Source organism: Tachypleus tridentatus, chromosome 1 (genome assembly GCF_004210375.1).
Source record: "Tachypleus tridentatus isolate NWPU-2018 chromosome 1, ASM421037v1, whole genome shotgun sequence".
Classification (NCBI taxonomy): domain Eukaryota; kingdom Metazoa; phylum Arthropoda; class Merostomata; order Xiphosura; family Limulidae; genus Tachypleus; species Tachypleus tridentatus.
In genome coordinates, this window is record NC_134825.1 from 100,233,613 (window position 1) to 100,363,089 (window position 129,477).

The window sequence follows — 129,477 nt, forward strand, 5'->3', positions numbered from 1 at the left end:
ACTTATGACAGCAAACTTAACCATCTTCCGTAGATTATTCACTTTAAGTTTAAATCATACCATACTAATAAAACACTTAAAACTTTGCAGTCACAATTCTATGTCTTTGAAAGCCACTAAATAAGAATAAAATATAAAGTCCTGTTCGATCGATAACATTTCAGTCAAATTTTGACACTTTATTCTTAGGTGATCGTCACGTAATCACTGGTCACTGATACAAGAGTTGAAGATAAGGTTGCCCTTGGGTCTAATAACTGCTGTATATACTTGTTTTATCACAATATTACTCACACAGTAAAATCACCACAATACCGAAAATTTAGTCGACAATCACAATCATAAAAATAACCTTTAGCTATAAATCATATAATTATTTGAATTATTCAAAACAGTTATACTTCCTCGTGTGGATTTTGAAATTGACACCTTAACATGAATTATCTCTCATTTACACTTTATCAAATGTATAAGAATTGCCAGAGTTTTGTGATTTTCTTATATGAAACTCACTTTTCATGGTAGACGAATGTACTATCTTTAGTTTATGTAAGTAAAACCTCATACTCAAATATACACATACTGAAACACTTGTTAATAAAATTTTAATATACATCGATCTCGCATAGCCAAGTGGTTAAGGCGCTCGACTCAAATTCTGAGGTCGTAAGTTCGATTCCCCGTTAAACAAAAAATACTCTCTCTTTCAGCTATCAGAGCGTTATAATGGTATGATCAATCACACTATTCGCTGGTGAAAGAGTTTGATGTGGGTAGTGATGGCTAGTTGCCTTCTATCTAGTCTCAATCCGTTAAATTAGGGACGACTAGCAGAGATTAGCGCGAAATTCACAAAACATACAACTCAAAATATATTAAGATACTATTTACGAAAATTTCTTTGTTTATAATTAAATGACAGATTAGTATTTCGGTTAAATTAGACACCACGAATATTAATTTCTAGCAAACTTCTATTTGATATGGTTTGTTTTTTATTTTTTGTTTAATTTCGCGCAAAGCTGCACAAGGGCTATCTACGCTAGTCGTCCCTAATCTAGCAGTGTAAGACTAGAGGAAAGGCAGCTAGTCATCACTACCCACCACCAACTCTTGGGCTACTCTTCTGTCAACGAATAGTGGGATTGACAGTCACATTATAACGCCGTCACGGCTGAAAGAGCGAGCATGTTTGGTGCGACCGGGATTCGAACCCGCGACCCTCAGATTACGAGTCGAACGCCTTAACACGCTTGGCCATGCCGATCCGTTTCTTTGTGAACTTGTCGATGACCGAAGAAGGTCGGAACGTTGTTCGCTCCTCTACTAGTGCTTTCTCTACTCATACCAGCCGTTTTTAAATATATAATTTTCTCTACCGTGGGTTTTCTCGTCATCACGGAGTGCTCAATACTTTCTATCTCTGTGGTTAAGGCTACTTGCACAATGATAATAGCAAAAAATAAAAAATAAAAATGAATTTACTAATATTAGACAAAGTTCAGAGTTAATCCATTTGTTTTTCGTATCATTGCTATTATTCATGTTATTCTTGTTCCACAAGTCTACAGAAAAAAATCACTATGAATATTTTATTCAAATCTGGGCAAACCTACTAAAAAAAACTCCTGCGTGGGTCATATGACTATTTCTAAGTTGAGTTTTAGTACCAGCATATGCTCTTTGAAGCCATTCAAATATCGCAAGAATTTAGAAGCCATTTAAGGTTTTCCTTCAGGCACAAGTTTTACTAATGTACACCAATAGATGGCATTAATACATGAATATGTTATACTACAATTAGTCGTATGATTCAGTTTAAAGGCGGAGCCTATGTACAGTACTATTCCTACTGCGTTGTTATACTAATCAGAAATTCTACATTTTATACTGGTAGGAAATGCTTTGTTCTATTAAAGTAAACAATGTGTATATTTATAACTATGTCCCACCCTCATTATTACTGATTATTGTTTTACAAGCTACTAAAGAAGAAAACGGCTGCGCTCAGATTATGAGTCGAACGCCTTAACCCACCTGACCATGCCTGGTCACTTGATATGGAAAGCTCTTGTTTCATGATAATCCGATGCAAAAGTTAAATATATGTCCGTATCGGTAAGTATGGAAATGATGGAGGGGATAAAACACACTATCGCTTTGTTTGGGGGCCTGGCATGGCCAAGCGCGTAAGGCGTGCGCTTCGTAATCCGAGGGTCGCGGGTTCGTGCCCGCGTCGCGCTAAACATGCTCGCCCTCCCAGCAGTGGTGGTGTATAATGTGACGGTCAATCCCACTATTCGTTGGTAAAAGAGTAGCCCAAGAGTTGGCGATGGGTGGTGATGACTAGCTGCCTTCCCTCTAGTCTTACACTGCTAAATTAGGGACGGCTAGCACAGAAAGCCCTCGAGTAGCTTTGTGCGAAATTCCAAAAACAAACAAACAAACGCTTTGTTTGGTTTTATAAAGTTCTATATTTCGCAAACAGTTCCAGTAGTATTTTAGCATTTCACATATATTTTATGTTAGGGTGAGACAATTTACATAAACACTCTACAATACTTTCAAAATAACTTAAAATAATGTTAAATTTAATTGTATAGTAATTAGATGGCTTGTTTAAATTCTTATACATATATAAAAATTCACTGGGGAGAGATACTTAGAACTATTATTATCATGTATGCAGTATCTGTTGAGTTCGCATAATAAGCTTTTTTTTTCTCCAGCTTTTCTCGAAGTAATTTAGTACATTATGTAAGAGTCTGTCTGTTACTATTTGTAGATGAAGTTGGAGGAAGTTGATTTAGGAACTTTAAAAGCTGTTGTGAGGAATGAGTTTTGCATGTTATTTAATTTCTTTGTACAAGTTTTGGTACGACATTTATCCATGCTGGAGCCACATAGTCTATTACGGGTCGTGTATATATATTGTATATTTTTAGTATTTTGTCGACTGTTGCTTCATTGTTCCTTCCAGTTGGACTCCTAGCATAGATTGTTCTTTGCCAGAATATGATTCTGATATTATTTAAATGATTTATCATGTTAGTTTCGAATCATATGTTAGTCCATAGAATTTAACTGATTTAGCAGTATAGAATGTTCCGTTCATACATAGTTTTGGTGGTTCTTTTTCATGTTTGTTTAATTTTACGGAAACTACCAGTAGGTTTTCAGTACGTTAATTTTAATCATTTATTTTTGCAATATTTACTTGTTCTGTTTAACTGGGGCTATAAATTTGTAGTTGTTATAGATGGTGTGGGGGCATTTTTCCAGACTTCTACGTCATTGGCGAATTATTAGGAATACCCGTGATTCGGATCTTTCAGGGGCATGTTATTCACATACACGATAGAGAAAATATAGCTAACTATCCCTCCCTGAGAGACACTGGCTTCCGGAATAATTAGCTCAGAGAAAGATCCCTCAATATATATTCTGCATTTTCTGTTTTCCAAAAAGTTTGAGGGCAAGCGAATAATACCGCGCAACAGCTTTATTTCTGTTTATCGGAACCTGTAACTAGACAGTGTCGAATGCCTTCTCGTTATCGAGAAAGCATGCGACATTGAATTCTTTTTTGTTAAAACTATCTATCATGCATTAAATTAGTCTAACTAAATGATAGGTTGCCTGCGTTTTCTGACTCCGTTTTGCACTTCAGGTAATTTGGAGAGTCTGTTACTAATTATCCGTTCAAGAATTTTGCCTACACAGCTGATCAGATTGCTTGTACGGTAAATATTAGGCTTACTGGCTGGCTTTTCTGCTTTATAAGATATTTGCATGCTTTCGAGTAAATGTGATGTATTCTGAGTTCAGGGATAAATTAAAGACTGTTGTTAGATGCTCAAATAATCTCAGAGTATCATTTTTGAAGGAGCACAGCTTGTATGCAGGGGCGTAGATTTTTTACACCCGATGGGGGGGGGGATGATTTTTGCAACCACTTATGTGGACTGTTCAATTTGCAAATTGGTAATCTCTGATTACGTGAACCTGAAAGCTGTAAACATGCAGTCACAGAGTAATCTTGTTGCTACAATACTTGCATGTATACTTAGGCCTACTGACTGATACTTACGAACTATCGCTTAGATCGAAAAGCTTAGAAGCACGCCAATATTAAAGATGTACATTTCGGTTACTGAAAAAGCCTACATCTAGGCCTATTATGTAATTCGATTAGTAAGAACACGAGAATCACAAGAACAAACACACAATTTGTAGGCCTGTGATGCAATAAAACAATTCAACAGACCAAACTGCAGGAGTTATATGATTGTATGCACCATACAATCACCACCTAAAATGAAGGGGGGATGTATACCCTCCATCCCCCCAGAATCTACGCCCCTGCTTGTATGTTATCACCCTACGAGCTTTGTTTTGTTGCTTCCTGGAGCTCTTGTTCAGTTACTTTCTTTATCGTTAATTTTGTTGTGTAGTCGTCTTCTGTATTGTTGTCTGTTATATTATTATTATTTATGTTAACTGGAAAGAGTGGTTTGAATATTTCAGTACTATATGTTATGTAGCTGTTGACTTTGTAAAAGGGTGGGTGTATTCATGTGAGTTCATGATGTGTTTTGAACATTCGTTAACAAGTACGTCAAACAGCCGAAGCATTGTTCGAAACAATTTTTTTTTCCAACTAGATTTATTTTTAGAACGATATTCGACAAGAGTTACGTAACCTTCTTATAATATAGGTTGGTGTGAAAGGTGTAATGGGGACCAAATATTCGTTTTCATGCACGTTGCAAAATAAGTAACACAACTTTAAAACTAGCATTAGTTACCTTCATTTTGCTTATTGCTCTGACGATCATATCAGAAACAAGATGGAGCGTTGATCAACGTTAGTTCCACAGCAATATCCAGACTGTGTCCCTTGATGGAAAGACCACTATCTCTGCTACTGCTACTTGCTTTTTATAAAATAAATAACTAAATATATATATACACAGTGTGTCTCAGATGTTTGCAGTGGTGCTAATATACTTAATCTCATTCACAGTAAATCATAGTGCTTATTTGAATTGAATTGCTGTTATTCTTCTTGAAAGATATACCCAAGCTGTTCATTGTTCAATAGCTGATTTTAGTTGGCATTGAATCGCCTTTTCTGTGAAACTTAGTTCAACTGTTGTACAGGTAAAGACTGTTGTGAGATTATGCAGTATGTACATTCTCAGTATGCTGAAATCGAAACTTAGATGTGCTATTACTCTCTTCATTTTATGGTTCAGGCGACCAGATGATCCCAGAAATATCTCTTTATACAAATCCAGGTATTCACTTCTTGCAACGACGAAATTAGTGTTTAAAGGCCAGTGTTGAAGTCTCACTCAGAGTAACTTACACACAGTGGTATCCACCATGAGCCATTTAACTGCTATATCAACCAGGCACTTCGTAATCCTACCATATACTCTCTAAGAGACACATATTAGTTTCTATTCAGTCAATTTGAAAGTGTGCTGACTCTTCTCTTGCATTAATTAAGTGGCTAGGAGTGATCTGAGCTTCTTTAGTTTCCAAAAACTGATTTTTGTAGCGACTACTTGCTGCTGGTTCTTCTGCACCTGCGTCAAATGTTTGGTTTGTATCATACTCCTGTAACATTGTGATAAAATGTGCAATCATATCTTTTATATTTTTTAAACTCCAATCACGCCAAAGATAAATGAATCCACTAAGAGAGTGAACTTTCTCCCATACAGGTACTGTCAGTAGCTTCACATATACTACAAATGCAGACACTTCTTTCTTTGCAGTATCTGAATTCAGGAACTGTTATTGTAAGACTCACACGTTAAGCTTCATGCTGCACTTGTGATAGCATTGCTTCAAGTCCACTATTGTTGTTATTATAAGTGTGTTGGTTCTACCGTTGCCTGCGCTGGTACCAATGCACTTAATAATGGCTAGTATAATTCATTATTATCTGTTATGCATCAAGATTTGCTGTGTGTGTTTTCTTATAGCAAAAGCACATCGGGCTATCTGCTGAGCCCACCGAGGGGAATCGAACCCCTGATTTTAGTGTTGTAAATCCGTAGATATACCGCTGTACTAGCGATGGGCGAGATTTGCTGGTAATTTGTCTCTTTGAATATACGAATTTATTTCATTATTCTATAATCGTGTGTTTTTAATGCTTTAGTTTGTTATATTCACTAAAGTCAGGAATAACGGTGTTTTGACATTTTAAATGCTAACGTTAATATATTCTGATTTGGTTAGGAAAATTAATTATGCATATACTGGCAGAAACTAAAATAAATAACTAAATTAAATGATCTACACAGAAATGAGCTCAATTACACAATATGTACTGTAGACGTCACGCAAGTAAACAATTATTATGTATATGTAGTGTGAAATTTCGACACACGTAAATTGCAGAGTAAGTGATAACTGTGAATCTTTTATATGATTGTTTTTGAAACTTATGTCTTTATAAAATGTATATGTAAAGTTGAATGGTGAGACATTAAATATGAATGAAGTTTTAATGTTGGATTTTATTTTGTACTACTACTTATATTACTGTCATTGTTGCTTTTTGACAAACTTTTTGAAACTCTTACTGTTAACTCAACTGTTAGTGTTACAGTCGTGAAATTAGATTTAAAATTAAAGTGAAACCACAGTTTACACCATAAAAGTCCGACTTCTAACATTGCTTAGTCCAACGTGAGGTAAAATTAATATTGTGAATTGTTGCTACTATTAGTATTAGGTCATAGCATATAGCAATTATAGGGTAACAACGTTTTATACCAATTGCCTTTTATTTACAACTTAAATTAATTATCTTAACCAAAGTGTTGATCTATTTATTGCCACTTGCGGGATATTTAGCGTGATATAGTTACTAGTGTATTGCAGCATTTTAACAATAGAATTTTAAACCCAACTTAATGCAGGCCTTATGTGTATACTGTTTAAAGTATTTTAACTTGCATTTTTGAAGACATATTCTAAATGAAGCAAAATAAAACTTGGTTTTGTAAGGTGGTGTAAGTAGTTAAAAAGTTTGCAAGTTTCATTTCATTGTTGAAGAAGAAAATTGTGAATTTTAACTGTTCAAATTGCACTTTCCCCCTTAAAGGGAGGGCCAGCTAATATTCATATGTATATTCAAATAACTTATCACTACATAGAGTAGCTATTAATATATACCATATATCACTTTTGTTTACTTTAGTAGGCTTTACAAATGCATAACCATGGTTTAAAGCAAACATATTGACAGCTACTAAAATGGAGGAATCGTACAGACCCTCTTCGATTGTTTCTAATTGTTAAAATTGGTTCTCATTTCTTATAAGGAAACTGTAGTCCTGTACTCTCCCATATATCAAATCCTGTTTCCAAGCACAAATATAGAAACTAGCCCTGTACTCTTGAAACATAAAGACTTGTAAAAATAAACGAAGGACAATCCAGAGAACTATTCAAATACAAATACATTTGTCTGCGATTGCACTACATTCTAAATCTTAATATCACACAAGTACAAAAAAGGTAAAACAATTTTTTTACTCATTTGTATTCCTATTGTTAAAGTAACAATCATGTAAGTATAACTGAGTGGTAAAGTAATGCAGTTAACATAAAATACAATCTTCTCGGTTTTGCTCCTCTGAAAAAAATAAATGTGGCTTAAAAACAAATGTTTACACTGATTGGTTAAATTCTCAAATCTAGTTCAACTATTTGCCTTTCTATATAATCTGTTTATGAAATTGAATAATCAGTGATCACAGGCAGCTTAGTAGCACATAGAATGCCTCTGAGTTTTTCCAGCTCCATCATCTTTTGAGTGATTTAAGATCTAATTACAGTTTTGGACTTGGGAGGTCAAACCTTTTTGATTTGATATATTTCATCACACTTAAGGTCTTCTAGCTTAATTCACTCTAATTATTTCTAAAATACTTTCAGTTTAAGTACTGGTTAGTAGGGATTTTGATGAGCAATAAAATTGTATTGAGTACATGCGTTCTTCATGCTTAGTATTGCTGATGCACAAATCATAGCTAATAAAAAGGTCTCGTAGATTAATTTACTCTAATTATGCCTAAAAGAATTGCAACATGCTGTGGCTATTGGGGATTCCCTGTTGCTTTAAAATATACACTTGTATGTGTAGTGTGCTTGTACAACCTTTTCTGGTGCTAAAATTTCAGCTTCTAATTTGCATTTGAAAAACTTTGTAATGTAATTCATGTAATCTTTATTAGATTAACTTGTTAAATATAAAACAAAATGTTGTGCGACTTACATGCCTATTGTCATACAAGAACCTGTGCTTTAACTAGATTTGTGTAAGCTTATAAATGCTCCAGAAATGAAGAAATGCTAGTTTAACACAAGGGAATTATATTTAAAGAATATCTAAAAGCTTTTTTAAAATAGTGCTGTAGTAATGTCATTGTACCATATTGAAACTACTTGTACTTGCAACAATGATTTTTATTTTTAGCCAAGAGATTTCATGGTATGACATTAATTATTTGTGTTTAAAAAAGTACTGTACAAAATGTAAACATAAGGTAGTTGGTACGTTAATTTCTCAGAATAAGGCTAAAGATTCAGTAGCATGGTTTATTTTCCCTTTTTTACATAATGTAAGTATTCAGTCCACCCCTTTGTAAGTAGTATTTAAAATTAATTTGGTTAAGGGCATTATGCTTATAAAGTTAAGATTTCAACACAATTGAATGCTTATTTTTTTCCTTTCAGTTCTTTCACTTAAAAATTATAAAATGGCTGACTGTATCAGAGGGAAGAAAGCATACACTAAGTGGGATGTAGAAACAGATAATGTTGATTTGGATCTTCCAGTGGATGGGCAACCTGAAGTGCAAGGTTATAAGCCTGGTTGGTTTTCAGGAACTAAAGGAAAAGTTCTGAAAGTGTGTTTCACTGTAACAGTATGCTTACATTTACTGTAATAAAATATTTTGTATATGTAATTCAACATCAGTACAAGGATGTACTGCAAATAATTTGTTATCCAAAACTTGCCTTTTTTGTGACAAAAAAAGAAACAGTTTTGCATTTTAAATTTGAAGTATAATACTATGATTCTGAATGTAAAGTGCTTAGTTTGCAGTAACGTTTGGTATTTACATGTCATTTAAATCCATTCATTTATATAAAACAAGTTTATACATGTAAAAGAATGTTCATTTTACAATAAGAACTCTCAAAAGACATAATTTTCTAATCTTTCTTTTTTGAAGATACTAAGATTTCAAAAACAGTAAATGGAGAAATTAAAATATTTATTTACTTTTCTGTGTATACATACATTTTAAATCTCCTGATTTTATATATAGTGTTTAATAATATTATCTTTTCAACTTGACAGTACAAAACAGTATTGCTACACTGTATTAATTACTATGAGTTTGTATACTGTGAATAGAATTTCTTACTGTCTTAATTTTATGAAATGCCAATGCTTCCCTTTACATCAACATGTGTAATGATGAAGCTGTAGGGTGAAATGTGGAGCAATTTTTTTTTCTCTTTGCTGGAGTTGTCATATAATAATGAAAGAAACAAACAAGCTTCTAGTTTATAAAGTAACTAGAAACTTTAGAGAAGAAATAACATTATAAAAGAAAGTAAATAAGGCATGATGTTTGAAAATTGTTTCTCTGCAAATATAATCAATAACCTTAGCAGAACACAACTACAACACTAATATTATCACTTAGAACCAAATACAAATAACAGATATTAACAATGCTTTTCAAGTACAGGATGGCCCAAAATGATTTTTGTTTATATTTTTAGAATTTAATAATTTAATAACTAAAGAAATACAACCAATATCTTGTAATATAACCTAATCAGTTTTTATTGTTGTGATGTTTTCACTGCAGTGGGTAGTGTTAATTTGTAAAATGGTAACTGTGCAAGAAAAGGTTCATTGTATTGTTTGGCTTGTAGAGAACAAGTCAGTGACTGAGGTGCAGTGTAATTACAGATGCTAGTACAGGAAAGAACTACTATTAAAACCAACTCTCTGGGAATGGATAAAAAAGTTTTTGGAGGCAGGGAATGTGTTATAGTAACTTGGAGCTGGAAAGCCTTTTGCTAGTGATGAGTGTATTGAATAAATATGCAAATAGTTTTAGTGTGGCCTATGAAAAACACTTTGGCATATTTCACAAGAAGCTAACATTCCTGCTCTGTGTCATTCACAAATGACTTCATCTGCATGCATACAAACTTTAGTTTATACAGGCACTGCAACCAGATGACAGAATACTGCACAAGACATTTGGAGTAAACTGTCTTGACACTTGACTGCACAGGTGGGTAAAATGGATTTTTATAATGGCTGTGTTTGGGACTTGGAAAACCCCCATGACACCATTAAATCGTGTATAATAGCCCAAAGGTGAATGTATAGTGCTTATTCATGTTTGACAGGATTATTGGTCCTTTCTTTTTTCTGATAGCACTGTTACTGGGAATGTGTACTTTTACATACTGGAACAATTTGTGGTCACAAAACTGGAGAAAATGCAGCCAAAGATAATGCTTCAACATGATGGTGTGTTCCATCTCACTGGAGATTGTGCATCGGATGGTTTGTAGATCAGATATTTATGAAGTAATGGATTGGTTGGGTGTCCAATGTTTCGGTCTCTGAATTTGCCAGAGTAAACTTTTTATTTGAGGTATTTTAAGGGCATCACGTACCCCACACCTGTAGGGGCATGCCTGTTTCTTTGCAGATTTCTGGATACCATTTGCAGCCATTTAGTGAGTCATTAAAGTTCAGGTTAACCTAAAGATGGCCTAAGAAGGTTTAAATGTTGTTCTCTACTTTATTTTAATAAAAGTTTTAATACCTATACCAGCCATCTTAAGATACATTTTTACTTCAAGTAGGTTTCTCATCATCACAGACCTAATACGTTTGCTTCCCATAACCTTCATTTTCTGGCAAGTTTTTATTTTGTATTCTCCTTTAGTGATGTTTTCTGAGAAAAGCTTATTTAGTCTTTCATGATTGTACTTGCTCCTCCACCACATCAGTGTGGGATTCTGGCTGTTGCATGAGATTAGATTATTGTTTTGGAATTTCATGTTTCCTTTCTTGAAAATGTGTTTTTGATATATATTTATCTCTCTGCACACCTTTCTACTCTCCTTCCAAACTATCAATGCACATTATTCTTGCGTTATATAAGAATGAAGTTAAATTTGAGTGGAAGTGTTTTTGGAAATCTACTGCACCTAAAGGAAATATCACCAGTTACATCATGTAGTTCACATTAAAATCTGCCTTAGGTAGGAACCAGTTCAAGGCTAATTGCATGAGCAAAATATCAAAGGCAAATGATGGTGGAAGAGCTGTTGTGTGGAGAGAGTAAGTATATTTTTGTCAAAAATACAATTTTATGTAAGAAAAACATGAATTTTAGAATTTTATTATTACTAATAATATCAGTAATTTTTTTATATGTCAAACTGTGTTGTACAAGTAGCAGTAATAATAGTATTGTAGCATTACTTTAAGAAGCACAAAAAGTTAGGTAATTACAGTTATACCCATAACTGTTATACCCATTGTTGTTTATTTAATTGTAACTGATACACATTGATGAAAGTAATGAAAGTATTTTTGAACTGGTTTGTTGAGTTTCTGTCATAACTTAATTTTGATAGACATTTTATACATACAAATGTTTTTTAGGCTTTGTTCATCATTGCTATCTTTCTTGTGGGTTTGATATTTGGTTACCTGGTGCGACGAGGAGTTCACGAAGTTATTCAACGTAAGGAAACCTGTTCAAGCAGAAATGTTTATAGCTTTAAGAACCAGAATGCTCAATTGCTTCATAACTGTATTGACCCCAATAAAATAGCTGGTTGGCTAAGGTGAGAAAGTACATCATATAGATGGTTCATATTTAGTTTATCTGTATGTTTAAAACATCTGCTCTATTTTTTAAACTAATTTAATTATTTCTTATTGTACCTTGTAGCATTTCTTATTAAAAAGAAATGAATTTTATGTTGTAGGCATACATATAGAAATACTACATTGTTCTACAATAATGTTCAAAACTAGTCTATAGTGGACTACTCAACAACTTTTTATACACATTTATAAAATTGAGCCAAGGATAATATGTATATCAAGAGTGGAAGAGCATTTACTTTCATTACAACTCAGTGCAGCTGTTGCCCTTGCAGTTGCAAACAACAAACAATTGAAAAACAGTGTAATCAATTGACATAGATAACTCTCATGGTAAAGTTGTTTGGACAACATTAACTGAACTGTTTTTAAAAGGTGGTGTACTTGTATCTTATGTTGTGGATAAAATCTTGCCATACAAATATAATTAAGTTGCACATACTGTATCATATAATATCTTAAAATATAGGCTCATAACCAAGAAAATACTTGGTGTTATGTATAACCAGTCGACAATTTAGTTTTTTGAAGGATTCATATTAGCAGCCTATATATTGTCAACAATGTATTTGCTTATGTTATCCTTAAAAATGGAGATGAGAGGACTGAAGATCTATTAGTTTATACTGTCTTCGAAAAGACTGCAAGGGCGTGAGACTGGTCTAGGCTTTGAGCAAGTGTAGAGTTTACAGTTTTTGGTTTTGCATTATATTGGTGATGTTTTGTGGACAGTTTTTTAAAGGTGGTTGCAAAATTATTGGCACTTATAAAAACTTGATATGCTTTTTAAATGGATCAAGTAGTTTTTTACTTGTGTGGTGGCTAGCATGTTGCAGTTAAATTAACATTATGACACCAATGTTTAGACCAAAAAGGACCTTCCTAGAATTAAAACTGCCCAGAGTTCAACTGAATGTTAGGAATGATCATTTTCATCAACACCATTGATTGTGATATTGATGAGTCAACTACCTATAACAGGAACATCAGTATTTAAGGTCCACATCAGAACATCTACCTCAGCAACAGCCCATCTGTAGCCAAGTAGATGTGTTTATAGTTATAACTGCTAGTGAAAGTTGAGTTCCACCAATATTTCCAATAGTTCTCACTTATTGATTTATGCCTATATTGAAGTGGCAATGCTAGATCCAGGTTGCAAGATGAAGTGAGGCCTGAACCTTTTACAACAGGAAAGAATACTGCTAGTTGAAGTGTGAGGATTTACCATTAGTGTTGGAGCATAAATTGTGATGATCTTGTTCCAAGCTGGTCGAGTGTGGAAAGAAATCATTTGTTAAATTAAAGCTACCAGTCAGATGTCCATCTCTGCCTTAGAAAGTGTTTTGTCAGGTCCTGACTAAATTGGTAAGTTGCAGTTTGGCCTGCTCTTCACTTTTCTACCTTTTATTTTACAATTCATATAGATCTCTATCTTTCATTTTGATGGCCTCTACATTTTAAGAATTCAGTACACACACACACACACACACACATATCTAGACATTATCCTTCTTTTTGTGATAACTTGAAGTTATATTTAACAATCAAGTATCATGTGTTGTGTAGTAAAGAACACCACCCTTACTTTTTGAGCAGTCATATGCATATTGACTTTGTGATGAGTGCCATCTTTAGTTTGTGATTGCACTCTCCTATAAATATAAATATTTTTGATGTTAGGGTAATTTTATCATTTATTATTTAGTATTGTGATTTTATGTATGTTGGGTTTTCTTTAATATGTTCTACTTTTCTGACAGGTTTTATTTGGTATATTTTAAATCTTCCCTTTGTTTGAAGGGTAATTTCAAGTTATTTTAGTACACGTTTTCCTTTATTTAAGATTATTATGAAGTAATGGTTATGGCACTCAACTAAAGTTGTGAGTAACTCTTAAAGTTAACAGTGGGTGATACAGGCTGGTTGCATTCCACCTGGTAAGCTACTCAAATTTAGGGATAGTGGAACATATTAGCTTTGCCATAAGGAAAACAGACAATTTTTTATATTGTGTTTACTGTTGTGTATTTTATTATGTACTTTGTATCAGAGTTTGAAAAAGTATTCTGTTTTGCATTCTTTTTTGTCAGTTCAGTATTAAGAGCTTACCTTTTTATTTTTGTATCATTGCTAATATGTAGTATTCAGTTTATTTATTTATATTAAGTTGATTTAAAATATTTGATGTTTAACCTTGTATAATATAATGTTTTCTGTTCTACTTGTCTGTGCTGCTGTGTAAGTGTTTAACAGGAGTGAGAGTAGGTTACTCACATTTCTTTATCAATGGGAATGAACAGCAGCAGCACAAACTGAGAAGAATAGCATTATTGTTTCAGGCATATAATGTTAATTTTTTCAGTGTGGAATAGTTCAACACAAAGATCTCTGAAAGCTTCAGTGAATGCACCATTTTTCATAAAACTTTTAATTACACTTTGATGATTTGTCTACTGGCTGTAGAATCAAATACATTGTTATGGTAGAGATAATAAATAAAATATATAGTACTACAGACAACAAAAAAGGTTCATATTTATTTAGGATTTGTTAATTTGTTTTAGACCAAAGACACACTGGATTATCTGTCCCATCTACTGCACAGAATTAAACCCTGAATGAAATGAGTTTCAGTGTCCTCTTTTTTTTTTAAGTGCTCACGATATTTCAAAGTACTTCTCTTGAGAATTTGAGCTGAAAAGCATTCCACGTTTATTTTCTGAGCTTATTTTACTGTCAGTGACTGAAGTATGGATTTGCTGAAAATAAAGCAACAATTTCCTGCTTGTGTCATGTGACATTGTAATATGATACTCTCAAAAACAATAAAGCTTACACAGAAAAACAACCCATCTTGACAGCACCTCTGAAAACATGGAACTTATCAGCTTAGGTATTCTGCAGTGTTTACAATGAGAATTTCACAGAATAATAAGATTGCACTTTGAATCTATCAAAATGTGTATTATATGGTTTGGAGCTGATTGAATAAACATTGCAAGTGTTTGAATGTCATCCTTTTGGAATGTTTGTATGTCTATATGGTATATCACTAAATTCCAAAGATATTTGTGCACATAATTATAAAATCCTATTTACCTTTCAGTAAACTTACTCATAAACTAATAAATATTATTTATTCACAAATGCATAAAGAAAGAATAGATTTTGAGTACTTGCAATGTTATGAGATTTTGTGCTGGTGTGTCATACGTGCTAAGCCTCATTTATTTTCCTGAGTGGACACAAAACCTGTGAAGTTCTAAACAAGCAATATATGCCTTTAGAGAAATCTCGTATCTGTTCAGAGCAACAACTTGATCATCAAACTTTAACAGTTTTGGTAAAATTAAGACTTTCTCCTTCAAGTTATTTACAAATTACTGTCAGGTTTACTTTCATAGGAAACTGCTCTTTCTCCTGGTACTAAGCACTGTAAAAAGAAATAGGTAGGATTAGACAAAAGATTTTAAAGCAATGCAGTAGCTGGATGAGTCACTCTACTAGATTGGCTAAATATATTGAAAACGCAGCAACTCAAAGAGGTAGGAGGTTCTTATTTTATATTCTAGTTTGTCTGTAGAATATGCATGCTAGTTTCTACTTAAATTGTGTGAGATTTTCTAGTTTGTTTGCAACATACATCCCTGCTTCTTGCAAGCTAAGAATATTTGATGTATGTTTTGTTTTTATCAAATTACAAAACATATTAACATTGTTTTCAGGGATATCTTCTGTCTTTATTTGACATTTTGCTGAGTCCAGTATGTCCAAGTGTCAATTTCTGAACACACTTAGAAACAGAAATACAAATATTATTACTTTTTGTTTTTTTGCTTAAACCAGAGATGAATCATAATAAGCACTTCATTTAACAGATATTTGTCTGAAAAAGTACAAAAGGCTGGAAGTGATTCTGGAAAAGAGTTGGCATTGGAAATCAGTAAAGCATGGAAAAAGTATGACTTGCAATGGACAAGAATTGAAAATTTCACAGTACTCTTGTCATATTCTTCAGAGTAAGCTGACTGTTTCTTAAAAAATTGTCTAATATATTATAACTGGTTAAAACATTGTGAAGAGGATTGTTATTTATATGAAGATTATTTGACCTGATTTTTTTTAATCTATAGAAGATTTAAACATTTTTGTCTTTTAAAATTTTATTATGCTGTTTGTATTACACAGGAATTACCTATATTGCAACTCTTTCTTGTGAATTTAGCTTGTAAGATTGTAAGGTTTTTAGTATAATGGTCAGAATTGTGATTTTTTTGTGAATTTCTGTGTTTTGACTGTGTATAAATCCCAGTATCTTTAAAAGTAAAATTGCAGACAAAAACTTTCCAAGGCTATAAAAATCTTTCCTAAAAACTGAAATTTTAAATTTCATTGATTGTAAAGTTCTGTACTTGTCCATGAGCATAAAATATACTAAGACTAGATGACAACAACAAAGAACATAATTTAAAGTGAAATGTGCAGTGGCAGCTGATTTTTGTATTTCATTATTAAACAGCCATTTATGTTTCTCCTAAGAAGAACAAAATTTTTGTTAAGAGTAATCTAAGTAGCTGTTGTTGAATCATTTTAAGAGCATGTTTCATTTGCATTGGCAGTTCTTTGATAATCAAAAATGATGTAGAGAAGAGGGAGAGAAACCATCAACTCTTGGATTACGAACTGTGTTTCCAGTGCTTGTGTAAGTGGAGTCTAAACTGCTGGCATATTTCTTTTTGCAAATGTTGCATTATACTCTACAAGAAACTGGGCAAATATGTCTCAAAGTGTGATGATCCCACCAATTTTACACAACCTCTGAACTCTATGAGATGGATTTGCACCTCTTGGTGCAGTTGTTGGCTAGTGACTACCAATTTATTATAGGTTTATCAGGTGTGACCAGGTGATGCTTTATTATGTTGTAATGCAGTTTTGGTCCACCTTTTTGCCACTGGCTAAAGGAAAGTTCACCATAAAGTAGAGTCTTCAGAATTCTGTTCTGGTAATCCCACCACATAATCTGCCCAGCACAGGTGTCTTTTAAGAACCATTGCTTCTATATTGGGCATATAGATATGTTTTGACACCTTTTTGTTAGTGATTTGGTCTTCTCAAAATACATTCAGGATTACTCTGAAGTGTCTGATTTGTATATTTATATGACAAAGACAGTGTATAAGTCTATACTGAATATATTAAGGAGCTAAGTACCTTGGCTTGATATAAATTTCACTTGGTTTTTGGTCATATGCCATGCTCTTTCCAGATCCTCATCTGAAAAAGACAGATGTAGCTTGGGTTGTATGGTCAAGCTTTACATTGAGGCTGTTGTCATCAACAACTTTACTGCTGAAGTGAACTAGTTAACATTTAGCTTGTCTCCAGAGAGAAAAACAGCTGGCTCAACATGGTGATAGTTAGATAATGCTGTTGGAGGACTCTAAGTCTTTTTGGATGTTAATTGTTAGAGAGAAAGCAGCAGATGCATTGAGAAAAATGATCAAGAATGGTCTGTAGATTATCTGGCATATTGGATACAAATGCTACATCATCAGTAAACAGCAACTCTCTGACACAAATTTCCACATTTTTAGTATTCGTCCTTAGTCTTACAAAATGGAAAAGACCACCACTGATTCTTGTGAGAATGTAAATTCTCTCAGCAAGATTAGCAAATGTGTGATCCAGAATAGCAGCTAAAAACATAGTGACAACATGTGAACTAACATGCAATCTTGTTTGATGCCATGTACTATTGGAAAAGCTTCCTATGTGGCACCTTGTGTGATACCTGTCCATTTATGTCATTGTGAATCTGGTGAACACGACAAATATCAGTGGACAGCCAATTTGTTCAAGCAGGACTAACAGTGCTTCTCTTCCTACACTATTAAAAGCTTTGATGAAATTGACAAAAACAGTATACAGCATATTTTGATGTACAATGTTAGAGCAAAAGGTTACTGGGGAAGTTGTTAAGGTGAAGCATGCACATTTTTTTCTAATTGTTTCTGAAAATGTATATTAGATGTAAAAAAATAATGCTTAAAATTAGATTTGGCCCCAGGATCAAATATCAGAGGATTTCATTTCTAAGTGATCATATGTCTGTATAGTTGTGGTGCACAATTCTAAACAACTAGTTAATATAAAACAGTAGTGTAGAATTTAATAGAACTATCTATATCCTGTAGTTCTGTGCAAGCTATTATTATTATTAACAAATTATTTAGCACTGATGCATTTTTTGTAATAATGTAAATAAACTAAGTAAATCACATTACATTTTTATATTTGAAACCTGTTGTATTGATTGATATTACTAGACTTAATTAGTTATCTTAAAGTATCAAAATTTTAGAAGTAATGTACTGTTATTTTGCATAAAAAATGATACACATAGCTTCCTACATTTTTTATTTCTACATGTTTTTGCATTTTTTTCACAGCTTTTATTTAATGATTATTAGTTGTAAAAAAAAAATGCCCATATGAAATTTTGGTATGATATTAGAGCTTTGATAAATGGAGTGTGAATTAAACCCATTGCTGCAAAAAAATACTCTGCACTCTAGGGTTGTGGGTGAGCTATAAGAGTGACAGACAAATCCCACTGTTTATTCAGATAGAAATAGCTCCAGAGTTGATAGTAATTGTTCATGTCTTTAAGTACATTATTATGTGAAGCTTGTGTCTGAGTAGACTTTGTACACTATGGTTCAGTGTGATGTGTTTGAGTCTAAATGTTTCATGTTTTCTATAATTTATTCTTTGTATTTGAGTTTCTTTTTTTTGTATGTTTATTTTCAATTTGTGGCTGCATTATTTATATTGGTTTAGATTGCATGCATCTAAAATTTCATTTCCGACTAGAGTAGGTTTTATCATTGATTGCTAGTCTTGAAATAACCAGTCTTATTTTTAGTCTTAGTCATTTGTGGGTCATAAACTAATAGTTAATGGCTTTTGATCAAAATAGTTTCAAGTATCCAGTGTTCTTCAAAATTACACCAGAATAAGTTTATTTCCTGTTAAACTATGTTAAGTGTATTTGTTAAGCAATGTATATAATTACTTATTTCTCAAATTAAAATAATCAACACATTACATTTATGGGCTGCTCTTTCTATAATTTGTTTTTGGTGTGATAACTTCACCACAAAATTTAAGAAAAAATGCAGCACACATCTCATGGGTCAACATCTTTTCTTTTGGATCATGAAGTTTTAATTAATTAAATGTGATTTCTTCAGTAGCAGCATTATTTTGCTGTCTAGTAAGTTATTTATAATGTTATAATCAATTGTTTTATGAATTTTAGCACTTCCTCCAACAGTGTAAAAGTAATTTCTCATGATGGAAAAACACTAGTTGACACTTCAAGAAGCATTGAGAATGACAGTTCTGAAGCAAAACCATATTTAGCATATTCACCAAATGGAACAGCTCAGGTGAAAACTTAGTTTATATTTTCAAGAATGTAGAAAGTCACCATAATCTGTAAAGTATCTTGCCTATTTAAATGAAATATTTTGTATATCAGTTGTTTGAGATGCATATGTATAGCACTGTAAATAATTATGGAAATATGCTATAAGTGACACCCCCTGGAGAAGTCAATTTGTCATTAATATAATATGATATTAGAGAGATTATAAAATAAAAGTAATTAATTTGTATATTGTATGTGTATTTTGTGTGTGCTTAAGCATAACAGTACACCTTTTTTGTTTTACTTTATTGTAACTTTATCAACGTATGATTAAAAAATTATTTTTTTAAATATGCCCAATATTATTCTTCACAAGTCATCCAAAATGTTTGTCATATGACTTTTTTAGTTTTCATTTAAGTTCATACATTCTTAATGGTATTTGTTTACAGGACTTAGTAGTAAAAAACAGCTAGTTGGGAAATGACCACATCTTGAAGACTGGCCAGCAGTCTCTAACCAATTATGAACCTATACCTCATTTTAACATCATACATTCTTTGTCAGACAAACCTTTATGGCAAATATCTTTCTTTCTTTTATTCAAAAGAAAATAAAGGAGCTTGTTGGCTCTTCAAAGTCCTTGAAGAAGCTATGTTCTGGAGACATCTCGATGGAAATACTTACACCAAAATACAGTGAACTCTTGAATTCAAAGGCCATTAGCCTCTTGGTGTGGATTCCTGTACGTGGTGAGGGGACCTCCCAGGAAGGTTCTGTTCTGTCTGGTTACCTTCTCTGGGATATAAACATCCACTCACGTGTTTGCCGTGCATGGCGACCTGTGAAGGGAAGGAGATGTTCCTAGTGGTTGAGGGGGTACAACCCTAATACACAACATTGGCCTTGAATTCCTGTAGACGGGCAGCCTTTGGGTAGCCCCCCTTGGGTCAATCGGCTGGTCCACTTGGGCTAGAGTCAACCAAGTACCAGTGTTGGATGTTCTCAACGGGTGTTGTGGACATTGTGCCTGATGTTGGTGTTTGGGTATAGTGCTCAAGAAACCCTGGCATTGCTGCATTGTCCTTGCATAACATTGTAGTGCATCCCCTTGTAGGGCTCCATGGTGGGTGGGGTCAGTGGGTACCGAAAATTTTCTTTTTTCCTATAGATCCTCCTTCAAAAAATTTAAATAAAATAGTGAAAAAAACAGTCAATAGGTAAGTGACCACATCTTGAAGACTATGAGCAGCAATCTTCAACATCTGTAACACACGTACCTTATTTTCTTATATTACATTCTCTTTCAGAAAAACCTTTAGGGCAATTGTCCCCCTTTTTTATTCAGAAGGGACTAGAGGGTCTTGCTGGCTCTCCAAAGTCAGTAAAGAAGCTTCGATCTGGAGACATATTAGTTGAAACATCCATAACCCACCACAGTGAACTCCTCTTGAATTCAACTGCAATTGGGGATATACCTATTGAGGTTAGCCCTCATGCTACCTTGAATTCATCACAAGGAGTTATTGTTGAAAGGGATTTGAAGAATGTCCCCGAGTCAGAGATTCTCGCTGGTCTCTCCACTCAAGGAGTTTCTGCAGTGAGGTGCATCTCCACTCACAAAGATAGAGTTACACTGCCAACAAATGCCCTCGTTTTGACATTTACATCATCACGTGCACCTGCCACCATTAAGGCAGGTTATCTAATTTGCAGGGTACGGCCATACATTCCAAACCCTCTCTGATGTTTTCAGTGTCAGAGGTCCGGCCACTCAAAGACATCATGTCGTGGTTCCCTGACGCGTGCTCGTTGTGGTGGCAAGGACCACAATGCCTATGAGTGTAACACGGACCCACATTGTATCAACTGCAATGGTTCTCACACTTCCTACTTTCGTTCTTGCCCAAAATGGTTGGAGGAAAAAGAGGTGCAGCATTTGAAAATAACTCATAACATTAGTTATCCTGAGGCTCAGAAATTGCTGTCCGCCACTCCATCTTGGACATATGCTGCTGCACTTCATTCCACAACCACAGTGGGAGTCCAGACAGATCTCTCTGTGCCTCCAAGAAAATCGTTTTCAAAACAATTAAAAGCCTTTTGACCTCCATGGTTAAAAAGGTTGATGAATCGACTTCCACACCCATCTCTGTTCCTCCCATACGTTTCAACAAACCCCTCAGTGTGGATTCCTGTATGTGGTGAGGTGACCTCCCAGGGAAGGTTCTGTTCTATCTGGTTACTTTCTCTGGGATCTAAACATCCACCCACATGTTTGCTGTGCATGGCGACCCGTGAAGGGGAGGAGAGGATCCTGGTGGTTGAGGGATCCAACCCTAACGCACCACTTTGGCCTCGAATTCCTGTAGACGGGCGGCCTTTGGGTGGCCCCCCTTGGGTCAATCGGCTGGTTCACTTGGGCTAGAGTCAACCAAGTACCAGTGTTGGAAGTTCTCAATGGGTGTTGTGGACATTGTGCCTGATGCTGGTGTTTGGGTATAGTGCTCACGAAACCCTGGTGTTGCTGCATACTCCTTGCGTGACTTTGTAGTGCGTCCCCTTGTAGGGCTCCATGGTGGGTGGGGTCAGTGGGTACCGAAATTTTTTCTTTTTCCTATGGATCCTCTAAAAAATTTAAATAAAATTGTAAAAAAAACAGTCAATGGGTAAGCGACCACGTCTTGAATACTCAGAACAGCAATCTTCAACATCAGTAACACACGTACCTCATTTTCTTATATTACATTCTCTTTCAGAAAAACCTTTAGGGCAAATGTCCCCTTTTTTTATTCAGAAGGGACTAGAGGGACTTGCTGGCTCTCCAAAATCAGTAAAGAAACTTCGTTCTGGTGACATATTGGTTGAAACATCCACATCCCAACACAGTGAACTCCTCTTGAATTCAAAGGCAATTGGGGATATACCTATTGAGGTTACACCCCATGCTACCTTGAATTCTTCACGAGGAGTTATTGTTGAAAGGGATTTGAAGAACGTTCCCGAGTCAGAGATTCTCGCTGGTCTCTCCACTCAAGGAGTTTCTGCAGTGAGGTGCATCTCCACTCGCAAAGATGGAGTTACACTGCCAACAAATACCTTTGTTTTAACATTTACTTCACCACGTGCACCTGCCACCATCAAGGCAGGTTATCTCATTTGCAGGGTTCGGCCATACATACCAAACCCTCTTCGATGTTTCCAATGTCAGAGATTCGGCCACTCAAAGACATCTTGTCGTGGTTCCCTCACATGTGCTTGTTGTGGAGGCAAGGACCACGATGCCTATGACTGTGACATGAACCCACATTGCATAAACTGCAATGGTTCTCACCCCTCTTACTTTCATTCTTGCCCTAAATGGTTGGAGGAAAAAGAGGTGCAGCGTTTGAAAACGGCACATAACATTAGTTATCCTGAGGCTCGGAAATTGCTGTCCACAACTCCATCTCGGACATATGCTGCTGCACTTCATTCCACAACTACAGTGGGAGTGCAGACAGATCTCTCTGTGCCTCCAAGAGAATCGTTTTCAAAACAAATGAAAAGCCTTTTGACCTCCGTGGTTAAAAAGGTTGATGAATCGACTTCCACACCCATCTCTGTTCCTCCCATACCTTCCACCAAACTTCAAGATCCACGTCCTTCAGTTTCAAATACAGGCATTTCTTCTGATACATCTTTTTCTCCCACCACAAGAGACAAAACAATTATTCGTTTATGTCCTCAGTCACTGGATTCCCCTTCCAATAACAAAAACCTGCCCACTCGACCCAGAGCAGGATCCATGGAGGTTGATAGACCTCCTCCGACTAAAGACAGTATAGAAAAAAGACGTGGTCGTAAACCGAAGGGTTCTCCAGCCACTTCACCTACCCGTTCTTAAAAATGGCCACCTTGATACAATGGAACTGTCGAGGTTTACGTTCTAATCTGGATGATATCAAAACGCTGATTGCTTCCTACCATCCTGTTTGTCTTTCTTTACAAGAAACAGTTCTTAAAACTGCTGATACTGTCTCCATTCGGCAGTTTTCTCTGTACAGAAATGACAGGTTGTGTGATGGTCGAGTACATGGAGGGGTGACACTGTTGGTTGATCAACACGTGCCCACCCTGTCTTTGTCACTCAACACACCTTGGAGGCTGTAGCCATCCGTGTTTCCTTGGGTCATACCATCACTGTTTGTTCTCTGTACCTGTCCCCTGGAGAGACATATGATCAATCAGATCTTGATGCTCTCGTTGAACAGTTGCCATCTCCATTTCTAATCCTAGGGGATTTTAATGGACATCATCCCCTCTGGGGAAGTGCTGTTATTGATGGGAGGGGTCGCTCTGTAGAGCGTATGCTCTCTGTTCACAATCTTTCTCTTTTCAATACTGGTTCTTCCACTTATTTTCATGTACATAGTCAGTCCTTTACCGCTATTGATATCTCAGTTTGCTCCCCTTCATAATTCTCCCATTTTTCATGGAGGGTTGACAATTATCCACAAGGCAGTGATCATTTTCCTTTTCTTTTGAGAGAGACTGGCTATGGTCGATGCCACCATACCTGTGTGCCCCGGTGAAGCTGGATTAGGCAGACTGGTTCACTTTCACTGCTCTCGCAGAACTTGATCCTGCCATTGTAAATCAGCCATCAATAGACGACTGTGTGGCAGCGGTAACTGGCTGTATTATACAAGCAGCTGCTCAGTGTATTCCTAAAACCTCGATACGTTTTCCACGATATTCTCGTCCATGGTGGAATCCTGCTTGCCACTTAGCACGGAAGGCTCAAAAATGGGCCTGGGATACTTTTCGTAGATATCCCACACTTTCGAATCGTGTCGCTTTCCAACGGGCCCGTGCACATGCTAGGTGGGGAAGACGTCAAAGCCAGAAGGAATCTTGGATTAAGTTCACAACTAGCATATCTTCTACCACCAGTTCCAAGGTCATATGGGACAGGATTCGAAAGGTCAGTGGGCACTACAATTCTGTCCCCCTCTCGATCTTACTCTCTGATGGTCAGGAGGTGACTGATGTTCGGAACATCGCTAACACTCTAGGGGAAAGCTTTCGCTGGGTATCTAGCACTTTTGCTTGTTCCTCCACCTTCTTGACCATCAAGACTCAGGCAGGGCGTTCACTTCTTTCCTTTCGAACTGACTGTCTCTTTGATTATAATTGTCCCTTTGCACTGGTGGAACTGAAATTGGCCCTTCATCGGTCTGGCAGTTCATCTGTTGGTTCTGCTTGTAGTCCCTGAGACCAAGTTTTTGGGGCTTATCTTTGACCATGAGCTGATCTTTATACCACACATCAAGCAGCTACAGTCAAATGGACAAGAGCACTGAACGTTCTCCATGTCCTCTCTTCCTCCACTTGGTTAGCAGATTGATGTTCTATGCTAAAGATATATCTGCTCTTATTCAATCAAAACTTGACTATGGATCACTGGTCTATGGCTTTGCCAGACCATTGGCCTTAGAGATGGTAGACCCTATTCATCATCAAGGACTTCAGCTCTGCTCTGGGGCTTTCTGCATTTCCTCAGTTCAGAGCTTATACACAGATGGCCTGCCATTGCTCCTTTTAGCCTTTGTATCCAGGTGCAGTTGGATGAATTGTTTCTGTCCTAACATTGCTGTATTCACTGATCAGCCCATCCCACCATGGCTTCTTACAGTCCCCAGTTGTGACCTATCTTTAAGGCATTTGAGAAAAGTAGACACTCCTGATTGGAAATACTGTCTGTTATTTGCTGAACATCTTTCAAACCATCCTTCCATTCCTATTTATACAGATGGTTCGAAATCAGATGACTGTGTGCGCTTTGCCATGGTTTGTTGTGGTTTGGTGGTTGCTTGCAGAATCCCCTCTACAACTTCTGTGTTCCCTGCTGAACTGTACCCTGTTTCTCTTGCCCTGGATCACATAGAAGCTAAATAGTACTCAAAGTACACTATTTCTACTGACTCACTTAGTTCTTTACTGTCACTGGAATCGCTTGACATTGATTCAAACCCTGTTCTCGCCGATATTCAAAATGACTGTCTCATTTCTCTTTAATATCTACTTCTATCCAGTGTTTCTGGATACTGGGCCATGTTGGTATTTGCGGGAACAAGCTTGCTGACACTGCAGAGAAGTCTATCTGCTCTGGCACTATCACAGCTGTGCCTGCCCCATACTTGGAGTGAGCAACGTGAAAACAAGCTTTTCCAAATAAAACCCTATATATTCTGTTATCTGGAACTGATAAAAGTGTGTAGTTTATGAAACACTCAGATCACAATAAGCCACATTTTACTTTCTTGTTGCCGTTACGACTCTCAACAACGGCACCATTTTAAACATGTTCTGTCCCAAGATTTGTTTATAACATTAGACATTGTTATTGGTGATGGTGACACTGTCCATCTTGGAAATGTTTTTAGATTTTTAAAGGCCATTAATCTTTTTAATGCCACTTAAGTTTTTTAATTTATACATTACACCTTTTTAATGTAGCTCCCTTTTAAAAATTACAGTTTGTCTAGCTTGATTTGAAATTAGAAACTGACAGTAACATTAAATAACTCAAAACTAGGACTGGAAAGGCTAATTTCAGGTGACTAACGCTGCTGTTTGAACTACCTTTTAGTTATCCTGTCGAGTTATTATTATAATTTTGCTACATGTCTTTTAAAACCTTTTTTATTACTTTCCTTTTTGAAAATGACCATAATGTCAAATAACTTGGAACCAGGACTGGAAAGGCCAACTTCAGGTGACTGATGGTGGTTTTTGTACTTACCTGTTAGTCTTGCTGGCGAGTTATGATAATTACAGTTACACTAAAGAAAGTCCTTTACAACTTGAATTACTGTAGTTTTTCTCTTAACCAATATAGACTAGATGTAAACATTGGTTTTATGCTATTTATGTGTTGTTTTTTTTAGACTTTGTTTTGTTTTACCTTAATTTCCATTTATGAAGTTTACGAAATTTACTTTTTACCAGATGTTTGGTGCAGATAGCCTAGCTGCTTTGTGCCATAAAACACTAAATCAACTAACCAATCCCTACAGGAAACATTTTTGAAACAAGCTGGTACTGTCACCTTTTGGCAGTATTTTTTTATGTACCAGAATGACACGTTGCGTGGTGAATGAGTGCATGGAGAGGTGGCAGTAGTGGTTGGAACAGCACATGCTCACCTTGTCTGTGCTACTCAGTACCTCTTTGGAGGCTGAAGCCATATGTGTTTCCTCTTGTCACACCATCACTGTTTGTTCTCTCTACTTGTATCCTGGGAGAGATCAACATTCAACCAGGCCTTGATGCCCTCGTAGGACAGTTGCCATCTCCCTTTGTCTTCCTTGGAGATTTTAATGGAAACAATCCTTTCTGGGGTAGTTATTATATTGATAGGAGGGGTTGTTCCATGAAGCATGTGCTCTCACGATCTCTCTCTCTTCAGTACTGGTTCCTTTACTTAATTTTATGCACCAAATCAATCTTTCACTCCTGTTGATGTTGTCCATTTGTTCCCCTTCACCTTTCTTCCATTTCTCTGGGAGGGTTGACAGCGACTGACAGGGTGGTGATCATTTTTCTGTTGTTCTGATGAAGATTGGCTTTAGTCAGTGCCACCTGACCCAAGTGCTGTGGTGGAAGTTGCACCAAGCTAACTGGCTCTCTTTCAACTCTTTCTTGGAACTCCATGTTGCAATCTTTAGTTTTCCACCTATTAAGAACAAGATGGAGGAGATAACTGATTGCATTATTTAAGCAGCTGTTTGTTCTATAACTAAAACCTTGACATGTTTCGATATTTTTGGCAATAACTTTTCTCATCTTTCCATCACTTCTGCTTTCTCTCTTGCTTTCTTAGCATTACCAGCATTTTGGTCTCTGGTATCTCACCTTCAGGTGTTGGCAATAGGATCATTCAGGGATTACAGTTTTGAGTCTTCCCACTGTACAAGTACTGTGCATTCCAACCCCTTTTTGAGCCCTATTGAGAATATCATATTTGCAGTTAAGCCCTTGTTTCTGTTTCTGCAGTGCCTTTTGGAGTCCATCTCTTCTACTTCCTTTCTGACCATCTTTGTTGAGGCAGCCATGATCTGAAATTGTACATCCAGTCATCCTGAAGCTCCAGCTACATATATGGATGTTATTGGGGCTTAACTTCTAAGGTGGCCACATATCAACAATGATGTTAAGAGAGGAGGTTGAATCCATTTTTCCAGAAGTGCCAGCCTTAATTTGTGTTTTGACTTTGCTCTTTAACAAAGGTGTTGCATCTGCCACAGCTGTTTTATGTAAGGTAGCTTTATAAAGTACATTTAGATATTTGAGTTGAAAATTATTTGAATCCTTGGTGTTCTCTGACATTCTGAAGTTATTTTGGGTTCTTTATCTCTAACAACTGTTTCAGTAACATTATTAGTATATGAAAGTGGTATGTCATGCTTTTTATCTCAGTAAAACCTTAGCCTCGTGTACCATGTATCATCTTTTCCTTAAGGTTTAATTTTTGTTACTACTGGCCCTGCAGATGTTGCTGATTATGCACAGGATGCTTTATCATTCTATTTACATCTTCCTATATTCTGACAGGGTCTTCTTCCCTTTGACACCAGGAACTAGGGAAGGAGATAAATCCTTTTCACTGGTTCATTTGACCACTACTATGTTCAAATTTATCAAACACGTACAGAGATTGAGATTTGATAGTGAAATAACATAAAGTTAATAGGCTTTTCTTAAAAAATACATGGTAATAATCTGGAGGTCATAAAGGTTTTGCATGTAAATGTTGAAAATTTTCTGTTGCATAAAAGTATTTTTAATCTTAAATGAAAATTACTCTGCATGTTGGATAATAAACATTCTGAAAGAAATATTTTACAAAAAAATCTTTAATTAAAGTATCTTAACACTTCATTCAAAAACCTGAAATCCTGTACACAAAAGCATTGTAATGTTTACCAGTAACTTTCAAAACTTTGTAAGCATATGCATAAATTATCAAAAGTCATAGTATAATAATTACTCTCATGGATCATTTCATGGTTATGAGCTAGGTGGATTCCTCTCACTCTATAATGAAAAAATTATTGTAATCTACAAGATTATAAGGTATTATATATTCATTCCTGATATTGTCTCCTTTATTTTTTGGGGTTCCTTATTTCTCTTTCACACGATCTCACTTTGTGGTGAGTATTGATCAAGCAGGTGTGTGCTTTTATCAAACCAATTCTGCATTATTGATCACTAACGCATTTACTTTATATAGGTTGCAACAGATTTTGTAGAAATATGGTGTAGAAATTTTGTAGAAAAATATGGTAGAAATTTTTCAGTAAGACCATCTTGAAGTAGACCAGTATATGGTGTTACTGTACTAAGCTGGACCACCATCATGGACTATCATTAGTAAAGAATAAAGGGAACCTACTAATCCTTGCCTATCCTTTGATTGAATAAATCAGGGATGGTTTGCTTTAAAAAATTTGTGGAACTTGATCTCCAGACCATTGTTTCTCAGAACTCCCATTACTCCCCATATTCTACTACTTAAGCTAGGGAGATCTTAATACACCTGGTTTTGGTTTGTTTTGTTTTGAATTTTGCACAAAGCTACACAAGGGCTATCTGCACTCACCTGGTTTTAAGCCACAGGGATGGTGGACAGAGGCTATTCCTCTAGAGTGTTCAAGTAACTTTCCTTCACTCTTAAAGAAGAGGTTAAAGTTGGGGACTGTCCTACTCAGGTTCCTGGATGTTTTCTCCCAGATGTTGGTAAGAGAGATGTCAGTCTATGTAGGAGCCTTCTCATAATACTGGTTCAGAATTGATGCTCAGCTGTCTAGTTGGGTTGAATGTGGTACTTCTTTTGATCAATATTGGTTTTGTATATTGTTCGTACAAAAGGGTTCATTGTCTCTCTGTAATTTTGAACACAGAGTGGTCCCATCCTGGATCCTTGGTTGAGCACAGTTTGTTTTACGTCCTTCTCATAATTCTGGAAGCAAGTGGAATGTACCTGGTTCACATGGTTGGGGAAGGAGGATGAATGCTCATAATCCCAGAGTAGATCAGTTCTGTTTCTTCAGGATGAGTATGGCATATAGGATTTTGTCAACCTGAGTTTGGGGTATTACCTTTTGGACTTTTTCAGGTTAAGGTGTGAGTTTGTCCACTTTAGTTTTGCTTATCTTCTCATTGTGATTCTTTTGACTTGGAATGCATCACTATAGCAACAGGTTGAGATCCATTCAATAGTTATACTTTATATATTTTGCAGTCCAAGTGCCATATCCATCTACATGGAATTTAGGAACTATGGTCCTATAATTTAAACCCTAAGCACTGAGATTTCAGTAATGTGGTTGTGGCCTGGCACATAGTGCTGACGGATCACGTCAAATTCCACCCCAGTTGCAATATTTAAATTCTGGGTACATGGCATACATGTTTTGGATGTAGTTCAGTTCCATCACTATGTTTGTTATCTTCTATTGTTACACCCATGATCTATGCATATACATTCAGTATTGATAATGCCTTCCCTAACCTCCCCAACTTATCAGTGTTGGACTCTATCTGGTGTGTTAGTAGAACCAAGTATGCTTGAAACTTAACATTTTTTAAACTCAAAAATATATTTCCAATAATACTTTCCTCCTTCCACTCTCTCCTGCCCATCCTCCCCACTAAGAGCTGATGTTAGTGACTGCAGATTGAGTCAGTCTCAAAAACATATTATTGGCCAAAGGTACTTATTTGTATACATTACCAAGTGAGAAGGTGCACTGATGTAGATGGAGAGTGTTGCATGACAGATTTTTGCCAAGCAGATAAAAATCAGATCAGTCCTTAGAAGGGCAAAGGAAGAAACCCTAACAGTCAAATAATAGTTGTAGTATGAGTGAAGGTATTATTGGAAACAGTTTTGATTTAAAAAAATTTTTTTTTATTACCACTGTAGTTGACTAATTCTAATGTTTTACTTTTGTAACAATGAACACAAATTTTTTACGTGTTAGATACCTCAAGTTTTTATTAGCACTAATTTTATTTTTGCCAAACAAGAGTAATTATTTAGTTTTATGAAATTTAATAAGGACTTATAAAATTTGTCTTGAATGCAGTTTTTAAGGTAAATTACTTTTGGTTTTTAAATTTAATCAAATTTTTATAGCATTTCCATACTCATTATTAAAAATAAGTTTCTAACTTTCATTGAAATCATCTAATTCTACTAAGAAAACTTAATGAGTTAGTTTTGAATACTTGATAATGTCTCAATTGTTAACAGATTTACTTGAGGTTTAGCCAAAGTTGTCTATGTGTTTTACACTCAGGTGCTGACCTTGAAAAGAAATATAAAAAATTAAAGCACTATGAATTATTTTTGATGTAATCATTATAGGAAAATTAGTATTTAATGGTTTCTATTTATTTTTTTAGGTAAAATTTATTGAGAATATTTATTGTTGTAGAGTTTACTTTTAGTAGATGTGATATAAAGTGGAGCTGGAGGATTAGTGGTATTTCCTAATAAATTAATTAGGAAGCTTCCTACAACTCCAAACAATCACAGAAAAAAATTGAGTGTGTTTCTTAATAATTTCAACCATTGTAATATTCTGACACAGTATTAACATTGTTTTGTTTTTTAAGCAGTTTTCAAATGACTCTTGGTTTCATATATAATAAACTCCTTCTAAAGATTACTGTGTTCACATTTTGCAAATACATATTTTTGTGTTTAAAATATTTTGACATTTTTTAGACCTGTGTAAAAAAAATAGCAAATTATATTTTTCTTCTGGCAACTGGTAAATCAATAAACAAAATGGACAAGTGGCAACTTTATCACCTAACCTTGCACTTGAAAATACATATGCAGCTACTTATTTTTGAACAAGTTAAGTATATAGCTACTATTGTTAATATTTACTAAAACTATACATTTAATAAATAGATATTATTACTAACTTGAATATAAACTTATGACGACAGTACATGAAAGTATAAATATTGGAGATATGTACAAATGAAACATTTTTACTATGGATTTAAGCTCCAAATACATGATCAAATCATAATTACCTCAAACTGGCTGTGCAGAGCAAATTAATCTCTTGTATGTCTTTGATATAATATATGTACATATTAAAAATGTGCATGTATATGTGTGTTTCAATCTGAGTCTTTGTTTTTATATATACATTTAAACGGGTGTAGCTCCTGGGGCAATGGGGGATACATCCCCCCCTTCATTTTAGATGGGGGTGTGGTGCATAAAACCATCCCCTTTACTGTTGGGTCTGTTGAATTGTTTTATTGCATCACAGGCCTACAAATTGTGTGTTTGTTCTTGTGATTCTTGTGTTCTTACCTATCGAATTACATAATTAGGCCTGGATGTAGGATGTTTCAGTAGCTGAAATGTACATCTTTAATATTGGCATGCTTCTAAGCTTTTCGATCTAAGCGATAGTTCGTAGGTATCAGTCAGTAGACCTAAGTATACATGCAAGGCTTGCAAGCTCCATCACAGAATCGACCTATGTCTTGTATGTAGTGTAAGATTAAGTAACATTTTCATCACAAGAGATTGAACAGAGCATGAAATTTGAAAATATTACTCCCAAGTGTAAACTCCTGTGATTTAGACCTGGCAGACAATTTGTAGCTTGTAGCTGCATCAATCTTATGTGTATATTGTGAGGTTTTCTTACGCCATTTGTTCTTATGCATGTCTAGCCAGTTTTATTGTTGATCGCCTTACTCTCCTTAGCTGCCGAAGCCGCTGATCATAGTGTACGTTTAGTGTACAGGTTCGGGTCGCTCGGATCCAGATGCGCCCTACATCATCCCCCTCCGCTCCCTTTAGTCTGAGCCTCGATTTTACAACAGGTCTCATTAGACCTGTGTTTGTGGCCCTGATTAATCCATGAAATTTTAGATTATCATCACCCTTTAATAAAGTGCTGGTGCTTTATGGTAAAATAACAATATATTCTCTTATCATAGATAGTAAAAATATCGTATTTTCTTGCATAATTAGAACATAAAAAGGAGCGATTTCTACGGCCTGAAGCCTCTACTCGAATTGTATTGCTAGTTTTTGTTTAGGTGTTTTTATTTAATAGACGTGCTTATAGACATAATATCACAATGTGTTTGTCTTTTGATGAGCTTTAACAGGAATATAATATATTTGTGATTGTTTAAGTATTTTTTTGGGAAACTTGCAATTACTTGTGTTGTAACTAGAACACATTATTGTCCCAGTGATGCCCAGGCGGTCAGTCGGCTCGGTAGTCACTATGAGGTTCGCGTGTTCAACTTAAATACATTGTACAGTTCAGTCTTCTTCCATTCTGTTCTATCTTCGTTCGCTGTACGTCAGAGTTTATCATTAAATACTCTATTTTAGCCTGTTGAGTCATCTGGTAAACAGATTCCAATTATGACAAGCAAGCATCTTAAACTTTCTGATATTAGACAGTTCTGCAAGCCAGTTACTGGTACTGCAAGTGACAATGCAGATGCAGATAATCCAACAACCTCAAGCAAAGGAATAGAAACTTGCCACAGAGAGGAAATACCATGTTCATCAGAGGATGAGTCTGAAAATGCTTGTGCAACTATTGCACATCATGAACTATCAGATAGTTGTGAAACAAGTTTGTGCAGTAATGAAAAATCTGACACTCTACAGATACAGTGTGGAAAGCCATATCATCCACATGCACAACTAATACCACGACAGAAAGCAAAATATCAAAATATCAACTTCCAGGGCAAGTGGTTTGATGAGTTCCCATGACTGCACTTCGACAATCAGACTCAAAAAGTTGTATGTATTCATTGTGCCAAGGCAGAAAATAGAGGCCTTTTTACAGGGAAATTGGAGAGACCAGTGGAGTATACCTTCATATCCACTGGTTTTTGCAACTGGAAAAAGGCAAAACAGAAATTCAATGAACACCAATCCTCCTCTCAGCACAGATTCACTATATCTCCAGAAGGCTCACTTGATGTAACTCCAGTGACTGTCCAGCTACGTGATGGAAAAAAGCAGCAGCAGGAAGAATGCAAAAGAAGTCAAGCCAAAATATTCAGAAGTTTACGTTTCTTACTGCATCAAGGTTTAGCATTACGTGGACATACTGATATGGAGGGGAACTTTGTGCAGTTAATGAAGCTCCTGGAAGAGGAAGATCCTGAGTTGATGGCCAACTTGTCAAAGAAAACCACATTCACATCACCCCAGGCTCAGAATGAAATAATGGAGATGTTCAGCCATCAAATACTGAGGAACATAGCACACAAAGTGCAGCAAAGTAAAATCTTTGCATTAATGGTTGATCACACTCACGATATTACAGGTGCCAAACAGGAAGCAAAATGTGTACGATACATAGATGAGAACCTTGACGTCCATGAGACATTTCTCAGTTTCTACAGTGTTTCCAATACAAGTGGTGAAACAGTATCCTCGACTATATTTGATGTACTGACTAGACTCAATTTACCACTGTCAGGATTAAGAGCACAAACTTATGATAGAGTTGCTAACATGAGTGGTGCTTACGGTGGATGCCAGGCAAAAATAAAAGAGAAGCAACTGTCAGCTTTTTTTTTTTTCACTGCGGAGCACACAAGGCGAATTTAATAAAGCAACATTCAGTTGAAGCTTGTGAATGTGTTCAAGATTCTATCCAGTGGGTACATGAACTTGGTGTTTTGCTTCAGAGGTCAGGCAAATACAAGACAATCTTTGAAAATATTGTATTGTCAAACAGCCACAATGGTCCAGTTAAATTCATCCGCTTACTGTGTCCAACACTCTGGTCGTGCCGCTTATCTGCAATTACATGTGCTGATGATCACTACAGCGACATTGTTGATTCTTTGTCTGAATTAGCAAATGAAAAATCAGATGAAGCAGTGAAAGCATGAGGTCTTCTGGACGGATTTGACAAAGGAAGGACAGTTTTAGGATTGTTGATGGCTTAGCATCCATTAGCTGTATTAGAGGAACCAAACTGTGCATTCCAAGCAAAATCAGCAACAGTATCAGGCATGATTGAAGTATCTGCAATGACAATTGAGCAATTGAGGGTATTGTGAACAGAGGAAAATTACAACAAGATATTTGATGAAGCTGAGAAAAAGGTAACTTCACTAGATCTGTACACCTATTGAACTACCACGCATTCGCAGACCACCCAGAAGGATCACAGGTGATGGCTCAGCACACCATTTTGCAACAGCTAGAGATTACTACAGAAGCCAAAATTTTGAATTTGTGGGCACAGTCATAGAACATCTGACCACTAGATTCAATGCAGACAACAATGACTTGAGGCAATATCTGGCACTTGAGAACATGATCACATCTGGCGAGATTGACAACTCGGTTATAAACTTCTATCCAGAAATCTCTGCACAACGGCTTGAGTTTCAGTTGCTCATGTTCAAAGGAACAACAAAAGCAGTATCTCTGAAAGGTGCGAAGGATGCTTACTGTAAAATGCATGAAACAAGCCTGCACTTTAGTGAAGTGTTTCTTCTCATGAAAATTTTGTTTGTATGTCCAGTATCCAGCTGCGAATGTGAACACAGCTTTTCTGCATTAAGACGGTTGAAGACGTGGTTAAGGTCAACTATGTCTCAGTGCCGCCTCAACCATGTAGCAGTTTGTCACACTCACAAAGATGAGGTCGACAAGATAAATATCAAAGAGCTTATGAAAGAATTCATAAACAGATCATCACAAAGGAGGTCTACTTTGGGAACATGTAGACTAGAGGACTAAATGAATCTTACTTCAATGAAAAGTATGAATAATTATGTGCTACATTGTATTGATGTGTAATTTTCAAGAGTTCGCAAAGACATTTTAATTATTTTTATCAAACAACATGAACAGTTTTTCAGCAGATATAAACTTATCAAGGGTAATTACTAATTTTAATAATATTTGAAAATGTTATTCATGCAGTGAAAGTTATTAGTAATCTTGTCAAGTATAATGGCCATCTTTTATATTGTACAGTGGGCAGGAATAAATTCATGTGGCAGCTAATTTGTGACACATTTGTCTTTATTCTATTAACATTTTGAAAACTGTTCACAACACCTCACTTATACAAACCTATATGGAAACCTTGAAGTATGGTGGCAACAAGATTACTCTGTGACTGCATGTTTACAGCTTTCAGGTTCACATAATCAGAATTACCAATTTGCAAATTGAACAGTCCACATAAGTGGTTGCAAAAATCATCCTCCCGATTGGGTGTAAAATATCTATGCCCCTGCATTTAAATAAACAAAATAATAAACACCAGAAAACAATTATTGGGTTTCCAACTATAGCAAATAATGTCAGAAGTGATAGTATAATTGCTTTTAATTAGAGCTATATTTTTGACACATTGCCATTATAATCTGCTGCATAGAGGTACAACAACTAGATATGAAACCATCCTGGCTATAGCAGTATTGTTCTTGGGAATGTGGAATAAGCAAAGGCCTTATTGTGTAGATTTTGATATGAATGGAGGCAAAGAAAACCAAGCAAATTAGGTTGTGTTCTGCAGAGCTTAGTTACAGGAGTAGTGTGAGAACAAGGTAAACCATATCAGAATTACCCGTCATACTTGATCCAGTGTATAAGATGGGGGAATTCAGATATTTACACAAATGTATACTAGATTAATGCTACTAGCATACTATTCCTGTGGAAAAGGGATTAATGCTTGCTCTGTAATCAAAGATTAAAGATGATTAAAAAAAGGAGTGTTCTCTCTCTCAGCAGAAATTCAGTCCTTCGATGTTCCAAGAAAGCACAATCTATCTGGATTCATTCACAAAGAATATTTGTTGGTTCATAAATTACAATATGAGGCAGTAATGAAAGGGGTGGTTTCTCAAAAAAATTTAATTGTGCTATGAGTGATTTAAAATGTAATCTTTGGATTCAGCATAATAGTCAAAGTTACAGGTCTCATTTAGCCTGTTATTACTTGTATTGTACAGGTACAGTAGTAGTAGGGTGTTGTCAGGAATGTGGTTTTTGGGGCTTGAGCAACATAATGAACTTGATTTTGAATCCAATTCCATCCATGAAGATGCTTAGGATGTTTAACAGGGATCAGTGGAACTTCGAATAAATTATACTATGGTAGAGGGTGGAATGTGAATGCTTAATATGTATGTGGCATGTGAAATATATTTTTGTGTGTGAATTATGGACAAAACAAAAAGTCATTTTCTGGCCATTTCAGTGGCTCTTAACATTTTGGGGTTAAGGTCAACATAGAGTTTATTAAGAAATATGAAGAACAGATGACATTTTTATTTTATAGACCCTTATCTTTTCTTAGACACATTATGAAAATATATTTTTCAAAATCTGAGTTATGTTTAAGAATAACCTATTTTTTTATCACATAAAAAAATGTTACTATTTATATTTAAACGTATTTAAAATGTGTAAGTTTTATTCTAAGAAATATCTAGAATCCATCAGTTTTGTGAATTGTAGTTACATAAGTGTCATATTGGACTCTCCAGCAATTGAGGTTAAATGGATAAATAATTGGGTAAACAGTTTGAATCTAGCAGTCATTTCAATTCTAATTATGTGAATTGAGACCAATAATACTTTTAATGTCTAGTACTGGAGTGGAGTTTGGATTTCTTTGCTGATTGCTATAATTCAGTGGATCTTCTTGGTAAATTATGTACATGTATGCTGTTCCCATATTCCACATCAAGTGTATTTTTAAACAAACTAGTGCTTACTCTCTGAATTTATTTGCTATTTTATTATAATTGGCTGTAAGCGTTATCAAATATCTCAACTTGCATACATTTAAGTACATTATTTTGGATTTTAACTGTATTTATCACAAATTTATTTTGGTTATGTTTTTTTTTTCTGTTTCTTTAGGGTAAACCAGTTTATGCAAATTATGGAAGAGTGGAAGATTTTCATAAACTGCTGGACATGAATGTAACAATTAATGGAAGTGTTGTTATCATGAAACAAGGAAAGACTCATCGAGGAAATAAGGTTTGTTAATATTAACTGCCTTTCTATGTAAATCTTTATACTAAGTCTTGTATATTCTTAGATGGGTGAACATTACTTAGTTTACATATACTTTGTCATAAACTGATTTTGGTTCCAGAGTTTTAAATTTTTAATCTGCATGAAACATGCACTGTGTTCATAATTTTTAGTACATTTTTGCAAGGCTTTGTTCAAGATGCATATGTGATGCTATTATGATATTTTTTTTATGTATTGGGTATCAGAAACAACTGATAAAACCCATAAAGAAATAAACTAGGGTTTAAATTTCACAGGGAATTAATAAAACCTGTATAATGAGAATAGAGTTAATATTATCAATAGGCAGGACAGGTAACTAACTGCCTAGATCATCAACGTACAAATACTTTTATGGATGAATTAACTTGTCAAAGTTTCTATAATTGTATTTCTATCTATCTTGCTATGTTACTCCTAAATGTGCAGGCCTTCTGTGGGTAGCCATGAGAGAGCAAGAGTAGAGCATTATTTCTATACGTGTATAGTATAAATTTCTTGTAGGTTTCAGGAAATTTACAGAATGAAAATGCTAGTAACTCTTTTTATGTGTGTACCCTTTTCTGTGTATGCCACAAAGTTTTATTGAATTCTATTCAAAATTTAATTAAAGTACTTTATTATCATAGTACACAAATAAACTTGGTGTCAAAACATAGCTAATAAATTGAACTTTAATAATACTTAAGTTTTAAGTTCTTAATTTTAAAAGGCAATATTTAAAAAAAAATCTCAACTTCTTTGGTATGAGAATTGTGACATTTGTGCTTTCTAGGTCTTCCCTCTTCAATAATTTATTTATCACCCATCTGAAAAGTACAAAATTTAATGCTAATTACTCACAATAATATTGATATTACTCAGGCAGCATGCCCAGGTGGAAGCTGGATCATGCAAACTGACCCTCTTTCACTGCTCTCACAGAAATTGATTCTGTCATCATCTGTAAGCCTACAATAGACAACTCTGGCAGCAGTAACTGACTGCATTATGCAAGTAGCTGCTCAATTCCTAAAACCTCGACACGTTTTCCACGATATCCTCGTCCATCCGTGGTGGAGTCGTGCCTGCTACATGGCAGGGAAGGCTCAAAAACGGGACTGGGATGCTTTCCATAGATATCCCACACTCTTGAACTGCAACTCTTTCTAGCAGGCCCAAGCACATGCTCAGTGGGTAAGATGTCAAAGCCACAAGGAATCTTGGATTAAGTTCACAACCAGCATATCTTCTACCACCAGTTCCAAAGTCATATGGGACAAGATTCAATAGGTCAGTGGGCAATATAATTCTGTCCCCCTATTGATCTTGCTCTCTTATGGCCAGGAAGTAGCTGATAACCAGAGCATTTCCTATACTCTAGGTGAAAGTTTTTACCAGATATATAGCACTTCTGTTTCTTCTTCCACCTTCTTAGCCATCAAGACTCAGGCAGAGCAATCACCTCTTTCCTTTCGAGCTGATTGTCTCTATGACTATAAGTGTCCTTTTACACCGGTGGAACTCAAACTGGCCCTTCATCAGTCTGGTAGTATATCAGTTGGACCTGATGATATACACTAGGAAGTGCTGCACCATCTGTCTCCTGCTTCTCTTTCTATTCTTCTGATTGTTTTTAACCAGATCTGGCAGGAGAATGTTTTTCCTGATGCCTGGTGCCACACTATTATCCTACCTTTCTCTAAGCCTGCGAAGCATCCCAAGATTCTTTCAAACTACCGTCCAGTTGCTTTGAAGAGCTGTATCTGTAAAACATCAGAGATAGGATGGTTAATGCTCTTCTTGTTTGGTTCCTCAAATCAAACAACCTCCACCCACCCACCAAGTGTGGGTTCCAAGGACGGTGCTCCATTGTGGACCACCTGATTCGACTTGAAACTTCAGTCAGAGAAGCCTTCCTCAAATGACAACATCTTGTATCAATATTCTTTGACATTGAGAAGGCTTATGATACAACTTGGAGGTATGGCATTTTGCAAGACCTCCATATTTATGGGTTACATAGCCATTTGCCCATTTTTACCGTCCAGTTGCTTTGAAGAGCTGTATTTGTAAAACATCAGAGATAGGATGGTTAATGCTCTTCTTGTTTGGTTCCTCAAATCAAACAACCTCCACTCACCCACCAAGTGTGGGTTCCAAGGACAGCGCTCCATTGTGGACCACCTGATTCGACTTGAAACTTCAGTCAGAGAAGCCTTCCTCAAATGACAACATCTTGTATCAATATTCTTTGACATTGAGAAGGCTTATGATACAACTTGGAGGTATGGCATTTTGCAAGACCTCCATATTTATGGGTTACATAGCCATTTGCCCATTTTTATTGAAAATTTTTTAATGTACAGGTGATTCCAAGTTCATGTGGGTTTAACACTTTTTCGTTCTTTTCTACAGGAAGTTGGAGTCCCTCAGGGCTGTGTTTTGAGTGTCACACTTATTAGTATAAAAATTAATGCCATCACTGAACAACTCCCTCTTACTATTGTAAATGGGCTCTATGTCGACGACTTTCACATTTTATGTCAGTCGTGAAACATGAGGTATATTGACCACAGCAAATGGCTTTAACTTTTCTCTCTCTAAAACTATTTGTATGCACTTTTGCTGCCAATGGGGTATTCACTCTCATTCTGAACTCCATATTGGTGAAGTTGTGCTGCCTGTGGTCCCTGAGACAAAGTACTTGGGACTTATCTTTGACCATAAGCTGATCTTCACACCACACATCAAGCAGCTTTGGGTCAAATGTACAAGAGCACTGAACGTTCTCCATGTCCTCTCTTCTACCACTTCGATGTTTAATGTAAAGATATATCGTGCTCTTATTCGATCAAAACTCGACTATGGATCACTGGTCTATGGCTGTGCCAAAACATCGGCCTTAAAGATGCTAGACCCCATTCATTATCAAGGACTTCAGCTCTGCACTTTACAATTCAGAGCTTATACACAGAATCTCATGAATCTTCTTTGCACCTCAACCATTTGCAAACTATTTTTACTATATGCTTTGAAACTTCATTCCTTACCAAAGCATCCCACCTGGGGTTGTGTTTTCCTTCCACGGTGGGCCATACTGTTTCAGAACAGATGATTTGCCATTGCTCCTTTGGCTGTCATATCCAGGTGCAGTTGGATAAACTGGGTCTGTCCTTGGATAACATTGCTGTATCCACTGGTCAGCCCATCCCACCATGGCTTCTTACAGTCCCCAGATGTGACCTATCTTTAAGTCATCTGAGAAAAACAGACACTCCCAATTAGAAATACTGTCTGCTATTTGCTGAACATCTTTTGAACCATCCTTCCATTCCTATTTATACAGATGGTTCAAAATTAGGTGACTGTGTGGGCTCTGCCATGGTTTGTTGTGGTTTGGTGGTTGCTTGCAGAATCCTTTCTACAGCTTCTGTGTTCACTGGTGAACTGTATGCTATTTGTCTTGCCTAGGATGACATAGAAGCTAAGCAGTATTCAAACTTCACTATTTATACTGACTTTCTTAGTTCTCTACTGGTCCTGAAATTGCTTCACACCCTGTTCTCACCGATATTCAAAACCGACTGGCCCATTTCTCTTTAACATCTACTTCTATCCAGTTTTTATAGATACTAAGCCATGCTGGTATTCGCAGGAATGAGCTCACTGACACCACAGCTAAATCTATCTGCTTTGGCACTATCATCGCTATGGTCCTGTATTTAAGGCTCGGCTCTGTGCCAGTTGGAAGTTGACTTGGAGTGAGCAACGTAAAAACACACTTTTCCAAATAAAACCCTATATTGGACTTTGGCTGCCTTGCTTCTGTAAAGATTGGGAAGAGGAAATTGTTCTAACTGGATTACGAGTTGGTCACATTTTTTTACTCGTTTTTTTTATGTGTAACTAATGCACCAGTCTGTGTAACATTTGGGTCACAATAAGCCACATTTTACTTTCTTGCCGTTGTTACGACTCTCATCGATGGCACCATTTTAAACATGTTCTGTCCCAAGGTTTGTCCATAACGTTAGACAGTATTATTTGTGATGGTGATACTGTCCACCATGGAAATGTTTTTAGTTTTTTAAAGGCTATTAATTTATACTTCAAACCTCTTTTAATATGATTCTCTTTTAAGAATAACAGTCCATCTAGTTTGATTTGAAATTAGAAAATGGCCATGATATCAAATAACTTAAAACCAGGACTGTAAAGGCCAACTTTAGGTGACTAACACTTCTGTTTGAGCTACCTTTTAAAGTACATTATAACATGTACTTATAACATGTTATAATGTACTTAAGATAGTACAGTATCTTAAGTCATTCAGTATTATTAAAATTTTGTTGGAAGTCTTTTACAACTTTTATTACTTTACTTTTTGAAAGTGGCCATAACGTCAAATAACTCAGAACCAGGACTGGAAAGGCTAACTTCAGGTGACTAAAGCCTCTGTTTGAGCTACATGTTAGTCATCCTGGGGAGTTATTATTAAAATTTTGATGGAAGTTTTTTTTAAAACTTTTATTACTTTTCTGAAAGTGGCCATAACATCAAATAACTCAGAATCAGGATTGGAAAGGCCAACTTCAGGTGGCTGATGGTGGTTTTTGAACTTACCTGGTAAGTTATGATATTTACAATTATGCTACAGAAAGTCCTTTACAACTTGTATTACTGTAGTTTTTCTCTTAACATTGTAGACTAGATGTAAACATTGGTTTTATGCTATTTCTGTTTATTTTATTTATACTTATTTTGTTTTACCTTAATTTCCTTTTGTGAATTTTACTAAATTTACTTTAATTTTAACTTTTTACTGGATGTTTGGCACAGATAGCGTAGCAGCTTTGTGCCATAAAATGCCAAATCAACCAACCAATTGACCATTACTCAGGCAAAGTGTAATTTTTACAGTATTCAATTGTATTTAGTTACAGAGCCACAAGCTAAAAAATCAGACCCCTTTTATCATGCCCATCTATCATATCCTCTCATTCATAAATTGCCTGGAGTACTCTTTGATTTTTAATGCTGTATTATTTATAACCAATAGCAAATCAGATTTTTAATTTGTTAATTGACAGGTTATAAATAATTTTTGTTTTCTGTTCAGAGAATTGCCTATTTTGCATTCTGTTCACACTTGTATTCCAATGGGAAATACATTGACGAGTTTAGCTGAATTTTTAATGGCTTTTATTGCATAGCTAGAAAGCCAGAAAAAGTTATAATAATTATAGGATATTGTCGACTTTTTACATGTTATTATCTGCATTCTTAGGTGCATTATTTAATTAAACAAAAAAATCATTTAGTATAAAAATGTAGGGTTAAGTTTCTTCAGTAATTGACAGCAAATAAAAAAGAACTAGATAAGTACTGAATTTCTTGTTTTTTTTGTGTATTCATTATTATTATTATAAAAGTAACTAAAATGTAAAAAAAATTGAATTTTTTTCAGGTTACATTATATAAAGTAGAAAGAAATAATTTTTATGATGCATGAGCAGCCCACCCATCACATAATTTGGTAACATGAGCTACACATTCACAAAAGTGATTTGCATCTCATGTGGAGACGATTAGTTTGACAGTTCAAAGGGCAATAAAGCAGTAAAATTAATGTAGAAACACATGTATAATGTTATAAGATTCAAGCTACTTATGATAAATATAGTTTCATATTACATTTTTAAGTAATTCTAGAAAGATAGAAAGGATAATTTACATTTATTTAATAAATTTCATGCTGGTAATGAGGTTGGTCAAATTAACCCCACCTCTTATAGAGCTAGGTTAGAGAAAATAACAGGTAAAGTATAAAATTTTATTGAAAAAAATGTTTGAAATTTGTTGAAAGGTTTTGGAAATTATGCAAATGAAATTTGATAATTTTGAGAAGAAAAGTATTTTTAATCTTTACGTGACAAATCTCTTTACACTGAACACTTTGACAACATATATTAATCAAGAAATGTTAAACAATAATTGGTTAAAAATTCTGATTTTTTTGTTATGAAAGACTTATTCTTACTGAAAACTTGCAATATTGTGTAAAGATATATAAAACATTAAATTTATAGTTTGGAAACCCTTAAAGGTCAATCTGGTATGATTTACCCAAGCCCATAACAAGAGACTTAGGTTGTTCCTGAGAGTATTAAAATGTAAGATAGCCAAAAAGAGCAATTCATTCAAACATTGTTAAACACTAAATTTAAGAATGGCTGATGAAGGAACTATTTTTCTGGAGATTAGTATTGGGAAAGTAATGGAGGGAAAAAAATCTAAGAAACTGAAAAGTATATTCTTCTCATGTTTTTGATGTGTAGCTCTTAAAATCAAATGAATACTACTGTTACAACTCTCCAGAAACTGTTTGTGCTAAATTAGTGAATAAAACCAATGCTTACAACTTTATGCAAAGCAGTGTCAGAAACTGAAGAACTTATAACTTATTAATTAAAATATAATTCTTAGGAAGAAAAGTAGACAGAAGAAATACATGTGTATTTTATGTTGGTGATGAAGATGAATTTCCATAAATTGGTCTCAAACATATGATGGTTGTTAATTATTCTAGTACAGCCATAAACATTTGACTTTTCTAAAATGGCAATCATAGGGAATTCACAACAGGTTATTACACGAGTTTTATGTACTGAAGAAATACCAAGACATGGGGTTCAGTATGTGGTTGTATCATGTGTTTATTATTGTGTTCTTGTTACACAGTATTTGACACATCTATCTTTTCATTGTTTTCAAAAGGAACAGAGGATTGTAAAAAAATTAAAAACAAGAAGAGTATAATGTTTATATTTTTTGAATTTTGAACTATATAAGTGGGACATGTTAATTGTTGCCCTAATAATTCTTCGAGCTTAATAGTTATGTACAATTAGGTAAACTTTGTTTTGTTATACAATTTTGTTGCACAAATGAGTATAAAATTAGGCAAATTTTATAGAGTTGTTGTGCAGATTAAAAATTTGGCAAAAGACAAAAACTAACCACAAGCTTGTAAAAGTCAGTAATGCTATTAAGTTTTCCATAAAGCTTTTGCTGGTTTTCTTTTACTCTTTCAGTCATAGTATAATGGAACTCTTGCTTACATGATACTGGAAAAACTATTTCTATTACATGATGTTAAATCCCTAACTTTGCAAAATTTTTTATCTTATTTCCATGTAGATATGCAATAGGGGTAATGATTTCCCAGTTTTTCCTTCATTTTCTGTCATAGAGAACTTCATTTTTCTCCATCCTCAGGGTTCAAATATGACATCATGAATATGTCACATGCATATCTAATGCATTGCTACCATTTATATAAATATAATAATACTCTGTTGTATGTCCATGTAAATACTTCACAGTCTCAAGATGAATCTTCACAAAAAATGGTATGGATGTTCATTAGGTCTACTTTGTGTGGGATTTTATTACAATTGGCTGTTTTGATTGTTTTGTAAAATTTTGAACAAAGCTTTTCAAGAGTTATATGCATTAGCCACTCCTAATTCAGAAATGATAGAATAGAGGAAAAGCAGCTAGCTATAATAATTTGTTTTAGTTTTTAGGCTTTGTTTTATTTATTAATTTGAATTATTCATTTTTTTGTAGTTAACTGTGGTAGGATGAGTTTTAACAAGTTTGTGTTCTATGTTCTGTCTTAATGTTAATAAAAATGGACTACTGCACACTGTAAGATTGAATTTATGACAGGTACTTACCACCTCTTGCAAGATCAGCTGTTTTCATTCAGTGCTGCGATCTATATCCAAACTTTTATATATGTCACAAGCCTTCTGCTCCTCTCCTATTAGATTATTCCAGTATGTCTTTCATGTAAACCATTGTGCATCATCTCTTATCCAGTAGTACTGTAATATGTTCTTGTGATGCATGTGACTCCCTCTACACTTCTCACCGAATCTTCACTTCTCATTTGGCAGCATTTGAGTTAAGTTGTACTCTTTTATGTGCTTAATGCTTCTAGTGTGACAGTTGCTTCTATTCAAGAGTTGTTCCTTTTGACTTTATTTTATTATGTGCTAGTTCATTTTTGTCACTAGATTTCTGCACTCAAATTTTGTAAACATTTTATTTTGCTATGAATTCTGAAGTTTATGTCACCACTTTGAGAATTACACCAATGGCCAGTGTTTTTCATCAAGTGCTGATGACCTGACAATAGATCTCTGATTTTATACTTCAGCAGATTGAGTTCTACATGGATCAACCTTTGTTCCAAGACATTGTTCAGGCTCCTCAAGTAGTTGGTTGAATATATTCAGGATGACAAAGGCTTTAATTGTCTTTTTTCACCTCCTTGGTTTACTGTTTCTTTCCATTTGCATCATGAAGAATCACCTAGGCCCAGTTTGATCTTTACAGAATTTATGTTTTCGATTTGTGATGTTTTATCCCTTTCCCGTATCTCTTATTCCCCACATCTTTTCTACTTACACGAACAAACTCCCTAACCAATTTAGATTTTTCTTTTTTTCCATTTCAGGTACATGCAGATCAATTTGTCTCACCATTAAGTGAGGGGATCTGTATGCTATGTCCCCTTGAGGATTTCTGATCAGTTTGCCCTTTCTTACCTCTGTGTGAACAATCAATTGTGAGATCAGCAGTTGTTAGTTTCACTGCTATCTATCTGGGATGGTGGCTCCTGCATCATATGTCAGTCTTACCCACGGCCAATATTCTTACCTACATTTTACCTTGACTAACCTCTTACAGTATCTTTCTTCCATACATTTTCTTTCAGAAGCTCTTCACACAAATCCTGAGGATTTTTCTATTGGTACTTTTACCCTTCTCTCCTTCACTTTATCCCACATTTTGTCTTGGCTCTGATGTTACATATCTGGTTTCTTCATTTTTGGCCCTTATAGGTCAGGATGCAGTTTTGGCTTAGATAAGTTTACCCTCAACATATCTCCAGGATTTGTCTTACATCTTTTCTGAGATGTTAGGTCTTTGGCACAGTTCCAGGAACTGTCAAGCCCCAGGTGACATTGATCTTCCAGCAGTCAACTTTTGTCTTTTGCTCAATCAAAAACTCATATGCCACCTATTCTCATTTCTTGTCCTTCATCCTTCCAATACTTACATATTCCTTTTAGTCAGCATACTTATTGATTTCCATAATGGCACATCCTCCATTGCCAACAATACTGGTGACTGCCCTGTGGGTTCAGGTCCAGTGGGAGCTTGTTTAATAGATTTTCTTTGATGGCTCAGGTGAACTGGATGATCAAATGGGTGAAGTCATTCCTTCTACCCACACAATATGGTGCACAGCTCAGTCATTTACTGCTTGTGGAGTTGTGGACCTCAGTGACTGCACTAGTTCCTCTTGGTTGTTCCTGTATGAGATCCCTTCAGTAGGTGCTTAATGAATGATGGAACCTTGCTGGAGATTCTCTTTCCATGCCCATTTTCCTTCATACTTCCCTACTTTGGATGTTGAATCTATTATACTGTGCAGGTCATGTGCCAGAAGACTTTCAGTCTAGTTATGGATCATCTTTCATGCTCTTACCAAATATATCCAACAGAGTTGGAATTAAATCCTCTCCTTTTCAGGGATCTTTACTATCAGTGGAGTTTTACCCATTGGATGCCTATGCCTCAGGCTTTGGGACCAAGTTGCTTCTCTTTTGGTCACCTATATCACATCCATAGGCTTTGCCAATCAATGCCTTCAGCCAGAAATGCAACACAAATATCTTTATGTGAACTCTCCCATTGAATGATTTCTCATGTCTACTCCCTCTTTTGTCCCTTTGATTGCTCCCTATTGGCTAGCTTGATCTTAGTTTCCATAGTTACAACATCTATTCCTATTGCCACTTGTCTTTCTTCCACTTTCTCCTTCCTTTCTTCATAAACTTTAATCCCACTTTCTACATCCAAATATCCATGACTTGCATTTTCAATTCTGGCTTTCTGGTCCTTGGTGAGATGATCTAGTTTTATATGTTGAGTCACCTCCTTGTTAGCTAGTTTCAGTCAGTCATCATGGGGATTTCATGCTAACAAACCTTTTGTGGTTTGTGTGGCAGAATTTCTTATCTGGTTTTTGATTATGTCTTCATTCTCCTTGCTCTTTGGCTATTAGTCAACCTTATTCCACTCCTTCCATTTTTCCCAATACTGTTAAGATTTTTATTTTCCTTGTTCTTACCATGCTCGTGTGTTTCTCACAGGTACGTTTACTTCTCAGATGTCCTGCCCTTCTGGATTCAGACATTAATATATCTCTCCATTCCTTTACTTTACCTTTACTTGAATCACTTTTCTCATATTCCTTGTTTCTTATGCCTCTAAAAACTTATTTTCTTCCACTCTTAGCCTGTCAACATTAATGTTTGGATTTGTTTGCCATTGATGTTTCATCTACCCTTTATCAACTTAACTGTCTTCTCCTTTATCCAAATAGTTCCTTTCTACCTAATACTTCAGTAGCCTGGAAAGGTTGTTCATCCTTTTTTCCTATATATCCTATCTTTACTCTTAATCAGATATGAATAAGCTTCTTCATTATTTTGTAGCTACCTTTTGGGATACACATAACTGATCTAGCAATCCACTTTTGTTGTGATCTCCAGAGGAGTTGAATCATCACCTTGCTGGTTGACATGGCCTCCTTATACCACTTACACTACCACTGGAGTTGAGCTATCACCTTATCATCCACCAGAACAGTTGAGCTGCCATTATACTGGATGATGTGGTCTTCTGATACTGTTCACACAACCACAGAAGTTGAGCTGTGACATTATGGAGTGATGTGGCCTCATGGTTCCATTTATACAAAAACTACAAGCTTAGCCATTGAAATTGCAGTTTGTCCCTATGATTGAAGACCTCCTAACCTTGCATGGATTTTGATACCCAGTAAAGAGGTTTTAGATTAGAGTGAACCACTCACAGTTAGTCTTCACATGAGTTCAAGTGATCTATCTTTTCTCCTCAGTTACTTGGCTAATCGTGAATCATAGCTGTGGTATATGGGATTGTTATGGTTCTATCCTTGACTATTCTTCATTTTTTTCTTATGGAGATGTTATTGTTTGTGGATGGTGTCAGCCTGTGCCACATTTGTCAGAGCTGATTCCATGTGATAGATATGTTTTCAGTACCCAGACTGATAGACCAGAGATGATCTTTGTGTCATACCCAGTAATTGATGCAGAACTTAGTCCCTGACCTTTGGATTTGAGGAGAAGGTAGTATGATACTTATCTTGCCCTTGCATATATGTGTGAGTACTCTGTGAAGTGGTTTTGGATGCAGTTGACCTACTGAGAATGGTCTAACACACCCTAGCTGCTCTACACATCTCACTTTCTGACCTTATTTCTCACACATTCCACACATGGATGAAGAGTATACTTGGCTTAGAAATAGTTTGGTTGATATTTGGATCTATATTTCTAATTGTTAGGGGTATTCTTTTGGGAAGTACTTCTTCCCAGCACCAGTCCCTCCTCCTCCTCAATGTGGCATTCTAGCTAATCATGTGAGCATATTAAGAGACAATGCATGATGATTTACATGAGAGGCATATTGGAGTATAGTAATTCTGATATGGTAGAAAGGAAGGCTTGTGACATGCTCAAAGAAAAAGTTAGTATACAGAGGGCAGCACTGAATGAGATGAGCTAATCTGGTAAGAAGAACAAAGTATGTATTTGAAATACATTTTTGGTATAGGAAAATTATAACTATTGGGATAAAAAATCACAAAATAATAGTGTTCACTTTTGCATGGTACATTCTTTATTTATTAGCATCAGCAGCAATTTAATAGATTGATTTCTTTACGCGTTAGCACTAACAATAATTAAACAGATTGACTTTTCCCCTTGTTCTACTATCAGTACATTAAAATATTGATTTCTCTTTAATTGTTGCTATCAGTAGTTATTCAACAGATTTACTTCTCTGTAGTTGTTACTGCTAGCAGTAATTCAAAAGATTTGACTTCTCTTGTTTTGCAACAAGTAATAATTAAGCAGATTGTCTCTATGTTAGTACTAGCAGTAATTGAACAGATTGATTTCTCTGTAGTTCTTACTGGCAATAATTCAGTATATTGACTTCTGTACTAGCATATTAGTAACATGTTAACTTCAAGTCATTGCAACTAGCAGTAATTTAACAGATTGACTTTTCTAGCTGTTGCTACTTACAGTAATTAAACTGACTTCTCTAGTTGTTATTACTAGCAGTAACTTAATAAATTTTTTTCTCCATAATTCACAGATAGCTGATAATAAAAGACAATTACAGGTAACAAATGTACAACATTTGGCACTTGACGATAACAAAAGCTTGTCAAAACAATGTACATTTGTTACATGTAATAAAGTTTCATTCATTTTGTTTCCAAAGTTTATTATTTAAAAGTGGGTTCTTTGTCTTCAAATATAAAGCTCTTCTCCTTAGCTTTTGCTATTTGTAGAATTATTAGTTTGTTTTTGAATTTCACTTGAAACTACAGAGGGCCATCTGCAGTAGACATCCCTAATTTAGTAGTGTAAGACTAGAGGGAAAGCAGCTAGTCATCACCACTCACCACAAGCTCATGGGCTGTTCTTTTACCAACAAATGTTTGGTGTGATGGGGATTCAAATCTTTGACCCTCAGATTACGAGTCAAGTGCTCTAACCACCTGGCCATGCCAGGCCCATACTTATTGTCAGTTGTTGATTTTCAGAGGATTTTGATAGATTTAGTTTTAGTTGTTAGTACCAAGAAGAATGCAATAGATTTAGTTGTTGCCATTAAAAATAATTAATCAGGTTGACTTTTTTTTTTCTTTGTTGTTGCTAATAAATATTCAGTAGATAAGTTTTCTTTGGATGATGGTAATAGTTGGAATTTAGTAAATAAAACTTACATGTTAATTTTCTGAAAACAACAAATTTAGTAGGTAAATATGTCCCTTTGGTTGATTGCTTATATGAGTAATTTGGTAAAGATGTTCCGTTAGTTGTTTGGTAATATCAAGAACTCAGTAGATTAAATCCTATATGTATATATATATTTGTTTGTGTGTGTGTGTGTAATTAGTGGTATGAATTTATTGGATAAATATTTCTTTTGAAATGTTGTTTCTAACAGAAATTTAGTACAAAAGGTGTATGTGTGTTAAAAGATAGTTGTGGGAGGAATGTAGAGGATTTAAAGAAAGTTTTTATAGATACTCAAAGTAAAAGGAATTCTCCACATAAAGATTTTTCTTGTCAATACTTTTCCAAAGATATCTGTTTCATTAGGAATTTGCTAATTATAAGTACTCTTCAAAAAAATTTGATTTTTAAACAAAAATAAAACTCTTTCTTGATTAGGAGAAACCTGCTTGAAGTACAAATGTATTCTAAAGACAGCTGGTCTTAGCTTGCATGGTGTACTATTTTCATTGGTAAATTAACATAGGAATTTATTGTGGCACCATTTTATAGTGGATTTGTGTGTTTCATATACATCCTCTGATATTTGATATTGTGTTTTCACAGTTGGGAATTTTTTGAAAATGTTAATTTTTCACAAACTAATTTAGAGCTTTGGAAACTGTAGATTGCTCTTGCAGAGAAGTATGGAGCTGTAGCAGCAGTCTTGTATCCTGATCCACATGATGTTGTCCCACCAGGAACCAACATTTTTCCAGATGGTTTAGGACTTCCTGGTGATGGTATTGTTAGAGGGAACTTGAAAACTTATCCTGGTGATCCCCAAACACCCATACTGCCATCTAGTGGTAACCTATATCTCATTTCTAACCATAATATTGTCATCAGAATGTTTTATAGTAATAAAAAATAATAGTTTTTGTGTTTTAATAACAGAAGAATATCTCAGTCAATCATCATGAAATGTAATAAATTTGTACACAGCTATTTTGAAATTGTAGTATGCCTAATTAAAGTTTCATGAAGCCTAAAACAATCTGATTTTAGGAATGCTATTATAAAAAGTTACACTAAGTGTATAAGTATTGAATATTGATGATTATGTAATATTTAATAAATGACATCAGTCTAATAATTTTTAACCAAAGACAGGAAAAGGTGTAATGCAGTAAATGCGAAATGTTGTGTAACCATAAAGATCTGAAAGATTTGCTGTGAAAGAATCTAGCTTTTAATGCTTAAAAGTATCTTACATAAAATTCTCAATTTCAGAATGTACTTACTTTGGCTGAAGCTTGAAATCAGTGTGCATCTACTTTTAAAATAAGAAAACAGTTGGATGTTAAATAAATTATTGATCAGGACTGGCTTATTACTTCAAAATATTAGACTGCTTTTGATTAAAAATTGAACTGTTTCTGTATTTAACTGATTAACCCTCTCTCTACAGACACCTTTTTCTGTGCATACTACAAAGATTCGCATGAGTTACATTCAAAATGTAAACTACATTTGTTTTATGGTATAATAATAAATATAACATAAGAACATAAATAATAATCTGTTTTAATTGTACATAGTTTTTAAGATTTTACGTTTATAAGGCAGTATAAAAAAATTCTAGAATTTCCTCTAGTGTGCAAATTGTGACATTTGTACTTGAGACATCTCCTATTTCTTAATTTATTTATTCCTCTCTAAATAATAAGAAATTTAATGTAAATTATTCATTAATATCAAAATCCTCACTCAGATAAAGGATGATTTTTATATCCTTCAATCTTGTGGTTACAGGGCCATGAAATAGAAAATCATATCTTTTTTTTTTCACAAATTGCAAATATTTCTCTTTGACATTCAATATGTTATTTATAACCAATAGAAAGCCAAGGTTTTCAACTATCAGTAAATTAAATACTAAATTATTTAGTGCTGTACTACCATTAGTATTGAAGGGTAGGGCTAAGTATAACCAACAGTCGACAGCAAAAAAGAAAAAAAAAATATAAGAGTAGGTACTTTTTTTGTTTTTCCTTCATATTCTTTATTTATTATAAAAGTAACTAGAATATAAAATAAGAAACATTTTATTTTATTTAAGTAAATGATAATATTTTTTTCATAAGATATACACACAAGTAATTTGTGTAAACTATAATTTTGATAGTATAAATGAATTGTATATTTGTCAAGTGATTTACAACATATAATGATGCAAATAGTGTTTAGACAGGGTTCAGAGGGCAGTAAAACAGTAAAATTTAAGTATAAACAAATGTATACTGTTACAAGTTTAAACAAGGATAAACAAATTTGGTATCATATTAAAATCTGAAGTCATTTTAGAAAGAAAAAAGGGTAATTTAAATTTTTTGGCGGTTATGAGGTGAGGTAAGTTGCCAATCATTGTATAAAGTTAGGGTAGAAAAAATAACAGATGAACTATAAATTTTTATGGAAATTTTTTAAAAATTTATTTAGGAGGTTTTTTAGAGATTATGCAAATAAAAGTTGAGATTTTTAGATGAATAAAATGTGAAAATCACTTTGCATTTAGATCAGAATATAGAAATAGTATATATATTTATTAGTAAAAATACTTTATTACAAAATCTGGTTTTTGATGTACAAAAGACTTGTAATGTCTACTAAAAATCTGCTACCAAATTTTATGAAGGTACAAAGAAGTTTGTTAAAAGTTATATTGTGGAAACTAAAATGAGTGCAAGATGGTTGTGAAGTCAGTTGATTTGACTGATTTTGTAGTGAGATAGTTAAGATGATCATGTCTGGAAAAGACTCCAGTACCTCATCTAGACACATAGAATGCCAGAACAGATTTTGTATTTTCTGTTAAAGCAGACTAAGTAAAGAAATGTTAATTGCAGATGCTCCAGTTATGCCTTGGACACTAGTCTTTTAGTTATGTGTAGATCTTTAAAGTCCATTAGTATAAAATGTGATATAGCTTTAATATAACTGTTCTAGGAACAGAGATATAGTGAAATGTTGAAGAATATTAGTAAGACTTTTTCTATATAAAATTGCTAACAGAATAACAGAAATCTTGTTAATAGTTTCAGGAATTGACTTAACAATGTCCATCTCACTTTGAAATCAGCAAAATAAAATGTCAAAAGAATTATTATAATTAATATCAATAAAATTTAAACTGATGTGATGTTTAAAGTGAAACTACCTGATCTAAATTAAAAAAAAGTTCTAAACACAAGAGGAAATATTCTTTAATGTTTTGTTTTTCAAAAGTTACCTCAAAAGAAAAGTTCAGAAAATTCGTAAAAAATTATAAGAAAACTACATCAGATCTCATGAATTTTTTTTAAAGCTGAAAGTAGTTACTATTTAATATGTTTATCATAACATTTCTGCAGTTTGATTAAGTAATGAAATAAAATTAATTGAATACCAGTGACACCCTTCTGTTCAAGAAATGTTTTATACCAAAATGCTATAGTGCTCATGGGATTACATAGACACAACACATGACCATGCTGAGAGTCAGTCACAGACCAGATATCTTACTGTTTGAGAAGAGTTGCTCAAAAGTTAGCAGTGGTTTCTTTTGACTAGCTGTCTTTCCTCTAATCAGTCAGTTCAAAATTAGTGACAGCTATTACAGATAGCTCTGGTGTAGTTTTGAGGGAATAACTGAAACAAGTTGTTATCCTCAAGCCTAACATCATGTGCATATTATAGAATAAGTTTATGTAAGCTGTTTGTTCCTTACATTTCTTCACTTAACTCTTCACTTTCAATTTAATTTTTTCCATTATTTGTGAAACTTACATTATCAAAATTGTTGTTTAATCTGATTTGTTTACTTCTGAGAAGGTAATATGTTTAATGCTTTACAGGCTGAGGTTCTGTATAAGGCATGTTTTATATTTGTATTAATAATTCATAAAATGTTACAAATCCTGAAAGTAGGTTTCAAATGCATGAAATGATATCTATGATACCTTTTAAAACATACATTTGATTTTTTAGCCAACTTATGGCTTATAATACAACCAAAACCACTACATAATGTAGCAGCTATTTACCCTAAGTATTTCTTGTATAATGGTTGAGCTGATAATCAGTGTTGATATTTATACTTCATAGAGCCTAGGCAGTCTAGGCTATTTTATTGAAAGAAATTGTAGAATAAAAATTGTCTAAAGTATTAGAACTGACATTGGTAGATAGTTTTTATCTCATTGTATTTTATACTTAAAACTTATAAAAAGGCCTACTTTTAATAATATGTTCAGCATCTTCAAAAAGACAAAGTCATATATGTTGAATGAGTTTAGGGTATAATCATAGCATTGAATTCTGGCTTAGCCTTGGTCTCATTTTGAAAGCTAAAGACAATTATTTTATTAACATAAATTAATATGCAGAAAACTTTTGATAGCATACAAATAAAGAATATCATAAATAATTGACAGCAAAAGTGCTATATCACTTTCTCATGCATCACTCAACCAACTTGAGGCATTATAGTAAATTTGAAATTCTTGTTCATTTAGGTAAGGAAGGAAGCTGTATGAGAAATGGGTTGCAAGAAAGAAATAAAATAATCTCAATTTTTTTATGATATATTTATTATTTAACAAATTACAGGAACAAGAAAGTTATAAAAGAAATGTACAAATCTATTCTTGAAATCACCAATAACAAAAACTTGTTTTTAAATTTTATTTGAGCTAAAAATAAGATACAAAGTTCTTAAAAGTCTATACATTTCCAGCTTTGTTTCATCTATTGACAAGTAGTATTTGTGTAAGGAGAAACGATGATAATTTCCACCATCTGATGTAAACATTAAAAATGATTTAAAAAATTGAAATTTAGAGCTAGAATTTCATTTCTTAGTTATTTTATCTAAAACAAATGTTATTAAAGCTTTATTCAGATAAAACTAATTTTCAATACTTCTGTTAGAATTTTATTTTAGAGGATATTTGTGGGAATCTGTCTCCAAGAACTTGGTTGTGAAACCTATTCCAATGTATCAGTGTCAACCTTAAACATGAGGAAAGAAAACCTCATGCTCGTCCAAACATTTGTTATCATAGTTGTTTATTCCTGTAAAATAACTGTTAAGCATCTAATTCAACCTAAATTATAAAATATTTCTTCAGAATCTTCTATTATTGCTCTGTTTGTTAGAAGACTATGCTGTGTGATCCAGTTAGCATGCTGGATAAATATCTGCACTTGTTAAGAACAGGGTTGCAGGTGACTGATTTTGAAACTTTGATAACATTCAGGTATTATGAAATCATTGTAAAAGAAGTTAGGAGTATAGTTAAAGTTTTAGGTACTTCAGTACCAATAATTTACACCAGTAATACAGGACTGCAGAACTAATAGTAGCAAAATACCCATAAAACACTTATTTTATGCTATAATATAAAGCTATAATATAATATAAAGTAAAGTAGTGCAAAATGTGTTAAAAGTGCTACAAACTGCTGATGATCTGTGAAGTTGTATAATAATTAAGTAATAATTGTAGTCTGTTGCATTATGAAAAATTTAACCTGTTTCTGTTTTCACATTTTCAGAGGATATGTACCGCCTTCCTACAGGAAAGATATCAATGGCCTCCATTCCTGCTCAGGTTATCAGCTATGATGATGCTTGGAAAATCTTAATGTGGGTGCTTTCATTATTAACTCTGTTAACAGTGTGTTTGATTCTTTTGATGTAGTTCATGTAATACCAGTGAACACTAACTTGTGAACTTAGTTTTTTATGAAACTTATTTTGTTAGTGTACTTGGAAAGTAAAGTAGGATAATAATTGATGAATGGTTCACTTTCAGTTTTTTTTGTTGTTCTATTAAGACTCATAATTAATTTGGTCTAATGCCATCAAAATAGCTATGTAAATAAATAAAGGGATCTCAAAAATATTTTTTTTTGTTCCATATATATGTATAGGTTTCTGCATATTTGGCATAAATTAATTTTATACTGTGCAGCAAGATGAAAGGAAATGGATTTCAATGGAAGGGATAATCACTGAAAAGATAGTCTTTTTCTTTAATACAGAATGGTGCAGCAGTTAATAATCACCTTGGGAAACACACTAAACATGACAGAAAACTAACAGGTGTGTGTTTATGTGTTTTCTTATAGCAAAGCCACATCAGGCTATCTGCTGAGCTCACCAAGGGGAATCAAACCCCTGATTTTAGAGTTGTAAATCCGTAGACATACCGCTGTACTAATGGGGGGCACCAGATATGTTCCAAAACTAAATACATTGGTGAACAGTATATTAAAAATCTGTGTTTTAACATACATATTAGAGTTTTTAAAAGTTTGTGAAATTCTTCTCTTTGTTTTGCTTATCAAAGCAAATACATCTAGTAAGCCTGATGAAAAAACCATACCAAAATCCAATTGTGGTATGTAGCTGCTTGAAAAGTTTTCATTGGAATTGAATCTGTTTCAAACATAGATTACATCTGACTAGCTGAGTAGATTGGCAATGAAATGTCCAAAAATTAATCATAAGATTTGATATGTTTGATAATCTTATTGAACCTATCAAAATCCTGTTAACAATAAAGAACAAAAATTGTTTGACAGTTTGTGCTTTGATCAAGTTTGATTTTAAAACATGGATAAAATTAATCAAAAATGAAGGAAAAGCTTTAATGGAAATTTGAAAATGGTAAATTTCTGGTCATTTTTCAGAACAGGAGAGTCTGGTATGTGTCCAAATAGTAAAGATATTTGTTTGTTAGGATGCATCATACTGTAATACAGAATAATATTTGTTTTTCCTTTGTTTAGCATGTTCTCTCGTTTCATTATATTTTAAATAACAAAATACAGTAAAACCTGTTTAAGACAGAATTGCAAGGGACAGTAAAATTTCCAGCTTAGACAGTGAACATGCAATTCGTTGATTATATATAATTTTTGACCGGAATGTTTGACTCAAGGGAAGTAAGACATTTGTGAATAAAGTTATTATACTGTCTGTGCTATATTTATTAGAATAAGAACAAAAATAGACATTCAAAATATACACAAGTACAAAAAATCTTAAATTTATTTGAAGAAAGTGTCCAATTTTAACAGTTTCCTTTTTTTAATGGGCTTTCTCATGTTGTTAAAACAAAATGCCAATTCTACGGCCTTTTCATGAAGTTTATTTTCCCCCTTCATTTTTGTATACAATTTGATAGCATTAATATAACTTAACACATGCTACGAAGTAGGAATTTCTATTTCTTTACTACCTTTTCCATTTTGTTCATTTTCTGACTCTCTCACATGGTTATCATATTGTGATTCTATTATAGATTTTAAATCAATTTCATCAGTTTCTGTTAAAACATTCTTGTCAAAATTCACAAAACCTTCCACGTTCACAGAATCATCTGCATCAGTCTTCTCAATTAGAGTTTGGATTTTACTAGAATTTTCATAACAAACAACTTTAAAAAAAATGAGGATATTTAGTGGTTTTTTTTTTTTAAATGAGAGTATTATGTAAATTTTCCCTAAATTTTAAAATTAGGGAAGATAGAAATTTATTTTTTTCATGAGAATTATTTGAGAGTAAAATTTTTCATTTAAAAGACAAATATATTTCTACAAATCATTAATCTAATTTAATTGCAAAAATAATGATGGTAGAAAAAGAACAATATATTTAACCAATACTTGTCCGAGAATTTATTGATGTTTAAACAAATTATTAATTAAACAAGACTTTATTGATGTTTAAACAAATTATTAATTAAACAAGAATTTATTAATATTTAAAGAAATTATTAATTGAATAAAAAAATTATTGTTTAATTTTATCCACCTTACTCATTTTCTAATCCTACTTGTTGATAGATGAGGTAGGTGAAAGATAATTTTCTGTCCGTGTCATGCAGGTTCTGCCATAAGAGAAATTTTAAGATAATGCTGCAAAATTTTGATATTTCTGGCTTGTACAGGTTTCTTTCCTATGTAGTTTCCAGCTTTCATGGATTTTACTGTATAATGTGCCAGTATTTTGTCCACAGAAGCAACTGATATTTTATCAAATGAAACAACATTAAATATAATTTTCAGTATTCCAGAATTACACTTGTGTTTTTTTAACTTTTCATCCATTCTCACTGTGGTTACTAAGAAGTTGTGATGTGAAATTTGATATTAATTACAGTGTGATACTGTTGGCAAAATGTGGGTTACTTTTAATTTTATGTATAATAACTTTTTGTATTTGTGGCAGGTGTACTTGCTTCCAAAATATATGATTTTGTTTAATATTAGCTATGTCTAAATTATAACATTCTGTATTTCATGACATGCAGTCATCCAATTATAATTACAAATTATGCTGTAACTTTTTTATTGTTATAGATGACATTTGTTCAAGACTGTAATAATGTGACTTTGTCCAATGGAAATTGAACAAGCACAGAAACTAGTTTTATACATAATTAGATTTTAGGTAACTCTCTACAATCACATACACTCTTGAAACATGAACTGTTCAGATGTTGAATAACTTGGGAAATTGAACATATTACTGAAGCAAGAAAAGTATTTTAATTACTTTAAATAACTTTTGTATTTATTGACTAGCAAGTGTTTTATTTGATTGAAGAAATATATTTGTTTATAGGTGCATTATATTGCTAAAGTGTTGGTGTGATACATTCTAGTCAACAGTAGTCCTAACACAATTGAATTTACAAAGGGTGCTACCATACCTAGTTAGTTTTGTATTACACCTTGATATACCCACTGTTACAAGAAATTACATGCTGCTTGATGTCATACAGATTTTAGCTTATAAGTTGCTTATCATAGCTATGAATGTAAGGTCTTAACTGTCATGGTATTTTGAGTTATAAAGCTGGGTTGAAGGACAAAGGAAAACAGCAGTGTAGTGTGAATTGCAACTTTTGGTTTGAGAACAGTCTGATGGGTATGATCAAGTCATTGAAGTTACGAAAAGTAGCAGGAAAGGTACAGTACCATCATGTGGTTGTGTTTACAATTGGAGTTATTCTGTTGATAACAGTAAAAACAATTTCGAATCCCTTGGCATATTGTGACATTTTATATGTTGCACTGCTTACAGTGATGGATTTTTACTGAGGGTTAATTATATTTATCAAGTCATTGAAATTACGAAAAGTAACAGGAAAGGTACAGTACCATCATGTGGTTATGTTTACAATCAGAGTTATTCTGTTGATAACAGTAAAAACAATTTCGAATCCCTTGGCATATTGTGACATTTTATATGTTGCACAGCTTACAGTGATGGATTTCTACTGAGGGTTAATTATATTTTGCGTCAATAAAGTCCTAGATTCCGTTGTGCCCCAGAAGTAAATTTCTCCATTATTGATTATACTAGTCTAATGACCATAATTAATGGTTGAATAACACTGTTGTTCAACAAAATGTGTATCATAAATCTGTCTTGTGACAAGCATTTCACAGATCCTTCACTGGATGTCATCAGCTTCCAAGAACACATTTAAACAGAAAAAAGGTACTTGACGTGTATTTGGTCTTATAGGATTTCTGTTATTCAGTTTCATCAGCCATCTTTCTCATGAGTACAGTCATTAATTTTAAATGGTAAGTGGAAATTTGAAAACCTTTAGCTTATGAATTTTTGTCAATTTCAAGTCCTTGTTTGCTGTACTGTTAAACCAGTGAACATGTTTTGCTTCACTGCTAAGGATTTTGGGATTAGAGCAGTTTTTTTTTTTTTTCAGTTGTAGTGGCATTGTTTCAAGTTAATTTGAAATGTACTTTCTGAGCATTTTTTGTTATTATAAACATGATTATGTTTGTGCTTTAATACTTTTATGGAGAATATTAAATTTCTCTAGTTATATTGCTGTGTTCTTTAACTGTGCTTAATTTAAAAAATATTGTTTCTTGTGGTGGTATTGTAGGGCTAAATTGTCAGGTACTTGCTGTGAACAAAATATAAATGAAAGTTAACGTTACCCACAATACCATGATCAAAACTTGCAGAAACATACTTGAAGCAAAATCCCACCTCTTTCAGCATAATAATATACTTTTCATGCATGTTTGAGAATCTTAAGTGAGTTTACTGGAGGTATTAAAAAGGTTACAATATGTAATTGTATTGTAAAAAAGCCATTCTAAAACATGATTTTTTCCAACTATAAATTTTTAAAGAGTTTTGTGTTTTTATTAGAGACATTAAGAGCAGTGTGACATATCAAGATTATCAAACAGGTAAGTAATGTTGAATGCAGAGATGCTTGGCTGGTTAACAGCATCACCGAGGGATGAGGAAACTAAACTAGAAAGAAGTAAATAGTTTGACATTGCTTGTTATAACTACTTGTGTTATTATCAGTTACATATTGTGCCTTCACACTAACTGAAAGTTTCAAAACAGTCAAGGGATTTGTGTTATTTTTGAGCTCTGCTTTCATGGGGAGTTAGTTGTCAGACCATTGTTATTTTAAATAGCTCTGTAATGTTGGTGCTCATTTTATATGTTGTTTAAGATTTCTTTGGCACAATTATTATATAAATCATATAGTCTGCAGTTGGATTATTGAACACCATACAGTTGTGATTCTAGGTTTGTGGTATCAGGTGATTTGCTCTAACTAAACTCATTTTATGGTGAGAATGAATTATTTAATACATTTTATAGGGCATGGCATAACCTGGTGGTTAAGACATTTAATTCACAGTTTGTGGGTCATGGGATTGATCTGCATCACCAACCATGCTCGTCCAATCAGCATGTGGTGGGTCCATCCAACTGTTTATTGAAAAAAGAGTAGCCCAAGAGTTGGCAGGGATGGTGTTGATTAGCTCCCTTTTTTATTATATCTATCATTTCAAAATTAAGGCTGGCTAGCTCAGATAGCAAAATTTAAGAAACAAATATTTGTTTTGATTTTAGGACAAAGTAGGTTATTCTGAAAAATTAAATATTTCATTACACTGCTGATTCCATTATCAGTTTTTAAAAGAATTATACAATCACTCACAACTATCATAAAGAAATTAAGAATTTTCTGTTCTTCATTTGTTAATTACAAATTAAGTTTATAGTTTGAGTTATAATAAAATGGAGTCTTAAAATATTAAATTTTAAAGTCTCTGTAATGCATATGTTATTGTTTAGTTTCATGCAACCCCAAAAACTTTTAATAGTACGAAACTCTATGTGAAACTTTAATCCATGATGACAAGAAAACCCACTTGTAGAGAAAAATATATCTGTAAAAATGGCTGATATGGGTGGAGAAAGCTCTATGTAGAAGAGCGAACAACGTTTCGACCTTCTTTGGTCATTGTGTTCCCAATATGGCTTATGATTGGAGTCACTTCTGTGGTGAATTTTAATGTGCTCTGAAGGATCCTCAAAGTTTAATCCTTTGTGATTTTTTGTGACAAACTAGATTGTATGCAGGTTTCAAGATTATTTATTCAGAAATCTGTATCTTTCACTTGGGTTTAGATTTCTAGTAAATGTGCTATTGGATTTAATAATGCCCATAAAATTTCAGTATAATTGCTCTATTTATTACTTCCATCTGATATTATTTTGACTGTTTTTGGTGTTTTGTTTTTTTCTTCTTTTTCAATAATTGCCTGAACCTAAATGGTTTAGAAATTGGGATTATTGGTTAAAAGGAATTCTATTACATCTGTTTTCTACCAGGATAAATAATGTTTTCTAGAAGTAAGTAAGTAAGTGAGGTACTCTGATACTAATAATGTAATTGTCAAGGATCAGATTCTGACATAAATTATCTGTAGAAATCATGAAATTCAGACAGCAATGGGAAAATGAACCCAGCTGTTTGATAAAATATGAAATTATTCATATATAAAACAAAGCAGAATGGAAGTTATGTTGTATCCCACAGTCCTAGCTTACCTAAATTGGCAATTATCCTCAGCATATATTTCAAGATAAGTAAACTTCCTACTTTGTACTAAATCAAACAGGTCTGTTTACCAATCCTGGACTTGAGTGTAACTTATACTCCAGAGTAGCAGTAACATAGAAACAGCCAAACAAAGTAACCAAATAACCTTTGTCCAAGTTAGAAGATTAAAATAATTGTGAGAAGATTCATGTATTTACATTTGAAACATTTTCAAATGCACTTTTAATGTTCCTGGAAAAAGATATTTTTTTTTGTAGTTGAGAAAATGTTAAATATTTCTTTTCCATCACTAGTAACACCCACTAAAGGTCCTATACAATTATGAATGCTTTTCACCTTTTTACTTTTTTTCTAGTAGGAGTATCTCTTATGAAAATATGTTTTGGCAATTATTATTAAGAACTTGAAAATTTATATTTGTACACTTAAGTACATTGAATCCAACCTTGCAGGTTGAATGCTCTGTAAGAAAGGCTTCTAAGCAACAGACATGTGAAGGAGCAGTCAGAGTAATATTCTTTACAGACTCCTCTAAATATTATAGTTCTAGTTTTGGTTTATATATATAATATGATTATGGCATACCAAAATTTGGATGGTAGGTTCAACTGAAAATGTGCTTCCAGTGAGTGTGTTGTAATGTAAGAAGTGGGTGTGTTAAAGATCAGTAGTAATTACGTGTATTTCAGTAAAACTTTTAAAATGGCTTATTTTATTATTCTCTTTTTTATTGTACTTTTACTATGTATATATATTATTTATTTATTTTGTCTTTATAAGATGTTCTAGTTTGTTGTGTTTTTTATTTAGTGACATAGGAGGGCCTGCTGCTCCTGAAAGGTGGAAAGGTAATTTGGTGAATGTTTCTTATAACATTGGGCCTGGTTTTGATGAAGCATCAGGTGCTAGGTTAGTGCTATATTTAAAAGTTTGCAATTCAAAGATAAAATTTTAACACACTAAAGAAATTCTGTAAACTTGTACTTGGTAACAAAGCGAATTATCTTAAGTGGGAAATAACAAACAAATTGAGAACAACTTTCTTGGAAATAGATACAAGAAAATCATGAATTGAAACTAAAAATAAAATGTAAAATGAAAGATGTTGGTACTTATGCAGAAGTAGTTTAAAAAGTAACTTATAGCTAAGCTTTGAGTAACTGCCAAACATGCAATGAAATAGTGTTTATTCACTGGCTGTTTTGCCCTAGAAATACTGAGAAGTTAGTAAGTATGTAAATGGCTTTCTTAATATATTTTTCTAAATTATTTGTACACTTAATTCTTTGTGAATTTATGACTTTTTTGTTTCAATGACACTAATTAAATACAAGTCACATACAGAAATATAAACAAAAATAACATCAGTATTACCATTAGTCCTACTGATTATTGTTAAATTCCCTGTGTTCCATATAGGAAATGAAGATTCCACCCATCAACCAATTGTTTGTTGTTTAGTTCTATACACTGTTTTTTAACAGACAATTGAAATCTGTGTAGGACAAAAAGGGTGGTATCATATTACATGAATTAAAAACGTATATTTGTCCTGCATGTTTTGGCAGTCCTGGTGTGCCACAAATATCATCTAAAGGGAATCAAAATGTTTTTAATTTCTACAATATGTTATGGCTCTTTTTATTGTTGTATATTAACTTACATTACCTAATATATGATATTTTTTCTATATATACTTCTGGGTATTAGGCTTATTCATTTGTATCGACTTTGTTACAGTATAGTGAAAGTTCAGACCTTCAATGAACTACGAGAAAGAGAAATCCATAATGTTATTGCTACCATACCTGGTAAAACTGAACCTGGTAAGTAAAGGTCTAACTTTGCAAAATTGAATTGTTGAAGTGCCATAACATTGTTGTTCTAACAAACCAATAAAGTGAAAAAAATAAAAGGGTTAGTTTGAAGCCTGCTCATTTTCTGTTTTTATTGCTCACAGTATTTAGAAACTTTACTCATTCTTAGTTTGTTTAACTACAAGAAACTAATACAGGATTTTACATTCTTGCCACTTGGGGAATCTAAAATATTAAAATTGTAGGTTTTTTGAGAAATCATAAATTCAGCTCTGTTCAAGTAAAAATTCTTTATAATATTTTTAATTTCACTAGGCTAACTCATTGTTTCATTATAAAATGTGAGGCATTATTTATCATGTTGTGGATATTCTGAGAAAGCATTAATTCCTAGCACGTGAGCATTGTTGGTAATATTTACTCTGAAATGATGTTGAAACTTCCCATTACATTGTTTGTTACAATTCTAACGTTGTAATATCATATAACATTTTTTTTTTAAATTCAATTTAAGTAAGATAAATGTTTTTTGATAGATTGTTCAGGCAGAGTATTCACAATGAAACTTTGTAGAATGGACAGCAACTGCCTGTTGTGGAGACACAAGTGTAGAGGATGACATTTCAAAAGTCTTCTGCCTTTCATCTTCAAGTCAGTGTGTGTGTGTGTGTGAGAGAGAGAGAGAGAGACCTTGGTAGGTATTTTGGTTAAATTATTCTTTCGTTCTGTCGAACGAAAAATAACCAGGGGCGGTCAGAAACTACTGTTTCTCTTCACCCCACACAAGGCAAGAATAAATTAGTTACCTGATTACGGAGCGAGTGATATGGACAGGAGTGGCATGTTAGTTATTCATACAACACGATGGTCACGAATGACCTAGAAGTAGATAGTGTGTTTAATTTAATTGAGGGGCATCAGGAAAAGCTGAGAAGAGATCCAGCCGGGCCAGAGAGACGACGAAGAAAGATGAGGAAGGTTCAGCAGAACATCCACAAGCGTCCGAGGAATGATGTTTAAGAATGTTGACTTGGAGAGAGCCGAGAGATGCAAACACAGTGCGCCGACATGATTAGGTCTCATGACTTATATGTATTAGCTATTAAACACTTAAAAATTTTGGATATACAAAAATTTGGATACTAATTTAAAATTTAGATATCAAAATAACGTACCTCTTTTCAGGGCTGGGATCTATAGATCCTATGAAACAGAACTTTTGCTGTGGGGGGAAACGGGAGTACCCCGAGAAAACCCACTTTCACGGCCAGGGCGCCGAATGTAGGCCCTGATCGTGCCCAGAAGAAGAGCTGTAGGGAAAGAAATTATATAGATTAAGAACAATTGACATACATATGATTACAAAGCAAATGATAATAACAGAACACAAAACGCATAGGTGGTAGCTTGGATGTATTTTGAACTAAAATGGCGACTCTTCCAAAGAGCAACACGGGTTATCCAAGACTAATGGGTCGAATTGTCGGTCAAGCCAGGGAATACGATTGGTGAACGGCGACTCTTCTAAAGAGCAACACGGATTATCCGAGTTGAATGGGACGAGTGGTTGGTCAAGCCAGTGAGAATGATTAGGGAATGGACTTAACTTCGAATCAAGAAAAGCAGCCTTCCTGCTTGCTCTCGTGATGCGCGCCTATCGTCAGGATACTGGGTATTTTGATTAATCATGTCTGTCTTAGTTTGAGAAACTGCTTCTGCTGTTGGGATATTGTCAGTCATGGTAGAAGACTCGCTAGTTTTTGGTACTTCATCGATGGTTTGTGTGCCCTGGGATATTTTATTAACGAAATCCGTTTGGGTATACTTTTCAGTTGATTGATTTACAGGTGGCGGGGTGGCTGTGGGCATAGTGGATATTCCGCTAGGCTGTGGTGCAGGTGTAGGTTGCTTAGGAGTTTTGGGTTGAGTTGGATGGCGTCGGGGGCGTTCGGCACTGAAGTGGAATATATGGTAGTAGCATCCGTTTTGTAGGATGGTATCGGCAATACGTTTGCTGGGTGTTACAATCTTCATGAACTTAGTAGCTTGACGGGAGGATTTTGAATAAATTCGGTGCACGGCGTATAACACTGACTGGGTTTGGATTTCCACGGCGCATTTAATTTCACTCGGTTGGATGGAATGATGTACTCCTTTAAGGAAGACTGTGAATAAGCTAGTAGGGCTTTTCGTGGGTGCACAACTAATAATCATAGGGGAGTTCCATGGCGAACAGAGGTAGGACAAGTCTTCAGGCGTAGACGGCTGGAGAAGGATTCCCCCTCAGCGGAGAATATGCGTTCTAGACGGATCAATGGAAGCGCCAGGCTTAGCCTGTGCAATAAATGTGGCAACTTGAAGAGGCGAAAGGTGAGGCGGTAGACTGTCGACGATTACCGGCGGGACAGTTGGCGGGAACGGCACAGCAGGACATGGAAATGACAGCGTCATTATAGCAAGAGAAATGTAAAAACACGTCTGACTAGCACAGAGTCAAAGCTGGGAATCAATAGCAAGTGTGTGTGTGTAGGTGTTGTCGGTCTTTTATAGTGTCCTGGTGGATTGTGGAGTGTGTGTTATGATTGGTTGGATTATCACTGTTTCTGATGGAGGAGAGACTTCCTGTAGATTTAACCAATGGCAGCCACAGGTTACTTACTTCTAATCTGGAATCTCTGTTTAGTGAAGGTTTAATAGTGTTAATATAAAATGATTCTTTGATTTTTCTTGCCTTCTAAAATTTGTCTGTGTCGATGATTCTAGTTTTCTCCCAGTTTATTCTGTGTCCAGTTGATGTTGTGTGCTCTGCAGTGGCTGAATTTTGTGTTTTCATGAGTCTTGTGCTATCTTTATGTTCTTTTATTCTTGTCACAAGTTTTCTTCCCATTTCTTCAATGTATGTATCATTGCAGGAATATGGAATTTCATAGATGATGTTTTTGAGATTTTCTTTGGTAGGTTACTGTTTGTATTTTATCAGAATGGACCTTAATGTATTATAGGATTTCCACTGAACTTCTATGTTGATTTTGTTGGCTATGCATTTGAGTTTTTCACTGACATGTTGTATGTATGGCAGGTAAATGGTGGTAACTTTCTGATCTTTCTGTTGTGGTCTTCTTCAAGGAGTTTTTGATGAAGGAGGTGGTGTAAAGTATTACACAGTTACTAATTTTTTCAAACATTACATGAATTGTTATTATTTTTAGATCGATATGTTATTGTTGGGAGTCACCATGATTCATGGAGTTATGGCACTAGTGATCCTGGAATAGGTACTGCTGTATTAATGGAACTGGCAAGATCATTTGGACATATGAGGAAACAAGGTTAGTTTTATTATTTTTCTTACAACATCCAACATAATAATAAGATAAAGAAAGAAGGGTTAGTAATATGGGTATTTTACCTGGAAGAAGCAGTGGTTTGAATCCTTTTTTTTTTTTGTAAATTATCACCTGCTCAGGATACTGAAAAAAAAACTTGGGTTACCTTTTTAATGTTCCTGGGATTAATTTGGAACTTAATGAAAGGGTTTATGTTCAACTGGGAAGTCAAGTTCAGCATTATTATTATTATTAAAATTCATATATCAAAATGATAACTGTTGTGTCAATATTGTTTTGGGTAGCTAGCATGTGATGGTATTTAAGCTCATACATACATTTAAGGGGTCATCTCATCAGTATATAAGCACAAAAGACAAAGAGATATGTTGTTATTTGGAAATTAGAAGGTAAACTCTTTATTATTTTATTTTATTCATTGGTGGTAATTACTGACTTCAAGTTTTATTATATTGCTCATTCAGATATTGTATTGTTGGGTACAACTATAATTGACAGCCAGGTATAAAGTACTACAGTATAGAACTTTTGAAAAAAATGAAATAAAACAACGAGAAATGTGAAATGGAAATAAATGTGCAACAAAGAATAAACATCTTTATTAACTCTTTCACGACAGGTCAAGAGTCGAGAGCCATGCCATCGCAATTGCGTTTTATGTTGCTCCAAATTTCATATTCTTTTTACCCCAGAAACAAGTTAGTTATTAAGCTTGATAAATTAAGATGAAATTCTATGATACTGATATAGTAATTTAAGATTTTTTGGTTATTCAAGTGTGTATATAAAACTCAAAAAATTTTGAAAGGCTTAACAACCTATGTCCATCAGCAACTGAGCTCAAAGGTCATAGTTAGAAGAGATAACTGTTTGCTTTACTTCTTTATTTATTGTTCTGTATCTTAAGAAAAATAAGTTTAATAACTTATAATTTTAATGATTAATATTAATAATCTATATACATTTATAATGTACAATAATTGAAATATGACAATATATTACAATATATATACAATATATATGAAAGTCAACTAAAATACAGCCAAGACAGGGTCACTTTGTCAAGACTAAAGGTTAGATTTATGTTATTGGATATGATAACATGAGTGCACATGCACCACATCAATAGTAGTTATGTAATGTTAGCCAGGTGTGACTGGGAAGTCAGTATAATAAAAAATAATAAATATATAACATTATGAAACCTAAACTACTTAGACTAGACATCTGTATTTTTGTGTTATAACTTGTAGTTATTCTCACATAAACAAAAGTATAATTTATATTTATTTCTGAATTTTTTATGATGGTTATGAGATTGGTCAAATTGGCAGATTTCATGTAGAAAATAAAAGACAAAATATAAAGTCTTACTGAAAATAAACATTTGAAATGTATTGAGGAGGTTCTAGAGATTACACAAACAATATTTGAGATTTTTGGGATGAAGAATAGTTTTTTTAATCATAACATGAAATTACTTCACACTCAAAGTAGTAATTAAACAGACTTGATATTTTCACAATCAGATCTTAAATAAAAATACTTCATAAAAAATCTAATTTTGTGTACAAAAAACTTGGAATCTTTACTCAAAGTCTGCCAAATTATGTATATAAACACATTGCATTAAAGTTATAGTATAAATAATTAACATATGCAAATGTGTATACTAACTCATGTATGTTATGCTGAGCCCCATTGTGAGAGGGTTAATGTATGTGCACAAGTGTTTGTGTTCTTCCTTCATCTGTAACAATAGTACAAGTATGTTTTGTTGGTCAGCTTCCAATTTTTGACTTAAATTCTAGCGGCTAGAGCTGCTAGAAAAAAAAAAGGGGAGGAGTTATGTCTGTAACACATTTTGAGGTCAGATTAAAGTCTTGTGTAGCACCCACAGTCAACAATTCAATAATCACACCAATTTGTACAAACCTTTGAACCTCTTCTTCACTTGAGTGTGGCATACACCTCAGAAGTGAGGTGATACAAAAACTTCATTAATGTTTCTGAATAGCTATTATGATACATAATTGCAAACTGAAGCAATGGATCAATCAGTTTTATAAATATCTACATCCTGTTTACAAGTGTAATAACTAAATGTAGATAATTTTGTTGAAAAAGTTTGAAAAATGCTTCCAACTTTGCACAGATAAATTTGCCAGTTTTCACTTTTTGTGCAAGTATATGACTATTATGGGGCTCGAATGACAACTTCAAAGGATAAGTTCTCCTTATTTTCCCATTGGCATGGCTGTGGTAACCTGTTTTGTTGTTTATTTTTTGTCTCATATGCTGATAGATATTTAAAAAACTTAAAACAAATACTGTAATTCTTATGTATTTAAGCTTTTGTTATATATTTATGAAATTTAAATTAAATATGAAATTCATAAGTTTAAGATATAGAAATTTCTTAAGTTTTGTTCATTAATTATAATTGTATGGGTGACTTCAGTTCATTTGTAAAAGTAAGAATGCATTTTTAGTAGTGATGCACAGTGTTATAGTGTGGTTTCCATTTCTTATTTATCAAGCCATGTGTTATTTATATATTAAAATTTGAAGTGAAGGTTTCCTAAGTTTAAATTGGTGTTAGATATTTTACTTTTAAAATATTTTATGTATTATTATTATAGTAACAATATTTTGATACAAAATAATTTATTTTTAGAAACTTTATAAACTGTTTTCTTGGATAAACTAATTTACAGGTAAAGATCTAAACAGTAATATATCAGGTTATCCCTAAGTAATGTTTGATTTTAGGTTTGGAAAAAGAGTAAGGATTTCATACGATTTTAATGTTATTTAATAGATAATGTATGTTCCATTATTATTAATTACTTCTTGCCAATGATTCACAAGCTTCTGAATGTTACTTCTATAAAATTCTTGAGGTTTGGAGGAAAAGAATGCAGAAAGGATAGTTTGACATCTTCATGTGTCCCAAGCTCTTTTCAATCAAAATAGTTCTGCAAACTTTGGAATAGATTATAATCAGATTGAGCAAGGTCTGGGGAATAAGGAGGATGTGGAAGTTTTTCCCAGTCTAACTCTTCAATCTTTGTAGATGTGATCTTAAAATTTTTATAATTTCTCCATTTTTCATCTCCAGTCACTAACAAAAAAAGTTGAGTTACATTCACGAGAGTGCAAAGAAGTGCAAATGTTCACTCATGCTCTAAGGTTGGCTTCTGTCAAATCATGGGGGATCCATTTTCCAAGTTTTGACACATTTCCAAGCTGTTGCAGATGTCGATGAACTTGTTGAACTGGTTGAATTAAGCTTCTGTGCTAGGTCTTCAATTTTACAGTGCAATCTTCATCAAGTGCAGCCAGCAGCAAGTCACCATTAAACTCAACAGGACGACCTGAACGTCGTGCATCACTTAAGCTGTAGTCACCTGATCTGAACTTCGACATATTCTTTCACTGAGAGATTCCGCACCATAAACACCTTGAATTTTTCATGTAGTTCTCACTCTTTAGACTCGTAAAGCATTATATGCCTAATGTGCTCTTCAGGCACATACATCTCCAAAGGGTTTATTTGATTTATAATCTGAAAAAGTGGAGTTGAGTTAGTTTCTTTTATTTGTTTGAACATTTTTGTACATGTCCTACTACATATTTTAGTCATTAAAGCCTGCTACAAAGACAGATGATAATGCACTTTCTGTATTAAATTTTTGGACATTACTTATGGGATGACCTGATAAAAACAATTTCATTTATAATTAGAGACACATAATTATTGTTTGCAATAAGTTGTTGTTATTATGCATTTTCACCAGCTTCAAAACTTATTTTGTTTCACACTTATCTTAAATCTTTGTTTGAAATACTTAATTTATCACTACCTTAATGAAATGAGTATTATAGGGTGGCAACCTGAGAGGACAATGGTGTTGGCTAGCTGGGATGCTGAGGAATTTGGAATTATTGGGTCAGAAGAATGGACACAAGTCAGTAGAAAGAGTGATCTAATTTATAATTATTTTGTGTGTAATGAGACATTGTTAAGTAATTTATCCAAAGTATATTGTAACTAAAATTATAATAATTTTCTGTTTAACAGTAAAAGTTGCTATGCAATTGTATCTATTTTTGAGATCCAATTGCATTATTCATTAATTTTTGGCACTATATACTACACTACTAGTAGTTAGAAGACAGAAAATACTTAAATATTGGCTAGAATTTGATTATATTATTGTTGATCCTTATATATTATATATATATAACTTAGCATTATACTTGATACATTTGAACGTTTCAAGGATTTGTCTACCATAATTAAACATCTTTCAAAGAAAAAGAAGAATTAAGATAATTTTAAAATATAAAATCAAAATGTTTTTACTTCAGGCTTTTAAAGTTTAATTTTTTTATATATTAATATCTGTTACTTCTTAAAATGTAATCAAATATCAGATTACAAAAGTGCTAAAATATGTTTATATTCTCACTCTTTGTGTTGGATAACTTATAACCTTATATTTCTTCTTACTTTTGTAGAAGCATGGTATGTTTTATAGAATTACCTTAAAAAAAATACAACTGAACTTTATGTGGTAATGTATCTCTATCAAATTAAGCAGTTTAATATATTAACACCTTGAATTAATGGCCCTGGTAATCATCAGTACATAATGTATGGGTTCGGCATGGCCAAGCGTGTTAAGGCGTGCGACTCGTAATCTGAGGGTCGCAGGTTCGCATCCCCGTCATGCCAAACATGCTTGCCCTTTTAGCTGTGGGGGCATTATAATGTGACTGTCAATTTCACTATTTTTTGGTATAAGAGTAGCCCAAGAGTTGGCAGTGGGTGGTGATGACTAGCTGCCTTCCCTCTAGTCTTACACTGCTAAATTAGGGAAGGCTAGCACAGGTAGCCCTCGAGTAGCTTTGTGTGAAATTCGAAAACAAACAAACAAACAAACAAACATAATGTATGGTGAAATGAACCATCATATTCATTGCTAACATATTTCTCAGGCTGATTGTTGAATTATTTTATTCACCTTTTCTATGAAATGTGCAGTTTAACTTCTTTATTAGGTATCAGATGTTTGTCCACTGAACATTCCTAAAAGATATTAAAGAATTAATAGAAGTGGATAACTCTGAGAGTTTATAAAATTCATTATTAATCCCATATTATCATTTGATCATACAAAAACTGTGATGTTTTGGTTCGAACTGTGAATAAGAGAAAAACTGCTAAACCAATTTCTCATATATATAACTTTACACAAGTTTAGGGTTTAATCTGTTGCTTTTAAAAGCCTAAGTGAAACTGCCAAAATGTTGTTTTGGCATTGTTAACAAGTCTAATTTTGCTCAGTGACATTGCTTTTGACCTTGTTATGTTAGTACTACCCAGAGTGAATAACAATTGCTTATTGATCAACCATGTCTGAAGTCTGTAAGTCACTGAATAATCTAAGACTATAAAAGTGATTAAATTAGAATATTGTATCATTTTATTTTCTTCTGCTCTGCAGGTTTCTGTTCTCTTACTAACATTTTTGGACAGCTACTCTTTCAAATTGAGTTAACTTCAACAACATTCACATTTCATGCAAACATTACATCTTCCAATCTTTTATTGGAGTAAAAATGATATTTCAGTCACCAGTATATATATGTTGATTACTTTATCACTGAAAACAGGCCTTTATAGATAAATCACTTAGTAAGAAAAGATAACAGACTTTCACGAAACTCTTAACACAAATGTAGGGAAGAGCTAATTTGCAATTTGTTTTGTTTTTTTTCCTAAGAAGTGAACCAATGAACACAAAAGTTGTTTTATTCAAAAGCTATATATTATTGTTGAAAGCCAGGTTTAGTGCATGCATTTAATCATTTGGTGGATATTGTGATGGCCAAAATAGCCACTAATTACTATATAATTTTAAGATTAATACTTTCTTTATATATGACTGTTTGTTAATGTTCTTCATGAAATGTTTTTAGCTTTTATTTTGTCCAGGAAACAAAAGCTATAACTAAAATTTTTGTATATCACACGAGTTCTCAACTTTGCTTAAAATTACTGTTAGTTTGTTTGATGTACTGAAGCTGTTATTGTGCATTTCTCATGAGATAAATTATTTCAAAGTTGTTTAAATAAAAAATAATATTTCCATAGCAGTGTATGATAGTAATATCAGTAAGTATTTTATTTTTCTGAGACTGAGAAAACTTTTCCAGGCTCATGATCAGGAGCTTTATAGCAGAGCTGTAGCTTACATCAATATTGATGCTGCTGTAACAGGTAACACATCTGTTTGTATCGTAGTATCTAACTGTGTTTTAGTGGCCTTGATATTATTAACTCTAAGGTAGTAAAATGCTTGTTTACACCAAATGCATCTTCAGTCTTAAAATGTAGATTTGTCATCAAGGATTTAGAGAAAGCTTTAGCTTGGCTTAAGATGCAACTTGTTTCATTAAATCTAAAATGTAGATTTGTGTTATCAAGGACTTAGGCAAAATTTTAGTTAAGCTGAAGATGTAGGCTTATATTATCAAAGATTTAGGTAAAGTAGTTGGTGAGCTTAAGATGCAGATTTTTGTTGTCAAAGTTTTAGACAACAAAAGTATGGATATTTCTGTGAATATTTTATGTTAGGAAACTATTCCATAGTAGCACTGGGTAGTCCACTGCTTCGTCAAGCATTAGTAGAAGCCACTTCTCTTGTTCCATGTCATGACCCAACTCATCCTGATATGTCAGCCTATGAGATGTGGAAACTTCGCCAGCCACAAGACAAGAATAAACCCCAGTCAGAGCCTGAGTATGTGTTGTAATAAATTTGAATAATTTATTTATATTTAACATGTTTGTGATGTGTTAAAGTATTCAATATAGACACATGATCAGGATATTAGATTAGGAAAAAAACTGAACAATATATGTAATTAATTTTCATGTAATTTCATTCTTTATAACTTATTCCAAGGTCATTGTGCTTAAGTCTATTGCAATTCAGGCTAAATATAGTAGAAACATAGTACTTAAATCATGAAGGAAGTGTGGGACTTTCAGTATGTTGCAATGTTTGATTGTTGAATCTTTATCGTATGTTAAAGATGACAAAATATAGAAGCTAAGGTTAAAGAGAACTTGGCTAATGTCAACCACAAGCTTGTCATTTGAATAATCATTGTTTGTTTTGTCCTTCAGATAATTATGAAAAGCTGTTCCAATGTAACTCCTGTAAAGTGACCTTCTATACCTTTTTTATCAATCTACTGATTTTTACTGCTTTCTTGTGCATTACTACTGTCTTTCTCTGTAAAAATGTCAAAAACTGATGACTTATAATTTCCATACTTTTTTAGTATTCTTATGCTTCCTGTTATATTTGTCATGTGGATAAGTTTTATGTTTGTAACCCAAAGTTTTGTTATGTGGTTTTTCTGTTACAATCCGAGGAGAATCTTAGCATTATGAAGAAACTCCCATTTAAAGAGGTGTATGCACTGTTTGTTCTAATGTAATAACTGGTCAAAATCTGTTTTCTATATTTAATAACTTTTTGTTAAATTATCTTCATTAAAATGAATAAATGAAAACCTATTTTTTAGTGTTAAATTATTCAGTAATTAGTTTGTATTATTAAATATTCTATTATGCTGGATATTGAAGTAAAATTTGTTTATTCTGAGACTATACCATACCTTTTCACACTGTTAAGCTATCTTCCCTACATATTTGCCTTAGAAATTTCATGTCACTAGTCTTGTGGCAAATCTTACTTAATCTCATACAATAATAATGTAACTTTCACTTCTGGATGATGATATAATAATATGACAAAACTCTTCAGTAATAGAAGGGAGCAAATATCCACACATACTATCTCCCTCTATCTATTTGCACTGTGAATCTTCACTCTTTTACTTAGCACTGTATTAACCAAATATGTTTAATTTTTTTTAATCTGTGATCAATTTCTTGAGAGTTAAATAAAAATAATTAATATAACTTTGGTCTTAATTTTTTTAGTCTTTGTTTCAACAACTTTAATTTTAATTATAAATTCTCAGAGGATGTTGATTTATACTTGGCCTTGAGTGTGTAACATTGTTTATGCTTACTTTGGTCTTATATTTTCTGTGGCTTTCGAAGGCTTGTTGACTGTCTGGATCATTTCATTGTTTAATATGTTGTGGACCACCACATGCTTAATTAGCCTTTTATTCCTGTTCTGTCAGCCAAATGTCATTCTTAACAGCCGGGAATCAGAGTCAAACTCACATTTCTTCACATTCAGTTTGTTGCCTTTCTCCTTCTCTTGCATCTCTTCTTCACCAATCCTAGAATACAGATATGGATGTTCTCCACATACTCATCTCCTCCACATTTTCTAATTGTTTTATCTCTAAATAGTATTGTAGCTTCTACAGATTGAAAGTTTTCCATCATCACTTGAGAAGAATATGTACTATTTCTTACTTCTCTTTCAGAGCAACTTTTGCCTTTTGAAGATCCTACAAGCCAGGATGATGGAAAGTGCTTACACTATCCACTTTGAGTCCATATATTCCCACTTAGAGATGGGGTGTTTCACAAGACCACTTAAGGTATCTTAGTGGTGTATATATATGTATATATATATAAAATATCTGACTTTTGTGAGTCAGACTATACCTATTCCCTCAGCTATATTGGAAAAAGTCAGTACCAGAGAATTTTCTGCATGCTTCTCTAGCTTGCACTTGCAGATTTATGCATCCAGCCATTGCGCTGTCAGGCTTCTCTCTGACAATTTCGTGGTTGCATCTTTTGTTTCCCATTGAGGAGACATTTAGTCTAGAGCCTTATAAATTTTGGATCTCCTTTCTTGGAACCACTCCTTTCATATCACTCGTAACTTGCCATGTTACGTAGATGATGATTACAGTGGCAGATCAGTTGTGTGAACCTGAACAGATTCTCCCTACAGAATATATGCTGCATCACAAGGTTCTTTTGGATTGGCTTTCATTTTGCAAATGTGAATGATGGGTTGGCCTTGCATTGAAACACCTGAGTACTGACAATTTGGTCTCCAGTACCTTATTTCTGAACTTTGACAATAGATGCATTTCTTTAGAATGGTACAGAATTACAATTTTTGGGCCATTCCTCCAATTCTTATGTTACCCAAGATACTAACTATGACATCTTCCAATGCATTGCCAGGTCCTGTTGATAGCACCAGATTAGCAGCTACACCATAATTTCTTCTTCTGCATTACTTTCAGAGGTATCCACCTTTCACTTTTTTGTAGGCCATCTCTGTAGAGGCAGCCATGATCTGACATGGTACACCCAGCTAACCAGAACCTCCAGCTTCAAGCGTAGAGGTTATGCAGTTTTTACAAAACATCTGAGTTTAATTTCTAGGGTACCATGCTTAGTCCTGCAATGTACATTTCTCAATGGAAATGACACATATATCAGCAACGGCATATTAAGAGGAAGTTGAACCCACTTTTCTCAGAAGTACCAACCATATCTCATTTTTGACCTGGCTCTTTTGGCAAGGGTTTTGCATCTTCCACAATTACCCTGTGTAAGGTAGCCTTATCAACTACTGTTCAGTATATCTCAACAAACCATTATTTGAGCTTACAGTACTTTCTGGATTCCTCAAGTTGCTCTAGGTGCTTTGTTTCAAATGACTGTTCCAATTACTAAACTGGTATATTAAAGTTACATTACATGCCCTTTTTATAACACTTGTTTGAGATCCAATTCTCATATGCCATGTATTATCTTTACCTGAATGTTTATTTCTTGTTGCTGCTGACCTTCAAACATGGTCAGTCAGGGTTGTTTACATTGTTTTTCCATAGACTGCTTTATCTTTCTAGCTATATACTCAGGTTGGTTTTTCTCATCCAAGGGGGATAAATCATTTTCACTGGTTTATCTTATCGCTAATTCTCACTTTTGTGACCAATGGAATTTGACTGTTGTCATCTTTGGTGATAGTTTTGAAATTTTTGTTGCATTTAGAGATACTAGACAATGACTTTTTATCCTTGGCTGTCTTTGAAGGTAAGAAATCTTCCTGAGAGTTACAATTAATCAAGTTTGTCAAATTTCTGTCCTAAACAGCCTGGTTGAATTGTTCACTAGAGGACATTGTGGGGACTAGTATTTGGACTTTTCCCAATATTTTTATCACAAATTATTTGCGTGATCTGGCAAATCTTCATCTGAGGATTTTTACCTATCCCCTTTAACTATACTGACCATTTCTACTACATTATACAGAGGCAAAAGTATTTTCACTGTTAACTTTCATGGCCCATTAACTCATTTTCACAGGATCACACTGTTTGGCAAGTGTTGTCCAGGAAGGTGTGCTTTTATCAAATCAGTTCAGCACTAGCAACCATTAATTCAATATATTTATTTGAGTTGCAACAGTTTCTGTAGAATTGCGATGTTCCATAAGATCACCTAGAAATTCACCAGGTTGTATGACTGTACTATACTGGACTGCCAATCATGTACTGTCATGAGTAAAGTATAAGGGAATCCTCCCTGTCATTGTCATTCATTGAGTTGGTTTGCTTTTAAAAAGTTAGGGAATTTGGTTCACCTTTTGCACCAATGTTTCTCAGGGCTCTTTCTTTATCATACATTATATCCTAGGTTCTACTAGTGGAGCTAGGGAGTCCTAACCATACACAGTTTCCAATTGCTGGAGTGGTGGACAGGGGCTTTTCCTTCAGAGTGTGAGAGTGAATTCCTACCTGGATCTGTGGATATCCCCCCCTCAGATTTTAGTAGGAGAAGTACCAGCTTACAGGAAAATCTTCTTGTAATTGTTTCAGACTTGATGCTCTGCTGTAAGGTTAGGTTGAGCATGGCCCTTCTTTTTATGTGTATTGGTTCAGTACATTGTTCATGGAAGAGGGTCCTTTGTTTCCTTGTAATTCCACATGCAGAGTGGTCCCCTCCTGGATCCTTAGTTCATGAAACAATTTGTTTCATGTTCTCCCCATAATCCATGGTCAAGTGAAACTTACCTTGCTCATACAGTTGGGAAAGAGAATGAATATTCATAGTTACAGACTGGATGTGTTTTGTTTTCTCAGGTTAAGTAAGGCACACATGATTCCATCATTTTAAGTCTGGGATTTTGCCTTTCATACTTCTTCAAACTGAAGAGAAGGTTTGTCCATTTCAGTATTGCTTACCTTTTCATTGTGATTATCATGGCTTGAATCATGTGCTCTATGGCTGTAGTTTGGATTGACTTATAAGTGTGTGTGTGTATAGACAGATAGATTGCCCTAGCCACCAACACTGGATATAAGGATCATGGCCCTATAACTCCAACCCCCCTTGGCTGTATGGTTGGAGCATGACCAGTGGTGATGACAAGTCATGTAAAATTTCACCCGCAGCTCATCATTTAAGTTCCAGATGAAGAGCATACCTGTTCTAAATGTAGTGTTGTTCCTCCATTAGGGTGCCAATCTTCTACTGACACACCAGTGATCTATGTAGATACCTCCTGTTTGAATAATGCTCTTGCCAGCCTCTTCAACTTATTAATATTGGATTCTAGCTATAACTATGATAGGGTGCATGTTTTGGAAGTTAACGTTTTCTGAAATCAAAAATATATTTTCAATAATACCAAGAGCTAGTGTTATAGACTGTGGTTGAAACAGTCTCAAAAAAGTGATAACATTATCTGAATGAGGTGCTCATGTAAAGTACCAGGTGCATCAGCATAAGTGAGAATGCCATGAGACAACTATTGCCTAGAGAAATTAAGTGCAGTATAAAAAACTTCAGCAAGCAAGAAAAAGTCAGACCAGAGCTTTGATGGGCAAAGGAAGGAAACCCTGACAGTTGAGTATTATTGAAGATGCATTTTTAATTTAAGAAACTGTCAACTTTTCTTACCTAAAAATGTATTTCTGATAAATAATTACATCTGTTCACACACTTCTAGCCATCTTTCCCACTTGCAGTGCACATTTACTTTCCTCATAAAGGAATGAAGATTGACAAGTGCAAATGCATAGAAGTAAGTATTGCACATGAAGATGTCACTTTCCTGTTGGTGTAAGGCTTTACTGCATAATTGTCATCATTAGTTGTACAATTCATGTGAGATTACATGAGAGTTGTCTAAAGGCTTTGTTGCATGCAAGCCTCTAAGGCAGACACACAGAGAAGCTAGCTTAACTGTGTGAAGAGATGTGAGTTCATTGCAAATACATTTTCAGGTAAGGAAAATCTTAACATTGAAATTCTGCCACTCATAAGCTTTTACAGAAACTTTAACTGTAATATTTATATAAATACACTAATGTTTGGCAGCTAGTAGAATCTACATATTATTATAAACAATATTCTGTATGTGCAAGAAATTTCCAGTAGTTAGATGATTTTCATGGTGTTCTCTGCAGCTTCAAAATTTTAAAGTTACTTGTGCACTTTTAACACACTCAATGATGAGTTCACACTTGCCACATTTCAAACTTTTAGTAAACATAATAATATTAACTCTTAACAATTTTTAAATCCAAAATATTTAGGCATTGATGTTTTGTTATTTTCTAATGTTTATTTGACATAAGTTGCAAAGAAAAAGGGATAAAACATTTTACACGGCTGTAAGAAGGCTCACCTATAAACAGCATGTTTGTTGATTTTTAAGTATTTTATATTCATCCCATAGCATTGATTTACAGTTGTTAAGAAACTATCACCTCTTAAAAACCACACTGATTCACACCTTGTTTTCTTATAAATTTCATTATCTTTTAGAAGTTCTGTTGGTAAAATCCTTTCTTATATCCTGCTTTATGATATCACATCAATTATTAATGAAAGACAACTTTGAAAATGGTATTGGCAATGTTTTAATATGATTGGATATATTATAAACTATTTGTGTTAATTATTTGTGGCTTCTTGAGAAATTCACTAATCTGGTCACCTGTAGAGGTGAGTAAAGGAATTATATGGCAAGATTTAAAACACCTTGAGCAAATCAGAGATTAGAGTTGTTTTATGTGGAATTGGATTTGTATGAGAACTACACAAATTATCTTGTATACATTGGTTAAGATTAGTTAAGTTTGAGGAGGACTGCAGACAACATGAGAATGTTCTCATGACTCAATTTCTTATTTATTGCAAAGTTTATTATGTTCAAACAATACACATCAGTAAAAGACATTGATAAATCTTCATTTTTGCAATATTATCTTATGATTTAGAGTCTAAAGTGTTGACTTGCCAACAGAAATAAGCTAATGAAATGAATATTAACCAACTTGAAAGTTATTGGATATATAAAATGGAACTTTCCAATAAATTTAAAAAATCAAGTTTCTAAAGATGAAAAAATGTATAGCTGGAAATTTCACAACATTCAAACGATAGAAACACTTTAATCAAATCATGTTCCTTTTTTAACACAGACACTAGTTACTGTTTTATATAGTAACTTTAATAGTAAGTTTCATTCAGTTTGGTTAGGTATTTGTTTCCTGTAAGAAGACAATATTAGAGATTATTAGTGCTGCTTTTCTGCTCCTGAAAAAGTTGATTATGTTCTATCTCTGTTAAAGACTTTCAAGTTACATATACATCTTTTTAACACTTTAAGAGTAGTGTTGATCCAATTTCTGTGAAGTTTTACATCCTAAATCTTTGAATTTATTATGTGTATCTTCCTGAAATTTGACAAATAATAGTCTTTTGAACACAAAAAGTCAGATAATTTGATAAAGTATTTTACTAAAATTTGTCTAAGAATACTTGAAACTTTTACTGAATCAGTCTGAGTAAGAAGTGTTCTTCATGCTGAGAATAAAAGTATTTTTCACTTTAGTTTCATATTTCATAACCTTATGAATAGAAATTCCTAAATGAGTAATAACTTTTGTTCTGTATATTTTTACACTAACTGTAGCAAAATCACCAATGTATACAGTGTAATGAAAAGTTAAAGAAAAATTAAAAAATATGAAATACAATGAATAATGTCATCTTTTCTTCTACTCTGACTGCAGTATTGATCATAAATATAGCCCAAATTAGTTTCAACTATTTACATTTTCATTTTAATTCAGTTATTTCACTGCTATCAATTATAGTTGTACCTAATAAAGTAGTAATTGCAGCATGAAAATGGATATATCACTGCAGGAGTCCATTAACTGATTCTTGTATAACTAAAGTAAGCATCCTGTGATTTTTAAGTGTTCTGTTACACAGAGTTGAGCTTTATGTTTTATTTTACTGAAATTTTTTTTTATTATTCTGAATTGAAAAGTTCATAATTTTCATGTTTTTATTATGTTTGTTAGAAAACAGAACAATGTATAAAAATATACCTAAAACACAAATATATAATACTGAGTGATTCTCGAGGCACTATGCACTCAAGTAAATATTCTTCCAAAAGTTTCATTAAATCTCGATGTTTGGATGACCAAAAAAGAATTCAGGTAGCTTTGAAATATGTGTTTTAGAATACAACATGTATATAGATTGTCTCAAAATTACTGTAATTTATTTGGCTTTCTAAGTAAGCTATAAATAGGTTAAAAATGTTCAGCTAGTTGTTCAGAGTAGTAACATATTGATTACATAGCTAAAGATTTTGGTCTAGTAGCTAAAGTGGCTGCCAAAACCAAATGAGTAGTAACTAGCCTTGTGTAGTGGAGGTTTTGCTTTTCCCATTGGTTTTAGACATATCCATCAGTCTTGTAAAGTTGATTAGTAATCAGTGTCAAAAGTCAGTAAAAGAGGAAGGGTTGCTCTGGTGGGTTTCACAAATGTAGTGATAGTAAATCAAGAAAGTTGAAGGTGTAAGTTTTAGTTCCTTGTTTGCAATTATATATACATTGTTTCTAAATTACTGGGAACTGCAGTAGCCCATATTTGAAATTAAGAAGTTAAAATTCAGGTTATACAAGTATTTGAATTACAGATTACATTTTCCTGTGAAGTTTATTAACATATATATATTTGTATACTTTTTACAGTATCAAAGGTTTAAAACTGTAGCCCGGACACTTCTAGATTATTTTTGCAGTTAATAAGTTAAAACTGCACCTTATAAACTTGTAAATTGTCTGTACAATATTCACAGGTTAAAAGTGTGTCCTAGAAATTTCCAAATTATTTCTACTGGATAAACAGATTAAAGCTGTATCTTAACAATACACAGACTATGTATACATATTTTGTAAACATGTTAAAACTTTAGTTTAAAGTTAACTTAATTCTACATTTTTAACAGATTAAAATGTAACTGAGAAACTTTTAGATTACTTCACCATTAAAAGGCTATAACTGTAGTTTAAAAACCCTTACACTTTATATATGTTACTAATGGTGTTTTACATAACTTAGAGATTTATTGTATCAAGCATAGGCATTCCAGAGATCACAGTAAAATATGATAAAAAGCTGAAGTTTAGTCTGTTTTTCAGTACATCACTTTGTCATTGAGTTGCACTGATTTCAAGATCTACACTATAACAATAGCCCTGGGCAAGGGCAAATTGAAAAACACATCTATTTTTTTTATACTGGTAAACTGTTTATTATGTGTATAGTCTTTTAGTTATCTTTTACTCACCATATTGGAACTTTATTTATACAGAATTTGAAAGCTGCTGACTCAATATAAACTGATAGAATAGCTATTTTAGATACTAAAAGTAAATTAGCTAATTTTTTTTCTCACAATAACATGCAGCAGCATCCATGTCTTAAGTGTGTAACACTTACAAATTGAAACTTGATTGTACATTGTGTTTAGACTAGTGAATGTAATGTGCAGTCCATTGATGTCAAGGATATAGAGATTTATAGAAGGCCTTGGTGAGAGGTACCAGAGAGTGGGAAGAGAGCTGAAAGTAAAGCCAAGTGAAGGAGTGTTTCAGTCAGAGAAAAGTTAGAAAACATTAAGTTAACTGATACACAAGTAAATAGCCTAATAGTTAGATTAACAATTTTTTGATATTTTAGGAGGGTAATTTGTCTCTTAGAGTCTGATGTAAAGCAACTGAACCTGCCTGTATGGACTTTGACAAAAGCAGACAAATCATTTGGAACTAGGCTTATATGCAAAATCAGATGCTTAGTGAAAGTAGGCCTGAATACAAAAAAAGCAGATTAGTATCAGTAATTTAAGATAAAAGTTGAGAAAAATAGTTCGCTTGTCAACTGAATCCTAAAGTAATTGAATTGGCCTGAATGGACTTCTGACAAGAAGAGAACTGTAAAGAATTTTTGTCTTTATGTCTAACTCATTTTGAATATATTATTTTAAAACAAGTGGAGTGCATGCTCTTCATTTAGCATCAAATTTATCACTAGTAAGTCACAGACACCTACTGTAGAAGAATCCTTAGTCCAACACAACCCACATTTATATACACACACACACACACACACACACACACACACATAGTTATAATATTATACTAAAACCAAGTTTATCTGACACTCTTTCTCAAACTGCTTTATCGTAATTAATTAATAAGGATGTATATATATAAATGAAAATTGGTAACTATTAAATAATCCTCAGATTTTATTTCTAGCATTTAAAAATAAGTATTGCTCATACTTCTATCAATATAATAGTAATCATTCAAATTAATTTGTATTTAAATCATTATACATACTTATAGTTTAAATTTCTATAACCCTTAGATGTTTGGTGTGTTCTGCCTCAGCTCCAAATAACTTTTACTTTGTCTAACAGAATCAAAATAGCTGGATCAGGCAGTGACTTTGTGAGTTTCTTAGCTGGAAGAGGAATATCATCTGTTCATCTGCAGTTTGTTGGAAAGAATATGGTAAATTAAATTTTAATTTTATCAACAAGTTATTATTAAGGTAACATGATTACTTGAATGTATAAAATATTCTTAATTGGTATAGTCTGAATACAGAGTTATAATGACATGTTTTTAAAGTAACTAGAGTATATGTAGTTTTCACTTTCTGTGATCATACTTTTGCATTGGTGGTAGCTTCAAATCTGGTATTGTATTTAAATTTTATATCTTGACTACAATTAGTTTTCTACCATGTCAGTGTAATCAAAGTTACCAGTGAATAGGAATTATATAAAAATTATTTTTCCTAAATAAATATAAAAAAAGTACATTTAAGTTTGAACTGTAAGGTTAAATGGCATGCTGATGTCTAAGAAGTGATATGGTTAGAACAATATATTTAAGAAAAAGAAATGTCCAGTGAGCATCACATTTTGTTACATTGTTTCAATATCAATAGGAACTGATAACATAAAATATTTTATGTGAAGAAATGTAGTTGTGACAATTCTAAACTGAATGATCAAAGTTTTCTTTTTGTGTCTGTGAATGTTGAACTTTTAAAGTATATTGAAATTATAATCAATCTTTAAATTGGCTATTTTAATTTAACTGGCACATAATCTATATTAAGTACATAATATTATATATTTTAACATTCTGATGATTTGATCACTAAATTACTACACTTTTAATAAGCATATACATCTGATTTCAATCTTTCAAATTGGCTGGTGGTGATGAGGTTACATAATTGGTAATTAATGCAATTTTGTAACTTTAGATGAATTTTCTCGTGAGTTGCATTGTATTTACATTTCCTGTTATGTGTAAGTGTTGACTGGACTTTAACATTAAAATTGAATATTAACTTAACCCTATCAGGATGAGCACCTATATTTTATGGAACCTTGTAAACAATATGTATTCATGGTGGTGGTAAACATTGTAACTCTGAAAGCAGTTTTCATATATTCACCAAATTTGACAAGCTTTCAATAAATTTTAAAAAGTCTTCTAAATATAAGGTCAGAATTTCCAGTTAAGTATTTTACTAAAACTTTCTCTTTAACTATAAGGTGTGTTAGTGTTGACTGCTCTGAATGCAAAGTGATTTTCATATTAAGATTAAGAATACTTTTCTTAACTTGAAAATTTTCAAGGTTTGTTTGCATAATCCTTAAATTCTATTAAATAAATATCTAGTGTTGTTTCAGAAGTCTTTATATTTTATCTGTTACTTTCTGTACTCTAAACGTATGATGTCAGTTAAGTTGACTAAACTCCTATTTCCTCCTAAAAAACAAAGTAAACCTAACACACCCTTTTTTTTTCTTTCTAGAATGACTCAAATAGTAACATTGAACTTGATTTGTTTATCTTAAATATCAGAACATTATATCTGTTTATATATACATTTTGTTTTATTGCTCTTTGAATTACATTTAAACTAATATTACTGCTATAAAATTTGAAATTACTTGGTGGATGTACAACTCTCATTATCATATCAAATTACCTAACACGAAGGCTACTTGTGAGATGTTTGTGAATTTACTTTGTGAAAAAATTTATTATTATACATTATTGGATGTAATATAACTTAAAAAAATTCTAATTTTAGTTACTTTTATTTTTCTTGTGTATTCTTTATTTATTATAAGAAATAAAATACCTGGGTTGTCATCTTTTTGCTTTCAACTGTCAATGACACTTTATTTATACTAATGGTACTGCTGCACTAAAAGTACTTATTTAAATAATATAATACTTTAAAGAACACAGAATAATAACATACCAAAAGCAGGCTATGCCCCATAACTATCACAGTTATTATGGCTTTCTAACTATTCAACATGAGTTATTAGGAATTCATCAGTGTCTTTCCTGAAGGAATCAAGTTTGAGTTGAAAGTGAAACTGACAATTATCTGTGTAGAAGACTACATAATATAAAATGTCATTTAATAGATTAACCTTTGACTTTCTATTCATTATAAATAATATAATATTAAACACACACAAATATCGATAGTAAAGTAGCTTAATTATATTTTAAATGCAATTGTGAAGGGTTATGACGTGTTCACTTTGACATACCTTATGTGAAAGGGTTAATACATCTTGTGAACACTACAATTTAAGTTTTCATTTAATTTGCTTATTTTTAATCATGACAATATATAGGTTTTGCATGTTTTTAGAAAAAAATAATACTGATAGAGTTAAGTAAACAAAATCAAAAGGAAGGACTGTGTTTAAAAACAGCAAATTCAAACCTCTGATTAATTATATTAGTTTGTTGTAACCAAAAACAAGCTAAAACAAAAACAAAATGCTGCACTTATTGAAAGGATCCTTGGGCACAAGCTATAATGTGGGATATAAAATGTACCCTATGTTTTGGAGGTGACTGTTGAAGTAAACAAAATCCTGAAGAGATCAGTTATACTGTCAAATTACTGCACTTGAACTAAATTGTAGCTAAAAGGTTATAATTTTCCTAATTACAAACTGTCCATTGGGCAGGGTGACTGAATATTGCAAATTTGGACCTTTTATTGTGAACACTTAATCCTCTCCAGGTCAAAAACAACACAAATGATTTGAACAGCTCCTTCTTTAGAGTGGTATTTCGTTATTTTTATTTATTTTATTTTTTTTACCAGGGTTTCTTATATCTCACTAATGTTAGAAAGTAAGGTATCTTTTGAAGATTCTGTTGTTATTATAAAAACTATTGTATCTTATGTAGATTTTGTAATTACTATAAGGAAAGATATTGTTTACATTATTTGAAATAACATATGAAGTGATACTTCATGTTGTTGTTTTAATGATCTAATGTAATGTGTGTTAAATATCCATATGCATACAAATGTGTGTGTAATAAGTGTTGTTCATATATATGAGTGATCCAACTAAATAAAAACATTAATTGCTTACCAAACTAGAGGTGTTTCCTCTCATATTTAGACTTGGTTTTAGAACTTGATGAAAAAGCTATTGCTGAGTTGTATACTCACTTACTCTGTACTAAAATGTAGTAAAGAAACCATAATTGTATGAGTGAAGGAGTTAATGCTAAAATTTATTTGAAGGCTAATATTAAGATATATTACTGATGTATGACTATGTGAAGTGCTTGAAATATAGTTTATATGTGATACAAAGTTTTCTTCTTTCTAAAAAGGCTTAGAGAGTTGTAATTTAGTTAATTGTTTAATTTGTAGTTTACTTTGGCAAAGTTATAATTATAAAGTCCTTTAATTCTGACATTGTTAGTTGCTTGTGATTCTTAGAATTTATTGGATACATGGTTCTTCATAGCATAAAAAGCAATGTAAACAATATTGTCATTAATATTTTAATTAGATATGTTAATTACTGCTTATGTCAACTAAGTATTGTACTTAGAAAATTGTTGGTTGCATTTAATTTTTTGGACATTTCTTTACACTGTGTGTGATTTAATAGGCAAAACCTATAAAAATTTTTAATGTGATGTAATATGTGAATCTATTTATTGTTTGAAAAAAAACAGTTGAAGTAGCATTAATAGATCTCATTTCCATTGTATTTCATTATTATGTCTTTCAGAGATAGAATTACTGTGATTGTAATTGTACTGTATGCCAGCAAATGTTTATTAAATCATCAGTTATGTTGATTATGAAAATTTTGAAAGTGCAACTTTGGGACTGAATGAACAAGTAATTAAAAAAAAATTGAATAGATAATTTTATTGTTAATTTTCCAAGTTTTTGTTTGTGAACTTTCAAATCAGTGTAATAATAGATTAAGATTTAAAAATAAGATAAAATACATTTTAAATTGCATGATCTGCCTGCTGGAAGATACTATACATATAAATTAACTTGAAGAATAGAGCATTGAATAAATCACACAAAAAGCATGTACCTCATTTGCACACATTTCCTAATGCTATTTTTGTAATAAACTTAAAAGAACCATGTTGCTAAATTTTTTTACTGATTGGAATTAAATTATCATTTTAAGGTCTACTTCATGGGACACTGGTCTTATGATCAAAATTACTTAGTTGCAGCATACAAGTGTTGATTCAGTTCTAGCTAATCATTATAAGTCCATTACCTGGTTTTATCATTAATATTATTACTGTTTATCTTCTCAGCTGTGGTAATTAATCTCATTAATTTGCACCACTGAAGAATCATTGGTGTTTGTATTGTATATGTAATTTAGTTTCATTTACATTATTAGCATATTTGTGCTCAGGAGATAAGATTTCCATAAAATAAATTACAAGTAAAATAAAATATAATACAATCAACAACATTTTGAAATATTTGTATAGAACTTTTCTAAGTTTGGACTAGACCGTGAGCCAGTTTAACCTTTAGATGTTTGTTGGTCAAAGATACTATCAACTGTTTCACAATATAGTTGCATTTCATTTTAATTTTAGGGTTGTGTGTGACTACAGAACATTATGTTGGGCTGTTAATTCAAGTGTCTATTGTTAATCTTCTCCTATTATCTTAAAAAAATAAAGTGTTTCTCAATTTAGGATGTGTGTGTATGTTATTAGAGTGATGGTCAAATTCAACTGAACAGTTATGAATTTTTCAAGAGTAGACAGTTAATTCTGTTGACTAGCTGTCTTACCTCTAATGGCTGTTAGCCCTTGTGGAGCTTTTCATAGCATCCTGAGTGTAAGGTTGTATCACTGTTGTCACACAAAATAGGAGTTTCTCCAATTTTAAGTATTCCAGTAGTTTCACATTCAGTTTAACAGTTTCATTTATTTAAACATAACATTGACTTTAAAAATAGTAGCTTCACTCATTTGACCTAGTCTTTGTTTCAACCATCCTTTTGTGTTTTTTTTCATTTTCACACCAAGTCTTGTCAGTCAGTGACAAATATTTATACATGTTAACAAAAATACTAGATCTGTGAGTTTCTCATTGATTAAGTAACTGTGTGTCATGAATCTTTGAACATCACAACTTCTAAATTGTTTATATTACTGACTATATGATAGACAGTTAAACAAATACATTATCCATTGGTTACATATACATGTATGTGTGTGTATTATAATAACTTTACAATTTTATTAAGTTTACTCATAAATAAATAAATTGCAAGGTTTAGCATCTCACTAAAAAAAGCAGTTAATTATTAAAGTCATGATTGGCTTTATCAATTAAATGTATTTTTAGTGCAGTATAGGAAGAATGTTTTGCTTGAATAAAGTTGTGTACAAATAGACAAGAAAGAGAGATTCCATTTTATTGTGGTGCTAGTGGGTGTAAACATTTCTGTTTATATTAGTAATAGAGTGACATTATTTCTCTAGTTCTTATTAGCTAAGCAAAAAGTAACCAGTTTTCTACCACTGTATTTTAAATATTTGAACCCACTTTTAATATCTATGTGACTACCACCCATTTAATTTAGTTTTGCACTTATATAGTAAGAGGGTAAAATATTTTAAGTGCTACTGATAGGTAATGTTACTTTGTAGGCTTGTATTTTTCATATGCTTTATATTTTAATTATTTATTATTGCATTTTTCTAATATCATTTAAATTCATTAACTACTAAGCTATGTTAAATTGTTCTATTACCTGTAATAATTATTCATCAAGCTTGTATGATTTTTTTATTATTAATAACTTGTTGAAAGTTCACAAGACGAATTGTGTTTGAACCTAAACAGTAATAATTTTATAGATCACAGACTACCCTCTCTATCACACGGAATATGATGTTTTTGATGCCATGGCCAACTACACTGATCACAACTTTGAGTCAGCTAAAACTATAGCTCGAATAGTAGGAACTTTGGCCTTGAAGCTGACTGACTCACTGGAGCTTCCATTAAGAGCTAACCATTACGCAGAACACATTGAACGACACTTAAAACCTTTCCTTGCTCATTATAGAAATGTTTTAAATGACTTCAAGATTGATTTAGGTAAGAAACAAACTTTAGCTTCTTTATGGAATTAAAATTTTAAAATATATGCATATTTCATCTAAGGTTTATGAAATTGAAGAATGGTAGAAATATTTAAGCCACTTTACATAAAGTTGTCCCAGTTTATTCACTTTGTGTAGCAGCCAAAAAAAGCATCCTGTGTGTTGTTAGCAGGAGTGATAGTTTAGCAATTTTCCATCTTCTTTATCTCAATCTGTGATAATCCAAACTATTGCATATTTTCATAGGTATACTTTATTGAAATTTTATTTTACTTACCAATTTTCAGGACAATCCATTAAGAAATGCTTGAGATTACATCACAAATTTTGATTTTCTTCCTTTTTTTTTCACACCAAAAATACATAAACTTTCATGAATTTTTTTTTCAAACTTGAAGCACTGATGGATCTTTAGGTCCTAGAATTAGGTGTGAAACTTGGTCTATGTGTACAAAGTTATCCAACAAGAACTGCTCAATTTGACCAAATGTTTTTTGACATGTCTGAGCAAAAAGTCGTATGAGCTGTCAGTCTAAACTTTTTGGCTCAGCGTGGCCAGGTGGTTGAGGCATTTAACTCGAAGTGCGAGAGTTGCATATTCAAATCCCTGTTACACTAAACATGCTCACAGTTTCAGCCTTGGGGGGCATTATAATGTTATGTTCAATCCCACTCTTTGTTGGTAAATGAGTAGCTCAAGAGTTGTGGGTGGGTGGTGATGACTAGCTGCCTTCCCTCTAGTCTTATACTGCTAAATCAGGTATGGCTAATGCAAATAGCCCCTTTGCAGCTTTGCATAAAATTAAAAAAAAACAACCTAAACTTTTTACTACAGCTTTAACTAAGAGAAAAGTGGACAGTGTTTGTCATTCTGATTTAAAGTGATTGATTCAGAGTAACAAAACTAAAAAGTGAAAGGATACATAGGTACATAAATATTGGTTAGGTCAAGCAAACTAATTAACAGTTTCCATCTCAGATTTTAAAAATAATCATATGAGTGGACAGTTATTATTGATTATTCATTACCAACTTTTCAGCACACATTTACTATATTTTATGAAAATACCCTAATTAGAGATAGTGTAGCATCACATATTAATTATAAGCAATTAGCATTAATAGTGATGTTTGATATTGCTGTACCAATTGCATGGGAGTTATGACAAGACATTGTTAATCTAAATTCCATGGCATTAATATACAGGATGTTATTAACACTGTTTTGGAGATGAAAAAATACCACCATATATTTTTAAAAAGCTGATTACTGCTGTGAGATAAAGATATATTCTGAATAATAGGGTTATGATCATAAAACTAATGTTGGTTACTATTGAGTGTCACTTTATTACATGTTGTTGCTTGTTGGTGTGTATTGATGAAAAGTCATGGTGTTTAATTAAAAACATCTTAAGTATGAAAAAAGGATTCAATGTGTGACTAAAAGGAATGAAGTTAAAATTTGCAGCTAAGATGATAGCTACAATTACAGCAGTGATATTAAATTTGTAGCAAATATTCATTCATTCGCTGAATTAGTTAGGCTGCATATTTTGTTTTACCCACCATCATGCCCCAACTTAAACAAAAATTGCAACCATGCTAAGTAATGAATGAATTTTTTCCTTTAAAATTATTATTGGTATGGTTATATTATTAACAACACTAGTTGTATTCAGAATCAAAATACAAGTTTGAAATTAGTGAATATGTATATATAATAATAGAAAACACTTTTAAGGAATGCCTCTATGCTGCCTTGTGAAAATAGAAATTATGGTTTGTGATATACTAGAGCTTTAAATGGTTCAGTTAGATTATTAACAACACTAGTTGTATTCAGAATCAAAATACAAGTTTGAAATTAGTGAATATGTATATATAATAATAGAAAACACTTTTAAGGAATGCCTCTATGCTGCCTTGTGAAAATAGAAATTATGGTTTGTGATATACTAGAGCTTTAAATGGTTCAGTTAGATTATTTTCATGTTTTATAATACTGTGTTCAAAGTGTAGGAAAAAATGTAAAAAAAAAAGCTTATTTTAATGTACACTCTAGTTGTCATGAAAATAAGAAGTCTTTTCTTTCTAAATTTAAGCTAAAGAATTCTATATAAAAATTAGTGGCTTACCTTGACTTATGGCTTTGGTGTATTGCTTGGAAAATATTCTACTGATATGAATATGATAAAGTTTACTTTACAATCATACCAGGGAAGAACAATATTAGATTTTTTTCCTTTTCACAGAAGTGAAAAGGTTATGGTTTACAAAAATATTAATATTTTGATTAGAACTACAAAAAATACTGAATTATAAATGATATAAAAATAAATACTGTTTAAAAGTTAGTCATAAACAATTGTTTTTGTTCTGCATTAATCAAACCAAAAGCATTTCATAGTGAAACAATATAACACATCTCTTGTATACTGAAATAGAAATAGAAGTGAAGCATATTGATTTTAGATCTCCCACACATAATAAGTTTTACATTTGAAAATTAAGACTTGACAAGTTTATGTACAAAAATTGAAATAATATTTATGCATCAAAAAAGATATTTATCTCAGAATGGCACAAAAGGGGCATTATTACTTTTTTATACAAAGTTAAAATACTAGATAATGAAAATTGTATGAAGAATGAAAAAGAATATTTTGAAATAACAAAAAAATTGGTTTATGTAATTTAAGAAACATGGAAAATTTGCTGTAATTACACATTATAATTGAAATACTTTGAAGACTTATTATTTTTAAAAATTCAAGAATGCTGTATTAAAATGATGAAGAGTTTATATAACCTTTACATTCATAGGTCCTTTGAAAAAGGCTTTTGACAGTTTCTCCCAGCATTGTTTGAATTTTCATAATAATTTTGACACAGTAGATAATGACAAGTAAGTATTGTTATTCATATTTAAAATGTAGATAACAGAAGTTGCTGATATGGAATGGATAACATGCTGTGTAAGCTTGTTCTTGAGATAATTTTGATGCACTTGTATTAAAACTTAGCATTGAAGTATGAAATAACTCACTAAAGTGTTTTGTATGTTATCAACTACTGACAGTTCTTTACCTGATAAGAATCTTTTTAAAACAATGTAAAATTCATCAGTGCTAATAGCATTTGTTTTGTACATCTACTTGACACATACATTGATTAACGCTTACATTTTATATTACTTGTTGTTAATACAAAAATTAGGGAGATGATTTAATATGGGATGCTTATATAAGTTTTAACTTGGTAGCTTGTATGTATTTTTACTTGTGTATACCTTAGCTCTGAGGGAAAATTATGAGAAAAATATTTTCTACTTAATCATTGTTGAGGATGCTGTTCGTATTTGCTGTCAAAATGCATTTTATTGTGATTGCAATTTAATAACATAACAACAAGAGTAATGAAAGACAGGTAAAATTATGACCTTTCCATAGACATACATACAAAGTATGAAACCTGTCATCTGCTCTCTCTCACAAACAACAAATTCTCCTTTTCGCATGTTGCCTTTTATTGTTAATTGACCTTTTATGGCTGCTATTGCAAATAGCTTTAATAAAGGATTTATTAGAAAGTTATACATTTGTCTTTTACGTATAGCTGACTAAGTGATCAAATTTCAAAGTTCTTGGTAGAAGAATCATCACAGAATTTAGTTTCACTGATGAGCAAGAAACTAGTATTGAATCAGTATTCAGTAATGCATTCTAAATCATCACTGTTAATGGAGTGAGGAGAAAAACGAGGAGCTATAGACACTCCATGTCAGTTACTAACATCTAATTATAGGACATTTATCATTTTCTAAAACTAAACTACTAATACTTAAGTTGTAGCAATAAGATATGGAATGTGTAAAATACTGTTTGTTTTGATGTGTTTTGTTGTCTTTCAGCATGGTTAATATTTTCTCTTTAACTAGTGCATTGAAGTTGTATTTTCCATTCATGAACTATAAGAATGTGCAAGTACAATTCAAATATACATTAAATTTGTTTATGTATGTTTATGCCTAGTGAGTTGATTTCTACTGATTTGGTCATTTTCCAAGGTGATACCAAGCAATATTTCCTTCATAATGATGCTCACACATGAAAGCTGCCTTCCCTCTAGTCTTACACTACTGAATTATGGACAGCTACTGCAGACAGCCTTTAAGAAGCTTTGTGCAAAATGTTAAACAAAACAGTTATCTCCTTATTCTCTTTTATTTCTCCTCTTTCTTTTATTTTCTTTTCAAATTCCTTTTCACCTTTATCCAACCCTATCTATAGTCGTTTTCACTCAGTCTGTGGTTGGCCATTGGAGGTAAGGGTGAAACACCTTCCTACATCCTTTCTGGCCCATCATCTCCATTTTCTACATCACCTTCACCCATTTTTGCGTCTTCCCATTTCTTGCTTTTTCCTTTTACCTGAGTGTCAACCCTTGTATTCATTAGTATCATGGGGGCCTTTGCTTGCTATATTCATGACCTGTGGCTGGATTTCCTTTTCTTTGACTGTTTGTACCTGTTAACCCATTCTGGGGTGTTTTCTCTTTTCCTACCTACCTCCTGTTATATTAGCTACTTGGTTGGGAGGAGGGGGGCTTTGTTTTGGAATCTTGATTCATTCTCACACCCACTAATTGTTGAAGACTTTTGGACATTTCCTTCTTTCATCTCAACAGAGTTCACCTTATTTTCTTTACTTATAAACTATAGCTTATCTGGTCACTGTGTTTTATACATGCTGTTCTCACCCTGCATGAGAGGCTCTTTCCCTTTTGAGGATTCTAGGTTTTATAAAATCCCTCCTTCATTTTAAGCATGCCTTCATGTATCTCCTGTGATGGATCTTACACACTCTGGGCTTTCTTTTTTGTAGTATTTTGTCCTTTTCTGTGAGCCTCTCCTCCAGGAATTGTTATGAGGACTGGACTGTATGCACATCCTACTTTCTACATTCCCTTATCAACTCTCAAAGCAGATATCTTCCCCTCTTTAATGCTTTTTTCTAAGATTGAAATACATTTTTTATAGATGTAGGTCTTCCAATATTTGCATATTAGGCTAGTGTCTCTTCCCCATCAATATGCTGGAACATTTTTTGTTGTTGTTGTATATGTTCCCATTCCTGGTTCTACTTGTAGTTTATGCACTTGTTTCACTCATTCTTTTTTATGGCATTTTCTTGCTCTAACTATTTTTGTGGTTTGTGTTCTAGGGCTTTTTATTACTTTTGGCCATTGTCTCTACACTTCTATCACCAGTTACCAGGAACTTCCTTCTTGTTGGCCGGTTGCCCCTTTCAGTCTATGTTTTCTGTCAACAAATAGCCTTTGCGCCCCCAGATCTTCTATAGGGTTTACTCTTGATTGGCCACTTGTTGTCTTACAGTCCTCTGTTCCTCTTTCTTTGGTTATGGCTGCCATTTTTCTCAATTTGACCTGCTATTACCTCTTTCTCTATATCTACTCCCTTATTTATCTCATCTTTCTGGACCTTTGGCCCTGTTGTTAATGCCTCTAATGCCAATTTGGTCTTGATATACATGTTCAATGGATTCCTTTTCTCTCTCTATTTTGGTTTGCACTCTCAAAATTTCCTTCTTTGTTGAGAGTTATCCTCCCTTCACCCTCACACGTGGAATTTACCTGGTCTGTTGTCCATTAGACTGAACTTTCCACTACTGTGATGTTATTTTTATTGCATTCTTGTTCATCCACTATATTTCTCTCATTGTTGGTGGAAAATTTTTTTGGTTTTTGACTAAAGAATAATGACCTCTGCCCTTCTCAGTTTTTTGGGTTGCTATATCCTATCTTTTCTCCTGTCCCTGTAGCAAGATGTGTTTCTTACCCTGTCTCTTTCATTTTGTTAAACTCCTTCACTCTCTCCTGTCCTTATTGCACTGCTCCCTTGTCTGAACGAGACCTTGTTGGGATTTTGCTTGATCTTGTGAATGCCCCTCTCAAGTTGTTGTCTTTTTGCCCTTTCTGTCATTCTCTCCTACTTATTTCCTACAATTATTATTGTTCCAATATCTGTTTCTTTAATGATTCTCACACCCTTTTCCCCCACAACTCTCATTTCCCCTCCCTGAATTGATCATTTCTTTCTCAGACTTCAGTAGGGTAGAAGTAAACTGTACTTCTCTCCCATCTCTGTTCTGCTGGAACATTCAGGCCTGCCTTGACTGCTGTGTTCTGTTGGATAGTTCTGTGTGCCTCATCACAAACCTCTTTCTTTAACCCTATCATTCTGGGTACTTATGTTGTAATTATGTAATGTCATTCTCATCACAGGTCTTTCCAAAAACAATACTGATGAATGAAATTGTTTGAAATTTAAAAAAAACAACTAAAATTATGTGGTTTCAGAAAAATAAAATATTTTTCTACTGTCTACTAAAAAGACTTTATTTAATGTAGCAATTGTATCATCAACATATCTGTACCAGTACAGTGGTGAGTATAAGACTGAATTGATCACTTGAGATTCAGTCTATATCATGAAAATGTTGGCTAGTTTGCTGGATTCACATCTACAGAACACACAAGTTGTTTTTTTCAACCACATTAATTCCATACACCCCAACATTAAGTTCACTCATGAACACAAAAAAACTAATCACATGGCATTTCTCAACCTCAAGATCACAAGAACTGTTACAATATTCAAAACAGAAATCCACAGAAAAGTAACTCATACTGGACTATACATTCCCTGGAATTCAGCATGTTAAACAAACAGAAACCTAACGTATTATGAAACCAAATAAACACAGCCACAAAACTATTCTCAACCAATAAAATCAACAAAATAAAACAACACTTCATCAACTTCAAATTTCCTCCAAAAACTCTTGAAAAAATAATATAAAGCTGTGAGTGCTCTGTATAACCACCTAAGGTTTCCTCATAGTTTTTTCTCTCTCTCTACATATGTATATGTAAATTAAAGATGCTATACAAATTAAGAGGATCTTTAAGGTACATGTAATAATGTGGTGTATAAAATGTACTGATCCATTAGAAAAAGTCAGTGCCAAGACAGTGTTTCTTCCTACTTCTCTACTAGCATTTGCTAGCCTTTAAAAATAGGGTTCTGTGGTTATCCATTGCACTGTCTCCAATAAAAGATACTTTTGGATTAAGGAATCAAAAGGGATTTGGGGACATTCTGTGACATGAATCCTCTCCCATTCATCAAGTCAAGTATGGGAAGGCCTTGTCAGTTACAATAGAGAATCCTCACTAATTTGAACTTAAGTGTTGGGACTAGAACAAATAATCCTTCTACAGTGAGAAGTTAAGATGGGGTGGCACTGGAATGTAGTGCAGATTACTTCATGCATATAATTATAATTAATCACAATCTTCAAGTGAACCAATGATACAATGTACTATACTGTTCCTTCCTACACTTTTATCCTACAAGTCCTCTACCAGACACAATCTATGTAACAGTGTTGAGATCATACACAGTTACTGTTCCATTCTACAGCATATTAAGAAACAAAATACACCACTTCCACAGCTGGCATGTGGCCTGTAAAGGCTGATGATTGAACGAGGATATTATTATCTCTACTCTATCAACATAATGCAGTACCCTCCTCAAGATTTTTTACATGGGGCCTGTATTGACTGATGAAAGATTGAGGTGAACACACCATATATACCCTAATCTCACAGCAGGCAAGGGACAAATAATGACTAGTGAATGATATAAACACCATACAGACATTATTCTGTGTGGAGTCAGGAACCAGTAATGACTGATGATCAAGTAGTGATCTATATAAGTAACCATAAAGACATGATTCTGTATAGATGTCTTTCTCCTACAGCCAACATGATTAAGACTGATGGTTGAGAGGATGAATAAGTAAGGTATGGCCTGAAGGAGACCCAACCTTACTATACGTATTGACTGTCCAATAGCTTGTCTGTGAGTACTTGTATGAATATATACCTATTTTTCTCATCCTTGTGGTATAATTATACCTTCTTTGCCTTCTTCATTTTCCTCTATGGGCAAAGAATATACATTGGATGAAACAAGATGCACTCTTCCATGGTTGTATTCCTATGGGGCCTCTGCCATCATGTGTTAAAACCCATGAGTTCCATAAATGCTTTCTGAAGGAAGCCAACCTAGACAATCTCAGTATCAGTTCCTCTACTATATTAACATTGGATTTTAGCTACTTAGTAGTTGTTTCAGAAGTGAATATTATTCTTTTGACATTATTTTTGATATATACTCATTTCACACATTCCCACCCCACTTTCTGGTGCACGCTTCTTCACTGCCTCATTGGAGATTCAGGAATCAGAAATGTAGGTGGAGTCATTGTGCATGTAGGTGTATTGCACTCTTGTTGATGGATGATTATAGATGAGAGTAGATGTGATTTCCCATGGGTATATCACTATGGAGCCCTTGAAATAGGTGTCATACCCTATGGGCTTTCTTCAGATGCTTTCTGAAGGAAGCTTATCTAGGTAATCTCTGCACCAGTTCTTCCATTATCTCAGAGTGGGATTCTAATTATTCTGTAGAAAAGAAGTGAATAATTTGTTTTGGAAGTTAACATTTTCCTTGCCTAAAAATGTATTTCTAATAGATAATTTCACATACATTCCCACCCATCCTCATCACTTTCTAGTGCACATTTATTCATTGCTTCCTTGAAAAAGGTTTCTCAAGCATGAATTATAGAAAGAACAATTGCACACGGAAGTATGTTTCACTCCTTTTGGTTGAGGATTTTAATTTATGATAACATGATCATGTAATAGTGCAAATTCATGTGGCAATATTAAAAAAACCCTTAATTTCCCCTAGTATAAGAATTGTGACATTTACTCTCTAGGTAGGTGTTCTCTCTTCTATAATTTATTTACCACCCCTCTGAGAAGTACAAAATTAAAAGTAAATTACTCATTATGATGTTATTACTAAGGTAAAGCACAATTTTTAGAGTCTTCAATTTTATTTGGTCACGGAGCCATGAAATAAACAATCAGACTACTCTTGCTATGCCCACCTGTCACATCCTTTCATTCACAAGTTTTAATTTATAAATTGGCATATTACATTGTTTTCTGCTTAGAGAATTGTCTATTTCACTTCCAGTTGAAACATATCGATGAGCTTAGCTAAATTTTTAGACTATTGTTGCATTGTTAGAAAGCCAGGAAAATTCTGTTAGTTATAGGAAATTGTCTGTTTTCTTGCAGTAGTACCATTAGCACAAAAAATGTAGAGTTACATTTGGCAGTTGACATAAGGAAAAAAAAATAGATAATTACTATATTTCCTGTTTTTCATGTTCATTCTTTTATTATTATAAAAGTAACTAAGATGTAAAGATTAGAAACTCTTTGGGTTAGGTAAGATCAGAATAGGAAAAATATAGAAAAATAATTTTTTATTTTATATGCTCATGGGCAATTTACAAGTAGCCTACACATTACATAATTTGATAGGATAATGTGAACTTCAAATCTGCTGATTTATTTATAACTTGTATGATGAAATTGTTAGTTAGACATGGTTCAAAGTGCAATAAAACTATAAAATGTAAGTAGAAACAAATATATACTGTTACAATTTTAAAGCTGTTTAGAATAAACAAATGTTATTTCAAGTCACAATTTAAAGTTACTATGGAAAGAAGAAAAAGGATGATTTAGATTTATTTTCTACTGTTTATGGTAGTTATGAGATTGGTCAAATTGAACAACCTCATATAGAATTAGTGTAGAGAAGATAACAGATAAAGTTTTACAGAAAAACAGTGTTTGAAATATATTTAGGAGGTTTTTAGATCATTCTAATTGTTGCTAGATTCAAATGCTACACAACCATTTTATTTTTTGCAGGTTATTCTTGCTTTGGTGTCTTCTACTACTTGTTTTTTATTATCTGTCTTTTGACTTTTGGATTTCATGGAAGGTGCATTCACACTAATTGGACCCTTCTATGTTATTTCTAATGTGAATTGACAGACAAGTGGTAAATGTTGTGAGTTAGCATTACCTTTAGAGATCAATCACATGCATCTGTTCAGTGGTGGTTGGACAGATACATAACTGATTTTCAACTAATAATTTGAACTTCAACCTTGGAGATTTATTTGATAACTTTATAGACAGCTCTTCATTTGAATCACATCTTGCAATTGTGATTTATGATAAAAAACCTTTTTATATTAATATCTTGGTAGTTTTGGCTTATTGGTAATAATCTTTTTCTTCATTTTTGTTCTGTCTTTAAGGGTGATTTATCTTACAATTTTACAAATGTTTTAAGGTGAGTTGTTAGAGAAATACTCAGTCGTAAAATTTATTTTATATGTTCCTTTTCCCTCTTAAAAAAGATGTTTGTTTGGTGGTAAATTTAAGTTTCCTGTAGCATAAGTGCATGTGAATTGTGACAAGTGCATCCTAGATGGAATACTTGTCCATTGAGGTTACCTTCAGCTACTTGTTGGTTCCTATTATATTGCTAGGTAGGTTAAAGCAATTGAAGTTAAATGTTGTACCTAAGGCCTGAACACCATGTCATGGGCTTGCCTCAAACCTACAACCATTCAATTATAAATCATGAACACTAACAACAAGACCATGTTGCACCAGGAAGTTTAATACTATGTTTTAACATTTTAGAACTCTTTCTTGGACTTGAAACTTTTGTATACCTCTCCTAACTTTCCATATTTCTGAGATTTTGAATCATGTCTTAACAGTATTTCTTTCTACAAAGTAGTTGCTCCATTGCCATCTTTTCTACTCTTTAAAACTTGTTACAGATCTTTTTATTGCAGACATCTTTGTGGTCTTTATCAATACTTTTTTTTTTATTATATGTTTTCTGGTTGGGTGTTGGAAATATTTGTTTCTAAAGTGATTAATATTTTAAAAAGTAAGAGTTTTAAGAAGTTATGGTAGTTATACAAGCTGACAGATCAGTAGGATTTCCTACAGATTTTCTTTGAGTCCAAAAAATAATCCCTTTATTATGTTACAAATAATTATGAAGAGACATAAAGTACTAAACATTAAGTTTATGATCTAACCTTTAAATTTACACAGTCTAGTGTCTTCTTAAATTACCTGTATGTTAAAGAACATTTTGTAAAATGTCCAATGCAAACTGAATTTTTTAATATTTGTGTGAAACTTGCGTCTTGAAATTGGCAAACCCTTTTTCTATATTTTTATATTTGTTGTGCATCAATGTAAAACTTTTATGAAACTTTATTCAATGATTTCTCATTGTTTCCTAAAGTCAGATTGTCCTATGGAATATAAATTCCAATTGTTTGTAAACTCTTTATAGTGTTTTTCTAACTTGTTTTAACATAGCTTTATTTTGTGAGATTTCCATAATGGACAGGTCATAATGGTAATGTAAACAGAGAACAAGGTTACATTTCTTGAATGATGAAAATAAGATTTATTTTGCAAATTTTAATTTAAAAGATTAAAGTATACTAAATTTATAACAATTATTTTTGTAGTCTTTTGTTAGCCATGCGAGAATATAATGACAAACTTTTGCAACTGGAACGTGCTTTTCTTCTGCCATATGGTGTTTTTGTCAATCCCTATTACAGGTGAGAAGAAATCATAAACAAATTTTGAAATAATTTTACTGTTTTATTCTTTATAACACTTCTTTAATGAAGGGTATTAAAAGTATCATAACAGATAAAAAGAGATGACACAAATTGAACTTACTAAAGTAATATATTGTTTAGAAATATTATTCATTATCATGGTATTAATATTACAGGCTTGTAAAATTGTCATAAAATATTTCAACACTTTGTTTTTCTATTACTAAGAAAATATTTCCAAAATGGTACTACCTCTTCCCCCATAGCTATTTCGACCTTCATTTGCCTCATAAGCATTGGTAAGTAATATGGATAGAACACCATTGTTTTATGCTTCTATATTTTTTGCACCATTGCAGCAACATGTGCTGATCGTGTGACCACCTTCCACTAATCCCATTGCACTTTCTGTACAAGTGAAGGTAGTTCCTTCCACCATTGCAGCACAATCCTTACTTTTGTAATTAGCATTACAGTGATCAGATGTGTGTTTTGATGTGTTTTCTAAGTGGATTTTGCTATGTTTTTGTATATGTTATTGCTATTTTTCTATATTATTGTTTTTTCAAAAGTTCACATGGACTTATGACTTAGAAGTTTCATGTGGCAGATGAAGAAGTTCCTGTCACTATGGATGAAACTCATGACACTAGTCCCTAGTGTGCTGAGCTGTTAGTGGTTTAGGCATTAATACAGTGGTAATTGGATGCTTTTGCTATTTCTACACATTGTTTCCCCCAGGACCATGTTTCTGAGTAGGTTTTTCATCAGGAGAGGACAGTTTTGTCTTATGCCAGTAATATATCACTGACAGTCAGGTGAGTCTGCTAACCACACCTTTCTTACACCTCATTGATCAGGTTTGTCAAATTTTACGTCTTCCCTTTAGCTCTTGATTCTTTTACATCTTCCTTGCTCAGAGAAGAACCTCATTCCAATTATTATTATTTTCATCCTTCTCCTAACATTCTTGTTCATGCTCAATATTTTGCTACTGAAGTGAATGTGGGCATGGGTATACCTAATCCCCCTTGGCTTTTGCACTGATTATCGTTTGCTTACAAATGCACCCTGAATCCTTATTTGGATTCTTAGCATTTAGATCTTCTTTACTTGTGGGGTTTCTTATCCTGATGTATTGGTTCATTTTAATATGTCCCAGTTTACTATAATTCAAATTCCATTGATCAGCCTTTTATGTGTTCTTTCCTCTTTACAGTTGTATCTCAGGCTTTCCACCAGTCTCCTGATTAGTTCTTGAACAATCTCCAGACCCCTCTGTGGTCTATTATAGTCAGGTTGTTGGCTTCAACCCTGTCCCACACCACTTGGATTTTGGGTTGTTGATAGGGATGCATTACTTGTAGGTGTGCATTTCTCCATTTAATTGTTGTGGGAACTTCTTAGAGACCAATTTCTGCATTAAATGGTCTTTGAGGATTTTTCTGAGTCTTTGGAGTCCAAGATCAATATTTGGAATTGAATTTTTCTTATCTTTGTGTTTGTTGTGATCTACTGATTCTACTCAATCTTTGCTTGTTTGAGTGTCCACGACCCTTTTTCTTCACCTCAACCTTTTTCCTACTCCTGACATTCCTTTCTGCAAACCTGTTATTTCCTTTCCTTTCAACTTTCCCCTCGGTGTGGATTCCTTACGTGGTGAGGGGACTGCCCAGGCAAGGTTCTGTTCTTTCAGTTTACTGTCTCTGGAATCTGAACATTCACCCACGTGCTTGCTGTGTGTGGTGACCCATGAAGGGGAGGAGAGGATCCTGGTGGTTGAGGAGACCAACCCTAACACACCACTTTAGCCTTGAATACTTGTAGACGGCAACCTTGGGGTGGATCCCCCCTTGGGTCAATCAGCTGGTCCACTTTGGCTGGGGTCAACCATGTACCAATGTTGGATGTTCTCAACAGGTGTTGTGGACATCGTATCTGATGCTGGTGTTTGGGTATAGTGCTCACAAAATCTTGGTGTTGCTGCAGTGTCCTTGTTTGGCATTGTAGTGTTTCCCCTTGTAGTGCTCCATGGTGGGTGGGGTCAGTGGGCACTGAAATATTCCTTTTTTTATGAATCCTCAAAAAAAAACTTAAATAAAATAGTGAAAAATCAGTCCATATGTAAACGACCACATCTCGAAGATTCTGAGCAGCAATCTTCAACATCTGTAACACCTGTTGTACCTCATTTTCTTATACTACATTCTCTTTCATACAAACCTTTAAGGTAAATGTCTTCCTTTTTCATTCACAAGGGACTATAGAGACTTGATAGCTCTCCAAAGTCAGTAAAGAAGCTTCGAAATATCCACATCTCAACACAGTGAACTCCTCTTGCATTCAAAGGCAATTGGGGATATACCTATTGTTGAGAAGGATTTGAAGAACATTCCTAAGTTGGAGATTTTCACAGATTTCTCCACCCAAGGAGTTTCTGCAGTGAGGTGTATCTCCACTCACAAAGGTGGAATTATGATGCTGACTAATATTTTTGTTCTGACATTTACATCACCATGTCCACCTGCCACCATCAAGGCAGGTTATCTTAATTGCAGGGTACAGCCATACATTCCACACCCTCTCAGATGTTTCCAGTGTCAGTGGTTTGGTCACTCGAAGACGTCATGTCGTGGTTTCTTGATGTGTGCTCATTGCTGTGGCTAGGACCATGATGCCTATGAGTGTGAAACAGACCCTCATTGCATCAGTTGTAATGGCTCTCACCTGTCCTACTTGCTCTAAATGGTTGGAAGAAAAAGAGGTGCAGCATTTGAAAATGATTTATAACATTACTTATCCTGAGGCTCAAAAATTGCTGTCCATCACCTCATCTCATACGTATGCTGCTGCACTTCGTTCCATAACTACAGTGGGAGTACCTCCAAAAAAATCGTTCCCAAACCAAATTAAAAGTTATTTGACCTCCATGGTTAAAAAACTTGATTAATCAACTTCAACACCCATCTCTGTCCCTAACATAAATTCCAGTGAATCCCAAAATCCACTTCCTTTGGTTCCGGGTTCTGACATTTTCTTGGGTACATTTTCTCCCACCCCAAGATGCAAAACAATCATTTGTTCACATCTTCAGTCACTGGAATCCTCTTCCAACAGCAAAGACCTACCCAATCAACCCAGGGCAAGATCAGTGGAGGTCGATAGACCTCCCTCAAATAAAGACAGTAACTAACAAGATGTGGTCATAAACAGAAGGGTTCTCCACCCAACGTGCCTACACTTAAATAAAAATGGCCACCTTGATACAAAGGAACTGGTCAAGGTTTACATTCTAATCTGGATGACATCAAAACACTCATTGCTTCCTACCATCCTCTATATTTTTCCTTACAGGAAACATTTCGAAAACCTGCTGATACAGTTATCTTTCGGCAGTTTTCTTTATACAGAAATAACAGGCCATCCGTGTTTTCTTGGGTCACACCATCACTCTTTGTTCTCTCTATCTGTTGCCTGGAGAGATCTATGATCAATCAGACCTTGATGTTCTCATTGAACTTTTGCCATCTCCCTTTTTAATCCTGGGAGATTTTAATGGAAGTCAATTCCCTCTGGGGAAGTGCTAATATGCTCTCTGATCACAACCTTTCCCTTTTTAATACTGGTTCTTCCACTTATTTTCATTCACCTAATCAGTCCTTTACTGCTATTGATCTTTCAGTTTCCTCTGCTTCTCTATTCTCCCATTTTTCATGGAGGGTTGACAATAATCCATGAGGCAGTAATCATTTTCCTAAAATTTTGAGAGAGACTGGCCGTTGTCAGTCCCTACCATGAACCATATGCCCTGGTGGAGTGAACAACATGATAACAAGCTTTTCCAAATAAAACCTTCTGTTGGACTTTGACAATCTTGCTTCCGTAAGTATGGGAAAGAGGAAGTTGTTCTAGCTAGACTACTCATTGGTCACAGTTTTTTAACTCATTGTTTTTTTTATCTGGGACTGATGCACCAATGTGTTGTCTGTGTAACACTTAGGTCACAATAACCCACATTTTACTGTCTTGCTGTTGTTATGACTCTCAATGACAGCACAGTTTTAAACACATTCTGCCCCAAGGCTTATACATAACATTAGACAGTGTTATTGGTGATAGTGACACTGTCCACCTTGGAAATGTTTTTAGTTTTTTAAAAGGCCATTAATCTTTTAAATGCTATTTAAGTTTTTTTAATTTATACATTAGACCTTTTTTTAATGTGATTCCCTTATAAGAATCAAAATACATCTAGTTTGATTTGAAATTAGAAAATGGCCATTACGTTAAATAACTCAAAACCACGACTGGAAAGGCCAACTTTAGGCGACTAACGCTGCTGTTTGAACTACCCATTAGTCATTATGGGGAGTTATAACTGAAATTTTGCTGGAAGTCTTTCAGAACTTTTATTACTTTACTTTCTGAAAATGGCCATAATGTCAAATAACTCAGAACCAGGACTGGAAAGGCCAACTTCAGGTGACAGATGGTGGTTTTTTGAACTTACCTGTTAGTCTTCCTAACAAGTTATGATAATTACAGTTATGCTACAGAAAGTCCTTTACAACTTGTATTACTGTAGTTTTTCTCTTACCACTGTAGACTAGATGTAAACATTGGTTTTAATGCTATTTATGTTTTTTTTAAACTTTGTTTCATTTTACCTTAATTTCTTTTTATGAATTTTACTAAATTTACTTTAATTTTAACTTTTTACTGGAATTTTGGCACAGATAACCTAGATGCTTTGTGCCATAAAACACCAAAGTAACCAACTAACCAACCTTTCAACTTCTTTATTATTAGTGACAGTATGTCTTTAGAGGCAGGTGTGGACTAGGTTACAATTCTTTATTCCTACCATCTGGAAATCTTTCACAATGGATGCATGAATGTTGCAGGTTCTGTCAGTGGGTCTATACATTCAGTTTCAGTCCCATATTCTTCTGTCCTTTTTTCAGTTTCTCTTCCTTTTCCTTAGGAACATATCTTGTTCATTTGATAAGCAGAGGGTTTTGTAGAATGTATTGAGCTGTTCATTCATGAAAGACAGGAGATTGGAGACATATTATTGATGTATCCTTTTGTACACACCCCAATTCACCATAGATTCATTATACTTCTATCTTTGGTGGGATTTTTTCCCCAGTTATTTAGATAACCAAATTCAACAGATGCTTACTTTCATATCCCCTTTAGCTCAGGAGACACGTCATTATCTTTAGTTCATCCATGGAGAGGATGATTTATGTTTCTGTGCACTACTGTTTGATTTTGTTTTTGCTCCTTATGTGTTGTGTCAGGTTGTCTGTGCCTATACACGTTATCTTGATTCATTGGATCCTTGGACTCATCATTACTTGGATCCTACTCACCTCTTCCTGAGATTAGTCTGCCAGTCACACCCACTTCCTTCTTTGGGAGTCTGCTTGGATGAGATTTTTTTATCACAGTGGAATAGTCCTTTCTCACTCATATTCTTCAGAGATTATAGATCTGTGGTCCATCGATGAATCTACTTTGTTGGGCTTTCACTCATTTTATCCCACTCTCACAAGAGCATTCTGACAATTCAAATATCATTAGTTATATTTCCAAACAATGGCACACTGAGTCAAGGACCCTGTGTTTTCTCACATTCAACCTCTTATACTGGATTAACAGCTACAACATCACATTCGTGGTGTGTCATGTTTCATGTGTTATAAATCTGGTTACAGAGCATATATAACACCCCAACCAAGTTTTTCCTACTGAGTAGTTCTTTCAGTTGATGTATTTGCAACCCATTTAAATGCCAAACTCCCTTACTTTTGGTCTGCTGTTCTGCACCCCTCAGCTCTGGGGATAGATGTGTTCAGTCAGGATTAGATAGTCTTTCATCTCTGTGCTTATCCTCTGATCAAGCTTCTCTCCAGGGTTCTTTCTGTCATACAGATCACTCCTTGCTATGTGTTGGCCTGCTCAGTCATCATTTCTTTTACTTCATCCTTTATTGGAGCAGCAGCCCCTTTTCTTACCTCCATCCAAGTCTCTATTCTGGCAATCTCAATTGAACACATTTGATTCAGATGCCTCTAAACTCTGTTTTCAAGCATGGCTTTTGTCTGGTCTATTTCCTTCTCTCAGGAAATTGCAACCCATGTATCTTTTTTGCATATCAATTTCACACTCCTTCCTCTTTGTCCTTGTATTAGCATTGTTAGTCTAGCTTTCACCAGTGGTCCATTTGCTGGGGGTGCTGTCTTTTCCATTCTTTGGTTTCTCACTTGTCCAGGTTCTTTACTTGGTTATTTGATCAAGGTTTGTCTAAGACCACTGTTTCTAGTTGTCATGCCACTCTGTCCCTCATTTTTTGCTTTTCCTGTTTTCATAGATCCTTCTCCTCCCTTTTTCCATTCCTTTTGTATTGTTTGTCCACCTCATCCACTTTGGCTTCTGGATTAGGATTTCAGTGTTATCTTTTGTGCCCTTGCCAATTTTTCCCTTTCAAACCTATTTCTACATACTTTTTTGCAACATGTTTTCCTTACATCCTATTTTCTTTTTCTTGCTAGTGATAATTGTCATTCTGATATTTATGCTATTAATACTTGCCGTGCCCTTTACAAATGCTTTTTATGTTCTCATTTATCTCGATTGTTGCTTCTTTCCCAAGATATCTGCTGCTCGTGAGAGCTGTTTTGCCTTCTCTCCTCTTTCCTTCCATTCTATTTCTAATTTATACTCTCATTATGATCTGTCATCTTTGTTCTGTTTGTTCCCTTCATTGTTATGTGTCTTAAACTGAATCCTTTTGGGGTTCCTGTTCTTGCCTTTCTGTACATTGGAATCCCCATTTCATTTCTCATAATCTTTCTCCTGTTACCCTTATTGGCTGGGTTTGGAAACTTGTTCATATAGCTTTTTCTGAGTTGTCAAAAAAAGACTTGTCATCAGTTGCTAATGTGTGTTGTACTAGATATACCATTCCACTTTGTCTTTTAGATGTTTCTTGGAGGAGATTGTATAAGTGAGAATGTGGACAACTCCAAATACACATGTCACACATTATTCTCATGACATCACTGTATTCTCTTCAATCAGGTATCATTTTCTGTCTGTAGCAATTATCCACAAATTTTTTTGTGACTTTAACTGGAGTGAGCTGACATTTTGGTTTCACTGATGCATTCTTTTTCTTTCTTTTTTTTTTTTTTAACCATTTTAGAAATAGTTTTCCTCTGCATTTCTGGTTCACATTTGATGGTGGGTGTTGCCTGGGCAGTTATGCAGAATCCTTTAATATTAGCACTTCATCTATTTTTCTGTGATGCTCATTGCAGAGATGGGGTGTTTCTGTAAGACAACCAGATTCTTTTCTGGTGGTGTATTTATATTTATGGTAGAGCAAATATGGATTTTTGCCCATCCCTACTAGCCAGTGATTCCTACAGTTGGGTTTTTCTGCTTTGCAAAATTGGAAGATGCAGACACTTATTGCACTGTCTTCAGTGGATCATTCCTTTTGACCCTCCAACACATCTCCCCCCTACCTTTCTTCTAGTGGAGCACAGAGGTTCTTTGCCACTGTTCCCTTTTGCTGGATTGGTGAACAGTGGATGTTTCCTCACAAGTGGATTTTGTACAAAAACAAAATCTCATAGCTAAATATACTCACTTAAGGAGAAGCAGGCTGTCATTGTTATGCTGTCATACATACAATATAGCACTATGTCTGTTACACAAGGCACCTCCACTGGATGTTTTTTGTCCATATAGACTGCACTTGACATTATCCAGTATCTACCAAGGGGCTTTCCTCAGATATTTTTGCCTGAGTATACCTCACATGGCTGTTTTGATATCAATCCAAGTAGTCCAAGGCACTTTGCCTCAGTGGAATGCACTTATTGATTTCTGTATCATTGTTATATTGCACATTAAACATCAATATGGCATGAAAGCTCTTATGCAAGGTGTTTTTTTCTGGATGCTTTAGGTCAGATGGACCTCACTTGGCATGATCCAATGTATACCAAAGGATTTCCCTCAGTTGTTTTTGCTTGGGTGGACTGCACTTGTTGATTTTACAAACTTATGGAAGGTGCTTTCATGTTGTTTTTATCCTTAGACTGCACTTGACATAATATACCATATCTCAAGGTGTTCTTTGCCTAGGCAGATTGCACCTATTCATGTACAGTCCTCTAGCTATAACCATGTATTCCCTTCATTTCCACCCTGCATGTCTTATCTTCTTTACTGGGTGCAGAGCATACCTGTTCCAGAAGTAATTCTATACCCCATAGGTATACCTTGTATTCTAATAGTGGCATATCTGCTTTTTGTTTTTCTCTTAGCAGTCTCTTTCTGCTTGATTATTTATTTTTGCATTTTCACTGGTCCCTCTATCTTTCCAATGTGGGATTCTAGCAATGGGGGAGAAGAGGTGGTAATATTTCAGAAGTTAATATTTTTAACATTAAAATGCTTCCCACACTTCCTCCCCACATATTTGCCAGTGTGTTTAATGTTGTATATGCTAATTCTTGAAAGTGAGGATTGTGCTGCAATGGTAGAGGGAGCTACCTGCACTAGTATAGAAGGCAGAATGGAATTGGTGGAGGGTGATCACATAATCAGCATATGTTGTTGCAATGACACAAAAATTACAGGGGTGTAAAAGACTGGTGGTATGTTCATAAGATTTACCAGTGCCTATTAGGCAAATGAAGGTTGAGATAGCAATGGGGGTAAATAAAGTAAGTACCTCTCAGAAATACATTTCATCGGTAGAAAATGTTAATTGTCCACACAGTTTTTTTTCTGTTTAGAGGATAACCATAATGGAGCTAATGTCTAGCATTAGCTCTTTATACAAGATAAGTACAGTAGAACTTGTCTGTCATTAGCTCTTTACATGGGATAAATACAGTGGAACTCTTGTCTATCATTATCACTTTCCACAGAATAACTAGAATGAAGCTAATGTCTGGAATTAGATCTATTTGTGGGATAAACACAGTGGAATTATTGTTTGACATTTGTTCTCTCCATAAGATAAACTCAGTGGAGCTATTGTATTGCTTTATATCTTTCCATGGGATAAATACATTAGACTTATTGTCTGATATTAGGTCTCTTCCTAGTAGAAATACAATGAAGCTGTTTTATGCCATTACTTCTCTCCACAGATAAACACAATGAAGCTCTTATCTGATATTATGTCCTTCCCCAGGGTAAATACAATGGATCCCTTGTCCTGTGTTAGATGTCTGTACAGGATAAAAACGGAATCAATCAGAGATATTGCATACCCTCTTCTTGCTGCATTTATATTGGATAATGTTAAATTTCATTTTAAGAAATTTAGAAAACTCTTCTCTGATCCAAAATGATTAATGATCTGATTCACATTTGGTAGTGTGAAGAAGTGTCTCAACCTTCATGTTCCCACAAAATTTGGTACAAATCAACTCACACTATATGTTATTAACTGGAAATCAGGAAAATGCCCTATTTCCTCATTATAAAAAAAATGCTTCAAAATAATTCAGATTTGGATCTGGACCAAATTTGGGGAGGGCTGTCCCATACTGGCTTCTATTGTGTAAATGTTTTGTGTACATTTCTGTTTTAGTTTTCGAGAAACACAGACACACATGGATTTGGTTGCAATACCCTCACAGGGCAAAGGTAAAATGGATCCCATATCTTACATTAGGCCTTTCTACAGGATAAAACATCAGGTCTTAATAGGATAAACACAATTGAAATATTATCTTGCGTCAGATTTCTCTATTGAATAAACACAATGGATTTCGTGTCTTCTATTAGGTTTATCTACAGGATAAGCACAGTGGTTCCCTTGTCTTGCATTAGGTCTTTCTATAGAATAAACATAATGGAGTTATTTTTTTATTAAGTTGGTACACAGGATAAATAAAATGAATGTAATTTCTCAAATTACATCTTTAATAGGATAAACACAGTAGTACTCGTCTTGCATTAGTTCTCATTATGAGTAAACACAATGGAGCTATTACATGATATTAGATATTTTCACGGGATAAGCATAATTAAATTTAGATGTAATAGAGTTATTCTCAGGTATTAGGACTTTCCACAAAAGAAGCACATTACAGATAGTGCCTGGCATTGGATAACTTCCACAGGATAAGCACAATTGATCTGTTGTTTGGTATTAGGTAATATTTACAATAAGATAAACATATTGAAATTATTGTATGGCATTAGGCCTTTATATGGTGGCAAAAACTTAGAAATCAGGTGCTTGATTACTCTCATGTTTTACTGAGGTTGGTCTTTGGAATGTCTTATCTCATGAAATACAAACTTTAATGAGAGACATTAGATGTTAATATTGATTAAAACAGATTACATGTATTTCTAGGGAAAAAATAAAGTTTTATTGACTAGAATATAATGATTATTTTTAAAAATATCATTTAAGTAGAAATGTTTCATGCAAAAATTCTGAACATAAGGAGTTGTATTAAAGAATAATGCATATACTTTCAGAATTCTCTAGATTAATAACTTAAACATTAAACATAGAGTTAATGTGAAATCATACCTACTTTTTACATACTTTATATTCAAAAATTGTTACAGTAAGTGGGTGCTTTTGCATGTGAAGTTAAACAAAATGCATATCTTGGCCTTTTTAATTCTACTCAGTTTGTCATATAATTTTTTTTTATTTTTAGGCATGTACTGTATGGACCTGATCCATATAACAACTATCAAGGGATCATTTTTCCACACCTTGTAACTTCCTTGATAATAGCTCAAGAAAATAATACTGCTGATAACTGGAATACTGTCAGAGAACATTTGTCTTATGTCATCCATGCCTTCAAGTCAGCAGAGCAGGTCCTTGGGAGTAGTTTGTTGAAAAAACCCAATGATGAACTCTGAGTGAAAAGAAGACAGTCTTGAGCATAAAAAAAATTACTTTTGAGTATTTATAGAGTTTAACAAATGGTATAGCAGTAGCAGAAAATGTGCAGAATCAAATAAATATGAAAGAAATCCATTTAATTATATTAATACTTATTTATGAAAGTTTTAGAGTTTTAAGGTGAAACATTCTGTCTTCGTTAATGTACAACAAAATGTGCTTAAAGTTAATATTTGGAAATTAACTCACTTTTAGTATAGTATATTGTTTATCTATGTTTATAATGTTATATAGGTGTGTGAAACTTTGTGAAAGGCAGACCTTAGAAATCCACTTGGATTTTAAAAATATGATTATATGGACTATATGTGTATATTTTTTGTGTCATGACCATTTGCTCATGAATGAACATAGTCCCCGTCCATGTCCTAAAAGTACCAGAATGTGTATTTGATGAAATTATTGAAATACACATACATACATGTATGTTCAAAATACACATGTTGGAATAATGTGTTTTTCAGATTCTAACTCATTGAGACTGATGACATATTGAATATATTTTTATAGCATTTCTATTTACAAAACTAAAATATTTTGTTTGTTTATTTATGTTTTATACATACACCAGCTTGTGACTTAAACCAGTTGTTAAATTATAAATGAACATCCATATTATTTATGAAAGCAGAGATGAGCAGCATTAGATTATATTATTTTCATCTGGAATTGTAACGTTATTTATTTTAAGCCTTTAAAATCATTTAGTTCACTTTCTAGGAGGAAAGAGAAATAGTTTAGTGACACATAATATATAGATTTTGATATATTTATTTTCAACTGACTAATATTTTATAAAAGATGCACCATTTTAAGCTATTTTTATAATTTTCAAAAAGTACAATAAATTGTCAGGTCTGATATATGGGTAGAGATTGTTTACTAACATCAGGTTAAAACAGTAATATATCTGAACAGTTGCATTAACACTGAGCATTTTCAGTTGTTTTAGGATAGATCTTCAAGGATCTGTAGGAAAATAAATGAGTACTAGTAATGTCTGTTCATGTGAAGCAAAATGTGGCTATAATTAAATGCTGAAAGTGTGATGTCATATATTTATTAGCAAAATAAATATATTTTACTTTTACTCTGTAACTTGTAAAGAAGAACGTAATTTCTTTGGTAATTTTTCTTTATTTTTTCATGTGTATGTGAGTTAAATACTTTTATGAAGAAAAGAGAGAGTTTTTACATTATCACATTGATTGTGTAATTAAAAAAATAACTAAGCTTGTCAGTAAACTGAAACCTGAAACTAAAAGTCAAAGGCTGAAAAAACAAATAATGGAAAGCAGTTACTGAATTTTATCTTTCCTTAGTGAACATTACAAAGACTTCCATTTTTTTTATTTACTTAATTTTAATAAAGCATATTTTGATATTTGCCCACTTTGAACTAGTCTGTTGCATGCTATTTTTTTTTGTATTGCTGTTGTCCAGTGTTCAGCTTTAAACAACTGATAATATAATTACCTTTTTTGTAGTTTTATGTGAATTCTTTTGTAATTATCAAATACTTTTTCTGTTGTTAGACCACTGAATAGTACTTGTTTAAGTGTAATGTTTTTAATTAACTCCATTTTATGTTTTTGGTAGGAGATTATTAAGTCTCTGCATTTTAAAAATGTTTTTTAAAAATAATGTGACTTTAGCTGTGCATTACCTAGAATTATGTGAAATCTTTGATAATTGCCCCCCTTCTGAAATGTGTCACACATCAAATAGTAATGTGTATTGTCAGGAAAGTTCTACCTAAACTTAGGTTGTTTCTATTATGGGACAATTCTGCCCAAACTGGCTAACCCCCAATTAAAAATAAATAAATAGTAAAGCTAAAAATAAAGTCAAAAATAATTGTACAGCTCCTGAGACCACACTTAAAATATTTATAACCTGCTAGTACACAAAGTTGGATAACCCTGGTATATACCATTAAAACACTGCTACACTATAGATTGTCCAAATCTGCTTTTGCTGTTTTTTGTTCAATTTTAATGTGGAAAGATTGAAGTATGAGACATTTTTTGTATGTTTATGTGTGTATATTTGTTTTACTCTCCTTTGTTTTCAGCTGTCCTGTTAACGTTTGCTCAGATATAATTTAAATGTACTGTTACTTTTTTTTAGTACAATCACAACAGTGCTGTTTTGTGATCACTTGTTAAATTCATTTTAGTTTTTAACCAGTTAATTACTATTCCTTAGTTGTTTGTAAAAAAACTTTTCATTAGTAACCATTATTACTACCAGTTAATGAGTATATTATTCATTCATTGTAAGATATTTAATGGCTAAGTGTCAAAATCATTTTATATTTTTGCAGAGAGTTCATTTGCATTGTTCCAATTCAGCTACTTATTTCTCATGGATATTATTGTCTATGTTTAACAAGTAGTCCAGTTCATTTTTTCTTAATAATAGTGACACCTCATTATTTTATTGTTATTCATGATTATTTTTAATATATAGTAATGTACCAATTGTTGTAGGTCATTGTTGATTATGAAAGTTAGAATTGGGCTTAAGAATTTATTATTCATCCATGTTTAAGGTAGGAACTTCTCTGACTGACTATTAATAAAGATAGTTTTCAGACTTAAAAGTATAAACTGTATTCTCAGAATCTCAAGTTATTGGAAGGGTTGATGTTCAAATAAGATGTTTATTTAAATGAAATTATAAAGACCATGTTAAAATGTGTGAAGTTGTATACTAAACCAAAATTATGTTTCATGTGCAGAGGGTATAAAAAATATTCTAATGTGATGAGACTTTTCATTAATTTAATTTTAACCATTCATGACCTCAAGTTACCAGTCTTCAATCAACCACTGCATTTGTCACTTATTGAGATATGGACCATTTATCAGCATCTTTGATGTGATTTTTGGTGTCTTCATTTTAGGTAAAATCATTTCAATTATTAAGAAGCAAATCATTTACCCAATTTTTTGAAGTCTTCAGTGGTTGCTTGAATCAGCTTTCAGACCTTATATAATAAAACATTCAGAAATAATATCCTTACACACAGTAGCTGTTCCTGACACATCTGCTTTTGAGATTTTGTCCATGCCACTAGCCTTGAGCCACTCCAACCTAAGATATGTATTTTAATATGAATTATGCTAGTGTATGATGTAATCATCATGTGACAATAGTCCTCCACCAATAGGAGGGTAACACATTCACCATGTACAATAGATTCCCATAAGTGCTTGCACTCAATATTAACCTCATTCTTCTTCTCAACACTCATGATTGGATGTGTTTGTTGAAGTTTAAATTTTGTTCAATTCAGTGAGACTTACACTGCCTGTGTTCCAATGTTTACTTTCTGTAATTTTATTTGATTTCAATCTATGTTGCCTTTAATTTACTGCATACAAAAAAACATCTGGAGGATTCCTTTAATAGCAATGAATTTGCAAGTGATGGTAACTGCTTCCTTCTCTCAAGGTTCTGGATATGTTACTAATACTAACCATACTTCATCTGTCCCAACTAGAGGTAAATTAATTGTGAAGGATATTACTACCATTACTTGATGCATCATGGGTTCAATAATGCATTTAATGCTTCATATTCCTGTACGTACATCAGAACTGAATATTCTTTTTTATCTCAACCATGAGGATGATTATCTTCATCAAGTCTTTCCATTTATCAGGTTTGTACTAGGCTGTTCTTCACCTGTGCAAGATATTGTTCCTCCTCCTCCAAATCTCTTTGTGGATTTGACTTCTCAAGTTTGTTCTTTATTTTCTCTTTCATTTATGTCTTTTGATTATTCCTGTTCTTTACTAAGTGCCTCTCATGCTGAGGTTGTTTAGGTGTTTCTCATTCTACAGACATATATGTACTTGCTAATTGGTTTCTGGATCAGCTTCATTCACATTCTCAAATGCCTCATCCTCCTAGACTCCAGGATTCCTTTGTCAAAGCTTATGATAGTTCCATTTTCCATTCTTTCATTTATTCTTGCCATGGGACCATTCTTTTTCTAGAGATATCTTGTCTTTTATGCTTATCAGGTTTGCTCATCTGGATTTCTATTCCTTTCTGTATGGAGATGCTTGAAGGCTGTATCATCTATCATCACATCAAATTTGCTACTTGGTTCACATTCTAGCCTCACATTTATGACTTGGGAAGATATCCTCCAGGCTGGAATGTGAACTATAACCAACACTTTTATCTCCCATTACCTCTACCATATTATATGCTTTTGTCTCCCTCAGGATATTATCTACCTCCAGCTGCTATTTTCCAGTATACTTATCATCTGGTGGTTAAGTCCTTCTTTTACTTTCATGCCCATTATATGATTTGCTTTTTGGAACCCATTCAGTGCGTCTATTGCCTCACAGGGTATACATCACCATACAATACAATTTATGTATCTTTGCAAAGTTTGGTAAGCTTTCAGTAAACATTACAAGTTATTTATACAGAAAAAATTGGAATTTGTAATAAAGTATTATTTCTAAAAATTAAAGATTCAATAAAGGATGTAGAGTATTGAGTGCTACATGTTTGTCTTTTTTTTAATATCAAAAACATGAGTTGCAAAGTAATGTAATAACAGTAACAAAATAGGTAGATATTAACTTTTTATTTTACTTCTCTTACTAGCTGCCATTTAGTTGATCAAACCTGAGAATTTGAAAAAGCACTGTAAAGTGTAAGTCCTTAAATAAGAATGTTAGTAATATAGATAATAAATTATAGACAAGACTGTCAAACTTTGTAACAAACCATTGGCAAAACTTGCATATATAGGTAAGTAGTGTATCAACTGTTATGATGAGATATGCATCCCTAATATAAACATTTACACATTTTCCTTTGTCCATTCCAGATCACATTTTCTGTGGATATCTAACATGGAAGAAAACAACAATGGAGGAGTGTTTGCCAATTTTCTTAGCTTGCAGTTATCAGCTTTTCAACTTAGGTTTCAGTTACCCATTGCATTTTTTGCAGTAAAAGGTCTTTGTGATTGTCTAGTCTAATTGGATTTGGGCACCTCTTTGATATTTTTCCAATATTAATCCACACAACCCAGTCTTCAAGTGGAATTTAGGAGGTCTTTGCCACTTCCAATACCTAACCACTAGTGTGGTCAACTTGCAGAACTAATCAACTGTATGATATATGTGGAGAGAATTTGAGTGGGCAGCACAGTGCACTTGGAAGTAGGACAGGGCTATCCATTTTTGTGTAGTGTAAGTCAGCCCTTTTTTTATTATATGCCAATTTTCTTGTGGTTTGGCCAACTAGATGGAGCAAAGTATTCTTCTGTTATGGACTTTCACTGTTCTTATAATTACAGTGTGTAAATGACACAACTGAACACACAACAAACTACACAATTTGGTAATTGCCCTGGCCAAACTACACCTCATGTACAACGGACCATTTATGTACAAGTTAGTAATGCACTTTTTCTTTTATCCCTGTGACACATTGGCTTCTTTGCCTTATACTTCTCATACTTTCATCCATGCATTTAGGTCTTTGCAAGTACACTGGCCCCTCAACCATTTCAAAGTGGAATTCCAGCTACTGTATTTAGAGAGGTAATAATATTGTTTAGGAGTTAACATTTGCCTAACCTGAAAATGTATTTCTGATAGATACCTTTATTCACAAATCAGTGTTCTTTCCCACTATCAATGCACAATATTGTATTCTTGCCTCTTAAGGAAATTAATTTTGACCAAGTGCTTATGGGAATCTACTATGCATGAATGATGTGTTACCCACCTGTTTACTACATGATGATTATGTCACACACTAGTGGAGTTCATGCTAAAACATGTTTCTTAGATGGTAGATAGCTCAAGGCTAGTGGCATACACAAAATCTTAAAGGCAGATGCAGGAGGAATAACTCCTGTCTGCAGAGACCTTAGTTTCTATCAGCAGTACATTTTCAGGTACATAAAATGTTAACTTTAATCAGAACAGGATCTTCAGTGTTTTATTGTTAGTTTGAAATTGAGTACCATTCAGTTTAGATCAGGATAAAATGTTTAGTTGTAGATTATTATAATTTAGAGTCTTTACTTAGGAATATCTCATTCACCCAAGGTCTGAAAAAATATTCAGTGGTTTTGTTGTTAACTAAGTTAGCTGTTAGAAGTTCTAATAGTATTTTGTGCTAATTATTTGTTAAATAAGGTGGCAAAGGAATTTTTAAGTTGACTAGTTATTCCAAACTTATGTCATTATAAGTTTATTTTCTAATCCAAGTTATGTTGTTACCTAAAATCATTTATAAGAGATATTAAATGTAATATTAAACCTAGATCATGTTGAAATGTTCAGTGGTTGCTTTCAGAATGTAAAATTGATATTTCCATGTTTTGCTTGAAAGATGCAATTTTGAAAACTTTGCTGAGTTTCACTTCACTGTTTAAAACTACAGCTATAGAAAAGTTTATGATTTATGTTTTATTATAAAATGTTGTATTTAAAGAGGCAATGTGATGAATCTGTGGAACTTCATTAACTAGATCATCTGCTTCATTGTAAACTACCTGTACTGTGAAATTATCATCATAGTAGAACTCTGTATACGATAAATACAAATGGCTAGTAAAATTAATAACATTTTCTGCAAAGATACTATTAAAGCAAAACATTATTAATATAAAATTTGTCAAGTTTTGAGTGAAATTTGCTGTTTTTGGTGATGGTAATGTGCAACTACTCATTATCAGTCTAGTTGGTACAATGAAATACTAAACATCAAAATCTGAGACATTAAATTTCCTGACCTGATAAAAAGCATGTTTACCAACCACTGTTGTTCACTAGCTTAAGTTCATTATATCATATCATAGTTGTAATTAAGATATTTAATGTTGGAGCACTTAGTGGTTTAAACACTTGGGTTTTTTTGTTGATTTTTTGTGAATGAATCTTACTTTACAGTGTGCTTAAGAAAACTTTAATACAGCTGTAATTTATACTGTCACTTGTATGTTTCTTAAGCTTTTGTTTAGATCTAAACAATAATTTTTTTTTCAATGTAAATAAGTATCTTTTTGTTTAGAATAAAAGTTGGTACAAGTAGTATTTCTTTTTTCATTAATAATATTAATCTTACATATGGAAACTCAAAATATATATATATTTTGAATTAATAATAAAACCAGGATACTGTTGAATATTTTTTACAGTTTTAAAATTTACATTAATTTATTAATGATTATCAAGAAAGAAAGGAAAACATTTTTATGATAGATTATTTGATAAAATATCACAAGAAAATTATGATAATTTTAACATTTAAATGATTTACTATGGGATAAAAAAGTTTAACAGCACTAGGACACACAATCTGGACTTTCATTTAAAAGAACAGTAAAAAAAAAATTGTATTCATGTAGATGTTTCACCTGGCAATGGAATTAGCATAGTGTTTGTTTACAGAAATTAACTTGTCTATTGCGACATCCTTATTTCTCCAAGTATATGAATCTCAGGTATGTCCACTTTTCAGTTTTCTCTATTTAGCAAAGTGTATCAAATCTTCTGTAGGCTTACTTACCCACTTTTGTTTAGTTTAAGATAATTTATTTTACTCTGCAGCTATTCTTCAATTTGTAAATTATAGTTATAAATATAAGACCCAGTAACTACTAAAAACTACTTTATCAAAAAAAAATGTATCAAGAATATTTTTTTGTTTCAAAGTGGTTGACATTTTGTGTCACTCTTTACACCTTTTAATGTACAACATAAAAATGTAAGGCAATCTTACTATTCAATTAAGAGTAGCTTCATCATCAGGTGGCAGACTTTGCCTACTGGCTGTCTTCCCTTTGATCCACAGTTCAAAAGAAGGGATGGCTCTAACTGAAAAATAGGCATCTCTAACCTGATTGTATAGACCATTATGTAAATGAAGTGTCATTGAGATGAATGAAAAAACTTGCTTAGTAGAGCCAATTCGTATGGTTACACAGAGAAATTGTAATTGTGGATAATGTTTTGTTATCATTTACTTTGTGGATTACAATATTCATATTGAGCAAAATTTCATTCAGTTATGCCAAAGGAATGCAAGTGTGTCTGGCAGTAAGCCATGTGAGCTGTAGATTTAAAGGACAAGACACATATCAGGACCACATAATGGTGAACTAGAAATAAAGTACCAAAGAGAGAAGTAGACCTTTGCTGGAGATATGTTTCTTCAACAATACTAATATTCTAAGTGCTATGCACCATCTTCACATTCCATTAAGTACCTCCTCAAATACCCAGATTCCATAAGTTCTGAGCATCAGGTCAGTGGACAACAGTCATATCAAATGTGCTATTTGTTGCAAATGTATTTAGCTAACTTTTGTTCCCTTGATAAGTGCAAAAATGAAAGACCATACAAACTGTGATTGAATAGATGCAATTTATCATTTGGAAAATTATTGTATCAACAGAAAGTTCTGATAGAATAAAATGCTCGATCTAAATAGGTAATAAATGTTGAATGTGAATGGACTGGTCAATTCTCAGTTTGATGACCTGTATTGAAGAACTTTATCTTGGAGAAATACTTGTGTAAGCATACTGGGAACCTGTTTGGGATTTGGTGTGCTAAATTCCATACAGGATTATTCAAAAAATTCAGAGTTTTAAAAATAATTTTTCATTTAAGTAGAGCAATACTGCTTTGGTGGTGTGCACCTTGGTTTTGGACATACTAGCCACCATAATCTGATATCATATCCATCTTCTTGCCAGAGACCTTTTGGCACAAGGGAATAATGGTGTTACCATACTTGTTGTAGGTGCCAAGAAGGTGTATGTTTAGGAAAGTGCAAAAGCAGTGGCTACTTGTTGAATCAATAACAATGTTATTCACATATGGATGCAGTGGATTGGCTCTTTTTCCATTTATTTTCTTGGTAATGATGCAGTAATTACTTGCATCTTATGCTATAGCTGTAAGAAAAACATTCACACCTGGATTGAGTTACATAATGTAACTCCTGTGGATTATGTTTTCAGGAATACAATGAATCTCCTTCACACACTGAATGTAGAAATCCAGTTACCATTTTTTCTATAAAAAGAGGAATACCTAGCCTCATACAGAAGAATTAAACTTTTCAGGTTTGCCATAGAAGCTCAGTGAATGGTGGAAGCAGTGAATCTGTTAGACATGATACTTACCATCTTGTAGACTTCAATGTCAGTGGTCTTTGTAACTGTTATCAGTCTGCTTGCACACAAAGTTGTGCAACATTTTTAAACTGGTCAAACAACACAAAAAATATTCCAACAGTGTGCTGAACTGAGTTTTGATGTATGGATCTCACCGAATGTCTGGCGCAGATAGCCTCGCTGCTTTGTGCCATAAAACACTAAATCAATCAATCAATCAATGTATGGATCTCTTGTATTCATATATTGTCTTCTTAGGTAACACTGTTCTTTTTATCATATTTATAATTTGTTTGTGAAGTTGTCATTTATTTTTAGCTATATATGTGTTGTGTTTGAGTATAGTATGTTCTACAGCTTTGCTAAGGCACCTAATAATTGTTTAACAGTAATTATCAATATTAGATAATTGTTATATTTATTTATAAATTTATTGTTGATTCTGCTAATAATTGATCTGGAAAGTTTTAATATTATTCCCAGTTTGGATTTTTATAATTAAAGTTTGGTTTTCTTATTGATTTATTATGATGGGTTTGTGATCAAAGACACATGTTGTTGGTAACTTATCACTATCCAGATAAAATCAGACATTAAAATTTAAACATTTATTGTTAATGTTTGATGCACTTATACAAAAATCCAGTATATCATTGGTATTATGAGAAAGACGTGTATGTTCAAGTGTTGTCATTCAACAACAGTCACTACTTTCTAAAAATACTAGCAATTTCCTACCATTTGATGTAGTTACATGACATCCAAAATCCTTATACTATTAAAATTTTCAATTATTATTATTACATTTTTATTGTATTGATTTAGCTTATTTAGTAAATTTATATATATATATATTGTTTATAAAGGAGAAAAATTTATTCCTGTCATTGTTATGTTATTATTTGATATATGGATATCTACCATTATATTGATTTGTTGATTTAACTGTGTTACAGACAGGATTGATTTATATATATTACAGCAATACCCTTGCTTGTGTCATTTTTATTTAATCTAACTGACGTATGTCTTGTACATTTCAAAATATTATATTTGTTTAACATGGTTTCAGTAACAACCAAAACTTCAGTATTTCTGTGTGATAATATGTCCTGTATTTCATACCTCTCAGAAGCAAGACCACCTTGAATGCTAATATGTTTTACTATGAATTTTAAGAGATATATGCCCATAAGCTATTGTATCAAATGTGGTGTGGTAGGTGTAATATACTCCTTGGCTAATGTAATGAAAAACTTAATGCAGTCTTGTTTATTTTGGGGATTTTGAAAGCATTTGATGAAATAGTAAAAAAAAAAGTATTCTTCTTCAATGATTAGATTATTTTCTTTACATATAATGTTAGTATTTGAAGTTCTTGTGTTTTTACAGTATTCTGATTTTGTTGCTGTGTTTGTTATAGAGGTAGTATTGTTTGTTTCATTTGTTGACTTGTTTTGTGACTGATTATTTGTATGTTAATTGCTTGAGTACTTATTTTGTAGGTGTTGGTTGTAGAGTTGATGTTACAGGAAAGTAGTACAGGTATTAAACATTTGAATCAACCCTTTAATAAGTAAAAAGGAAAAATATACATAGTAATCAAAGAAGATAAAGAAAGTAATTTTTTCTTCCAGTAGAATCCTTAAAAGTGTTGAATTTGAGGTTAAAAGCTTTTTCACGATAGGAAATTAAACTTTTGTGTGGAGTGATTGCCTTTATTTCAGATAATAAATCAAATCAAATTTAAATTAAAGAACATGTATGTGAACTTATCAAGAAATTAAGATTAACAGAATTTATTACGAACAATAGTGGTAATGATAGACCCTTAAAAAACTAAGTATATTCTACATCCAAAATTAAGAAATCTGGAAGAAGTAGTTTGTAGATGTGTACAAAGTAGTGTTATAAAATTCTTTCAGTTAATGATAATATTTCAATCAAAGATATAGATACATTTAAGAGCAAACTCTTAAACTATGAAAAACATTTTCATTCAGAGGATAGCTTTTGTTATCACAGATCAAGATAATTGTGAAAATATGGTTTTCAAACATTAAAATATCTTCCAAAGATATTCCAAAACTGGTTAATAAAAGAAAAGAAAAATATAAGGGATTTATATATTTACTAAAAAAAAAAAAGATTATTTTTATTAAAGATCTAATACCAAGAGAATATTTTATCTATTACCCAAAAATTAATAAAAGAAGAGTTTAAAAATTTTACAAAAGAAATAAGGTTTAATATTTTTTAATATAAAGTTGAGAAAGTAAAGTATTTGAACCATCGACTTCCATTATAGACATAATTCTAAAGCCAGTTACAGCTGGAGTAGAAAATTATCTTGGAAATTTTGTCAATTTTATTAATAATTTGCCATAGAAAGTTCTATTAAAAATGTTTGAATATTATTAAGTGTCTGGTTTTAACCAGGTATTAAGTATGATATAAAAGCTATTAATATTATTCAGAGATATTCAGATTTATTTCCAGGTTTAATAAGAAAGAGTGATAACCAAAGATTCAAATCCTACTTTAGATAATTGTTACTTTGTTTAGAAAGTTAATATCTATGAACAAATCTTTGGAATGTCAATAGCGGCTTTAATTTATGTCACTTCAATGTAGATATTTTGAAACTGAAATATTCAATAGGTTATCAAATTATTTTGAAGATAGCTATATTAACTTATTAAAGCAAACCTAGAGAGGTTTTTAGATCATTTTTTTTTATTATGGAACACAACTATTATCTTTGAAATAATTGTTGAAAATTAATATCAAATTAGCCCTAATATAAAGTTTACTTTTGAAATTATTAACTTAAATTTACCTTTTCATTAAATAGTAAGGTTTAAATGGATTTGTATTGCAAACCTATTAATTCAATCCATTATTAGGCCCGGCATGGCCTAGCGCGTAAGGCGTGCGACTCGTAATCCGAGGGTCGCGGGTTGGCGCCCGCGTCGCGCTAAACATGCTCGCCCTCCCAGCCGTGGGGGTGTATAATGTGACGGTCAATCCCACTATTCGTTGGTAAAGAGTAGCCCAAGAGTTGGCGGTGGGTGGTGATGACTAGCTGCCTTCCCTCTAGTCTTACACTGCTAAATTAGGGACGGCTAGCACAGATAGCCCTCGAGTAGCTTTGTGCGAAATTTCCAAACAAACAAAAAATTCAATCCATTATTTAAAAGTTTTCTAGTAATCACCCTTACATACTAAATTAATACCCACTTTCACTTTATGGCCACGTAGTGGCACAGCAGAATGTCTGTGAACTTAAACGCTAAAAACTGGGTTTCGAAACGTATGGGAGGCAGCGTAAAGACTGCCCAATGTGCCACTTCGTGCTTAACTTCAAACAAACAAATACATTTTGTGTTGTTCAAGGAATTTTTTTTTCCTGTCTATAATCTGAAAGTTCAACAACAAAGACTTATGGAATTAAAATATTACCTTAGGAGCTATCATTAACCAAAAATATAATAGACAATTTTAACGTAGCAAAAATTAGAAAGGACATTAGCAATAATTATGAAGATAACAAAATAAGAGCAACAATTCATTCCTTTCGTGATAATCCATTGTCTTTGAGTTAAAACCAATATTAATGTAAAGAGAATTTGAAAGAATTTCGAATACAGCTCCAAAAGCTGTGTTTGAAAATAAACAAACCGTGTTCACAGGAAGACTATCCAAATATTTTATAATCTCACAAGTGAAATAAATCAATTTTCCATGCTATAAACTATATATATATTTGTGAGAAAGGTTATATTAAATGTAGTGCTTTGCAGTGGCACAGAGAACTTAGAGTGATGGAAAACGTGTGTCGATACCCACGATCAGAAGAGCACAAATTGCCCATAGTGTAATTTTGTCTTTAACTTCAAACAACTAACTACAGCAAATATTTGGGAGAAAGCAACCCCGGATTAATGAATGCACTTACCAGGCTGAGGCCTAGGGCCTTACACTAATTAGGGTCATCAAGCTATGGCTATAGATATATTGCACGTAGAGGTTCTGTTTCGAGGGAGCCTCTATAAATTGAAAAGCCAAGAGTCAATAAAAGCCTTAACCAAAACTTTAGAGAAAATATTTTACACGTACTCTTGATTTAATAGTAATTCATGATTAAGGCGTTCGACTCGTAATCCGAGGGTCGCGGGTTCGAATCCCTGTCGCGCCAAACATGCTCGCCCTTTCAGACGTGGAGACGTTGTAATATTACGGTCAATTCCACTATTCGTTGGTAAAAGAGTAGCCCAAGAGTTGGCGGTGGATGGTGATGACTAGTTGCCTTCCCTCTAGTCTTACACTGCTAAGTTAGGGACGGCTAGCGCAGATAGCCCTTGAGTAGCTTTACGCGAAATTCAACAAACAAACAGACGTGGTGTTCTCTGTTATCTTGGACTTGTTGGAAACACATATACTGGATAAACAGAAAAATTGGATTGAAAAATAAATATATTTATATAAATCTTACGTTAAATTTACAAGTTATTGCCCCTTACTTGTTAACAAAGACATTGATAAGTATATCGTGGAAAAAATATCATACGAAAACTGTTTTTCTCAAATATATTAATTTTTGTGTTCGTGTGACAAAATAAGAGATTGTATTATGCGAATTATTCTATTAACAGATTTAAAACTACGTTAAATTTTACACAGTTTAACACAGAATGAGCTTGTATATTTTTAAAGCTTTATGTGACAAAATATTATAAAGACATTTTTTCTATTGGTAAAAAGGTCTTGCCAAAAGTTATCTTACTTTATAAATTGAAAAGTATTCTCGAAAATATTAAACCAGTATTTATGCTTTTACGTACGAGGATTTTTTATTTATTTGAGATTAATAGTAAATAAAAGGTTTTACAATATCCTACATATTTTGCTTGTTTAGTTTATGTATATTCAAATAGGTCTGAACCAATAGAATTATTCGATCTCTTAAATCATTAATTTTTATTTAATGAAAAATAATTTTAATTTCGAACACACGTAGGTTCAAACTTATTTCTTGTCATTTTTAACATTTCTAAAACTGTATTTGCAATTTAACCTGTATTTTGCAACTTCTGTATTTTATTTTTGCTCTTGAATTAATCCATGTATCACAAACACATAAAAGTTAAACGATCTTTTTTCGATCTTTTTTGGAATATAATTGTGAAGAATCACATAAAACTAACAGCAGATACTACATTACACATATGGTGATCTATCTAATAGTTCCAAATATCAAATATGCTATCTATGTAACAATACCAACTTCAGTATCAAAGTTAATTCTTTTGTTTCCAGGCTGAAAGGGGTTCACCACCACCACCACCCCCCCACAAGAAAATCTATGAAAACAAACAACTACTACAATCTTATTACCCATGGCAGACCTTGGATTTTATTGGTAAATATCTCTTCTAAAACGGAAATAACTGTTACATAATACAATAAAGGGCTGTTTTCATAAAGTCAGCTGGTAAGACCAGCAAGTCTGTAGTATCAGGATTTTCCTTTCATAATAGTATGATAGTTTTTTTCATTTCTTCACTAAGGATGGTTAAATATGATGCATTCGCCCCAAAACTAAACACAATGTTGTTGGGCCGTCAGTTTAATTGGGTATTTGTGAGCTTTTATAAGAAATCTTGGGTGCTGTGGAAGTATCTAAGTACCAGAGTCAAAAGTCCATGAAATATTTTTCATTAATTATGACACAATTTTATGGATAATCCATACTAGAAAATTGGGATTGATTCTCTTTTCTGGAAGTTGCTTTGTATAACAAGTTTCGCCTGTGATGACTACCTGCCCTCCCTCTAGTCTTACACTGCTAAATTAGAGACGACTAGCGCAGATAGTCCTCGAGTAGCTTTGCGCGAAATTAAAAAACAGAGCCCATAAAACCCACAAAAACATCATTGAATTCAATCAGAAACTCGAGAATTCTTTTATTGTGTTGAACAGAAAGTTTCTGCACGATCGTCAACTAGTAAGATTGAATACTGTATCACCTGTGAACGTGTTTTAGTTACAGTAGCCTCTACTTCTTTCTCTTAGGTAATGATCATTCCTATTGGAAGTAGAATTTTACGAATGACCTTAGTATAGATCAGCACCGTTACAATGTCAGTATTTAGACAAATAACTGTTTGAGCCAGTAGAAATAGATTTCTTGGCAGAAAACAATGTTTCGTGTATCATTTCTTTCATTGTAACAGATAGCAGTAACATACTAGTAGTTCTTCACTTGCAAATTTATACGCCTTATAATTTCTTCAACGTATCGTATATTTTACTGTTCTATGGCCAATATGGTGCAAAACTGGATGTATGTTTTTCAAAACTACGGTTCATCTGTTACAAAAGTAAAACATTATCACCATCTGAGATAAATACATCCTCAAGATACCGATGTTTGTAAGTAAAAATGCGAAGATTATATCAAAGATGTACATCTCCACATCTGACTTGCCACAATTTATTATGCCCCCCAGCGGTACCGCTATAAACTGAGTTTCGATACCCTTGGTAAGCAGAGCAGAGATAGCCCATTTTGTAGCTTTGTACTTAATTCTAAACAAACAATGTATTTAAACGAGACTTGTTCTAACTGGCCATAGAAATGGTTTAACTAGAACGACTGATATACTGTAAATTCTTCTCGCACTTTGGTAGCTTCTGTATCAACTAGGAATGTATCTTTATTCTTTCGTAAAATTATCAGTTCATACCAAACCGCACTTCAAATTTCAAAAGCTTGAGGGCTTATGATAAGGTTGAAAATCGCAGATAGCACATCGTGTAGCTTTGCGCTTATTCACCAACAAACAAACAAATCAATCTATTTTCCTGTCTATTAGTTTCAACTTTCAATAGACTCTATATAAGTGTCTTACGTTTCCAATAATGATGTTACGCTTCAATTTACGTTTATTGCAAGTATCATTACGCCTTATTACAGGAGACTAACCAATAATTTAACGCGGCTTGGAAAGCTTACTTTGACATCTGATTATTGGAATGCTTCGATATATGTTGAACGTTTCTTCACTGTCGAGTTATGTTAGAGAACCATGAACCATAAAAAATTAAAAAAACAAAGAAGTCTAGAATGTCAAATGATAGATAGCATTTATATTTTCGGAATTAAACCTATTTGGTTATAACCTTCAAATACCGAATGCGTTTATAGGGAGTGTGTGTGTTTTCATATAGCAGCGCCAAGTAGGACTATCTGCTGAATCCACCAAGGAGAATCAAAACCCTGATTTTAGCGTTGTAAGTCCGCAGATTTTA

At 33.3% G+C, this 129,477-nt stretch overlaps 1 protein-coding gene across 8 annotated transcripts; it reads left to right on the forward strand.

Annotated features, from left to right (window-relative positions):
* The first annotated feature begins 6,327 nt into the window (after positions 1–6,327).
* LOC143256871 (N-acetylated-alpha-linked acidic dipeptidase 2-like) lies at positions 6,328–120,069 on the forward strand. Of its 8 annotated transcripts, XR_013031592.1 has the most exons (20): positions 6,328–6,418; positions 8,764–8,936; positions 11,741–11,925; positions 15,850–15,990; positions 19,296–19,425; positions 37,372–37,494; positions 51,127–51,307; positions 56,036–56,126; positions 63,214–63,312; positions 64,144–64,229; positions 67,430–67,549; positions 71,456–71,538; positions 73,793–73,856; positions 74,214–74,379; positions 84,337–84,430; positions 90,137–90,380; positions 93,212–93,293; positions 101,920–102,015; positions 112,734–118,215; positions 118,504–120,069. XR_013031592.1 is itself a non-coding variant. In XM_076514668.1 (19 exons), the coding sequence occupies exons 2-19, from the start codon at positions 8,787–8,789 to the stop codon at positions 112,942–112,944; spliced, it is 2,346 nt and encodes a 781-aa protein (XP_076370783.1). In that variant the 5' UTR covers positions 6,328–6,418; positions 8,764–8,786; the 3' UTR covers positions 112,945–120,069. The 8 variants fall into 8 exon arrangements, 7 of the variants coding, with proteins under 7 accessions (XP_076370783.1, XP_076370805.1, XP_076370822.1 ...); XM_076514668.1 differs by having other exon boundaries at positions 112,734–120,069; XM_076514690.1 differs by having other exon boundaries at positions 74,229–74,379; positions 112,734–120,069.
* The last annotated feature ends 9,408 nt before the right edge of the window (positions 120,070–129,477 follow it).

Coding starts and splice junctions, on each gene's coding strand:
- LOC143256871 (XM_076514668.1), top strand. CDS start 8,787: ATGGCTGACTGTATCAGAGGGAAGAAAGCATACACTAAGTGGGATGTA. Junction 73,857..74,213: donor TATTGATGCTGCTGTAACAG/GTAACACATCTG, acceptor ATTTTATGTTAG/GAAACTATTCCATAGTAGCA. Junction 93,294..101,919: donor GACACAGTAGATAATGACAA/GTAAGTATTGTT, acceptor TTATTTTTGTAG/TCTTTTGTTAGCCATGCGAG.